This window comes from Schistocerca americana, chromosome 3 (assembly GCF_021461395.2).
Source record: "Schistocerca americana isolate TAMUIC-IGC-003095 chromosome 3, iqSchAmer2.1, whole genome shotgun sequence".
NCBI classification, from domain to species: Eukaryota; Metazoa; Arthropoda; class Insecta; order Orthoptera; family Acrididae; genus Schistocerca; species Schistocerca americana.
Window position 1 is genome coordinate 950,024,436 of NC_060121.1, and position 144,179 is coordinate 950,168,614.

Genomic DNA, 144,179 nt, shown 5'->3' on the forward strand with positions numbered 1-144,179 from the left:
CTATGTGGTTAACGTCTTAATAAAGCCTTTACTTTTCAGGTAAAACATTAGAAAACACGGCTTTTTGGATTTGCATGTGTTCTCCCTATGCAGTCTTTCTCATTCTGTTTTGAGGAAACTATTAAATTAAAAAAATTGAGTCTTTCGCATCTTATAGTCTCAAATCATAGCTTGATAATGAATTCACTTTCTCTTTGTCGTTGCCACAGTTGTTATGTTATGTTATGTTAACCGGGGACCGAGAAACAACGGAGAGGCTCCGTCCCCGCCGCAGCCGCAGTGGTCCGCAACCCCACGACGACTACCGCAGTCCACTTCACCGCTCCGCCGCCCCACACCGAACCCGGGGTTATTGTGCAGTTCAGACACCGGTGGATGCAACAGTCGTTGCATTATTTCGAAATTAAGTAATACACTATAAATAATAGAAGAGCTTACTGTAAAAAAGATGCTGTCACTGACCAATTTCTGTTTGGTGCATTTTGCATCAAAATAGCTGCATACGAAATGTAGCTAAAATATCGAAATTATTTTTCAACCTTTAAGGAAAGCCATACCTCTTTTCAGTCTCGAGAAAATAGATGATATATATTAGTAATTGGAGAGAGAGAGAGAGAGAGAGAGAGAGAGAGAGAGAGAGAGAGAGAGGAAACCATTTACCAAACAAGGGCCGACTTGAGTGAAGTTTTATAGCAGAATATTAAAACGAAATAATCTTTCTGTGATCCGCAGACATCCGCAATAACTAGTTTTTCTGTAACTGAAAGAGGAATAGGACTACAAGTCCTCCTGAACTTCTTCATGGATACATAACTCTATCATGTCTGAACTTTCAAAGGTCACATAACAACTCTTTCCAAGTCCTGGAATAGCAAGACTATTTATTTTTTATTGTATTGGCGAGCCATTGCAGCAACACGTCAGTAAGCACCTGAACGTGACGAACAGCTGTGTCGTCGAAGTATTGTGCAGCTTCCACAACATTATCCGTCGCGACACCCGTGAACCGATGAAGTATTACTACGCCTGGAAAGTCTTAAACAGCACAAGGCTATTATAGTTTCCTAGTAGAGGACAACTAATTGAACAAGACAGGTTTACTCACCATAAAGCGAATAGATTTTTTTCACTTGCCACACGCTGTATAATAGAAAAACACGGTAAATTCCTAACATCAGAGATAACTATTGGCGTTAGATAACTATTGGCGTTTACGTAACGCCTGTAGACAGTTCTTCAGCATCCAGACCGACCGCGGTGGTGCAGTGGTTAGCGCAGTAGACCCGCAGTCGAGAGGACAACAGTTCAGACCCGCGTCCAGCCATCGTAATTTAGATTTTTCTTGATGTCCCTAAATCGCTTCAGGTAACTCCCGGAATGGTTCCTTTGAAAGGACATAGCCGACTTCCTTCCCCATCCTTCCCTAATCCAATGGGACCGATGACCTCGTTATTTGTCCCCTCTCCCGAATCAACCAGCCAACCAACCACCATCCACAAGGCACATATAGATTATCGTAAGTGGGAAATAATTTTTAGAAATTTTGACGTGGTAACAAATAGGAAAATCAATATTCTTGTACAAAATCTTTATTAATTTTTGCATATGTATTACACACAGAAAATAATTGTTTATTTATTTTTGGTTGCTGTAGTTTTAATAGTATCGATCTTAATTTTTAACTTATACTTTAAATCTGCATCCAAATAATCTAATTCTTTTCAGACTAGTAATTCGATAAGTAAAAAGAGGGTACATTCTGTCTGCTTATAGTTTGAATTATTTACATGTAAATAATGTGGAAATTGTTAACATAAACTCCAACAAGAACAACACAAATATTATAAACTCCATCTGAACAGGCCTCGGAAGGCCCAAGGGTACTGACCGACTGCCGGATCATCCTCAGCACATAGGCATCACTGAATGCGGATATGGAGGGTCATATGGTCAACACACTGCTCTCCCAGACATTGTTAGTTTTCATAACTGGAGCCGCTACTCCTCGATGAAGTAGCTTCTCAATTGGCTCACAAAGGAGGAGTGCAACCCGCTTGCCAACAACGCCTGGCGCACCTGGACAGTCACCCGTCCAACTGCTAACCAAGCCCGACAGCGCTTAACTGACAGGCACCGGTGCTACCACCTTGGCGAGGCCATTGGCAATACAACTATGAAACAGAAGTATTATATTAAAACTAGAGAAACAGTTTCTTCAATCAAGTACATCGATCTGCACAGTACCACCAAATATAGATAGCGCCAAATTAAATCTGATTTTCAAATGTCTTAAAAGAAGAACAAATATATAAAACAAATTTAAATCATTTTCTCTTGAAGAAATTAATCCTTCAAGTGGATGTTAAAGTCTCATGAAAACTGTAAATGGAAGTAAGGAAAGAAACACATTGCAGATGTGCAAGCAAGACTTAAAAATTACTTTAAACAAAAATCTGGATATGACAAGGAAATACAAGATATTAGCCACATGTTGGAGTACTCACAGAAACTGATGGATTTGGGGACGTTTTCTAGACCAAAGCCGTTGCTGCTTCACAAAGCACTGAGCATGTCAAACTTACGAGTGCTTGACTGATGACCCAGGAACGAAGACAGACAGACCATTAGCACAAATAAAAATAACATATAGTCTCAAAAACAGATAGACTACCAGCAAGGAAACACAAAAGCATAACTATGGAATCTCAAGTTATGAAAGTGCAGCTAAACACTACACAGGCCAACAGCCATGATACCTTGAGGAGAAAAAAGATCAGTATATCCAAAGACTAGTACTGCAGTGATGATCTTTACACTTTTTTCTTAGGTTAATACTGTTATATAGCTTAGAAAAATAAAATTTTGTCAGTGGTAAAACAATAACCCATGGACATCGATTCCTTTATTTTGATAACTCATTGTTAACGGCCATTACACCATCAATAAAATTAGTTAATAAACTATACACATTTATGTCTGTATTAGAGTGAGTTTAACTTTTTTTGCGTTTCATTGCCATATATACAATGATCTACATTAACTTCAGCCAGGTTTACCCTTGTGACTGAAGTGACACCACAGCTTGCGGCATTCTTTAGTGGCACTGTGAGCTACTGTTCACACAGGACGACACAAATTCTTCACAGTTGCACAATTTTCAGTTTGACGTCAGTGGAGATGATTCGACGAGATGTTGTGTAATAGTGCGGATTGCGACATTCGAATAGAACCAAGAGTTTAATACAAAGAGAAGAATTTTAGAGACTGGCTTTGAAAATGGATTTCGTGTGGGAATAAAATGTGGACTACAAATACATCTGTAAAAGAATTAACATTTAAAGATGAAAGCCTGTTCGTAAACCATTTCCGATTGATAAGAATTTCGAGTACTTTTTCAATCACGTATCGAGCTCCATTAAAAGATCTGATACACATAATGAGAGGATGCAGTTCCAGTTCGTGTGAAACTGGAAGTAACTCTTACATATCTGGGATGTTATCTCTAAAGTATACCTTCCATGTCCCTAAGAACAGAATTTTAGTATGCTCATGTGAAATGCTGGATGCTATTTGCAGATGATCCATTTATGAACCATTTTCCAATAACAGAAGCAAATTTCGAGAACTTGTCGAGCTACAAGTTGAACTCTAAAAAAATCCAATACCCACGTTAAAGTTACATTACAGATTGGAACGACAAGTACACTTTGATATTTTATATCTGGAGATAAACTGTCATCGCCCCAATATTTATACCACATTTCCAAAGTACTATTTCAATGTTCGTTTGTGATGTGTTGGATGCTATTTAAAATAAGCAGAAGTCTGATTTGAAAGCTAATATTTTCATGCTTACACCTGGTATTAGTTAAATAAGACAGAACAAATTTATTCTATACTGAGTTTGGAAGTTATACTTTGTGCAAGTGCTTTAAAAGACATTGTAATATAGTTGGTCATTGGATATTCATCTCCCTTCTTAAAAGGTACAGTCAAGTTAAAACTGTATTGGCAAAATAAACCTTGTTACTGGCTTTCTCAAATTAACTCAACATGTGTTTAAATGCATTTATATGGCCGCACTTGAATTTGAATATACAGCCAATATTCAGTTAATTGTCATGATTTGTCGACTTAAGTGAGCTTCTGTGAAACTACAAATCATCTTTCACTAATTACTTCAAAACAACTGTTGCGCCACTGCTCCAATTGGTGTGGCCGAGTTAATGAGAGATGTCATCACTATTTGATGCAAGTAGTGTCAGGGAAACAGAACAGAGGGAGGCCATCAAGGCGTTGTTTTGTATGAATGGCCAGAGCTGATACAGCAAAACTCACCGCCCAGGCCATTCTATATGTATAATTACCACATATCTAGGTCTCACTGCTGCAGGCGAGGCTAGCACCGCTAACACAGCAGAAGTACGAAGCCAGACTGGAGTAACGTTGACTGCGGTTATCGCATGGCCTAGCCCAGCATCAGGTTCCTCCCTGTCCTACGGGACAAGAGTGACAGCCTGTCAAACCGTCAGTGGGCCAGGCCCCCATCATTTTGGTCAATCAGTATTATTCACCATACGTAGCCAGCTACAATAGGAAATCTATGCCAGTCATCATCTTGATGCCACTGCTAGACGCTAACTTCACTAAGCTGTTGGTCTGCCTGATGCACCTTAGCCTGGATACCATTGGGAGTCGAACTGGTGCCTTTAGGCTGCAGGACCACCTTCTGGCTGACTTCCACCCACTGCAGATCTCTTACTTTGACTGAGCCTGCCAAGCTGCCTTGCGCATGCGTCCTCTGCTGCTGCTGATTCGCCAGATGTGGTCACATTCCACCATAGCTACCTGTTATCACTGCAGTCTGCGCTGTGGCCCACAGTTTAACTCCACACGATCTCTGGCGCATCCTGGACTGATTCGTACACCCTAAACCAGCATGAGCGCCTTCCTTAGACCGTCACAGCTGTATGCCACCTAGGGTGAAACCCTGACTGTTTCCTCACTGCAGTACTGCTGACAGCTGGTCATAGCCCCACTATGACCTGCTTGTGCCGTAAGCTGATTACACCAGCTAAGGCTATGCGCTGAATTCAGTACTCTTCACTGACACCAGGGCCGGCATCTGAACTGTCCACTGTCTGAGACAACATAATGCTTTATACTGATGAATTAACTACAACATCATTATCGTTTTCATTTATCAGAAGATATCCACCTGGCTCCGGCCCACCGCCTCACTGCAACGCTGCCCAGGTAGAGCTGAACACCATCCTGCCCTCCAGAAGAATGATTCTTCCACCTACCTTGAAGATCAAGTCACTATAGACTTCTACATTTGGTGTCAGATGTTTCGGCCACGGAAGCAGCTGGAGTGTGGACCACACTGGCAGCCAGGATGTGCAACGTCAAGAACACGGTAGGGTGAGTGCAGAGACTTTTTTTTGTGTTTTCTTGATCTGCAAGCGTAATGGCGTGTCAGTCTTCTACCACATTTTGTTTTCACGTGCAGTTTGTCACAAGCAAGCTCTGACAATCTCCTGGGGATGTATAAAAACGTATGTTAGTTTAAACCTGATTACTATGGTCAATGTGAGCAAGGGGTATAGATTGTTTTTGGTGTATAAAGTAATAAACATGAGCAGCCACTCAGGTGGAGAATCGGTGTTATAGCAAGAAATGTTATGACAGTGTGACATTTAAGTGTTCTTCACATCAACCTATTTTGTTCCACTGTTGTTTGTTTCCTGTGTATTGGGCAGAGGTTCCACAGTGTGAGTTAGAGCCACAGGGGGTTACCCTTGAGGAAATACTGAAAGCTTTGGCTGTTGAGTTAGCTCCGTTGAGGGCAAATAATGTGGACACGCTTAAGCAGTTGAAGGCTATTAGAGGGGAAAAGGCTTCGTCCAGTTTACCTGCTCCCGCAATAGTTTCAATTACCTTTGGCCTAGTTAATTCTGTCGAGAGCTTTGTAGAAAAAAAGACAACTAAAAGATAGTGGAGCGGCGTGAGGGAATTGAGAAATTAAATAAGGGTAGTACTTGCGTGAAGCAAACAGCCAGGAGGTAAAGGTAATAAGACTGATGAAACTAAGGAAAATAATGTGGAATTAGTAGCACCAGTACCGTGTGTGAATTCAGAATCTGAATTAGCTGTAGTCACAGACGAATTAATGGGTGTGCTGTACTGAGGTGAAGGAGTGTGTGAATAGCAACGTGGATCATATTAATTTAGATGCAGTAGTACATACGGCAGAGTAGGTTGACTGGTGTTTCACATAGGCAGTGGAGCCTGCGTCAGGTGTATTCCCGAGCGGATATGTACAGGGAAGTAAGTGTGCCAGTTACTTTTGTGTCATGCAGAGAGTAGCTGGTATTTTTGTTTCGGATGCTGCAATGGAGGCACTGGAAACGTTTGATGATGCCAATAATATTATGTTGCAAATGTTAGGAATAAATGGTAAAGACGATTTATTTCTAAAGGGTTCGATTGGCACTAGTGAAGGCAGCACTCCCTCAAAAGCTGGGAGGGGGTAAGAGAAACTGTCGTGCAGAAATTGATCTTTGGTAAAGCACGGTGGAAACTGGGGCGAACGATATTCCAGGTATGGGGAACTGTTGCCAACGATGTATTGTCACAAAGTTCGTCTGCCATGAAAGGCAAACCAATTAAACTGTGGGTTATGTGTCAATATAGTTTTAGCGATAAATTTACTGAGAAAACGTAAGGAAAACTTTTGTTTCAAAGACGAAGTACCAAGGGATGTACCTAAACAACGAGTGAAGAAACCATTAGATAAACGAGAGGATGATAAATCAGTTGAGTATAACCATTTAAAAGATGATGTGTTATGGGAATTTGTTAAGAAGAATGGGTTTTTCAGTGTTATTTTATTAGTTGGTTTCGTAATACCTCAATACATAGGGTGTCCATAAAGTTACTGCTTCAAAACGCTAAAGAAAGAGAACCACTGCTCAGATAGACGTCAGATTTGAACAGTACATTATTGACCAAGGGAGAGGGGGGGGGGGGATTTGTCCAAGAGATGGTGCTGTGAGCGGCACACGGCTGTGTCTAACTTTGCATCCGACAAGCCCAATGTGACTGTCTCTATGGAAGGTTGTGCACTGCTGGTAAGGCTCTTTTACAAGAACGGTGACTGTGCGTCAGGAGCCCGGAAGAAGTTCTACACACTGAAGGGTATGAAAAAAAGGCATTGATCTGATGTCTGCTAAGGGTGTGGAGAAAATGATTACAAAATTCGAAAAGACAGGTTCTTCTGAAATGCATTGTGGCAGAGGGAGGAAAGCAGTTGATCCGTCGTCAGATAAAGATGTGGCCACAGCATTGCAGGAGGGGTCGAATGGTGGTGTCCAAACATGCAGTACACGACGAACTTCCCAAACGCTGGACATGCACGCGAGAACGACGCAAAAAATCTTAAGAAATATCCTCCATCGCCATTCATATAAAATCACCCACGTTCAAGAGTTGCTTCCTGCTGTCCTGCCATCAAGACAAACGTCGCTCTGGATTTTCTTGCTCGCATGGAAGTGGACAGTAAGTGTCCATCGAACAGGACAGTCGAAGCCCCCTTGCATCACCAAGGACATGTCACTAAGCAGAATAGCAGAAAATGGGCAACGGAATATTCGCACACACATCAAGCGGTACCATTTCATTCTGCAAAGGTGACTGGGTGATGTGTGTTGACAGCATCATTTATCGTAGGGCCGTATTGTTTTGAGGAGATGACTCCTGCGTGTCCCGTTACCTGTTCGATCACTGGTACACTCTATGAGAGTCTTTTTCGCACTGTCATTCCAACCCTTCAGCAGGGTGGATGTGTGAATAGGATCACTTTTATGGAGAGTGGTGCTCCTCCGCACATTGCATAGCCAGTGAAGAGCCTGTTGCAGAGGCATTACAGAAAAGCTAGAATAACCAGCCGTTATACATTACAACCTTGCCGTCCAAATCACCTGATCTTCAACCGTGTGACTTCTGGCTGGGAAGTTATCTGGAAGGCGTGGTGTTAGTGCTTCGATTACGAATGTAGCTGAAATGAAGGCATGCTCTGCGCAACGTATTTTGAATAAGGCCCTGAGACACTTGGATATGCTGTGAAACATGCTGTTTCTCGATTTCAGCTTGTAGCAGAAACCGGTGGACAATATACTGAACACGCCTAATGCCAGTGTCATGAAAATTAGAAATCGATGCTGTTTTTGGCCCCAGGACAGTTAAAAACCGATGTCATTCTGCTTTTTAAGCGGTATTTTGCCTCAGGACAATTAAAAAACGATTTTCCCCGTCCTATGTGGTACTATATTATCTTACCTAAGCCCTGGATGGGCCTACCTAACAGTGCATTCATGCACACTGAACGGTACGGATGATGTAACGTGCAACTCAAACCATAATCGTCGTATTTCGATTCATCTGTCATTTGTAACTGACACATATGTACATAAATAGACTTACAAAAATGGTTCAAATGGCTCTGACCACTATGGGACTCAACTGCTAAGGTCATTAGTCCCCTAGAACTTAGAACTAGTTAAACCTAACTAACCTAAGGACATCACAATCATCCATGCCCGAGGAAGGATTCGAACCTGCGACCGTAGCGGTCTTGCGGTTCCAGACTGCAGCGCCTTTAACCACACGGCCACTTCGGCCGGCCAAATAGACTTACAGCTCGGTAAAGTTTTAGTTTTTTTCCATGACTTTTGTCCCTGCTCAATATCATGCTGTTCAAATCAGACATCACTCTGAGCAGTGGTTCTCTTTCTGCAGCGTTTTGGTACTGCAACTTCAATTGTAGACACCTTGTAGTATTGCCTATGGGTGAAAAGTAATGTAAGTTCAATGAGCTGAACTGCCCACCCTCCTGAGGTCCCTGTGCACCAGTTATCAGTCGATGGGTTCAATCTTAGAAGTAGGAATTTGTTGAGTATCAGCCAGTGAACATTGTCATTTAAGCTGAACTAGTACGGGGGAAACCTGAATATAAGGTACATTAAATGTGAGGTATTGTCAAGACTTCTTTGAGGGATATTGTTGCAACCAGTGGACTGGTTCATCTGGAGTGGGTAGGCGTGTTGTGCCTCGACTCTGGTTGACTTGTCACAGCTGTGTTAATGAGGGAGGTCATCACGAATTGGTGCAAGAAGTGTCAGGGAAGCAGGACAGAAGGAGGACGTCGAGACATTATTTGCCAAGAATGGCCAGAACTGACATGGCAACAGTCACCCCCTAGGCCATACTGTACGCAGAGTTACCACATGTCTAGGTTTCATCACCAATGGCAGGGACAAGCACTGGTAACAGTAGAAGTATGAAGTCAGGCTAGAGTAATGCCAACTGTGGTTACGTGTGGTCTGGTCTGGTACATCTACATGATTTCTCTACAATTCACATTTAAGTGCTTGGCAGAGGGTTCACCGAACCACCGCCCTGTACTACATGGCAAGGTGTCCTAGCTGTCAAAACATCGGTCTAGCCACTTTACCCAAGCAATATCAGTCACTGCCCGCAGCCATCTACAAGAGGAATTCTACGCCAGTCATCGCCCTGAAATGGACTGTCTAGTTGCCATTGCTAGATTCTGCCTGCACTAAGCTGTGAGTCTGCCTGCTGCACCTGTCCGCATGCTGCTTGGAGTCTAACTGGTGTCTTGCACTGGAAGGCCACTTGTTGGTTGACTTCCTCTAAATGCGTGTCTTGTGCTAGGGGACCGTGGTTCACATCTGAGCCTGCCTACCTACCTCGTGTGGGTATACTACTGCTGCTGGATTGCACCACGTGGGCACACTACTGCTGCCAGCCACTGTTGCTGCGGTCTCTGCTGGGGTCCACTGTTCAAAGCGACACATTCTGGATTGTCCTGCACTGATCTGCACGCCAGCAAAAACTGGTGTGGATGCCTGCCTCGTAGGCTGTCACAGCTGTAAGCCACATGTGCTGGTGCCCTGACTCAGCATTTCCTCGCCGCCATACAGCTGATGGCGGGACGCAGCCCCGCTATGGCCTACTTACGTTGTGACATCGCCACACCAACGAGGACATCGTGCTGATTCAGCATGCTCAGTGCACACTTGGACCAAAGTTCACTGTCCCATGTCTCCAACAACGTAATGCTGTATATATTCGCCTGGTTCCTATCCACTGACTCACTGCGACCACACACAGAATGGGTAGCTGAACGCCATCTTCACTTCCAGAAGAAAGGCTCTGCCACTCAGCGTAGAGATCAAGTCACCCCAGAGCTCTACACTTACTTACCCACAAGCAAAGCTTTTCTGTATTATAGAAATATTATGGTTTCACCACATTAAATTAACCATTATTTGCTCATAACTGCAAGAACAAAAGTTTTGCCGACCGCTGGGGTCGAGCGGTTCTAGGCGCTTCAGTCCGGAACCGTGCTGCTGCTACAGTCGCAGGTTCGAATCCTGCCTTGGGCACAGGTGTGTGTGATGTCCTTAGGTTAGTTAGGTTTAAGTAGTTCTAAGTCTCAGGGACTGATGACCTCATACGTCAAGTCCCATTGTGCTTAGAGCCATTTGAGCCATTTGAACAAAACTTTTAAATACCACCTACCTTGAATGTAGAAAGTTAATATTATTTTCCTATTATGAGGGGTGGTCAAATGAAACCTGAACACTCACCACAATGGGACCATGGAATGGTTCGATTCAAAAGTAATCACCACATGTGCTAAGACATTTATCCCACTGGGAGATGAGACAGTCAATTCTTGTTCCATAGAACGCAGTCGCCTGCTGACGGATCCATAATCAAATCACTCTTGCACTTCCTCGTCCACCTGAAGCTGACGTCCAAGCATGTCTTTTTTCAGGTCACCGAAAATGTGCAAATCACGCGGTGAAAAATCCATCATGTACAGAGGAGGTTGCAATGTTTTCCAACCAAATCACGGAATCGTAACCTTTGTCTGACTGAAAGTGGGAGCAGATGTTATCGTACAACAAGATGATTCTATCCAAAAACATGCCAAGGGCCCGCAGGCAAACGGCAAGGTTAACACTGGCAAAATCCAACATTATCCCTACCAAAGAAATCCAAACCTGTTCACACAATTATTTTCAGCCATAATGGCTATGTTTGTGCACCGTGACTGTGTGGGATAATTATTTATTTCAAGTTTCTGCTACCAGTCACTTTTTATTTTATGCTTAATCTAACATAATGCAACGTGTTTCGAACATGTTCTGTTCATCTTCAGGCTTTTATAAATACATAAATGTATATAGAGAAATGTTACTTACAAATAAACAGTCTTAAACTAGATTAATCTAGTACTTTTTGTCCATTGTTTTTTATTGTAGCTGCTGGTGTGGCATTTGGGGGGAAGGAGGGGCAGTATATGGCTAGAAATCGAAATCAGTGATGTTTTCTGCTGGTTTTCTTCCTTGTGGTTGGCTATGTAAATCACAGCCTGTATAGGATGCAAGTAGATTTGCATCAGTTATGTGTTACGAAAATAGTGTGAAAGGATTTTATATGACAGTTAAACACTTACAATTTCATCATGTTGCTGCTTCACTTACATCACTGGTGTAATGGCGGAGTTGTTGATTGACACAACACTATTGCACATTATATTTTGTCACTGATTGGCAACGTAATTCACTGCACAAATTGCTTCGATGTTATACACACAACACAAGATGGTAGACTGTAGCATTTTAGTCTGTATCGATTATCGAGTTTTTGTATCGATATTCTTGGTACTGGCAGATTTTTAGTCAATTATTTACATTGGCCTATCTTGAATCTATTGAGTTAGAACTGGCTTAAGATTGAGAATTTTGAGTTTTTGAATTCGGTTATTTTATTAAGAATGTTATCTCCATGCTTTGTGTTATGTATGAAAATTTCCATTTCTTCCATGATATCCATTCTTTTACTTTTTCCTATTTTCTGTAAAATTTCGAGGTTGTCTTCGATTTTCAAAGGCTGGCCTGTGTCTTTAATGTGAGTTGCTACTGCTGATTTGTTACATTTATCAAGCCTGTAGCAGTCTAAATGTTCTTTGAATCGGGTTCTGAAATTTATTCCTGTTTGGCCGATATAATATTTATTACATTTTGTAAATTCCAGATGCATCAAGACTTGTTTCTGGTGGTTTTATATTGTGAATAAGCTTCCTACTTAGGTAGTTGTTGGTGCTAAAGCTGATTTTTATTTCTGTGTTTTTGAACAGTCTTGCTAATTTGACAGATACTATTCCAACATATGGCATTTTACATAACTGTTCACACAAGTTCTGATAAGGTCATGATAACCTCCTCTTTTGACTGCAGGGGCTCTCTACTCGTCGATTTCGTCGAGCGTGGAACCACAATCAACGCACTGGGCTATGAACACGCTTTGTAGAAACTGCTATGTTCCATAAAGTCAAAACACCCAGCAAATGCTGTCGGACGGAGTCATCCTGTTGCACGATAACGCCCACCTCCACTTTGCCAATAGAGTGAAGGCTACACTTCAAAGATTTGGTTTGGAAACACTGCAACATCCTCCCTACAAACTGGATCTTTCACCAGGCAATTCTGACATCTTGGTTGACCTGAAGAAAGGCATGTGTGGATGTCGGTCCCAGTCGGACGAGGAGGTGCAGGGATGGGTGCGGTTGTGCATCCGTCAGCGGCCGACGGCGTTCTACGACACAGGAATTGACAGTCTCTTTTCCCAGTTGGATAAATGTTTTAACACGTGTGGTGATTACTTTTGAATGGAACCATTCCAAGGCCCCATTGAGGCGGGTGTTCGCTTTTCATTTGACTGCTCCGTATGAAATAAACACTATCATATCACGGATCAGAGCAAATGATGATGATGAAGTCCCATACTCTTTGGACCCGCATCGCAGTACTAGGCAAGGTCCTTACTCCGCCCGTAGTGCGGGTGAGGTGAAAATTCCTGTCCTCGCCGGGAATTGAACCCGGGACCCCGTGCTCGGGAAGCGAGAACGCTACCCCGAGACCACGAGCTGCGGAGCTTGTAACGCCGGAAATGCATATCCTCCTATTTCCATCTATTGTACTATTATTTTTTTTCCTTGTTTTGTTACCTCAAGATATGACATTTCTGTCTCTTTATATATTGTAATTGTTTTACTGCTTGTATATATATATTTATGCACTCATGTCGATGTATAATTGGTTTGTTTCGTAAATATTATTTGTATTTTTACGCTGGGTCTTGCCTAGGGAAAACTGCTATCGAACGATTACGTCGATATGTCGTGTGACGAATCAAAGTGTGTAGGATCTTTGGTAGTGTTAACTCTGCCGCGTGAAGCGCGGGCGGAACAGTGGGAGTCTGGCGGGAGTAGCGAGTGGAGCAGGTGCGTGGTGTGACGCTCCCGCGAGTTGCCGCGCTTTCGGGGTTTGGCAGCATGTAATTGCGCTCGACTTGCGATGATAGTTTCTGACATGGTGTCGCGGACGGGAAACATTAACTAGCGCACATCAAGAGCCCGTTTCGTCTGGTGACCGTGTCGAGAAGAAGGCCCGCCAACATCCAGCTTCTGCAACAGCGACGGCCGACAATGAGTGACTGTCGCCACCTCCTCGACCGACGGCTTCGAACCTTCAATCAACCAACAAGGAAGACTGGAAGCACGTAAAGTTTTAGAACTGTATGGCAGACCTCAGCTTTTAATCTTGTTCCATTTGCCTCGCAAAATTACAGCAACTTAGCATGAACCTTTGTTGCTCATTGTCCCAATTGCATTGCCAAGCAGGGTCCCTTCCTTTTCCGAAATGAACCCGAGTGTCGTTGAAATTCAAACGCCAGCATAATTCCATTTCACTGCTTTAATTTCAAAGTTCAATTCAAGCATTAGCTGGCTACAATAGTTAGATTACACAAGCACAAATTAAGAGTGCGAGTTTTGTTACCGTATTTTAGCTACCTGTGACTGCAGCTCAGCTTGGTACGTACTAAATTTTACTATTGTTAATTGTTCAGAATCATTTAATTCAAGTTCAAAGTTAATTCTCTTATTTCTAAATTGCGTAGATTCAAGTAGCTTTTGAAATGATTGTTGAGGTAGTCCAAGACTAACTGTATGTTACTGAATGTCGGTGTGCTTCAGAAAGAAAGCTCACTATTAACTTCAGTCACTAAATTAACTTTCGATTTTCCAGTTTTATTAATCCTTTTGCTAAATTAAGTCAGAGTGTAGCGAAATTTATTACTTCTGACAAACTTTCAGTTTTCACACTACACGTGTCAACCTTCAGTTGCCACGCTTCTAGTGCTAATTATATGTGTAATTACCTTTCTTTTTCAGTTACTATAGTAATTGTCCTTAGGACTGGCGACCGTGATTTCCCCAAATCTCAAATACCTAATTACCGCTAGTTAATTGTTAATGTAACGGCTGCACATTTACTTTCTTTATTAACTTTACCCCTTTTCAAAATTAATTTCCACCAGTTTCATTAGCACATTTCCTTTCATTTAGATGTAACCCTTTCCTCCCTCTTTACCGATAGATTAACTTCGGTGACGATTGCTTTTCCCAAATTTCCATTAGGTACACGCGGTTTAATTTTTCACTGTCATTAAGGTCGATAAGTGAGGGGGGAGGTTACACATGGCGACCTGGTGACAGGACAATCTTCAAATTTGAGGTTGTTCTGGACACGAATTTTGCATTGTGCAAATCTCGTAACAAAGTACTGGTTACGAAATGGTCGATACGTCAGCGAGAATATTCGTGTGAGGAATCCTAATTAGAGTTGAGATTTTGTATTTATATTGAAAATTATTAAAATGAGTGAAGGCAACAATTACCAAAATTTGGTAGACTTGGATACGGAACAATCGGTCGAACAGTGGGAAACGCGCACCGCGGTACCCATTGTTCCGGGGCAGGCGACTAGCATGAAAGATGCGACCGCCGAAACGCAACAAAGAGCAGAAATGGAATTCCAGACTTTAGAAAATGTTTCGGAATCGGAAGTGAAAATCAAATCTGAATCCCTTGATGACGAATACGGGGGGACAATGAAAGAGGAAGCCGCTACGGAAGTAAAACCGGTGGTTTCCGGGAATTTAACTGATTTATTGAATGTTTTGATTAACGAAATCAAGAGTCAATCGGCAGAAATTAAAGATCAGGCTGCCAAGCAAGAAGCTCAGGCTGCCGAGCAAGCAGCTCAGGCTGCCAAGCAAGTAGCTCAGTCTGAAAAAATTGAACGAATGCTAGACAATCAGAACAAAGCTATTAATGTTGTTAACAACAATGTTGAAGTTGTTAGCACAAAAGTTGATAAAATCAAAGACGATATTATCGTGATTAATACCGAAATCGGTAATCTTAAACAGGAAATGATAGGCGTTCAGGCGGAAATTGCGAGCATAAATACTCGTTTTGATTCCGAAATTAGCAGAATCGAGAAAAGTGTAGGAGACGCAGTTGCTCCGATCATCGAGAATAAGATGACGGAACAAATTCAATTAGTGAGAAAAGAGGATCAACAGAAGGTGGAAACTTTAAAGGCTTTAGTATCCGAAGTAGATACCAAAGTGAAGAAGCAGGCTAACACCTGCGAAGAGAAAAAGAGGGAAGTGGAAACGCTTGCGACAACCACTTGCCAAGTGATTACGAGGGTGTCGGAATTAGAAAGGAAACTTGACGAAAAACAGAGCTATGTGCCAATCTGTGCACATAGTTCGGAGTTGTTGACGAAAGAGGAGCGGTTCGACCCCTTGAAAAAAGGCGGCATACACCCGACGGATTTCATTAAAAATTGTGAAAGAGTTTTACCCAGATCATGGACTAATGAGAGAAAAATTAATGCGGTTATTGATGTGTTGGCTGGTGATGCCAAGCGTTGGGGCCTACACCTCAACATTACGAACCTGACTTTTGACGAGTTTAAAAATTTGTTTCTGGCTGAATACTGGTCAGAGCAAAAACAGCAAAGTGTCTGGCGCGAATTTGTCGTATCGAGGCCTTTCGATGCGAATTCGCGCGGCTCGATGAAGGAGTTTTGTGAGGGCTGGATCCGCAAGTTGGAATATTTGCGTGATCGCCGCACGGAATCCGAAATAGTCTGGGAACTCTACAAGAAGCTTCCAGATGATACAAAACGCTACATAGGAAGCAGTTACAAGACAATCAATGATTTCCTGGAAAGAGTGGAGGACGAGGACAATTGGCGCAATAATCGCGACAGTGGTAGAGGCCGTGGTAACAACAACGGGTACCACAGCAACCACACCAACGATAACCATGGGAATAATGCATACCGCAACCATGGCAGCTATAACAATAATGGTTCGGACCGTAATAACAATCGGTACAATGCAAATAATAACCGGAATGACGGAAACCAGTATCATACTAGCGTGATACGGGCTGCGCAGAATAGTAATAACGCCAGAGGGTGTGACCAGCCGCCTCAGCAGTATCCGGGGAGCGTATCTGCTGGGACGAGACAGGGAAACCATTAGCCGCGCCGGTGAGGGGCCGACCGGGCGTGGAGAAATTTTGGCGGCCCAATAACAAGAGAAAACCCAGGTGTCGTCGTTATGAAAATTCCGTATGGAATAATCAACGGCGGGAGAGTGTGCCAGTGTTAGGAGAAAGGAGTGCGCCCACAAGTAGTAGATCAGCTGTAGACACGGCAGTAGGAAGTACATTCACTGTCAGTGAGAACAATTTGAGTAGTGTTCCGGAAATCGATTATAAAGTGGCAGCTGTAATACCCACAGCGGAACTGGAGATTGAGTTTAAGAATGATTCGCAATTGTTTAGAGAAGATCAGATGTCGGATAAAACGTCCGTCATTGAGCGAGGGGATGCAGAGAGGGATGAGGTCTGGTTAAGGCAGTTCGGTCGCTTATACGACGAACTAAGAGATTATAGGGGTCTGTATGGGAGAAGTGTTTATGGGGAGCGCGTGCAGTATTTGCCGCGTCTCGTCCCACAGGAAGATAGTATTTGTGAAGTGATTGAAAGTTCTGGCCCTAACCGGCAGACTTTACCAGAAATAGTTGATGTTAATGGGCAGCACGAGCAAGATTCGTCGTGTTTCGTCCCGCAGGAGTTAGATGTTGAAGGAGTAACGGAAAGTTCTTGCCCTAACCGGCAGACTTTACCGAAAGTTATAGTGGTAGAAGTAGCCGACCCATCCGACGCAAACCTCCAGTTTAAACATTGCGAGAGTATTAAGGGGAAAGATTACGAAAATTTTAGTGATAGCCGGACACAATTGGTAGAAAAGCACATAGATTTCAGCGTGTATGAGGTTAGAGCTGACGTTATGCGGTCAGACGGTAGCAGTGTGGGTTGCGCAGATCCAGAGGAAGTAATTTCAGATGCGACTGGGCACATTCCTCCAGGTAGATTGGCAGATGAGATCAATCTGACCAAAGAGGAATCAACGAAGGTGACAATTAGTGAATCGATAGCAAAGCAACACTCTCTAGTTGACGAGTTACAGGAAAAGGTTTCGGTATTGGAGGCGAAGCTAGAGACTAAGCCTCAGGACAAACGTGTTGAAATTAAAACTGTATGTGAACAGAGACTGAAAAAGCCGCCAGATAAACCGGATTTAGGATCAAAGCCGGATGGTTTTTTCTGGAATGACCTGGATATAGACGAGGATTTACTGTGGGAAAATAAAGAAACAGTCGAGGACAAGTGTAGACAGATAGTAGTGTCTGTTAATATGCACGACCTACAACTAAACGTGTTGATTGACACCGGTGCAGAATTGAGTGCTGTATCTGGGAAAATATTTGAGTTACTGAAGGACAGACCTGGCATCGTAGTTATGCCAGTATCAGGAGTGAAAATTATCGGTGCTACTGGGAAGGCCAGTAAACCGGTCACAAAACAGATTTTTGTCAACTTCGAGATATGTGGGGCACGATTTGAACAAGAGTTTGTCGTCGTGCCAGACTTAACTGCGGAAGTAATTATCGGGTTAGATTGGCTGTTAAAGTACCGTGCAGTGATTAACTGCGAAAGCAAAACGTTGACATGTACGTCCCAAGATAAAACAATAGTAGTTAGTTTTGACGAGGCAGGAGACGGTGTGCATAGGCAATACCAGCCTATACACATTGTTAACTGGCCGAATGGTATTGACGTAGGTATGAATTTGAACTACTGTAATGTGAGGAATCTCGGCATTGACAATAGTGTAGAAAGTGAATTGGAAAGTATTGTAGACGGTGTGTCAAACGTAACACACGAACAAAGACGAGGCCTGTATGAAGTAATAATGAGGAATAAGAGTGTGTTTTCAGACAAACCGGGTCTTGTGGAAGGATATAAATGCAAGTTGCATGTAATTCCGCACGAACCATTCTTCGTGAGACCGTATGCTATACCGCTGTCCAAAAAGGAAGCAGTGCAACGGGAGATAGATAAGATGATCGAATGGGGAGTGATTGAAAGAAGTACAAGTCCATACAATAACGGTTTGGTCATTGCAGCAAAACGGGATGGTAGTGTGCGTATTGTGATTGACGCACGCACGTTGAATAGGGTCGTTCAACGTGAAACAGACAGACCAGAGAGTATGGAGGAGATTTTGCAACGTTTTCATGACGTTAAGTTCATGACTAGCCTCGATCTGACAGCTAGTTACTGGCAAATAGAACTCGAAGAAGAATCTAGGCCATACACCGCCTTCTTGTTTGCGGGCAGGTGTTATCAGTATAGAGTACTGCCGTTTGGACTTAATATATCTGTGTCCGTATTCATCAGGGCCCTAGATAAAGTGCTAGGACCGGCTTTGAGTTCAAGATTAACTGTATATGTTGACGACCTATTGTTGGCCAATGCCACTTGGCATGACCATTGTGACCTGTTAGATGAAGTTTTTAGAGCATTGCGCCGTGGCGGAATGACTCTAAAGCTAAAGAAATGCGAATTTGTGAAGCAGGAACTGAAATTTTTAGGGCATGTAATTACTACTGCTGGTATTACGAAAGACCCAGAGAAACTAGAGGCAATAAGGAATTGTCCTCCACCCAAGTCTAGGAAACAGTTAAAAAGTTTTCTAGGGCTCACAGGATTTTACCGTAAATTTGTAAAAGGACGAGTGTTTAATGATGAAAATTTGAATAACCTCTTACGCAAAAATGTTCCGTTTGTGTGGACTGACGGGAGTCAGACCACTTTCGAGAGATTAAAAGACGAGTTGTTAAGATCTAACATACTATTTCATCCTGATTTATCGCTACCCTTCCATCTGGGAACGGATTCGTCGAATTACGGGGTGGGGGTAGAACTGTTCCAAGAAGTTGGTAAAGGAGAGGATAAGGAACACCGGACGATAGCGTTCGCGAGTCGAACTTTATCAAAAAGTGAGCGAAACTACACGATTTCTGAGAAAGAGTGTCTCGCTATCGTGTGGGGATTCAAGAAGTTCAAGGGTTACCTATGGGACCGTAAGGTGATTATTCATACGGACCATAAGGCGCTCACTTATCTGAAGGATTGTAAACTACTTCACGAAAGACTGACTAGGTGGTCGCTGTATTTACAGCAATTTAACTATGACATCTGTTACGTAAAAGGGACCGACAATTGCGTAGCGGATGCGCTGTCGCGGTTGCCCGAGTCTAATCAAGGTCTATTGAAAGATGAGGCAGATGGAGTGGTCAAATTGTACTATTTTAAAGAAGTTGAGGGACGTAAATTAATAATGAACATTTGTAAGAATCTACGTCGTCATCAGAACGAGGATGGTTGTTTAAATATGGTGAAAACCCGATATGATGAAAAGAGTCCAGAAGGAGAGAAATTAAGGAAGTATTACAAGATATACGATCATATCTTGTACATACGTAAGGGTGAAGATAGTAATATTTGGCGGGTATGCTGGCCCAGCAAATACGTCACGGAAATAATAGACTACTACCATTTGGCGTATGGTCACTGTGGACCAAAGAAATGTACGGAAAAGCTGAGTGAAGTAGTGCATTTCAACAACATGTTAAAACGAGTTACTGACAGAGTGAAAACTTGCGATTTATGTCAGAAGGTGAAGGTTACCAACTGTACGAGTCGTGGTCCTATGCAAAGTATAAGGCCTAACGACACCTTTGAGTTACTGTGCGTGGACTTGTACGGACCTTTGCCCAAGTCATCAGGAAACTTTGCTTACATTTTAGTAGTGCTAGAAGCTTTTTCCAAGTTCATCAAACTATACCCGATTAGGAAAGCTACAGCCAAAGCAGTCTATAGCAAGCTTGTGAACGATTATTTTGTTCATATTGGTAAGCCCAAGGCGATTCTATCAGACAATGGGGCACAATTTACTTCTAAGTTGTGGAATGAAGGCTTGGAAAGTAATGGGGTCGAGGTGATCCATATTTCAGCTTATTGTCCGGCTGGGAATCCCGCTGAGAGGTATATGCGCGAGCTAGGCCGACTGTGCCGTACCTATTGCCATCACAACCATAGGGCATGGGGCAAATATGTAGCAGTATTTGAGAGAATTATGAACACCTTGAGACATGAATCGACGGGATTTTCTCCAGAGGAAATCCTGTTGGATGACAGAAGTAAAAGTTTAGTGGAAGAGATAATCAAATTCCCTCCACGGATTGACATTAGTATTGGTGTGAAAAAAGATCGTTTGCGAGAAGTAATGAAGCTTAAAGCCGATGCTCGCATACGTCGTCATGACGCTAAAGCGCGTTTTGCTAAGTTTGCGATCGGAGACTTAGTACTTGTAAAAGCTCATGAGAAATCGAGCGAGATAGACAATGAAATCTCTAAATTTAAGTTTGTTTATAATGGACCATATAAAGTCATTGGTATACCTCACACAAATGCTTATTGCTTAGAGTATCCAAGCTCTGGAAAGCTATTAGGTATACGAAATATAATAGATTTGAAATTGTACCAACCTAGGATCGATTAATACCACACAATGGGTAATTTGTACAATATGTAAATATAGAGTGTAAGATTTAAGGTTTGCTAGATTGCCATGCTTTTGACTGACCAAGAGGACATTAAAGAAGTTGTAATTAATAAGTAATTAATTTTGACTAAATGATTTAAGAGAGAGTGATTATTTATCAATTGAAAAATCCAAGCTGCTAATTTAAGTTTTCAGCTGAGTCACAGTAGATTAAGCAACGTAAATATGATTTTGTAACTAGCTGTAAGATTTCATGAATATGTGTTTTACTAGTCATTGCCGATGTACTTAGACGCTGTTTTAAGTTTCAGGCTAGTACATGCGTGTGATGATGGACAGTGTTGAGTTATCCACTGTGATAGTATTAAGGGACTCCTTGAGATTACTCGGGAGTGAGTTTTTCCTAAAGAATTCAGTGAAACGGACGTTCTGGAAACGCCGTCACAAGGGCGAGTGAGATCAAGCGTGCCGCACACGCGGGCGCAACAATACTGGCGAGGCGAGCCGCTGTCGGCTCTTGTGCCGGTGTTGGCTCTTGTGCCGCTGTCGGCATTCTTTGTACTTGCGAGTACGAAAGGCGGAATAGTTTTTCTTCCCGGACAGCTGATGTGAAAGAATTCTGCTGTCAATATTTATGTTTTTTTCGATCTACTGAATATTATTTTCTTGTTTAGCGTTAAGTAGATTCTCGTGACGAGAATATTAATTATGAAAAGGTTATATAAAATGTGTAGTCTAATTAATTATTAATTTGCGTATTTTGATATACCTGTTTTCTATGACCATGTAATCTGATTAATTTTGTAAATATTATTCCATTTCTTGATACTGCTAGGAATTTAGATTTTTAGAATAGCTAAACCATTTTCTATATTTTCTATGAATTTTAATATGTTGTCAACCTGTTTTATTTTGTGCAAGGTGACAGAGTGGAATAAGATTAGGAGTGTCTCCACTCAATTATTATGGTCTAAAAATTGATTTATGATTAATTAGACGAATGCTAAATTTTGTTGATGTTTTGAGCATATGCATTTCCGCTGTTTCTTTTTTGGGACATTTTCTGAGTCTGTTTACGTTACACGAACATCCTCAGACAATGTGGGGCACGTGTAACGCCGGAAATGCATATCCTCCTATTTCCATCTATTGTACTATTATTTTTTTTCCTTGTTTTGTTACCTCAAGATATGACATTTCTGTCTCTTTATATATTGTAATTGTTTTACTGCTTGTATATATATATTTATGCACTCATGTCGATGTATAATTGGTTTGTTTCGTAAATATTATTTGTATTTTTACGCTGGGTCTTGCCTAGGGAAAACTGCTATCGAACGATTACGTCGATATGTCGTGTGACGAATCAAAGTGTGTAGGATCTTTGGTAGTGTTAACTCTGCCGCGTGAAGCGCGGGCGGAACAGTGGGAGTCTGGCGGGAGTAGCGAGTGGAGCAGGTGCGTGGTGTGACGCTCCCGCGAGTTGCCGCGCTTTCGGGGTTTGGCAGCATGTAATTGCGCTCGACTTGCGATGATAGTTTCTGACATGGTGTCGCGGACGGGAAACATTAACTAGCGCACATCAAGAGCCCGTTTCGTCTGGTGACCGTGTCGAGAAGAAGGCCCGCCAACATCCAGCTTCTGCAACAGCGACGGCCGACAATGAGTGACTGTCGCCACCTCCTCGACCGACGGCTTCGAACCTTCAATCAACCAACAAGGAAGACTGGAAGCACGTAAAGTTTTAGAACTGTATGGCAGACCTCAGCTTTTAATCTTGTTCCATTTGCCTCGCAAAATTACAGCAACTTAGCATGAACCTTTGTTGCTCATTGTCCCAATTGCATTGCCAAGCAGGGTCCCTTCCTTTTCCGAAATGAACCCGAGTGTCGTTGAAATTCAAACGCCAGCATAATTCCATTTCACTGCTTTAATTTCAAAGTTCAATTCAAGCATTAGCTGGCTACAATAGTTAGATTACACAAGCACAAATTAAGAGTGCGAGTTTTGTTACCGTATTTTAGCTACCTGTGACTGCAGCTCAGCTTGGTACGTACTAAATTTTACTATTGTTAATTGTTCAGAATCATTTAATTCAAGTTCAAAGTTAATTCTCTTATTTCTAAATTGCGTAGATTCAAGTAGCTTTTGAAATGATTGTTGAGGTAGTCCAAGACTAACTGTATGTTACTGAATGTCGGTGTGCTTCAGAAAGAAAGCTCACTATTAACTTCAGTCACTAAATTAACTTTCGATTTTCCAGTTTTATTAATCCTTTTGCTAAATTAAGTCAGAGTGTAGCGAAATTTATTACTTCTGACAAACTTTCAGTTTTCACACTACACGTGTCAACCTTCAGTTGCCACGCTTCTAGTGCTAATTATATGTGTAATTACCTTTCTTTTTCAGTTACTATAGTAATTGTCCTTAGGACTGGCGACCGTGATTTCCCCAAATCTCAAATACCTAATTACCGCTAGTTAATTGTTAATGTAACGGCTGCACATTTACTTTCTTTATTAACTTTACCCCTTTTCAAAATTAATTTCCACCAGTTTCATTAGCACATTTCCTTTCATTTAGATGTAACCCTTTCCTCCCTCTTTACCGATAGATTAACTTCGGTGACGATTGCTTTTCCCAAATTTCCATTAGGTACACGCGGTTTAATTTTTCACTGTCATTAAGGTCGATAAGTGAGGGGGGAGGTTACAAGCTCAGTGCAAACAGAATCTAGAATAAAAGCACACGTGTGCTCAGAGTTGCTTGGTACTCAGCCTACAGAGTGAAATCATACTCCACAACATTTTGTTGTCGTGATAGCTGCACACTTATTGTAACAGCCAAAATAATATCTTTTTTTTGTATTTGACTAAGTACGGTAATACATTTTTATCCAACTTTCACAAAGCGTTTCATTTACATTTTGAAGAACATGCAGGATATTTTTCTGAACACCCATAAAAGAAAGCGACAAGCTTTCTATATGTATAATTTATTTTATGTACACCCATACATTTACTGAAAGCAATCTTTTTGGGTACCAGATGGTCATGCAAACGCATCACTCTTATAAGATTTTAACACTGTGTTGTGTTCGTTGATATACACATTGTTTTGTTTTGGGGCGCAAAAACAACAGGGGTCATACGTGCCCCAGTCAAAACTACAGAACATGAAGACAGAGAGGAGTTAGAAAACGACTACACTGAAACGTCCCCTTTGAAAAATTATGAATGACAGTGCTGGTAAACTTCTACGTTATTTGATACTGAGACAGCTGAGTAAAACTGAACGTACTCCGACAGTTCTCTCTTTACTTATTCTGATCATCACTAAACTGACACATAATATTTTTGTAGCGCAACGCAATCTGAATTTCAATAATCCCTACAAAAGAATGGCCCTGACTAACAATAACCTAATCCTTTCATGAATCACTTACCTCACAAAAATCTTCGTTACTCGAACTACTGCAATACAGCGAGCGCCAATACTGGCAGCTAAATAAAATATTCTAACTACTGAAAGCACTGACTACAGATAGGCGTAGTTAGCAAATGAAAGATTTTGATACAGAACAAAAAATGTATTTATCTTAATAATGTTCAAAAGTCATCCTGTATATATCTATCAATTCATGACATCCATCTTTACAAATTTCCTTTTTCTGGCGGATACACGCCCAGAACGTCCGCTTATAGTAACCTCTCAAAACTCTGGCATCTCTCTCTCTCTCTCTCTCTCTCTCTCTCTCTCTCTCTCTCTCCACATCCACCACTGCTGGCGGCTCTCCTCCAACTGCACAACGCTACGCGCTGTTAACATCCAACCAGCGTTGCCAACCCCAGAAGATAAAATTATGGCATTTTGTACTTAAAATTATCGTTTTTATCTAAAATTATCGTATATTGATAATCTTAAAAAAACAAAAACAATAATGCTGATAATATGACGTACACAATATTTTTTTTCAATCGCGAATGGCAAAGTCTTCCCATCTTTTAAAATTTTTATCCATAAAACCTAATTACGAACCAAAACGTCTCTAATCGCGATGCTAAGTACTAAAAATACGTTCAGAACCAGATAAACTCGGAAGTGTCCAAAGCATCACAGATATTATGCAAGGATAATGCGCTAACCCCGATCGAAAAGCAGCACTGTGTACGTAATATAATTAAAAACAATAATATAATTAAACTCACCCTAATAAGCATCGTTGTCGAACTCCACAACGGCGTCACTATCCCGATGAGATTCTTCCTTCTTAGCATAAATGTTCGACGTGTTCATTGATGCAATCATTGCACTGGTTGGTTCGAACTGTACACAATTCTTCACACGCTGGGAAGTGAGCATTACTGCGCTGACTGTACCCGAATGTAACTTATTTCTCAATGGTGTCTTCAATAGATTCATTTTTGAAAAGACCCGCTCACAATCAGCACTAGAATGTGGTAAAATTAATATATCTAGCACAAAGTTTCCTATTTGGAGGAACTCTTGGTTACCACGAAGGTCCCTAGCGTTCTTTATGAACACCAAAAATTCGTCCACCTCTTTAGACCGTAGATTTTCGGAAAATTCTGCACGTGGCAATGCTCTCCACTGATCATCAATCATTTGCATAAGCCTTTTGTCTTTTGAAGAAATCCTCTGAACCGACTTTATAAGTGGAAGAAGCGTTTGACGGCTTTGCAGCATTTTTTGACAAGCTATTTCTGGTGTTAACCAACTCAACATTTTTAGAACAGAATTGTTGAAATCATACCGCTTTTTTGTCTCACAACAAGATACTATAAGAAACTGTTGCACTCTGTGGTAGAAATCAGTCACTTTAGATTTTTGTGAGATTTTTTCAGATTGGCTCATGAAATCCATCACAGCTACACCTAAATACATTTGCGTATAAGGCACAAGATGGGCTGGGTTTGCTGGAACTATGTCTGTCAAATCAGTTTTATTGATATAATCAGGAGACATATAGCAGAGAAGGATTTCTTTGTACGTTTTGCACATTGTATCCTGCAAAGCGCAAATTATTAATTTCTCGCTTTGAAAATATTGATTCAGAGACACAAATTTCGGTAGAATGCACTCGAGAAATATAAAAAATACACGTACAAAGTTGTCCCTGAATGCCTTTGCTAACTGTTCAGCTGTATACATTCTTTTTTCTTCCCACTTGCAAGTGAAAAATAATTGCAATGCATTCCATTGTTCTAGAATACGTGAAACAACAGTTAACAAAGACAACCATCTTGCTTGAGACGGATGTAGTATCTTGTGAGGTTCGACATTACAAAACTGTTGGAATTCGACAAACTGGGCTGTTCTTTTTGAACTATGCTTAAAGAATGAATATGTATCCCTTGCTGTGTCTTCACATAGTCTTGGTAATCGTTTGCAAGCCTCACTTGCACATAGGTGCAATGAATGACATACATGTCTGTATAAAAATACCAGGAAAATCTCTAATTATTCGACTAGCAACAGAATTATCTTTCCCCATCATTGTGTTGCACCCATCCGAAGCAGGAGGAATATTATGTACTGACAAGGCTTTACGTACGAGATCGTACAAACGATTAGCAGTGGCACCTTCATGAGCGGCCTCTACATTTTTCTCGTCAAACAGCTGTAACAACTGCCAAAATTTAGTATGTATTTTGGAGCTATCTTCATCAAAATACCGCACACAAATTTTTCGTAGCGGAAATGTAGGTAGATTCATCAATTATGAAACTGAACTTTTGTCTCCGTAAAACTTCATTCAGTTCATCCAAATGACATTTACCTATGACATTCTTTATCACCCCTGTGGCTTTTGTTCTACCCAACTGCAAGTTCTCAGCTATTTTAGAATCGGGAAAGGCACTTTTAATTACATCTGTTAAGTGATTGGCTGTATTAATAGAGATGTTATGTTCTGCCAAAAATCCACATAGCAATATTTCAGCCCTCTTGTCCTGCTTATGAAATGTATCAGGAGATTTTGATTGTGATGAAAAGTCAAGTTTCTTTTGTAGAGGCCTGACACATTTTACGGCACTTAAGTGTTTTTTCCCTTTAGCGTGATTTCTCACTACAGTCAACTCAGCACTGAATTCACATCTACAAACTTTACACCGAGCTTTATATGCATCATCACTAACAGGTTGTAGCCAATCCTTGAAAGATAAATCAGTCAACCATTCCTTTCTGAACTTTTGTTTCAAACGTTTTAATTTCAGCTCACCACGCAGCCTCAATTTCTTCTGTGGGGTCTGCGGAGAATCTACATCACTGTTGTCACTTCCCTTTATTTATATTTGAATACACTACTACAGTATTTATTTAAAGAACACCACACTTTAATTTCCCTTAAGAACAAAACATTAATATTCTTTTAAGAGCACAAAGACAACTACCCGTGCATTCAAGTCCCAATTTCATCAGCAACTGATGACGATGGCCTAGCCCTAATATCCCATATTGTTGTGAAACAATATTTGTTAGGCGGTAAGGGTATTCCCCGGAAGCGAATATACAGTGTTAAGAGTCGTTGGGCTGTTGCGGGGAGTGGACGAGAGAAAATGAGGAAATTGCTTATATTGAATGGAGTATGGACTTAAATATATGAAAACAGGTTATTAACGTACAAGTATCAATTTATTTACATTTTAAATCTTCACAAAAATTATCGTAGATTCCGCAATTATCAGCAATGTACTGTTATCGTGTTCACGTTGTAATTATCGTATATCACGATAATTTATCGTATGGTTGGCAACGCTGCACCCAACTGCACAACACTACAATAGCGAATATTCCAACAATGCCAACCAGCCACAGACTGCACGCAGCACAGTCAGTGATTTTCATACAGAGCGCTACGTGGCATTAATAACATAAAAACCTAAACAGCCTACTTACAACACGTCAATCTCAATCGTCGTAAGAGAAGACAGCTAAAAACAGGGACGCGGAGGAAGTTCTATGAAATACACCATAGAGAAACAGAGATCCAAAACTAAAAATTAAATGGCCTTCGCCATATTGCTACGACGGATAAAAAGTAAAACGCTGTCGACACCTCGCGCGTCGTTCGCTAAAACTGCCGATAACTCAGACGGCAAACCCAAGCGGGGGCGAAAATGGTTAAAAAATAGGCTTTCCGTCAGGAAATGGCGGACACTTAAAACTTGGGTGCAATGTGCACAAAGTAGTGGGGCAGCCGCCACGTAACAAATGGCGATGGTTGAAAAGGCAGTCCCCAATACGAAACCTAGTTAAAATGACCTCTTCCCGGCAGGAGGGCAGAGATGAAGTCGTCCAAGACGCTGAGAGAGGCTTAATAATCTGGAGCTTATTTCCATGAAGGGAGGACCAATGGGGATGCCATAGTAACACCGATTGCTTCTTATTTCAGCTTTTGTGATATATAAATCACAACCTCAGATGTTTTCTCGCATACCATTCACAATATCAAGCACTCCTTAGTCTGTTAGACGTCTCAATTTTTAGAACTCGTTTCTGTGTTTCCACAAACAAGGTATCTCCTTGAACAGTTCGAGAAATGTACGTTTCTTGTTAACGACCGCTTTTTAGAAGTTTTTTGGCCCTACGAAGCACACATGAGAAAATTACAAACACGAAAACCAAAATACAGCGATGAGCTTCGAAATTCAGCCAAAAGGTGGAAGTCGAATGACGCTATTCGGTGCCGGGGTAAGGAAAGTGGCATCACAAAGTACAACCGAGGTGAGCTTTGTATGACATGACAAAAGTTGCTTCAGTTGAGTGACGCCACTGAAAACAGTGTTCACACATGCAGCTACGGTGCCACCGCAGTAAGGCACTAGGTGTGGTGTCAGTTAAATTTCTTAGTCTTGTGGCTTCCCCTGCCATTTGTAATTTATATACGGCGATTTGCGTTACACAGCGGAGCTCGAACTGCAGCGCCTGTAGGGTACGACCCCGTTTTGTTGCTGCTTGTCAGGAAATTAAGTCTGTTGAAGACACGTTATGTAGATTGTCTTTAGGATGTCAAAGGAAATCTGTGGTAAATTCTTAAAATGCCCAAATGTTATTTTACTATTGTCAGACTGGTCAAGGTGGCACAATGATTAGCACTCTGGACTCGTATTCGGGAGGACGACAGTTCAAACCTGCGACCCGTCATCGTAACTGAGGTTTTCCGTGATTTCCGTAAATCGCTTCAGGCAAATGCCGGGATGGTTCCTCTGATAGGGCACTGCCGATTTTCTTCCCCATTCTTCCCCAATCCGATGGGACGGATGACCTCGCTGTTTCGTCCCCTCCCCAAATCAACCAACCAACCATTGTCGGTTAACTATTGGCTACGGATCTAATGACAGTCTTGATTCCGCTGGCATTTTAAGTCTGGGTTGGTGGTTAGTCCCCTTTGAGCAGCTTTCCTATCTATATTGTTTATGCAGTTTTTCTGTACTAGCCTCGCAAATTATTCTCACGGAGCATTAAAGCTGAGCTGTCACAGCAGCTATCGATTTTGAGAGATCTGTGCTAGCAGCAAGTAGGAGCCTCTCTGACCCAGAGAAAACTTGATCAACGACAGCTAGAGGTAGCTGCAGCTGGAGAGACAGAGGATGCAAGTGTCCGTAGTGTAGAAAGGAAGTACAGGTAGCTGCCGAAGTGAGAGGAAGTAAGCAACACGGTGCAGGGTGGAATCAGATTAGCAGAGTGTGTGCGTGGCTTTCAAGCACGGTGTCCAGATTCCCCCTCGCTGAAGCGACGTCTCTGGACCAAAGAGGGCAAGTGGCTGTGGTTGCAGCGTGCTGCCTTCCGTTATACCAGTTACCGAATGTGGGCAGAAGCGAGGAATGCAGATTGCACACAGGTCGGTGGGGTAGCTAGTAGACGGTGGTGAATTTCAGTAGCGAGAATCTGATTTCCGACATATCAGCGGGTGTCTGGAGTCTCAAATTGGTTAGGATGTTTTGTTAGAGCAATAAAGAACGTGTTAGATTGCGCTGTAGCGCGTAATGGGACTGCATACAGCATCAAGCTTAAGTTGTTGGAGTAAGACACTGAACGATGATGAGAATGTTAGAGGGCATTGCAATGAATTATTCAATCTGATTCAGCCACAGTGTTTGGTGTTGCTGTAAGTCTGAACTGCTTCCTAACAGACAGTTGTGCATATAGTTTGTTCTCTCTAGCAATTCCAGTTGAGCATAATTGATCCACTTGGCTGTCACGCATAACAGGTTCTGCCCTGTTGGATGTATAAGGGGCGTTCAAAAAGAAACGAGCCGGAGGCATAATTACAGAAACCAGTACCTTTTGAGTCACTTGTCCCACTATGACACAAGACAGTGAATGGCTGTCTCATGAAATTCTCGGGGCTGCGATGTTAACCAGTCCAGCACCTACAGCTGGATGTCGCCGTCCACACGAGTGCAGGAAAGGTTACGCTGCCGCTCTTCTCTGACCAAGATGGGCCCCTTCTGACTCACTTCCTTCAGCACGGGACACAGTGAAGGCCCAGTGCTACTCGTAAACCTTGACCACCCTTCGCCAAACGAAAGCAATCTCACCTGTGGGTCATTTTGCTCCACGACAATATAAAGCCTCATACGGCCAACACAGTCGCGGCACTCCTGCAGAAATTCAAATGGGAAGTTCTCAGCCATCCTCCATACAGTCCGGACCCTTCTCCCTGTGATTACGCCATCTTTGGTCCCCTTAAAAAGGCGCTGAGGGGCAAACGATTCACCTCAGACGACGACGTCCAGCTGTACGTGCAGAACTGGTTAACATCGCAGCCCCGGGAATTTTATGAGACAGCCACTCACCGCCTTGTGTCACAGTGGGAGAAGTGTCAACAGCCAGGGTCAATACTTCCAACATACAGCTACTGTTTCTGTAATTATACCTCCGGCTCGTTTCTTTTTGAACGCCCCTTATAGTACACTGCTGAGAACATGTCCTGTGCCAAATGAAGGTTAAAGGTTTTTTTTTACGAGTTTGTTTAGCGAAGTAAATTGTTAAACTTATGTGACACATTAATATTAAGACATTATTATGTACTTAAAGCTGTCACATGCAACACGTTCATTCCTGTTGGAAGTAGCAATTTATTGTAAGACTTGAGTGTCGCATTTAGAACTAAGCCTTAAAATAGATTTTAGTTATTTCTGAATTATGACGACTGTTACGTAAATAATAATTGCACAGAACTAGCCACATTTAGTAATTGTGTGAATGCTGTTATTTTGTGTCTGTTGGGTTACTGAAAAGCTGGTGCAGTTAGTTAAATGAACTGATTAAGACATCAGTTGAGATAGAAATTGATTGTTGTACTGCCTGATCTATTTTAGACTATATGCAGAGTTGTTTAATGTGTTTAACATTATCAAGTACGTCTTAAGGCTATTCAAATGCTAAGTAGAGTAGAGTGTAAATTTTAAAGTATCTGTTATGAATAAATTTTGTCATATGCAATTATTGCTCATGTCGGAACACCCAGCACGCACTGAACACTCACCCTGCCACTCATTTCAGTAATGTGGTTAGCACACCGCGTGTGCGCTCGTGTCAGTGTAGGTGCTACCCACATGCTGGTGTATGTAGAAATTAGTACTGTGCAGCACTTGGATTACGTGACGTGGCACCTCGAGTCACGCGATATGATCCACTAGATTATAAGATGCGAAACTACGGATGAAATCCGGGGACAAGTGGCTGCACAACAGAATGTGCCGAATGACGTGTGTGCTAACCAATTCTGTCCCCCTGCTCACACTCATTGCCCTCACGCCACTGCTCCAGAGTAATTGTTTGTAAATAAATAAATAATAATAAAAGGACACCGATTCCAGCACGCATTTCCGACACTTTTAACACGTTGACTTTCGCTAGGTAACTGTCAGCCACAGCAGAGCCTCACGCCTGACGCCATGTGCCCATCAGGGACCACACACTCCACTCTTTAGTACAGTAAGTCCTCGGATGGCGTGTAAAGTCGTGAAAAACAAGGTACAGTACCTGATGTCCCGTACACTGGGGTCAGCTTAATCAAGAAACGCAGTACTGCACTATATACTGTACTAAACAGTGTGTGACTGCTGGCAGAACATGGCGTCATGTGATAACCTCTGCTGTGGCCAGCACCGACCTCTTAGCAGACAGCATGTTAAAGCACAAGTGGTGCTTCCCTCTTCTTGGATCCAAGGGTGGATGAGATTTTTATAATAAGCAATAAAAGTTGGCAAGCATGTTTCAATGTAATTGTTTAAATAATTAATGAAATGCGTCCATATTTAAACACACGTGAGCTAGTTCACCATCTTGGATTGGGGATTGGAGGGGGACAGGAGGAGACAGGGAGGGCGAGGAGAGAAGGATGGGGAAATGTGGGTAGCACAAATGGTAGCAAATGCCAGGACAAATCGCCATCTCGAATTGCACAGACAACTTGGGTTGACAGAGGGGATAGGTGGAGGGGTGAGTACAAACGGCAGGGCAAGGCCTGACCATGGACCTCATGATACTGACGATGGTGTAAGCCCAATGTCTGCACTAGAACTCTCTTTTTCCCATAGCTTCTATGATTGTTTTTCCTGGCTTGACTTTCATTAATAGCTAGCTGTTAGTGACCATGCATTGCAGTGTTTCATGGGTGTTAAATGGAAAAGAAAGAAGAGAGAAAATGCACGTTTATAATATGTGTTGAAATTGGATACATGGCCTAACCTCCTTCCCCCTGTCTCTGTCCATCTCCTCCTCCCCTTCTCTTTTTTCCTCAGCTCCACGTTCCCTCTTTCTGTCCAACAACTCCTTCCTCTATCCATCTTATCCTCCCCTCTCTCACACATTTCATCCTATCCCCCCTTTTCCCCCTTCTCTGTCCATCACCTCATTTCCCCTTTCCTTGTCCAAGTTCTCCTCCCCCTCCCTCTCCTTTTCCTCCTATACCTCTGTCTCCTCTTCGTCTATCTTGTTGTCACCCCCTTTCTATGTCCATTTTCTCCTCTTCCTCTCTATGTCCCTTTCACACACACACACACACACACACACACACACACACACACACACACACACACACATTAAATAAACAATAAATAAATTAATTAAATAATTAATGAAATAATTAATCAATTAATTATTTATTTATTTTAAAAATTGGTATGTAAAAACCCGAATATTCGAATGCAGTATTGTGTCACAATTTTAAAGGAATTGGTAAAGAACTTTTGGAGATATACGATTTTGAACAAACGAACATTTACATTTTTATTTATATAGATAGATTTACTAGTTGCCATTTTAATACACAATCTTTGAAGCTTACTAATATTTTACAGTGTATAAAAGGTAATTAACAGCTGTTGTGGACATAAGACATAAATAAAGGGAGGACATAGAGCTTCTAATCGAATTTCATTTGATGCTGTCAAGAAACAATAACAAGTTATTCCAAACAATAGCAAATTTGACATATATTTATATAACATTAAATAATAATGATTAATGTTTAACTCTTATAGCGTTCCTAGCTCTGTATAAGACCTAAAACTAGAACAGACACGTTGTGTTTATTAACTTATGTAAAATAATTTTACGTCAACCAATCTTCCAACAAGGGAAGCCATTAGCACACTCATTTAAAATAAAATCAGACAATTATGTATTTAACGTTCCACAAATAAATAAATAACTATAAATAATACCTCTGCTCTTAAAATAGGCCAGGCATTGTCTTGAATGCTCTACGTTATTGATAAAGTAATCAATTCAAAGTTAGTCTTTAGCGGAATGTGGGCTGTAATGGATCAGCCTCACTAACACCACACACACACACACACACACACACACACACACACACACACACACACACAATCTATTGTTCACAGCCCATGCATCTAACAAAATCTCCAGTCAGCCAGGACCCTGATTGCAACTGAATCAAACCTTATAGGAGTACTTGTCCAACAACATATGTAAGTATATGAATATGAGGGAGAACTGACCGACTAAAGATTTGAATCCGAGCCCAAGACAAGCCAGCATGACTTTATTGGTTTGAGTTTCCTGAAAAAGGGTATAGGTTCCATATCTGGAGCGAATGTTGTCCACCAGGTCAGTGTAAAAAAAGTGGCAAAATTTGCATCTTTCAGCAAACTTTGGCCTCGCTGAACGGGAAACTAAATAAGGATGCAAGTTGCGGTGGCTTATCAACCCTCGTACAAGCAGTCAGTCATAGATTTAGTCATCCAATGGGATTATGTTGGACGCACTGGTAGGTTGTTTCGCGGTACACAAGAGACCCTGAGTCCACTGAGGGGCAGTCCAGTGACAGCCAACGCCACCTCTTCCAGCTCTTCTCTGCTGGACCCAGGTAATATGTGAAACCTTCTCAGCACCGAAGCCAACACAGTTTTTATCTCCAGCTGGGCGAAGCGCGCACCCACACACATGCGGGACCCGGCGCCAAACGGCACGTAGCTGTACGGCAGCCTGGAGTGGGCAGAACCACCCTCCAGGAAGCGGCCCGGGTCGAACTTGTCTGGGTCTGGGAAGAGGTGTGGCTGTCGCTGGAGCAGGCACAGCGCCAGCAGCACGCAGCTGCCGCGAGAGGCCGTGTAGCGACCGCCCGCCAGCTGGATGTCTTCACTTGCGTAGTGTGGAAGTGTTGGCACTACCGAGAACAGCCTCAGTGTCTCCTGCAACAAGATCAGTTCAGTGCTACCGTCTGCTTAGCGTAATTCAGTGTCTTGTTTTCCATTGTCCGTATGCACAACTACTCATCATAGAAAAAAGTTAGAATCTAATCAGGCAAAGCAACAATATGGCTTAAAAAGACAATACAATAGAATTGGCCTTTTTCAGGCCATGACAAATTTACAAAATGGAGAACGATAGTAAATTGTCAATGTGTCTGCAATTCATAAAATTGGAGAAAATATTTGAACCAGTTTCAACCAAATTCATACAAACAGCCTTTAAGCAACTGGGCACTGATCCAATCTACGTTAGTAAGCTGAAGAGGAGGTAAAATAGTCCCCCATTCGGATCTCCGGGCAGGGACTACTCAAGAGGACGTAATTATCAGGAAAAAGAAAACTGGCGTTCTACAGATCGGAGCGTGGAATGTCAGATCCCTTAATCTGGCAGGTAAGTTAGAAATTTTAAAAACGGAAACGGATAGGTTAAAGTTAGATATAGTGGGAATTAGTCAAGTTCGGTGGCAGGAGGAACAAGACTTTTGGTCAGGGTTATAAATACAAAATCAAATAGGGGTGATGCAGGAGTAGGTTTAATAATGAATACAAAAGTAGGAGTGCGGGTAAGCTACTACAAACAGCATAGTGAACGCATTATTGTGGCCAAGATAGACACAAAGCCCATGCCTACTACAGTAGTACAAGCTTATATACCAGCTAGCTCTGCGGATAATGAAGAAATTGAAGAAATGTATGATGAGATAAAAGAAATTATTCAGGTAGTGAAGGGAGACGAAAATTTAATAGTCATTGGTGACTGGAATTCGACAGTAGGAAAAGGAAGAGAAGGAAACATAGTAGGTGAATATGGATTGGAGCTAAGAAATAAAAGAGGAAGCCACCTGGTAGAGTTTTGCACAGAGCATAGCTTAATCATAACTAACACTTGGTTCAAGAATCATGAAAGGAGGTTGTATACATGGAAGAATCCTGGAGATACTAGAAGGAATCAGATAGATTATATAATGATAAGACAGAGATTTAGGAACCAGGTTTTAAATTGTAAGACATTCCAGGGGCTGATGTGGACTCTCACCACAATCTGTTGGTTATGAACTGTAGATTAAAACTGAAGAACTCCAATAAGGTGGGAATTTAAGGAGATGGCACGTGGATAAGCTGACTAAACCAGAAGTTGTACAGAGCTTCAGGGAGAGAGTGAGGGAACAACTGACATGAATACGGGAAAGAAATACAGTAGAAGAAGAATGGGTAGCTCTGAGGGATTAAGTAGTGAAGGCAGCAGAGGATCAAGTAGGTAAAAAGACGGAGGGCTAGTAGAAATCCTTGGGTAACAGAAGAAATATTGAATTTAATTGATGAAAGGAGAATATATAAAAATGCAGTAAATGAAGCAGGCAACAATGAATACAAACGTCTCAAAAATGAGATCGACAGTAAGTGCAAAATGGCTAAGCAGGGATGGCTAGAGGACAAATGTAAGGATGTAGAGGCTTATCTCACTAGGGGTAAGATAGATACTGCCTACAGGAAAACTAAAGAGACCTTTGGAGAATAGACAGCCACTTGTATGAATATCAAGAGCTCAGATGGAAACACAGTTCTAAGCAAAGAGGGGAAAACAGAAAGGTGGAAGGAGTATATAGATGGTCTATATAAGGGCGATGTACTTCAGGACAATATTATGGAAATGGAGGAGGATGTAGATGAAGATGAAATGGGAGATATGATACTGCGCGAAGAGTTTGACAGAGCACTGAAAGACCTGAGTCGAAACAAGGCCCCGGGAGTAGACAACATTCCATTAGAACTACTGACGGCCTTTGCAGAGCCAGTCCTGACAAAACTCTACCATCTGGTGAGCAAGATGTATGAGACAGGTTAAATACCCTCAGATTTCCAGAAGAATGTAATAATTCCAATCCCAAAGAAAGCAGGTGTTGACAGATGTGAAAATTACCAAACTATCAGTTTAACAAGCCACAGCTGCAAATACTAACGCGGATTCTTTACAGATGAATGAAAAAACTGGTAGAAGCCGACCTCGGCGAAGATCAGTTTGGATTCCGCAGAAATGTTGGAACACGTGAGGCAATACTGACCTTACGACTTATCTTAGAAAATAGATTAAGGAAAGGCAAACCTACATTTCTGGCATTTGTAGACTTGGAGAAGGCTTTTGACAATGTTGACTGAAATATTCTCTTTCAAATTCTACAGGTGGCAGGGGTAAAATACAGGGAGCGAAAGGTTATTTACAATTTGTACAGAAAGCAGATGGCAGTTATAAGAGTCGAGGGGCATGAAAGGGAAGCAGTGGTTGGGAAAGGAGTGAGACAGGATTGTAGGCTCTCCCTGATGTTATTCAATCTGTATATTGAGCAAGCAGTCAAGGAAACAAAAGAAAAATTCGGAGTAGGTATTAAAATTCATGGAGAAGAAATAAAAACTTTGAGGTTCGCCGATGACGTTGTAATTCTGTCAGAGACAGCAAAGGACTTGGGAAGAGCAGTGAACGGATTGGACAGTGTCTTGAAAGGGGGATATAAGATGAACACCAACAAAAGTAAAACAACGATAATGGAATGTAGTCGAATTAAGTCGGGTGGCGCTGAAGGAATTAGATTAAGAAATGAGACACTTAAAGTAGTAAAGGAGTTTTTCTATTTGGGGAGCAAAATAATTGACGATGGCCGAAGTAGAGAGGATATAAAATGTAGACTGGCAATGGCAAAGAAAGCGTTTCTGAAGAAGAGGAATTTGTTAACATCGAGTATTGATTTAAGTGTCAGGAAGTCGTTTCTGAAAGTATTTGTGTGGAGTGTAGCCATGTATGGAAGTGAAACATGGACGATAAATACGAGGGCTATCCACAAAGTACATTACATTTTGGAATTAAAAATAAAGTATTGGAATTTTTTTTAATTACATACAGATGAAAGCCACACTTAAATACTACTTTTCTACATAGTTGCCATTTAAATTAAGGCACTTATCGTAGCGATGGACGAGCTTGGAGATTCCTTCGTCGTAAAATTCGGCCGCCTAGCCTTCAACCACGTGGTTACCTCTTCCTGAAGCTGTGCGTCGTCATCAAAACGCTGCATAGCCAACCACTTCTTCATTGCTGGGAATAAGTGGAAGTCGCTGGTGCCAGGTCGGGACTGTACGGCGGATGAGGAAACAACTCCCACTTAAAAGATTCGAGAACTTCACGAGTGGCATTTGCGGTGTGGGGCCGAGCGTTGTCGTGAATCAGCAAGATCTTTGAGCCCAACTTTCCCCTGCGCTTGTTTTGTATTGTCCTCTGAGGTTGTACAGAGTTTGGCAATACCTTAGTTTATTGTAGTGCCTCTTTCCAGGAAATCCACAAAAATCACACCTTTTCTGTCCCAAAAGACACCTTCCTTGCCGACATTGTCTGCATGCATTTCTTGGGTTTTGGGGGGGAATTTTTGTGCCCCCACTGCATTGACTGCAATTTTGTCTCGCAGTTCACATGCTTAACCTATGTTTCGTCACCAGTAACGATGCGATCGAGTAATGAGTCTCCATCTTTCTCGTAAGCGTCCAAAAACCTTAACGCTGCAGCCATTCGCTGAATTTTGTGAATCTCTGTCAAGATTTTTGGTATCCATCTTGCACAAAACTTGTGGTAACCAAGCTTTTCGGTAATGATTTCGTGCAATAAACTTGGTGAAATTTGTGGAAAAGTCATAGAGAGTTCCGTTATTGTGAAATTACGGTTTTCACGGACCGCGGCATCGACTTTTTCGACAAGTTCGGCAGTCACTATGATGGGTCTTCCACTTCACTCTTCGTCGTGAACGTTAGTTCGGCCATTTTTAAATTTTATGACCCATTGGCGCACTCCACCTTCAGTGATTTTGTTGTCCCCATACACTTCACAAAGCTGCCGATAGATTTCTATCGGTGTACAGTTTTTTGCAGTCAGAAACCTTATTACAGCACGCACTTCACACTTCGCGGCATTTTCAATTAATGCTGACATTTCGAATTGTCACAGTAAGTCAACGGAGTACAGCACGAACCTCTCACTAGCACGGCAGGATGCCGACTGAGCGGCGGAATGCCATGACACCAAGATGGCCGCGCTAGCCTCGCCCCTAACGGACACAAACGAAAACGTAATGTACTTTGTGGATAGCTCTCGTAGTTTAGACAAGAAGAGAATAGAAGCTTTCGAAATGTGGTGTTACAGAAGAATGCTGAAGATTAGATGGCTGGATCACATAACTAATGAGGAGTTATTGAATAGAATTGGGGAGAAGAGGAGTTTGTAGCACAACTTGACAAAAAGAAAGAACCGGCTAGTAGGACATGTTCTGAGGCATCAAGGGATCACAAATTTAGCATTGGAGGGCAGCGTGGAGGGTAAAAATCGTAGAGGGAGACCAAGAGATCAATACACTAAGCAGATTCAGAAGGATGTAGGTTGCAGTAGGTACTGAGTGATGTTTCAATCACTTATTTTACTGACATTGTAGTGTTTGCCTCTAGTACAGATAAATTTAAAAAACGAATGGTAGACCTTCACAGATTAAGTTTAAAAGTTATTCTGCAAAATGAATTACAGCAACATTAAAATGCACGGTGACTGCAAGGAAAAGAAAATTACACAAGGTAACAATGGAGTCATAGAAACTGTTGGGATTTTTTATTTAAAGCAGTTGGAAACCATGACTGGATGTTCAGTAAAAGAAATAAATAAAAGAGTATATACTACGTGGAGTGCTTTTGGTAAACTGTGTATGATTTTTAAAACTAACCTTTGATATGTTTGGAAATAAAAGTTTGCGATCACTGTGCAATATCAGTTTTGACTTCCGACAATGGGATAGGGATCTTCAGTTCAAAAACCACCAAATAAACGAGGATTTTTCATCTAGAGATGAATGCTGGGAAGCAGCAATGAAAAATAATGGGTTAGGAAAAAGACTATAGTAAAAGCTGTAATTACGACCATAATGAAAATGAAAGATGTGGCTGACAAGGATAGTCAGGAGAATCAATGGTACCCTGGACCATGGAAGATCTTTACTGGGCCCCAAGAAATAAGGTACGACTGAGATGATGACCTAATGGCAGATGGTTACACATAATCTGTTCATCATAAGAATAAACCTGATTTAAATAAACAAACGCCATGATTGGTCAGAAGCCGTAGCACACGTACACTGATGGTGTTACGCTCTTGGAAGTAGGTCCTACTTATGTATTATACATCTTATTACTAAGTTACGTTAAATGAATCTTTAAGATATTTAAATGTATTAACAACCATCAATGTTTTTCTTAATCACGCTTTAGCTACGTAGTTTTTATTTAAAAAATCGTGTACAGTCAGAGCCTCTGCAGCGTCGTGCTCTGATTGTCGCGCTATTAATGCGCATTATGATAATGACTGAGGCTGCTTTCTGTTCCGCAGTGAAACACGCGCGCGGAACACATTTAAAAAGTGTCGAGAAATCCGTTGTTCTTAATATTTTTCATAAATTTACGGATATAATCTGCTTTCAAGTTTTCGGAGCGGTCAGTTGGTAAACAAACTCTTTGTGTACGTGTAGCGCAGTCGATAGCGTACTGGAATGCAAATTAAATGCCGTTAATCGTGCGGCGGTTGAAATCTACATAGCGTCATTTTTTTTCTCGTTCAATTTGAAATACCTACATCTCCTAGTTGTAAAACTCATTTTTTATGAATAATGCACGTCTTATTGTTCCTAATTACACATTGGACGCGAAATTCCTGTTTCCATTTCAAATACAAATTTTTAATTATCGATGTTTTAGGAAAGACTGTTTATAGAAGTTGTTTAATTTATGAAAACATAACAGTTTAAATTTAAGGCACACATGGAAAACCAAATCATCTTTATTTGGAGCATGTCCACCGTTTTATACCACAGAGGTAGATACTAAATGCGCAAACAAAGCTGACACTAGCCGCGGTGGCTGATGGGAAGGACTGCAAAGGCATTTCCGCGGCCCCTCACGCCGGAGGTTCGAGTCCTCCCTCGGGCTTAGGTGTGTGTGTGTGTGTGTGTGTGTGTGTGTGTGTGTGTGTGTGTGTGTGTGTGTGTGTGTGTGTGTGTGTGTGTGGTGTTCTTAGCATAAGTTATAATAAGTAGTATGTAAGCCTAGGGACCGATGACCTCTGCAGTTTGGTCCCTCAGGAATTCACACACATTTTTGAAGGCATTTCAAATTTACAGCCGCTCCCATCAGCCAGCGCGCCGAGTGTCAACTTTGTTTGCGCGTTTAATAAGTATCGTAGAAACATAAAAAACAATCATTTTCACAGCATCGAGCAATTCATACAAATGCTGCATTGCATGAACGCAATAGAACGGATCTGGAGCCAAGCTGCGGCTTTTGGCCGGAGAAGTAGCAAGACTGTTAAGCTGCCACACTTACTGGAAGTAACGCACGCAGCTTTTTCACACGTCAGTGCTAAACGCTTGCGGGATATAGAACGGCTCGTCATAAAAGAAGAGAAAATGCTGCGCCTGGTCGGCATCGTGGATTCTGTTGTTGATAGGATCGTTATCAACGCAGCAGGTGACACTTCCAGAACCGAAATGTATTTCTCGGATTCGGATAAGGAAGGAACTAAGTGATTACCAGACGACCGACTGTAAGTATAACCTTCAGTGGCTACAATATTTAACTATACGGTGAAATCCTTCAATAGTCTCTTACGTTACACACAGCTTATGCAGAAAAACTACCCAGTGGTTAAGTGAGGAATTTTCGTCATTCTTGTTTTTTAACTACAACAGTGCGTTAGCTAAAAACGACAACGTGTTGCGGTTTTCGTCTAGTCGTCTAAGGAGCGTATTGTGGGAGATTTGAAATGTATTATTTCATTCCGCTTAAAAATTAAATAACGTTCGAAGCCCGCGCGAGCGCTACGGTCGCAGGTTCGAATACTGCCTCGGGCATGGACGTGTGTGATGTCCTTAGGTTAGTTAGGTTTAAGTAGTTCTAAGTTCTAGATGACTGACGACCTCAGAAGTCCCATAGTGCTCAGAGCCATTTGAACCATTTGAACATTCGAAGCTGTATTGCTCCTCTGCTTGTTTCTTTTTACGTGTGAACTACAGCTGGCCACGTCACTGCAGGCTAGCTGTACCAGCTGACCGGCCCAGTGCTGCCCAAGTACTCGGGACAGCTTCGCTGCAGTCCCACGTGAAACGGAAATCCAACGAGGTTCCAGCAAACGCGGAAAAATACATAGTGCAATGTTTACATCAGGTTTATCCTTATGATGAACGGATTATACACTCCTGGAAATTGAAATAAGAACACCGTGAATTCATTGTCCCAGAAAGGGGAAACTTTATTGACACATTCCTGGGGTCAGATACATCACATGATCACACTGACAGAACCACAGGCACATAGACACAGGCAACAGAGCATGCACAATGTCGGCACTAGTACAGTGTATATCCACCTTTTGCAGCAATGCAGGCTGCTATTCTCCCATGGAGACGATCGTAGAGATGCTGGATGTAGTCCTGTGGAACGGCTTGCCATGCCATTTCCACCTGGCGCCTCAGTTGGACCAGCGTTCGTGCTGGACGTGCAGACCGCGTGAGATGACGCTTCATCCAGTCCCAAACATGCTCAATGGGGGACAGATCCGGAGATCTTGCTGGCCAGGGTAGTTGACTTACACCTTCTAGAGCACGTTGGGTGGCACGGGATACATGCGGACGTGCATTGTCCTGTTGGAACAGCAAGTTCCCTTGCCGGTCTAGTAATGGTAGAATGATGGGTTCGATGACGGTTTGGATGTACCGTGCACTATTCAGTGTCCCCTCGACGATCACCAGTGGTGTACGGCCAGTGTAGGAGATCGCTCCCCACACCATGATGCCGGGTGTTGGCCCTGTGTGCCTCTGTCGTATGCAGTCCTGATTGTGGCGCTCACCTGCATGGCGCCAAACACGCATACGACCATCATTGGCACCAAGGCAGAAGCGACTCTCATCGCTGAAGACGACACGTCTCCATTCGTCCCTCCATTCACGCCTGTCGCGACACCACTGGAGGCGGGCTGCACGATGTTGGGGCGTGAGCGGAAGACGGCCTAACGGTGTGCGGGACCGTAGCCCAGCTTCATGGAGACGGTTGCGAATGGTCCTCGCCGATACCCCAGGGGCAACAGTGTCCCTAATTTGCTGGGAAGTGGCGGTGCGGTCCCCTACGGCACTGCGTAGGATCCTACGGTCTTGGCGTGCATCCGTGCGTCGCTGCGGTCCGGTCCCAGGTCGACGGGCACGTGCACCTTCCGCCGACCACTGGCGACAACATCGATGTACTGTGGAGACCTCACGCCCCACGTGTTGAGCAATTCGGCGGTACGTCCACCCGGCCTCCCGCATGCCCACTATACGCCCTCGCTCAAAGTCCGTCAACTGCACATACGGTTCACGTCCACGCTGTCGCGGCATGCTACCAGTGTTAAAGACTGCGATGGAGCTCCGTATGCCACGGCAAACTGGCTGACACTGACGGCGCGGTGCACAAATGCTGCGCAGCTAGCGCCATTCGACGGCCAACACCGCGGTTCCTGGTGTGTCCGCTGTGCCGTGCGTGTGATCACTGCTTGTACAGCCCTCTCGCAGTGTCCGGAGCAAGTATGGTGGGTCTGACACACCGGTGTCAATGTGTTCTTTTCTCCATTTCCAGGAGTGTAGAATACTGTTAGGTGAAACTGCTGCAAATATTTGTTGAAACGAAAAAGGTATGGAATATCTTGAACAATTATGGTAATCTCTCGTATATTTTGCGATTAGGCATCAGCTCCTTTATTCTGATTTCTCACTGCACGGGCGAGGTGAATCTTTATGGGTTTGATAAAGAGAGAGAGAGAGAGTTGGTATCTATCAAATGTGAGTTGTATGACGTTGCTAAATGTTGGTGCTCGTTTTATGGGCAACATCAACGTGTTCATCCACACATAAACGTATTGTCGTCTCCCTGATATCTGAACACATAAGCTATGAAAGATGTCTTCTGCAATAGCTAATTTTCGTCTCGAAAGCCAGTGTGTCCATCAGTTAATTCCTTCCACCAACAAGAATGATTACTGAGTCTAGAGCTTTCCCAACGTTTACAGTTCACCATAAAATCAGTAAAAACGATCTAAGGACAACATGTAACTACCTGGAAATTTACGCCAGAATGCATGAACCTATGACCAACTACAGTCACGTTCCATTCTAACTCACTCAGTTTTCTCCGTTACTTCTTTCTGGAAAAAAGTATCTACGGTGATGGAGCATTGTACCCTATTCAAAGCTTTGTATACATAACTTGAAACAACACAGAGTGTATTCAAAGGGGTGTCAATAAATTTCTGGCTACATAGTATGTAAGAATTAATGAAGTGGCAATTGACTATCATTTTTATTGAAAATGGTGTGTAATGTTGTACGTTTTCCTGCTAAAGAGGTAGTGTGTTTAATGACACAGAAACCATTAAGGAGGTTCCGCAAGGTTCAGTCTTAGTTGCAGCTGGTACATTACGAGGATGTGCGTTTCTCCAGACCAGAAATATGGTAAAGATATTTTGAAAAGAATGCAAAATCATTTTTTCACGTTGAGTCTCTCCCTTAATTAACAAAAAATAGGTTGCTGTACATCCCGTTCAGCATGTCAATGGGCATAGCACCAAAAATAAATTTATTAAATGGTCAAGAGTTGTTCAGGAGCATAGAAGCTTCTAAATATTCCGGTTTATATACAGCGGGAATCACCTAACACTAGCACCGCAAATATTTCAGATCTGGAAGGCGTTATCAATACGCGATTTTCACGGAACTGAATTGTAGGCAAGGACACGTATTTGCAGCCAATACATATTTTGCGACGTTTACGAAAATGCAGTTACTTACAATAGTTACAAATTTTTAAATAGTATCACGCTTATTGACAGTGATATCCTAAAAGTAACGTAAATGAGAATGTCAACGGTGTTCGTTGTAGGAAGATATGTAAGTTGGTTACTAGTTATCGTATTGTGAACCTCTTATATGCTAGGCGACGATATGTTTGTATACATTGTGTTGTGTGTACACTGCGACGGTATTTCCCAATGCAGAAAAAGAGGATACACTCAAGTTTTATAGTGAACGTAGAAAGAATGCTGCTCGTTCGTGTACTGTGTACGCTGGAAGATATCCCAATGGACGTTGATGATCACGATAATTATTTGTGAAATTCTTCAAACAATTACGTGCAGGCAGTAGTGTAACGCCTAAAATATGTAACACAATGAAATGTGTGACTGGAGAGGAGGGTGAAATTAATGTTGCGACTGCTAGATAAGCAAAGTAGTTCCCGTGCAATCCCACGTAATGAGTCAGGCGTTTCCATCGTTGTAAGTTGCACCTCTGTCATATTTCTCTACAGCAAGTGCTGCATGGAAATGATTTTGCGAATCGTGTGAACTTTTGTACATGGGCATTAAGACATGCTATTCCGGGTGTGTCATGTATCTTGTTTACAGATGAAGGAAAAAAAATGGTTCAAATGGCTCTGAGCACTATGGGACTTAACTTCTGAGGTCATCAGTCCCCTAGAACTTAGAACTACTTAAACCGAACTAACCTAAGGACATCACACACATCCATGCCCGAGGCAGGATTCGAACCTGCGACCGTAGCAGTCGCGTGGTTCCAGACTTGTCATATACAAGTAAATCTCAGAAACGTACACTACTGGTTTGTTGACAATACCTGTCGGCTTCGTCAGGTGGTACGTCAGCGTCCATGAAGGTTCAACGTGTGGTGTGAAATAGTGCACCATTTCTTCATAGGCCCGTTGTTCGTAGATGGAACACTGAATTCGCGGAAGTATTTCAATCTCCTACCGGACTATCTTCCACACATGTTACAAGACGTTCTCTTTCAGTATCGGAGGAAACTGTGATATTCATTTGATAATTGTCCGACTCAGTGTACGAATTACGACTTTATGTTTTCAATGATCGTTTCCAAATCTATGGATTGGACGAAGCGGACCTATACCTTGACTGGCCTGCTCCCAATTCTGATGCCTTTGGATTTTTTTTTTTTGTATGGGGGAAGCTGAAAGACACTGCCTACAAGGACATACCAACCACATTAGATGAGCCGGCTGGTGTGGCCGCGCGGTTCTAGGCGCTTCAGTCTGGAACCGCGTGACCGCTACGGTCGCAGGTTCGAATCCTGCCTCGGGGATGGATGTGTGTGATTTCCTTAGGTTAGTTAGGTTTAAGTAGTTCTAAGTTCTAGGGGACTGATGACCACAGATGTTAAGTCCCATAGTGCTCAGAGCCATTTGAACCATTTTGAACCACATTAGATGACATGAAATGGCGTATTACTGCTGCCTGCGCTGCAGGTTTCCCTGCAATGCTAGAACGTGCGCAGCAATCATTCCATGGCAGACTGCAACCTCGTATTGACGCTGGTGGTGGTCATTCTAAGCACAGGCATCGGTTCCTTATTTGTCCGACCCTGCAGAGGCACTGTATTCACTTTTGCTTGTCTTTTGTTTGCCCAGGCTATGTCCCATTTAACAACAAGACACCTCTTGAGGCATATTAACATCCGTATAGTGCTGCATATACGCACCCACGTCTAATTCACATTCGTTTATGCTACCACATAGAACAAGCAACGATCGGTGTTTAGAATGGTCAGACTACGATGTCTCGTAAACTTCTTGCACTAGGCTCCTACAACAAATAACACTGAGATTTTAATTTACTCTTCTTTCGTTGTGGTACTGTCAATAGTCATTGTTCCACTGAAATATTTGCACCTATTGTAAATAAACACACATTCGAAACTGATAATAGTCCGTGTACTGGCTGCAAATACGCGCCCTCTCCTACAGTTCAGTTACGTGAAAACGGCATATCAATAGCGCCTTCCATGTACGAAATACGAGGCCTGTTCAGAAAGTAAACTCCGATTGATTGCCAAATTGAAACCACAGTGAACATCAGAAATGTTTTACTTCTAACAACTAGCTACACCTTTCAGCTACTTCTCTACGTAGTCGCCGTTCTGACTTAGACTTTTGTCATAGCGTTGTACCAACTTTTCAATAGCCTCATCATAGAAGGCAGCCGCCAGTGCTTTCCGCCAATTCTCCACGCTGGCCTACACCTCGTTGTCTGTGTCAAAATGTTGTCTTCAAAGACAGCGGTTCATGTGACCAGAGATGAAACTCAGGGGGAGACAATTGCGGACTGTTTTGTGGATAATCTAACGTTTCCATTTGAAAACGATGCAGGAGCATCTTCATTGCCCCTGCAGAATGCGGCTGAGAATTGTCTTGAAGAAGAAACAGCACGACAGTTATGTAATGTTAGCTGCATAGCTTCAGGCGAAATGTCTCACCAGGCCCTCGTACTTGGCGGCAGACACTATTTTCTAGACATCTTTACGCACTCACTGCGAGCTCAGAAATGAGAAGAGCGACGTGATGCTAACTGGGGTTATACTAGAGACACTACCCAACACATCTGTGCAAAGCTTTATAGGATTTTCATAGTCGTTTCCATTTCGCGACCGATCGGAGCTTACTTTCTGAACGCCCCTCGTATTTGCGGTGCGAGTGCTAAGTGATTCACTCTGCATTCGAGCACATGACAATTTAAACTGGGTGAAATATTTTCTAGAAAACTTATTAACTGCTAACATCTGTAGCTTTGACACTCCACGCCAATGAAAATCTCATTAAGATAACATTCTATCTATTTTTATTTGGCATCGTTTGGAATAAAACTCTGCTGAAATTTACTCCACGAAACTAAGCCATAAAATATCTACGGGGTCATGTATTACCTTTCCGGAAAACGATCTTAGACTAGTAGCGAGCTATCTTAGTAGTTCGGCGCCTTACCTCTCAGGGCGCATGTTTCATCCTTTCCATCAATGAGAACTGACAGTAACAAAAATTTGTAATTTGGGATTTTATGATTAATTGAGTGATACTGAAATCATTCTTAACAATTTCTCAGTGCAAGTAACGTCATCAGCACAGCTGAAGCTGTATATAAATGTTTAAACAGTAAATATAAATAAGAGATTCTGTTCTTAGCGTCCAGCGTGGTAGGTGGATCCCCAGTCTCTGCTCTCCTGCTCGCCCGGCCGTTCTCACACTGTGACCATCTGGTCGGTCGTTTGATAAGTTTGCTTTGTGATCCTATCTACTTGCAACAAAATGTTCCTATACTGTGTATTAAAACCTGCCAACAAAGAATGTAATAAACGTGTGCAGGGGATGTGGCAAAAACGCAACAATAGTTCTACGTCCTATTTTGTTTCTCTTCATGGAACGCCATCCTATGCTTACATCACAGCGAGAATTACCACTACTCGTCTTTGTGCTTGACAAATCCTATCTTGGCCACCAAGTTCACCGGATCTTTCCCCAATTGAGAACGTTTGGAGCATTGTGGGCAGGATACTGCAACTAGATCGAGGTTTTGACGATATGACGCGCCAGTTGGACAGAGATTGTCATGATATCCCTCAGGGGGACATACAGCAACTATCAATCAATGCCAAGCAAAATAACTGGTTGTACAAGGGTCAGAGGTGGACCAACTCGTTATTGACTAGCTGAGTTTGTGAAGCTTTTTCTCTTGAATAAATCATCAGATTTTCTGTCATTATACCTCACGCCAGCGGACTTTTTCCTTCAGAATCTTTTTCTTCAGAATCTTCAACCCGGACGGCGAACACTAGAAACAAAGAGGAATTAATGGATCGCATTCAACATGCCGCCAATCACATCAGGGCAATGCCAGGAATCTTTGAAAGAGTTCGGCAAAACACCGTTCGACGTTACCAAGCTTGTGTCGCGCCAGACGGTCGCCAGCTCGAGCACCTGCTTTAAGTAAACAATGCCCTAGCTACAAAAAAGATCCTTTTCAGGCCCCAACCAATTTGTTACAGTGTTTCTGTACGCGAACTAACAGCTGCTGACGGGTTTGTTCCCGGTACGTCTTATCATGAAATTACAATGGATTGTGTAGGGACCCAGGCGGAAACGCCCACAGGCCGCCAGGGTGGAAAGGCTGGCGTGCCACCACCGAGATTGCGGGCTGGCTTGGATACATCGCGATCTCCGGCAGGCAATGCATTCGCGGTCATACGTTGTCCACAGCATCCGGCAACAGGGCAATCTGGCGGCCAATCGGAGCGCGTGGCGCTAAGATTCCGTAGTTTAAAAACTGTGCGCTGTCGACCTACAAAACATTACTAATTTTTGATTCCTACTGGCATCAGCTACCCAGGTTAACCGAGCGGTTCTAAGCGCTTCAGTCTGGAACCGCGCGACCGCTACGGTCGCAGGTTCGGATCCTGCCTCGGGCATGGATGTGTGTGATTTCCTTAGGTTAGTTAGGTTTAAGTAGTTCGAAGTTCTAGGGGACTGATGACCTCAGCTGGTACGTCCCATAGTGCTCAGAGCTATTTGAACCATTTTATCCAGGTTAAAATTTTTCTCCACCCTGTATGTAGGCAGAGGTAGTAATAGTATGATTTGATGATATCTATGATAAACAATAACCAGTTTTCTATCTAGTTTTGGTTCTCAAAAACGTTTACCACAGACGTCGAAAACTAGTTTTTGGGTAAAGACCAAAATTTTCCACTGCCAGTAAAACATTGGATAGCTAAAGTCTTCGGAGAGACGACCTCATACAATCAGATGCATATAGCGAATTGGGAGGGGAACCAACAGAGGACACATACGTATCACTAGCTACTACTTTTGCATTTTACAATGCACAGTAGGGTTTGCAACAATTCCATTATCCATATTTACTAAGAAGTATGGAGTAGCCTTGCTCTGCATGAATAGGAACAGCAACTTCAAAGTGCTCCCAGAACGTGAGGACACAAGATGGGCTTTAAGTCACTGTTTTATGACGTTCTGAGTAATGAAATGTCTATCTAATTCATACTGTGTGCAGTGAAAGTCATCAGTCATCCTAAATCCATTTGTACAAGAACACTTGAATGTGGGACGAGCACTATTGGGAACTTTCCTGTTACTTTAAAATATTTGTCAGGCAATGTATGATCAAAAAGTCTGAGACTGTTCATAATTCTGAGTCGGGAAGGGGGAGGGTCAACAATAAAGACACAGCAATTACCAATGAAAACAGTGAACTGGACGGTCAACAATAAAGACACAGCTATTACCAATGAAAACAATAAATTGGACGTTTCAAATGCAAAGAATGATTTCTTCGACTCCACCTAGGATAATGTGTGATTGCGATACTTTACGTTTAACCAACTTTCGAAAAAACTGTAACAAAAATTATCTTAGAAAGCCTCTATAAATTACATCCTTAACTTGTGCAATGTAAAATTATCGTAATATAAAATTATGTCAATTTAGTTAGACACCACAGCCTATCACAAGAGTCAATATTACTTAACATTTAACTGAAGGCCATATAAAAAAATATATCAGTTACAATAGGACGTTCCTGCGGTCTGTCAATCGGACCATGTCTTAAAACTGCCCTTACAAGTGAAGCTAGCTTTATTAGTCTATTGTCTAGTGTGCCTACCTTGACTATGCTGTCGATGACAGTCAGCTGTGTGAGATCCTCCAAGGTGCAGGGCCGCAGATAGTCGTCTCCATTCCCAAAGACGGCGTCGAGCTCTTTTTGAGCGACGTCCTGCCACTCGGGGTGAAGTCCCAGTAGCGACAGGGCGAAGCCCAGCGTGGAGGCAGTCGTCTCTGTGCCCGCCATGGCGAACGTGCATACCTGTCCAGCAACGAAACAGTGTCAGATGCGGCGCCTCCCAATTGGCACTGGGGTCCTTAGCGACCCAGCACTGGATACATTGGCAAGGATGGAGTGGGCTATGGGGGGGGGGGGGGGGGGGGGGAGATCGTTCATGTCCTTCTCCTGAAGCTAAAGTACAAAACGCCAGGATGACCAGATTAAATTTTGGACGCAGCCTCTCCCTAAAACGAGTCCAAAAGTTTTGAGCACCACACCATCTTTGTCACTACTATGCAGCGCAAGGTCACTTCAGATGGGTTTCAAGCGTCTAGGGCTATAGGGCTATAACTGTACAGATTGTAGAGGACGTTTAACCGAGTACTGTAGGATAAAGGATTAATAGATGCAAATGCGTATTTGGTTTGTATTAACATTAGAACTTGGGCCTTACAGCACCAATAAGGCTCACAGCAACTCTTCAAAATGGCAAACATAGTCTCAACACACACACACACACTACAATGATATGAAAAATTTTGCCATACTGATATTTTCTTGTTATTTATTGCACAATTCGTCTTTCCCCTGAGGCTTTGCCAATGCATGAATTCAACACATGTAATGAACACATCTCCTAATCCATTTTCTGTATAAACCTCTTTCTCCCTCAATCCCTCGATTTCATTCCCACATCGCCATCTGCCTTTCTCCTCCTCCCCCTCTCTGTCCCTTTATTTCAACCTCTCCCTCTGATCATATGTTTCTTCCCCCTCCCTTTGAATATATCTTTCCCCTCTCTTTTTCCATCTTCACCTCCCCCACCCCTTTTCCACCTGCCCAATACCCCTCTATATTTTCCACCTACCTAGTGCATCTCTCCTCCTTCCCTTCTCTCGGTCCATTTCCTCCTCTCTCACTCTGTCCATCTCTTCTGTCTATCTCAACTTGTCCTTAGTAAAGCTCATTGGCAAGTGTAGCCTGTGCAATACAGTTCAATAAACCAGGCCACTACTATTTCCACAACATGCCTGTCATGGAGGTAGGCTACACATCAGGAGCTTGAAAAATTATTTGCTGGCCCCCTGAAATGCAGGCAACCATGCAAAGCATATCCATGAAGCAGGCCAATACTGCAACACACTGTACCTGTCAGAGGGTAGTCTATAGGCCAGGGGCTGAAAAAAAAAAAAAAAACAATTTTCTGTGTGTCTGCTCCTACTGGATCAAGGCAGTTATGAACCCCACAGTCCTGATACTTTTGAGATCCATTGTTTCTGAGCCAAATTTGGTTGAAGTCGAGCCAGGGTTTGGGAGGAGATCCCACACATACACACATTTGGATTTAGGCTTTATACATAGCAATAGAGTTTCTTCTAGGATTCCATGCACCAACGATTTTGTGCAGCACTACAATCAAAATATTTCTAAGACATCAGATGATATGCTGGTCACTGGAGAAAAACACTTCTTCCAATCCAACAGAAACAGCATCCATTGTTTAGGTTTTTAGAAATTAGTAATGAAGTGAGATGGTGCTTCATTATGTCTTAGCCAGAACCTCTCTCATTACAAAAGATGCAATCTCCAACAACTGTGGCAGAATATTTTCAATGAACTTCAGGTAACGTGCACCATTCAGACTGTGCGGCAGCAAATAAAATCCTATCAGTTGAAATTGTATAATTTCAGGCCATTAGTAGGTAGAGAATCCTTGGTGGTGATTAGAGAGGAGTGTAGCGTATTGGCTTTTCATCACACCATACATGGTTGTTGCGGCATTTGGAAACACCGTCACGCCACATCTATGGGCACTATAAACTGTAGGAAGATGGACATTTCAGTAATTCACTGTGCACTGGATTATCCATTGAAAGAATTGAAGAAATCAGTGTTCAAAGTCATTTGGCACCATTAGTTACACACAGTGTTCACTATAGGGACGTAATTGCTGGTCTGGCGATGTACTCTCCACATGCTTTTCTTTGAAGTGTGCATTTCGTGGGCAAGATGATATACAGTTATTGATGAAATTTTTCCCTTTCGAACAATTCTTTGTCAAAAACGTTGATATGATTACAAGATTGAAGACGCAGTTACTCATATTTCTGTCCATGTCGATAAATTTGTTCCAATTAAAAAGACACCTGACGAGAAACTTTTCTCTGAACAATCGTTTGAGTTTCTGGCCCCTACATTTTGCTACACCATATCTGTAAGTTCCTGTAACAAGTTACGTTCTGTCTTCGATACCCAGGGATTAACTGTAGACAGCGCCGTGCAAATCATCATACGCTATTGTGTGTGTTTTTCAAGATAGCGCCACCAATGCCGAAACGACAGGCAGTTATTTCTTATGAAACTTTAGTTTACAAACACATGCCTCACGCATTACTTATACAAGTCCTCATATCACACGTTTTCGGTCACTGATTCCTCTCCAAATTCTCAGTTTCGGATCCTCTACGATCTGTATAATTTTTGGTCCTAAAGATATGGGATCACCTCTCTATGGTCAAAATTTTGATTCTGCGCATCACTGATAGCAGTGTTTCTCACACTCAGGAAGTCCAGGAAAGGAAGGAAGTTACTATCGTTACTGGGAGAGAATGAAGGAAGGATACTGACCATATCTTTCCTGAAGAACTCGTCTCTTATTTCGTTTGAAATGATGTACCATAACCATTGACTGTACCATATAAACTGTAGACGCCAGAAGCGATTTGAACCTCACTACTTCTAAATATGAGTCCCATCTCATTTCACCCAAACGAGGATCTATGAGACCTCAAAGATATTCTAATATCGAGAGCGCACTACGAATGTACCTGTCACGTAATATCACTTACGGCGGAAAACAAGTATTTTGAGAATTGAAGTTTAACAAAAACATGCTTCGAACCTCCCGTGTTAGAAGACAAGCTCAACGTTTTTGCATCGTTTAGTACTGAAAGTAATGTTTTAAGACAACTGAGTCATGAAGATGGTGTAAGTAGTTTCGTTAGTATCAAATGTAGGTTCAAATCACTTAACGAATAAGATTAAACTTCCAATTTAAAGTTGACTATTTGGGGAAGTATTGCTTTTGCATTAATATAGGTAAAATTTGCATGGCTGATGCATTCTTTTTGTTTCCTCGTATTTGACTAAAAAGTATGTGTGCTTATACACTGCCTGATTAAAAAAAAAAGATGCACCCAGAAGACATGGTAGGAGGCCATGTAAATGATTTAGAGTTTCACTTCTCTATGACAGATAGAACGGCCACTAGTGTGCACTTGTGTTGTTCGTGTTTAGTGTTGTTACCAGTTTTGGTAGGGTATGCAAGGGACGTGTAGAGAGTCAGATGATGAGTGATGGGCCTGAAGAACACTATGGTGCCGCGCAGATTAGAGGATGTCAGAAAAGTGAAGAAAGAGCTTGAGTTTCAAGTGGTGGAGGACGAACACAGGAAGGGAGTAGACATAGGAACAATCAATATTGTAGTTGTAAACTGCCGTAGCTGTGTTGGAAGAGAACCAGAGCTGCAAGCGCGAATAGAAAGCACTGAATCCCAAATCGTTATAGGTATGGAAAGCTGGCTAAAGCGGGAAATAAGTGCAGCCGAAATTTTTACAAAGGACCTAACAGTGTTTAGAAGCGATAGATTACATACAGTTGGCGGTGGAGTGTTTATTGCTGTCACAACCAATAAAAATAATAAAAACTGCTCTCATGGTCGTTCTTTCCATAAAATATAAAACTGAAGTCACCAGATGAAACTACCACTGCTCACCTAACACTGGTCGGCATCATCACTGCAGTGCATTATTTTTTTATTGGTTGTGACAATGATTTTATCAGATGGTCTGCCTCATAGTCCATATGGTTTTATAAATGTTAATCCACGTTTCAGATCCGATGATGGAACCTTCAGATTGCTGAAACCGGTCATCTAATAAAAGATTGAAGCTATCGTGGCTTTTCAATTATTTTAAAAACTTAAATTGGAACGATCACATAGATAATGTTGTGGGGGAAACAAACCAAAGGCTGAGATTCATTGCAGAACACTTAGAAAAGGTAAAAGCTTACACTATGCTTGTCCGCCCTCTTCTGGAGTTCTGTTGTGCGGAATGGGATTGGCATCGGATAGTATTCACGGACGACATCGATAAAGTTCAAAGAAGGGCAGCTCTTTTTATATTATTAAGAAATAATAGAGTGTGTCACGGATATCATACACGAACTGGGATGGCAGTCGCTAAAACGAAGGCGTTTTTCGCTGCGGCAGGACCTTTCTCATGTAATTTCAATCACTAGCTTTCCCCTCAGAGTGTGAAAATATTTTGTTGCCACCCACCTAAATAAATGATCATCTTAATAAAATAAGAGAAATCAGAGCTTGCAAGGAAAGACTTAAGAGTTTGTTTTTCCCGCGCGCTGTTCGAGAGTGGAACGGTAGAGAAGTAGCTTAAAGGTCGTTAGATGAACTCTCTGCCAGGCACTTGATTCTGAATTGCTGAGCAATCATGCATACGTAGTTCGTGTGACACAGGGTTATCAGCAAGTTACAGAGTCTGAAAGCCGCCTCGCCGTTGGCGACCATTTGGCCGGCTCATCGATTGGGACAATATGCAGACGTGCGGGCATTCGGATGTGACAGTGGCCTCATGTTTTGGACTGCATGGGAACAAGACGGGAGGCACACTCGTCATCGTTGTTACGGTCGAACACGTCTGACAGCTACAAATTAAGATCGCCGTGTTGTGTATCAGGCAGATCATAAGCCCTTCATAATTGTACCCGCAATTTGAGGACAATTCCCCGCAACATTCCGTTATCATCCCGCACCATTGTTCGGAGAAAAGCAGCAGACGGACTTGTGAATTACAGTGAGACCTGAGTTTCTCCTGGCGCATACAATTTTCAAACAACTTACGGGAATTCAGCCAGGTAATACTAACAGTGACCGCCGATATTTCGGCGGGAGCACACCCCACCTTTTTCAAGGCAAATTGCAACGGATAGGCGATGTACAGGCAACTTTAAAACCTCGGTTCTTGGACTAATACAGGAAAGATAACACACACTGAACACTAGTGCCACCAAAGATTACCAAAGTCAGAGATATCGATAGTGAGACTACGAACGAGCAGGTGGGTTAACATTGACTCTGCCCCTCTGTTTTTTGACAAAGGAGAGAGCAGGTACACAAGGAAGGGGTTCCTTTCCGTCCTATAGTGAGTAATATCGGCGCGCCGACGTATCGTGTGGCAAAGCATCTTGCTTCTCTGTTGAGTCCACAAGTTGGTCGGTGTGAACATCATAACAGGAATTCAGCTGATTTCTTACGTCGTTTGGAGCGACTGCGGTTGAATAACTCTGATATTTTAGTGAGTTTTGACGTGGTCTCTCTCTTCACTCGTGTTCGTCTGTCTGATTCGTTGCGGTTAATTGAGGTTAGTTTTGGTGCCGAATTAACTAATCTCTTTCGGCATGTGTTGACATCCACGTACTTTTTATTCAATGACCAGTATTACGAACAGACGGAGTTGCGATGGGTAGTCCGTTGTCTCCTGTGATCGCAAATTCGATTATGGAAGACTCCGAGAAACGTGTATTGGAGTCGGCGCCTTTGAAACCCACCTGTTCCTTCAGATATGTTGATGATACCTTTGTTGTTTGGCATCATGGTAGGGAGAATTTGAATGCCTTTCTAGAACATCTGAACACGATCCACCCGAACATTCGTTTTACGATGGAGGTGGAAGTGGATGGTTGCCTTCCCTTTCTTGACGTTTTGATTAGGAGGAAGGATGATGGATCACTGGGACATGCAGTTTACAGGAAACGTACTCACACCGACTTGTATTTACAGGCTAATAGTTGTCACCATCTGGATCAGCGTGTAGGGGTACTTCGTACCTTGGTACACAGGGCACATGTCATTTCCGACACAGACTCTGCCAGCTGAGCTGTCCCAACAGGCTAATAGTTGTCACCATCTGGATCAGCGTGTAGGGGTACTTCGTACCTTGGTACACAGGGCACATGTCATTTCCGACACAGACTCTGCCAGCTGAGCTGTCCCATCTTGAAGCTACTTTTCGTCAAAAAGGTTATAGTGAAAGACAGATTGAACGTGCGTTGCGCTATCGACCAACTGTGCATCGGGTGATTGATGATAATACTGAGTCGACACCTAAGTCTACTGCCTTTTTGCCTTACGTAGGAAGCACTTGCAACAAGATCGGTCTATTTCATAGAAATACGATGTTAAATGTGTTTTCCGACCTCCATCTAAAATTAGAATGCTTTTGAGTTCCGTTAAGGATGATCTTGGTTTGCGTAAGGCTGGTGTATATCACATTCCTTGTAGCTGTGGCATGGCATATACTGGTCAAACTATGAGGACCGCGGAGGACCGATATACTGAGCATAAACGGCACACATGATTACAGCAGCCAAGTATATCCGCTATTGTCTAACATTGCTTGGATACTGGTCACCCTATATTATACAACAACACCGAGGTATTGGCATGCACGTCCAGCTACTGGGACAGTGTTATTAAGGAGGCATTTGAGATTAAATTAGCGAGCAACCTTCTAAACAGGGATGGAGGTTTTCATTTAAACTCTGTTTGGAATCCTGCCCACTCCTTTGAAAGAAAAAAAACACAAAAAAAAGCAAAAAACAAAAACAGAGGGACAGAGTCAATGTTACATTGCCTGTCCGTTGCAGTTTGCCTTCAAAATAGTGGGGTGTGCTCCCGCCGAAATATCGGCGGTTGCTGTTAATATTGCCGGGCTGAATTCCCGTAAGTTGTTTGAAAATTGTGAATTAGTGTCCCACCAGTGGGCTGCCGTTAAAACCACAGCACACACGGCTGCATTTGAAGTGATGCTGTACCGGGAAGCACAGACTGCTGAGAAATGGCGTGTTCAGCTATGAATCGCGGTTCTCTACTATCTCGGGTGAGTATCGTCGGCTTGTTTGGTAGCGACCTGAGGAGAAACCCGCCACATTCCTTCAATCTCTTCATGTTACTTCTTCATAATCGTGTGTGTGGAGGGGGAGGGGGAGGCGGAAGGGCATCGGGTATGAGTTTATGTCATGGATGGTAGCGATTGTGGGAACACAGACGGACATCCTGCGTCCTCGTGTCTACCTCTCATGCGACAGGGTAATGCTCGTCCATACATGGCAAATATATCTGTGAACTCATAAATTTGAACAACATGGGTCAGAGGAGTAACAGTGATCTGGTAACACAACTGGGTTAAAAACAACAGTGTAGATCGCTATAATATTTTACTAATGACAGATTTCGACTTCATGTAGAAGTCACCTGCCGAAAACGAGCACCACCTGGCAGTTGCTGGCGGCTACTCGGATGCTCCCGCGACAATGCATCAGTTTGCGATTGTGTTGCCACGTGATCATCCCAGCAGCAGTCAGACGGGGTTCATTTTCTGAAGATGACTTCTGCATGAAGTCGAAACTGATTATTAGTAAAATATCATTGCGATCTAGACTGTTGTTTTAGCCTGTTCTCTATGAACTGCTTGCATGATGTTTCGTGCTGGATCAGCTCAGACATCAGCTCTATCCCAGTTCCAGTAACGAAGATATGAATAACTGGTTAGAACAGTTGCGTACCGGATTACATCACAAGGCAATAAAAAATGGTTCAAATGGCTCTGAGCACTACGCGAACTTCTGAGGTCATCAGTCACCTAAACCTAACTAACCTAAGGACATCAAACACATCCATGCCCGAGGCAGGATTCGAACCTGCGACCGTAGCGGTTGCTCGGCTTCAGACTGTAGAGCCTAGAACCGCACGGCCACTCTGGCCGGCAGAAGATAATACAACGGCTTTATAACACCCTTCGGATGAGTGCGTGGATGTCGTTTTGATGAGTGGGTTCATAATGTCAAGGTCTTTGTAAAGTCCGCCATTTTGTAATTGGCGAAACAGCATCTCATACCCTTCCTTTTCGTTCCCTAGTAGCCTGGGTGGCTAATACATTACTTCTGTTACCTTCTTTTTGCCTAACATTTCCGTGTACTTGTAGTTACGCTAATCGACTTTTAAAATAGAAATGCAGATCTATGAGAGGCATGACAAATTTTAGATAGTTAATTAAATTCTTTGTCAAAGCGATGTTTATAAATCATGTTGAATATTTTAATGATTTCAGTTCTTTAATCTGAGATGAATTGATTAAGTTTTAAATTGTATAGTAAAATTGTGTATAATTATATAATAAAATTTATTACTGTGTCACGCGCTTTTAATTCGAAAATTTCTCTAAAATGTCCCCTTGTAGAGCCCACAACACAGGTCCAGCCTAGGGGGCCAATAGGTCCTGAATACGGTCCTACTGGTGCATTTATTTCTGACGACACCGTTTGTCCAACCACCACTTCGTAGAGATCGCCGTCCCTTGCCTACCTGTTTGCTGCAGGTGCCCTTATCTGCTCACTCTTGCTGACAGGGACGGCTCAGCCGAGTGGCAAGCCCTACATTACCTAGCTAGTACCGGCTGGTTATAATTAATGTGCAGCTAGTCACAGAGGTCCAGTGCGCGCTGCAATTATCGTATGGCAGGGAAACTTGGTAGATATTCTAATGCGTTACTGCGGTACCGATTTAAGCTGAAAAAAATTAAAAAAAATTGCCCCAACTTCGGCCACAAGATGCAAATCTGGTACTGTGAATGCAAGAAACACGTACAGAAATGTTTCCGTATGTAATGGATTAGAAAGTGGATGTGGGCAGAAAAGATCAAACAAGTGAGAAAGGCACAATATTGATTTTATTATTATCTGCCACTTACACCATTAGTTCGCTATGAGCACTGGAGATGTCTACGAGATGCTGTACAGCGTCAGATTTGTGCCTGGTGGCTAAAACTGCAACTAATTTTTTCCAGCGTAAATTGATTCCAAATTAACGCATTAGCGTATCTAAAACGTTTCGCTGCCATACTACGACGGGCGTTTGGAATGTCCGCGCAAAGTCCGAGAGATGGCACCACCGGCACGTATTGAGATCACCTGTAGTTAGTAGCATCTTTGGAAAGAACGCACACCAAGTTTGAGCCACATTGGTCTATTTCTTTGTGTCTGGCATTCGTGTGAATCAAGGAAGTCGAATGATTGTCAAAATATGGACGAAAAAGAATTTCTTGTGGTGATGAAATATTACTTTATAAAAGGCAAAACGCCTCAGGAGACTAAAGAGAAGCTTGATAAACATTACGGTAACTCTGCACTTTCGATTATAACAGTTTAAAAGTGGTTTCAAAATTTTCGTAGTGGCCACATGGGCACAAGTGATGCTGAACGTTCTGGAGGTTACGGCTCCAGAAATCATTGATAAAATCCATGATATGGTGATGGATGACAGAAGAGTTAAGGTCGTGAGATTGCTAGTGCTGTGGGTACCTCAAATGAACGGGTACATAATATTTTGCATAAACATTTGTACATGAGAAAGCTATCCACAAGATGGGTTCCGCGATTGCTCACGCTTGACCAAAAACGGAATCGTGTGAAGTGTTGCAAGGATTGTTTGCAGCTGTTCAGGAAGAATCCGCAGGACTTTAAGCGTCGTTTCGTCACTGTGGATGAAACATGGGTACATTAATATACTCCCGAGACCAAACAACAATCTAAACAATGGGTTATCAAGGGAGAGTCTGCACCAAAAAAGGCGAACACCATTCCTTCGGCCGGAAAGGTTATGGCGACTGTCTTTTGGGATTCACAAGGGATAATCCTCATCGACTATCTGGAAAAAGGGTAAAACTATTACAGGGGAATATTATTCATCGTTACTGGACCGTTTGAAAACCGAGCTGCAAGAAAGACGCCCGCGATTGGATCGCAAAAAAGTCCTTTTCCATCACGACAATGCAGCAGCACACACCTCAACAGTTGTGGTCGCAAAATTAATGGTAATAGGATTCGAATTCGTTTCACATCCCCCCTAGTCTCCAGACTTGTCTCCCTCAGACTACTATTTGTTCACCAATTTGAAGAAACGACTGGCGGGACAAAGATTTTATTCAAACGATGAGATGATTGCAGCAACTAATAGCTATTTTTCAGACTTGGACAATTCCTATTATTCGGAAGGGATCAACAAATTAGAACAACGTTGTAGGAAGTGTACAAGTCTAGAAGGAGAGTATGTCGAAAAATAAAAAAGGTTTACCCCAAACACGTAAGTAGTTTTTATTTTTGCACGGACTTTTCAAACGCCCCTCGTATAATTTCAGCCCACACTAGACCTTCCTGACTAGCTGCAGTTTAATTACCGTATAAGCACCCAGTACTAACCGCGACTGTACAGTGATTGAGCGCCGAAATGCTAACACTGCACTGGCACTGTCGCCCTGTAACTGGTGCGCCGAAGCTACCGGACCCAGTTGGCTATTAAGGCAGACCTGTGACGTACACACCTCGTCGTGAACCTCCTGCGGTGACAGCAGCAGCTGGCCGTGCGGCGCGATGAGCACCTCGGCCAGCGGCCGCCTCTTGGCCGGCTCCCGGTCGCCGCCGGGGTGCTGCCTCTTGTAGGCGATGCCGCGCGCCACCAGCCGGTGGATCTGGCCCTTGCGCTCCCGCAGCCAGCGCGCGCCCAGCGCAGTCGACACCATGCAGACCACCTGCAGCCACGGCCGGAACACTATGCGCTGCAACACCGAAGGCACAGATCAGCGCCTTCCAATGAATTAATTATTGCACAGGATTCATTAACAACAGCATTTTATTGTCTTCCTGTTATCTTCTGCCAAACGTCTCCATTCACGGCGTCGACCTTGAACACATCACGATACTCCGTGATTTCAATGAAATCAACACCCTTAGCTGCTTACAGGCGTTGACAAACGTCAACGGGGACAGATGAAAATGTGTGCCCCACCGAGACTTTAACCCGGGATCTCCTGCTAACATGGAGACGCTCTATCCATCTGAGCCACCGAGGGCACAGAGGATAGCACCACTGCAGTGATTTGTCTCTGGCACGCCTCCCGCGAAACCCACATTCTCAACGTATTGTCCCGCACTACATTCGTAGTGCCCCCGCCCATTATACTCATTACTCGCGGAGCGTTGCCGATTCCCGTAAGAGTTCGGGCACTGTTTGTGCATTCGCACAGTAGAAGAAGATGGACATGTCCGAAAGAACAGATACCATCTTAGTATATATAAGGCTCACCGGCCCTTGACCATCTTCTTCTGTGCGAATACACAAACAGTGCCCGAACTCTTACGGGAATCGGCAACGCGCCGCGAGTAATGAGTATAATGGGCGGGGGCACTACGAATGTAGTGCGGGACAATACGTTGAGAATGTGGGTTTCGCGGGAGGCGTGCCAGAGATAAATCCCTGCAGTCGTGCTATCCTCTGTGCCCTGAGTGGCTCAGATTGATAGAGCGTCTGCCATGTAAGCAGGAGATCCCGGGTTCGAGTTCCGGTGGGGGCACACATTTTCATCTGTCCCCGTTGACGTATGTCAACGCCCGTAAGCAGCTAACGGTGTTCACTTCATTGTAATTTCATTCTAACGAGATGCACGGTCACCGGTGGTGTCTGTTCTTTCGGACATGTCCGAAAGAACAGATGCCATCTTAGTATATACACTCCATGATTTCGTTGATACGATCGTTATAACTGAGCCGTGGTGCGCCTTTTCTCGACACCAGCTCTTTGGCACGACACTATCGATTACCCGGCGTGAAGCAAACCAAGCGCTGCGTCATGTGTGAGATACAGAGGCGAGCGAGTGCGCCGTGACTTACCCCAGTTGACTGCTAGTAGCGCCACGTCACCTTAACGAGTCTGCATGTAGCGCACCAGTATTGCACCACAATTTAGTATGAAATTAAAAATCACAATTTATATTTAAAACTTTGTAAACTATAGTTTAGTGTAATAATGTTCCAAAAACCAAGTCTTGATGTTCTAGACTTAATAGTTTACGGAAAATGCCGTTTTAAGAGAAAAATCAGAGGCGCTAAATAATGGACTTGGAAACTTTAAAATTTGTTTTATGCTTCAGTACACCCCAAAAATAATAACACAGAGTCCACGTTAATCTACCTCTTATAGTTTTTGAATAATTAAATAAAAACTAATTTTGTAACTAAAAATGTACCTAAGCGTTGTAGATTAAGTACTTGAAATTTTAATGATAGAGGATTTTGGTTAAACCAGATGATCAAATATATCAAATAATAGAGCTAAACCAAGTTTAAGACTTGTAACATAAATAGCAACTGATGTAAGTCTTAGCAAAGGTATGGTTCAGAGGTAACAATCTACCGTTAGTTCCACTAAATAAATTCTACTAAGCAAAGTTTTCATTCTAGCGAGCTGAAACTTTCTACGTGCTTTCAAACTGTTTATTTGCATACCAGCAAAAATTAAGAACTTTCTGAAGTAATTGATAACTATATTATTAAAGATTATGTGCCCGAGATAGCGGTCGTTTGTAGACTGCCGGCGTATGCAAATAGACAAAGACAACAGATGTTTTCTCGGCAGTCCGCACCGGCACCTTATAAATACAGCCCCTGAAGCAGTAGGAAGGTTAACTTCGCTCTCAGACACTGTGAGGTCCACGCCAGTTAAACGTTTGGTCGCGCTCTGCCTCGGATGACGTCAGAGCCGAGCTGTGACAAGCGCGTATTTGGCAGTGAAAACGGATAGTGAATTCGCGAGGACTGTACATAGTCCTGGATCGTTTAGAATTCGGTAAAATAACTGTTAGTGTGCCGTCCGTGTGAAATTCAATTCCGCGTGGCAAGTGGTGAATTTATTTCCACTTTTATGTCGAGCATTAAATTTTGAACATTTATTGCGAGCTTTCAATTGAATGATGTTCGTCAGGGGGAAAAACAATCTGGTAGGAAGTTACCGTAGGGGTCGCCTCTGAACTGCTAAAGGTGCTGTAAGATGAGAAAGACTTGTTTTCAATTGAACATAACGGAATTTTAAGTGTTGTTTGTGAGAAACTTAAAATTAAATCTTGATTGGAACTTTAAACTTTTACTGAAGTCTTAGTCCTGATCCCGCAAAGAAATGGGAAATAGACACTTTTCTTTCAGTGGGCTGGACCGGAATGTGGCCGTGCTGACTGGAATCTAAGGTCAGTATGTTTCCATTCGCTTTCTGGCTGACCACCAAATTAGTTGCCAGGCTCACGTGATTAAGGACGGCATCAAGACTTTAAACCAGTGATGTAACTTGCTCGCCGCCCCACAGGCCGTACTAGGATCATTGCCCCTGTTGTGATCTCGCGGGTGTTTCGCGCTCGCGGCAGTTGGTGTTGGACTCGCTAAGGGGCGCTAGGACGTGCTTGGGTGGACGAAAGAGGAAAAAACGCGAGCTCTGCCAGCAGCGTCACGCCGAGCCTACCTCGTAAGACGGTCGCGAGTTTGTGGTGGACCTGCCTGATGTCAACTCCGGACGCTGTTCGTCGCATTGCCTTGTTTTCTCGGAGAGACCCATCCCTGGATACCTTCTCGAACAATTCTCTCCATCGAAGGTGTAAGTGATTTTGGTGCCTTCGTTTCGTTGAACCATTTGCGTTCCAGCGAGTGTAATTGTTGCTTGGTTGCCCTAATGTACGCGTTGCTGAAGTAAGGCCGGTATTACACTATCAGATTTCTTTGTCAAAGCTTTGATCAAAGATGTGATCCAATATTCCGTCCAATATATTTGACAAAGATCTTTGACGTAGCGCTAGAAGGGGTATTACACTGTCATCAAATTTTTCGTCAAAGTTCAAGATGGCTGACAACAACTTGTTATTTAACCGCAGCAGTTCTACGTACTCCAATTGCATTGTGTGCACATGCGGAAAAGAAGTGGGGGGGAAAAAAATGGAACCATACATACGAGGTTGACAGCCTTAAAAGTCCTGGGATTACAACTTGATAATAAATTCAGTTGGGAGGAGCACACCACAGACAGACCTTAACAAATCTGTATTTGCAATTCGAGTGTTAGCAGACGTAGGCAACATAAAAATGAAAAATCTTGCATACTTTCATTCCATAATGTCATATGGGATAAAATTTTGGGGGTAAATCTTGAAGTCACACAAAAGTTTTCAAGGTGCAAAAGCGTGTAATACGTATTATTTGTGGAGTAAATTCACGGACCCCCTGCAGAAACCTCTTCAAAGAACTGGGTATACTAAGTACTGCCTCTCAGTATATTTACTTCTTAATGAAATTTGTCGTAAATAATATATATCTTTTTCCAACAAACAACTCAGTTCATACATACAATACCAGTAACAAAAATGATCTGCACAAGGACTTAAAAGCACTTTAGTTCAAAAAGGGGTCCACTACTCAGGAACACTCATCTTCAATAATTTGCCAGCAAACATAAAAAATTTAGTTAGAAATAAAGATCAGTTTAAAAGGAGCCTGAAAGACTTACTACTGGCCAACTCCTTTTACTCCATTCGCGAAATTTTATAGAAACAAATGATGCATTGTATTTATTCATACTATTAGTATTGTTATTTCAGCTATAAAAAAATCGACATGTTCCACATCCATAAGGATCTCCTCAGCACGGATCTATGGAACGAAAAACTAATCTAATCTGGGTGAAGCCGTCGGTTTTACGACGACACGATAAAACTATTCAACAAAACTTGTTACGTGAGCTTACAGTGGAAGACGTCAAGGCGTACATCAATTACTTAAGAATGGATGAGCATACATTTCTGTATGTGCTCAATGAAGTGTATCCTCATATCACAAAGCACAATATTCACTTAAGAACTGCTACATCTTCAGAAGACAGGCTCACTATAACACTCCAATTCCTTGCTACAGGAGAGGGTTTTGTTAGGTTGGGTTGGGTTAGGTTAGGTTAGGTCTCCAATCTTCTTAATCTATTTTTGTATTCAGGGTGCCTCACGTTGTAAAGCGCCTCATCAGCTTCAGACATCTATTAATTTTGTAGTTGTCGGCACACACCAATTATATCTACCGGCAATGGTTATAAAAACACTACAGGCGACAGAACGCTGCAGCGATGCTAGCGCTCCATGTGGTAACATGTCACATTGCAGTGAACAGAAGACAAGCGGTTTCTTTGATCAAATATACAGTGAGGCCCTAGATTTGATCAAATATTGGACGACATTTGACAAAGTCCCTATTACACTATCAAATATATCGGACAAAGAAATCGGACAAAGAAATCGGACAAAGAAATCGGACAAAGAAATCGGACAAAGAAATCGGACAAAGAAATCGGACAAAGAAATCGGACAAAGAAATCGGACAAAGAAATCGGACAAAGAAATCGGACAAAGAAATCGGACAAAGAAATCGGACAAAGAAATCGGACAAAGAAATCGGACAAAGAAATCGGACAAAGAAATCGGACAAAGAAATCGGACAAAGAAATCGGACAAAGAAATCGGACAAAGAAATCGGACAAAGAAATCGGACAAAGAAATCGGACAAAGAAATCGGACAAAGAAATCGGACAAAGAAATCGGACAAAGAAATCGGACAAAGAAATCGGACAAAGAAATCGGACAAAGAAATCGGACAAAGAAATCGGACAAAGAAATCGGACAAAGAAATCGGACAAAGAAATCGGACAAAGAAATCGGACAAAGAAATCGGACAAAGAAATCGGACAAAGAAATCGGACAAAGAAATCGGACAAAGAAATCGGACAAAGAAATCGGACAAAGAAATCGGACAAAGAAATCGGACAAAGAAATCGGACAAAGAAATCGGACAAAGAAATCGGACAAAGATATCGGACAAAGATATCGGACAAAGATATCGGACAAAGATATCGGACAAAGATATCGGACAAAGAAATTTGATAGTGTACTACCGGCCTAAGAGCAGCCGGCAAAGTGTGTGACCGCATGGAGACCAGCAGTTACTACTTCCTTTTTAAAAATCCGCTGGCTGGATTACTATTAGGTAGCTGATTAGCACGAAGGTGCCTGTGTTATATTTTTTGGCTTTTTGGAACAGTATACAGAAGTTTATGTATTGTCTGTATGAGATTTTCAGTGTATTTTGATTGCCATCAAGTTGACGTCACTTTTATATTACTGTAAAATTTGGGTCACTTATATACGTGCATTTATTTGAAAGCACTCACTCAGTTAGTAGTAAAGACTCGTATTTTGTAAAGCTAGTTCCTTTATATATGTGCATTTATTTGAATTCACTCAGTACTAGAGCAATTGCTTCTTCATTTATATTGTTATTTATTGATCTCTTAACTTATATTAAGTTATGTTTGATTGGTGTCTGCCGTGTCTTCTGCGGTCTGTTTGTGTTCCAGTTTTCTGCGAGTTGGGGTGTGTGGGAGCAGCGCCACGATTCGCTTCGGTGCACAGAAGCTGTGACGTGCCGTCTAATGGGAAGCGACTCCCGGTTGGGCCCCGGCGTTTAGGTGTTTTGGATGGCTGGTCTGCTGATTCCGGCATTTTAAGTTAAGTCACCTTTTGCCCAGGGCAGCCTGAGTCACGGCCCGTTTGGTAAACTTTTAACGTGTTTCTTGTATATTTAAGAAAAAAAATGTTTTTAATTTCCTTGGGAATGAATTTTATTAATTGGTAACTTGTTCTGCTGCTTGTGTTATTTGGGTTCATAGTGAACTGCAGTGCGTTCATAAACCACTTTCATATTGCAATTTTTGCTCTTTAAAAAACAATTATCTCTGTTACATTTCTTTAAATCACCTCCAGATTGTAATTTATTGTTACTTTAACTACTGAAATCTTTGCGGCTCGTCTCTTTAAGTCAGTCTTGGCAATTACAATTTGCTGCCTTGCTTAAGAAGCAAGCTATATGTGATTTTGGTATTGTCTTAAAGATGGCCACGTGTTGACTGTCTTTTAGCACAGCACTAACACTCAGTCATCAGGCCACAAGTGGCCCATCGGGACCATCCGACCGCCGTGTCACAATCAGGCGGATAGGAGGGGTGTGGGGTCAGCACACCGCTCTCCCAGTCGTTACGATGGTTTTCTTCGACTGGAGCCGCTACTTTTCGGTCGAATAGCTCCTCAAGTGGATGAAATATTTTTAACACTGAACAATACATTAGTGTTGTGCGCGTATGGTATTGTGTGTCAAAACTGTTCATTTTGCTTAAAGAAAAGTGTTGCCTCCTCGAATAAGAGCAGCGGTAAATTGTATAGATGATCAACAAGTAGTGATGAGACTTAGGCAACAGCACTGAAGATTGCTAAAAATCCTTACTCTTGTATAGTTGAGATTACTTAACATGCATTTAACTTGTTTGCTGGTTGTGTAAGATCACTTTTGTGCATGAATTTAGTGCCGTTTACACTGCTTGACAGACAACATTGCTACACGTTCCCAGGTGGAGATTTCTTTAACAAATTAACGATCACTAGCCGGCAGAAGTAATTATTAAATAGAACCTCATGTTACACTAATAATAAGTAACTGGTTTTGTGGCAATCCTACCCAAAATTGTACAACACCACAATCTATCACAGCAATCTACAACTGCCTACGCATTTAGGCGAAGAATTGGTGTACGTACTTTTCTGGGACTCTTCTGTACCTCAGAAAGTATTCTGCAGTCCTTGGCCACATTCGTGAACACAGTTTTATATCGCTCCTATCATGTATCCAGCCACTTGTACAAAGGTGTTTTCAATTTCCAGTTCCTCGATAATTGATTATATTCCTGACTGAATGAATACAACATTTTTTATGTCTTTTAGCAAAAAACCCGATTATTATAGTGACCCGTTTTGATGGATCTCGTTATCCGTTTGTGTGTGGGAGGTGCGGTGTACCTCCCCTGGTAATTTAATTAGACAAGCCGTTATCAGTTGCGCAACTTTGTTTTCTTTTAATTCGCATGATCTTATGGGGAATTATCTATCACTGTAGGTCACTGTAGATATATTCTGTAGAATTTCAGGACTATGCTAAATTGCTCAACTGGCACCTCACGCGCTCAGAAATTATCTTTGGTCATGGATGATATGGCATTCTCAACCATTGTTCATATCAGTTTAGTGATTTTATTTCTGTTTCATTTATCCTCGCTCATTACTTTCTATGTCGATTCTCGATATTCTGGCGTTCCTTCGTAAATAATCCATTTCTACATCTAGACTTCTTTTGAGGTTAGTACTGAAACTCCATAGTTCTAATTCATAGCATAGGACAAATTCAGCCATTATCCTACCCAACAGCTTTTTACTGTTGTTGGAAACGACCTTGTGCCACCAAAAAGAGTTCATACACCTTGTATTCCGTATTTTACTTCTGTATTACGCAATTCATTTTTGTCAATAAATGCCCCTACATTGTTAAATTTTTCTACATGTCTTAACTGCGCCGTCATTTGTCTGTGCTTCAAATCTACCTTCACTATTCACTACCAGAATTTGTTTTACTCATCTGCCATATTCCTGGTGAAGTTTGTCACATCATAAACCCAAGATCACATTCATGTTGATTTAGATAAGTTATCTGTATAGTGCGAAAAGTGGCAATGGACCCTGAATAAAGAAAAGTGTGAAGTTATTCACATGAGTACTACCAGAAATCCGCTAAATTTCGATTTCACAATAACTCACACAAATCTGAAGGCTGTAAATTCAACTAAATACTTAGGGATTACAATTACAAATACCCTAAATTGGAACGATCACATAGATAATGTTGGTAGAGCCAACCAAAGACTGCGATTAATTGGCAGAACGCTTAGATGGTGCAACAGGTCTACTAAAAGACTGCTTACACCACGCTTGTCCACCCTATTCTGGAGTATTGCTGTGCAGTGTGGGATCCGCATCAGATGGGACTGACGGATGACGTCCAAAAAGTACAAAGACGGGCAGCTCGTTTTGTACTATCGGGAAGTAGGGGAGTTAGTGCCACAGACATGATATGTGAATTGGAGTGGTAATAATCAAAACAAAGACTTTTTCGTTGCGACGGGATCTTCATGAAATTTCAATCACCAGTTTTCTCCTCCGATTGCGAAAACATTCTGTTGGCACCCACCTACATTGTTCTAATGATCATAACGATAAAATAAGAGAAATCAGGGCTCGCACAGAAAAATTTAAGTGCTCGTTTTTCCCGCGCGCCGTTCGAGAGTGGAACGGTAGAGAGACAGCTAGAAGGTGGTTCATTGAACCCTCTGCCAGGCACTTTATTGTAAATAGCAGAGTAATGACGTAGATATAGATGTAGATCTAATGTTAGAATAGCATAATTCGTGAAAACTCTGTAGACTCCAAGGCCTGATGTAATCCCATCAAATTCTATACGAAAAGGGCAAGGGCATTTTTTGACGACAATCACTATAAAAATATCAACATTAATTTCGCAAACACGTATATTGCGAAACTTTGCCGTCTTTTTGTCCATGAGGCACAGAGCGTAATAGACTAAGGCACCCACGATGACACCGTGTTTGTTGAGGTCCAGAAGGGTATTTGATACAGTTCCACACCGTGATCGATTAACAAACAACGATCTTAGCGAGAGTCGGACAATTTTTGTGGCTAGATTCAGAACTTCCGAGCAGAATTCAATACCTCATTGTAAAGGAGCCACAGCAGACCGATGTAGCCGTTACGGCTAACAGCTGTAGGCAGAGCCATCTAGTAGCTAACATCGGAAGCTCTGTGACATATCGGACAATGCTGCTGTTTTCAGAAAGCTTGAACGCAAGAAGACTAACAAAATACGTGGAGACCTACGGTTGCCGCAAGGGCTGACAGTTGATTCTGAATGTAAGTACAGCTAACGTATCGCGCATAAATTAGCGAAGAGATCTGTTGTTTTATAATTACATTATTGAAGGTAAATCACTAGAAAAAGTATCAACCATTAAATACCTAGGAACCTTAACTACTCAAAACTAGTTTTGGAAAATGCACATATCTGGCTGATATTGAAAGAAAAAAATCATACACGAAAGATGTAACTTACTGAATACTCGCTCGACTTATTCTTGATTAAGTGTTGGCTCTTTGGGACCCTTATGTTGATTAGATAGTAAAGACAGAGAAGATCCAACGAAGAGTGGCTCCTTACGTCACTAGATCATTCAGTAACTCGAGAGCGCTTCAGGGATGCTCAACAAATTCCATTGTCAACACTTACAAGAGACGCATTGTGCATGACAGACGCTTTCTGTTCAAATTACGAAAGGGTACGTTCCCAGAAGAGGAGTCGAGCAACACATTACTTCCTCTCACATATGCCTCGTCAAATGACGACGACAAGAAAGTCAGAGCAATTAGAGCTCACAGAGGTTTACAGTCAGTTGTTCTTTCCACACACCATCCACGAATAGAAAAGCAACTGAAATCACTCAACAGAGGAAAGTCCACTGGACCTGACGGGATACCAATTAGATTCTACACAGAGTAAGCGAAAGAACTTGCCCCCCTTCTAACAGCCGTGTACCGCAAGTTTCTAGAGGAACGGAAGGTTCCAAATGATTGGAAAAGAGCACAGGTAGTTCCAGTTTTCAAGAAGGGTCGTCGAGTAGATGCGCAAAACTATAGGCCTATATCTCTGACATGGATCTGTTGTAGAATTTTAGAACATGTTTTTCGCTCGCGTATCATGTTATTTCTGGAAACCCAGAATCTACTCTGTAGGAATAAACATGGATTCCGGAAACAGCGATCGTGTGAGACCCAACTCGCTTTATTTGTTCATGAGACCCAGAAAATATTACATACAGGCTCCCAGGTGGATGCCATTATCCTTGAATTCCGGAAGGCGTTCGATACAGTTCCGCACTGCCGCCTGATAAAGTAAGAGCCTACGGAATATCAGACCAGCTGTGTGCCTGGATTGAAGAGTTCTTAGCAAACAGAACACAGCATGTTGTCCTCAATGGAGAGACGTCTACAGACGTTAAAGTAACCTCTGGCTTGCCACAGGGGGAGTGTTATGGGACCATTGCTTTTCACAATATATATAAATGACCTAGTAGATAGTGTCGGAAGTTCCATGCGGCTTTTCGCGGATGATGCTGTAGTATACAGAGAAGTTGCAGCATTAGAAAATTGTAGCGAAATGCAGGAAGATCTGCAGCGGATAGGCACTTGGTGCAGGGAGTGGCAACTGACCCTTAACATAGACAAATGTAACGTATTGCGAATACGTAGAAAGAAGGATCCTTTATTGTATGGTTATATGATAGCAGAAAAAACACTGGTAGGAGTTACTACTGTAAAATATCTGGGAGTATGCGTACGTAACGATTTGAAGTGGAATGATCATATAAAATTGTTGGTAAGGCGTGTGCCAGGTTGAGATTCATTCATTGGGAGAGTCCTTAGCAAATGTAGTCCATCAACAAAGGAGGTGGCTTACAAAACACTCGTTCGACCTATACTTGAGTATTGCTTATCAGTGTGGGATCCGTACCACGTCGGGTTGACAGAGGAGATAGAGAAGATCCAAAGACGAGCGGCTCGTTTCGTCACAGGGTTATTCGGTAACCGTGATAGCGTCACGGAGATGTTTAATAAACTCAAGTGGCAGACTCTGCAAGAGAGGCGCTCTGCATCGCGGTGTAGCTTGCTGTCCAGGTTTCGAGAGGGTGCGTTTCTGGATGAGGTATCGAATATATTGCTTCCCCCTTCTTATACCTCCAGAGGAGATCACGAATGTAAAATTAGAGAGATTCGAGCGCGCTCGGAGGCTTTCCGGCAGTCGTTCTTCTCGCGAACCATACGTGACTGGAACAGGAAAGGAAGGTAATGACAGTGGCACGTAAAGTGCCCTCCGCCACACACAGTTGGGTGGCTTGCGGAGTATAAATGTAGATGTAGATGTAGAGAGTAAGGAAATTATACTGGTACTAGAAGTATCCTCTGCCACAAGCCTTAAAGCGTCATGTAGACTGTATGTTTAGAGTTAGCTCCAATTTCCTGTAATTTAATGCGCAGGCTAAAGGAGAAATGTTCCATGTCATTGGAAAGAGGTAAATGTCACACCTCTGTGTAAAAATAGGAGGTAGAAGTGATCCACATAACTACAAAGATGTCGAAACTTAGCGATGAAAGTAACTTTCGCCTGATGTGTCAATGCCGATTAACATAGCTCGATGAAGCTTCGATCATACATAGAAAGAAATGCTACAGTGTAGCACAGAAAGTACGGAAAGAAATACGCAATGAGACGAGCGGAAGTAACACTTTTGTTCAAAGACAATAATTACACTGAAATTGCAGCGATTGACGACGGTCAACTGGACATTACAAATTGCAGGACTATTTTTAATGGGGTGTGTGTGATCACCGAGGTCGGCAGTGCATGCCCCGTAACGCGCTCAAGCCACAAGGTTGGTTTGGAGTTCTTATACTGCGTTCCGCTCCTCCAGAGGCGCGGTTCATGACTGGTGGATGGTCGTTGGCGCATGTGGATGAGCTGCAGTACGACTCCCAATAAGTCTCCCCAAAGCATCCCACATGTGCTCGATGGGATTAACTTCGGGGAAACAGGCAGCCCAGTTCATTCGCCGAATATCCTCTCGTTTCAAGAGCGGGCGCGTATTTTCGTCCATAAAAACGAAATCGGAACCGAATGCACTTCTGGAAAGACGCACCTGGAGAAGGATTACAATGTCACAGTAACTTCAATCGGTTAATGTACAGTGTTCAAAATTTCGGAGATCAATATTCTCGTGCAACATAATGCCTCTCCGCACCATACATCTGGCTCTCCAAAACGATCATGTTCTACGCTATTCTCTTAGCTTTCCGCGTTCCCACCTCTCGCCATTTGAGTGTGCGTCCAGCATCGTCGAACATGATCTTTCTCGTGGTCCAGGTGCCGTGGCGTGGGAAGACATTATGTATGAGCGTTCTGACCTCCAAACCTTTGGACACGGTAAGTTGTCCGCTCAACATTATTGTGGTACTGTACTCCCTCCACACATGCGTCTCTTCAGAAGTGCATTCGGCCCTGACTTCATTTTTTAGAATGACAAAGCGCAATCGCATCAAACTGTGCATGTGGAGGATATTCGGCGAATGGACTGGCCTACGCGTACCCCCGACTTAAATAGCATCGTACACATGTGGGATCCGTTGGGGAGACGTACGGCAGCGCGTAGATGTGCACCATCCAGCGGTTGTCAACCGCGCTGGTTGAGGAACGGAAAGCAAAGCCACGGTAACTCCTTACCAACCCTGTGGCCATCATGGGAACACGATGCAGAGCATGCTTAGGCGTCCGTGGTGACCACACTCTCTGTTAAGAATCATGTCCTGCTTTTTGTCAGGGAACCATCATGAAACACGGTGACTTCAGTGTAATTACTGGCTTTGAATAAGTGTCGTATACAGGGTGGTCCATTGATAGTGACTGGGCCAAATATCTCACGAAATAAGCGTCAAACTAAAAAACTACATAGAACGAAAGTCGTCTAGCTTGAAAGGGGAAACAGATGGCGCTATGGATGGCCCGCTAGATGGCGCTGCGATAGGTCAAACGGATATCAACTGCGTTTTTTTTAAAAACAGGAATCCCCATTTTTTATTACATATTCGTGTAGTACGTGAAGAAATATGAATGTTTTAGTTGGACCACTTTTTTCGCTTTGTGATAAATGGCGCTGTAATAGTCACAAACGTATAAGTAAGTGGTATCACGTAACATTCCGTCAGTGCGGACGGTATTTGCTTCGTGATACATTACGCATGTTAAAAATGGACCGTTTACCAATTGCGGAAAAGGTCGATATCGTGCTGATGTATGGCTATTGTGATCAAAATACCCAACGGGCGTGTGCTATGTATCCTGGACGACGTCATCCAAATGTCCGGACCGTTCACCGGATAGTTACGTTATTTAAGGAAACAGGAAGTGTTCAGCCACATGTGCAACGTCAACCACGACCTGCAACAAATGATGATGCCCAAGTATGTGTTTTAGCGGCTGTTGCGGCTAATGCACACATCAGTAGCAGACAAACTGCGCGAGAATCGAGAATCTCAAAAACGTCGGTGTTGACAATGCTACATCAACATCGATTGCACCCGTACCGTGTTTCTATGCACCAGGAATAGCATGGCGACGACTTTGAACGTCGTGTACAGTTCTGCCACTGGGCACAAGAGAAATTAAGGGACGATGAAAGATTTTTGCACGCCTACTATTTAGCGACGAAGCCTCATTCACCAACAGCGGTAACGTAACCCGGCATAATATGCACTATTCGGCAACGGAAAATCCACGATGGCTGCGACAAGTGGAACATCAGCGACCTTGGCGGGTTAATGTATAGTGCGGCATTATGGGAGGAAGGATAATTGGCTCCCATTTCATTGATGGCAATCTAAATGGTGCAGTGTATGCTTATTTCCTACGTAATGTTCTACCGATGTTACTACAAGATGTTTCACTGCATGACAGAATGGCGATGTACTTTCAACATAATGGATGTCCGGCACATATCTCGCGTTCGGTTGAAGCGGTATTGAATAGCACATTTCATGACAGGTGGATTGGTCGTCGAAGCACCATACCATGGCCCGCACGTTCACCGGATCTGACGTCCCCGGATTTCTTTCTGTGGGGAAAGTTGAAGGATATTTACCATCGTGATCCACCAACAACGCCTGACAACATGCGTCAGCGCATTGTCAATGCATGTGCGAACATTACGGAAAGCGAACTACACGCTGTTGAGAGGAATGTCGTTACACGTATTGCCAAATGCATTGAGGTTGACGGACATCATTTGGAGCATTTATTGCATTAATGTGGTATTTACAGGTAATCACGCTGTAACAGCATGCATTCTCAGAAATGATAAGTTCACGAAGGTACATGTATCACATTGGGACAATCGAAATAAAACGTTCAAACGTACCTACGTTCTGTATTTTAATTTAAAAAACCTACCTGTTACCAACTGTTCGTCTAAAATTGAGACCCATATGTTTGTGACTATTACAGCGCCACCTATCACAAAGCGAAAGGAGTGGTCCAACTAAAAACATTCACATTTCTTTACTTACTACACGAATATGTAATAAAAAATTGGGGTTCCTATTAAAAAAACGCAGTTGATATCCGTTTGACCTATGGCATCGCCATCCAGCGGGCCATACATAGCGCCATCTGGTTCTCCCATTCAAGCTTGACAAGTTCCGTTCTTCGCAGTTTTTTCGTTCGACGCTTATTTCGTGAGATATTTGGTCCGGTCACGATCAATGGACCACCCTGTATGTTCGTCTCATTGCGTGTTTCTTCCCGTTACGTCATGTACTATATTGCAGCAATTATTTCTATGTATGGTCCATCGATCTGTGTTACTTTCGTCCTGAAGTTTGCACGCTAGTGTAACATCCCCGCTGTGCCAAAGAGCAAAAACTCCTAGATACGTAGGTTGCAACTTAAATAGTGACAACACTGCTGTGGGGACACTATGCAGTGGAATCTACTATTGTCGCTGATAGCACACGTTGTTGACGTACCTACCTTATCTCCGAGCAAATGGACTCGCCCGTTCCAAGTCACCGGCGTGCGCACAATCGAGGAAAACACAGTCACTAGTGAGCAAGCGGTCTAACGTAACGGTGTCACTATGTTTTCGAAACAGAAACAACGGTGTTGGATCAATATTGAATGTGCCAGAGGTCGTACAGCACGACAGTATCATCAAGGTCTTCAAGAGGCGTGCGGGGAATCGGCATTGCCGTACAGAACAGTGGCACGTTGGGTAAAAGCCTTCAACGAAGGTCGGCAAACTGTGGCACAAATGCATTGGGCAGGTCATCCTAGCGTATCTGAAGAAGTTCATGCTGTTGCCGCGTTAGTAGACAGTGAGCTCGCCCACAAAACCGGATTAGCGCATACGACTGTGCTTCGCATTCTGAAGGAACGCCTGGGCATGCGAGAAATTGCATCACGATGGGTTCTGCATGACTTGACGGAAATGCAAAAATGGATGCGTTACGACGCAGCTCAGACGCATTTAGAGCGCTGTGAGCGCGAAGGAGAGACTTTCTTACGTCGTATCGTAGCACTGAATGAGACATGGGCCACATCTTACGAGCCAAAACTGAAACGCCAATGCAACGAATGGCGTCATTATGGGTCGCCGCGAAAGTCGAAAGTGCGTCAGAGCCCCACTGTGGTGAAAGTTATGGCGATTCTCGTGTACGACTGTGATGGTGTTATCCTAAAGCATTACGTTCGTCCACGGCAGACCGTCAATGCACAGATTACTGTTCGTCCGGCCGAGGTGGCCGAGCGGTTCTAGGCGCTACAGTCTGGAACTGCGCGACCGCTACAGTCGCAGGTTCGAATCCTGCCTCGGGCATGGATGTGTGTGATGTCCTTAGGTTAGTTAGGTTTAATTAGTTCTAAGTTCTAGGCGACTGATGACCTCAGAAGTTAAGTCGCATAGTGCTCAGAGCCATTTGAACCATTTCCAAAGATGGACACACAAGCTGTTAAGCAGGTGGTCATTGTGTTTTGGCTCAACAGTGTATGAATTTGACACAGAATTATTAGACTTGTGCCGTTGCTCAAATGTAGCGCTGAAATACAAATTAGCGCAGCTGTGTGCAATTAGAGGCTCCATTTTTTATGCTTTTTGTCCAAAGACCTGGACCTCTTGCTGTATTATTTGTATGCCCGTAATATGTCAAATTTATTACAGTATATTCAAATCCCGTGTCACTTATTTTGAAATCTGTCATTTTGACGTTAATGTGACGAGGTAAAGGAGGAACTGCAGTGTGGGCTTCCTCAGTGGAACAGTTTTGGGCATTTAGTATTCTGGCCTTCTTTATGCCATCCTTCGTTTCGAAACCATTATGATAAGGCAGTGTGTGTACAGACGAATCTGATCCATTTACTTATTTAACGTAGGGCCAAAACATAGCATTTTCTGTCAAGTCGGTTGACAGAATTTTAATTTCTAATTTGTTGGACGCTACAAGTACGTCTCTCCTTACGCTAATATTGCTTCGTTTGGCTTTTGTTTGCCTGTGTGATTTTGGCTACGTTTAAATTTACAGTGAAGCTTTCTTTGCTCTTGTAGCAGCTTTCTGACGCAGCTCTCCAACTACGGCCGGTCTTTCTCATCCGTAACAACTTCACTCAGCCCATATTCGTGCAAAGCTTATTGGACATTACTGTAGAACGTTGTACATTTATGCTTAACATATCCAGTGATGGAAATGAAATTTTCACGTTAACCACTTGGGTAACCTGAAATCTGTTTCTGGTAGCGGCCCTTTAACACTCCTTTCGGGTGCGTGAGTTCTATGTGAAAGGAAGTCCTTTCCCTTGCCGCCCCCCACCCCTCCCCTCCTCAACCTAGTGCTTCGGAAGCGATTGCCTTACTCCCGAACTGTTAGGCTTGCAATGACAAGATCTTAATCATTTAACCGATTGGGTTCTGAGGGTGATCCACATTACACTCAAAATAAAAATATAGGCCTCATCTTTTCTATATATAAAAGGCAATGTCCTGACTGACTAACTAACTGACTGACACATCATCACCCAGCCCAAACCTCTGAGGTTAAAAACTTGAAATCTGGAGAAGATGTGGATATTATAATATAGGCATCATTTTAGAAGGGATTTTTCGGAATTCCAAACCTAAGGGGGTGAAATAGCACATAAAAGATTTTTTTGAAAGTATATCGGTATTAAGGGAACTTTGAAGCTAGAAGTAGGCAAAACTGGTATTTGATGTCTCAGTCAGGAAATAAAAAAATACATGTTTCAGCATTTTTGGAAATTCAACCACTAAAGGGGTAAAATAGTGGGTGAAAGTGTTTTTTGAAAATAAATAATTACTAAAGAAGTACTTACGGGTTTTTAAGGCTACATCCATGGCATGTGGTATTTGGCTTGTCGGTAGGAAATAAAAAAAATGCGTGTTTCAGTGTTTCTGCAAATTCAGCCCCTAAGGGAGTATAATAGGTGATGAATATTTGTATGAAAATATTTCGTTACATTAAAAAAAATTTAAAGCCAAATTTATGAAAATCGGTATTTCACTTCGCGGTTAAGATATAAAGAAATATTTGTTAAGGCGTGAAAGTTACTATGGAAATATGTCTACAAGAGCGCAGATGGCACGAGTAACAAAACTTTGGATTCCAGCTACCAAAACCGCTTTTTGGTCAGACGTTCGGAAAAGACCATTCTTACATGGACATAATTACTTGAAAAGCTTAGAAGGTGTTTCAGTTTGTAAACAACTTACAAATTTGATTAAATAAAAACAAAAAAATCTCTGCAGGCCATACAATTTACGCGAGCGAAGCAGCGGGCACTAACAAGGAGACGGCACGACCGTGGGGTCGGGGATTCGTCCGAAATTGTGTGTGGTGAAAGAGGACCCCTAACATCTCACGTGGTTAAAATATTAGGACGCACTACTCGGAAAATCCCGAGAAAAATCGATCCAAAGTTTCTTAGGTGCCTTGTAAGTATAAAATTTAGTTCATTGCCGAGCTGCCGTCTGGCCTACATGGTTAGCGCTCGGACTCTTACGGCAGAGGTCTCGGGCTCGATTCCTCCATCGGCACTTTTTTTTCTTCTGTTGCTTGCAAAATTGCAGCGCATTGTTACAGGAGAATCGTGAAATTAATTCCCGGGAACATTGTATAAATATTCATTCTATAATTCACCATCAATTATCGTCACCAATATCCCGAGACATGATTCAATATGTCTGGTTTGCCTCAAAATTATCAGAAACTCAAAACATTTTCGTAAATGTTAATGGGGCATGTTTTTGTACAGATTTTTTGCAAACGCCCTGTGATTGTAAGAAATCCTCTTTTATATTCTGAGCAAGATGTCGCAAAAATTATTGCTTTGTTTTTACGATAATTACCACTGCGGTTCTTGTTTATAATTATTATACGAGGGCCGTTCAGAAAGTAACCTCCGGTTGATTTAAAAAAATACACGAAGTTAAATAAAAATATTTTAATATATACATCTTACAACTACATCTTTGCACTATTTTTCTACATAGCCTCCATAGCGATTGAGGCACTTATCGTATCTCTTCACAAGCTTTGAAATTCCTTCTGCATAAAAATCACCCGCTTGTGCCTGGAGCCAGCCTGTGGCCGCATCTTTGAGCTCTTCGTCGTCATCAAACCGCTGTGACCCGAGCCATTTCTTCAAATGCATGACGAGGTGATAATCACTTGGCGCCAGGTCTGGGCTGTAAGGTGGATGGTTGATAACGTCCCACTTGAAGGACTCAAGAAGGGCCGTTGTTCTGCGAGCAGAGTGAGGACGGGCGTTATCGTGCAAAAAACGATACCAGAAGTCAGCATACCACGGCGTTTGTTCTGTATAGCCCGTCGTAACTTTTTTATTGTTTCACAGTACACGTCTTGATTAATGGTCGTACCACGTTCCATGAATTCAACCAACAACACCCCTTTGGCATCCCAAAACACCGTTGCCATCAGTTTTCTGGCAGAAAAATCTTGCGAGGCTTTTCTTGGTTTGGTAGGCGAATTTGAATGTGCCCACATCTTTGATTGTTCTTTTGTCTCAGGGTTCACGTACTTAATCCAGGTTTCGTCACCGGTCACGATTCTGTTTAACAATGGTTCTCCTTCGTCCTCATATCGTGACAGAAAGTCTAATGCAGAGGCCATTCTTTGAGTTTTGTGGTGGTCGGTAAGAATTTTGGGCACCCATCGTGCACAGAACTTACGGTAACCCAATCTTGCTGTCACTATCTCGTACAAGAGAGTCTTAGAAATCTGTGGAAAACCAGTAGACAACTCCGACATTGAGAAACGTCGATTTTCACGAACTTTTGCATCAACTGTCTGAACGAGTTCGTCAGTCACCAATGATGGTCTACCACTCCTCTCTTCATCATGAACGTTTTCTCGTCCACTTTTAAATAAACGTACCCATTCACGGACAACTCCTTCACTCATAACTCTTGGTCCGTACACGGCACAAAGCTCACGATGAATAGCTGCTGCAGAATATCCTTTGGCTGTAAAAAACCTTATGACAGCACGCATTTCACATTTGGCGGGGTTTTCTATTGCAGCACACGTTTCAAACTGCCACAAAAACTAAACTAGCGCAGGTACGACGTTCACTCGACCACGGCTTGATGCCGACTGACCTGTTGAGTTCGTGAACGCACAGATGGCGTCGCTACTCCCCCCACAACCCGCACTGTGACCAATCGGAGGTTACTTTCTGAACCGCCCTCGTATGTATAAAAATAATTGAATTTTTCCCAGTCGACTTTGTTATTCTGATTAAAAACCCAATGTTTCTTCTCATATACTTTACAAAGAAAAATGGAAAACCCACCGCCACGAATTGTGTTGTTGGACAAAAAGAAAATACTTTTTATTCAATAATGTAACTAATTTGTTAAAGATTATGTAGGTTTGGGACTCTTTCTGAATAATTGGTGGAATAACCAAAGAAAATGAAACAGAAGAGAGAAAAGTGCTGGAGGAGAAATCGAACCCGAGACCTCTGGCGTAAAAGTCCGCTCCCTAAACATCCAGGCCAGACGGCGGCTCGGCAATGGGCTAACATTTTATAGTCATAAGGCACCTAAGAAACATTCTTTGGATCTATTTTTCCCGGGATTTTCAGGGTAGTGCGTCCTAATAATTTAACCACGTGAGGTGTTAGGGGTCCTCTTTCACCACACAAAATTTCGGACAAATCCTCGACCCCACGGTCGTGCCGTCTCCTTGTAAGTTAGTTGTTAATAGTGGTCAGACGGCGTAAGCTTACCTGGATTGCTTTCATGGATTTGTAAAACTCCGTAGCGAAGTGCACCTGCTTGCTGTGGTCTGGTTCCAGCTGGTCCAGGCCGACGCCGAACAGGGTGGAGGTGAGGGTCCGGAGAGCGGACTGGAAGAACGTGGGGTACACGTTGAGCTCGGTGCCCCCCGCCGCAGACAGCCGCTCGCACACGAAGCGGCCCGCCTCGTTGAACGCCCCCATGAATCGGCCCAGCACCTGCAGTTCCGCACCCACCAGCGCATCAGTAACTCTACTAAACTTGTACTAAACTATCTAACGTCTTAACTTACCCGTCAGGCTGGTAACAGGAAATAAAACTAGCCTAGCTTCAGAGGATTATTCCCTCGTCTTCACAAATTTGATGAAGATAACAGGTTTAGGGCGCTCAACAGCTTGATCATCAGCGCCCTGACTGGACATCAATATACACATCTTTTGTGTCTAAATCCTGCCTGTTCTCATAAATAAAATTACTGTGACGATTCCCTAGGGACACATATTAGCAGTTCTCTTCATATGGACGGCTATGTTGACACAAATACACAGTTTACAATAAATGTATCTGTTATCTTGTTATGTATTAATATCTAATAATTGTTAGGAAAAAGGTTTTTATGTCAAGTACAGCTCAATGGTTCAACGGCGGCTGATTAATTAATGTCTCCATTGACAATGCCATCTCCGTAGTTAAAGAAGAGTCATCTTGGATATTAATAAACCTGTGTAGCTGTATTTAATCATTTATTTTTAGATCAAGACCGGCTTTCAAGGCACTAGGAGACACATGCAGGTGAGCATCAGCATAACAATAAATCAAGAAGGAATAATAACCCTGAGACATCCACTGATACGGTAATTTTTTAAATTTTAAGATTTTCATTTTTTTGAATAAAAGCTTTTAAAAACTCTTGCATAAGAATATTAAAGAACACGCGTCAAAAAAAGTTTTGCATCACCCCGGTTCCCAGAACTCCTGAAGACAGACATTGACCGTGGATATTGTATCACAGACAGTCCATTTGACTGTTCAGAGACGTCACTAAACTCGCCAAAAGACGTAAACAACCATGCACGAGCAGCGCCTATTAGGCGGAAGGATCCGACAGCCGATCAGTTCCAGGCATTCCACCAGGATGGAGGTACACACCTAGACGGTCAATACCGCAGTTCGATCGCGTCCGCATTATCACTTTCTGCCAGGAAGGGCTCTCGACAAGGGAAGTGTCCAGGCGACTGAGTGAACTAAAGCGATGTTGTTCGGACACGGAGAAGATACAGAGAGAGAGAGACAGGAACTGTCGATGATATGCCTCACTCAGGCCGCCCAAGGGCTACTACTGCAGTGGATGACCGCTGCCTATGGATTATGGCTCGGAGGAACCCTGACAGCAACGCCACCATGTTGAATAATGCTTTTCGTTCAGACACAGGACGTCGTGTTACGACACAAACCGTGACCAATAGGCTGCATGATGCGCAGTTTCACTCCCGACGTACATGGTGAGGTCCATCTTTGGAACCACGACACCATGCAGAGCGTTACAGATGGACTCAACAACACGCCGAATGGACCGCTCAGGATTGGCATCACGTTCTCTTCGCCGATGAGTGTCGCATATACTTTCAACCAGACAATCGTCGGAGACGTGTTTGGAGGCAACCAGGTCAGGCTGAACGCCTTAGACACACTGTTCAGCGAGTGCAGGAAGGTGGAGGTTCCCTGCTGTTTTGGGGTGGCATTATGTGGGGCCGACGTACGCCGCTGGTGGTCATGGAAGGCGCCGTACCGGCTGTAAGATACGTGAATGCCATCCTCTGACCGATAGTGCAACCATATCGGCAGCACACTGGCGAGGCATTCGTCTTCATGGAAGACAATTCGCGCCCCCATCGTGCACATCTTGTGAATGGCTTCTTTCAGGATAACGACATCGCTCGACAAGAGCGGCCAGCATCTTCTCCAGACATGAACCCTATCGAACATGCCTGGGTTACAGTGAAAAGGGCTGTTTATGGACAACGTGACCCACCAACCACACTGAGGGATCCACGCCGAATCGCCTTGATGAACTTGCGGATACTATGCTACTACGAATACAGGCGTGCATCAATGCAAGAGGATGCGCTACAGGGTATTAGAGGTACCAGAGTGTACAGCAATCTGGACCTCCATCTCTGAAGGTCTCGCTGTATGGTGGTACAACATGCAATGTGTGGTTTTCATGAGCAATAAAAAGGACGAAAATGATGTTTATGTTGATCTCTGCTCCAATTTTCTACACAGGTTCCGCAAGTCTCGGAACGGAGGTGATGCAAAATTTTTTGATGTGTTTATGTGTGTAGTTATACATACACAACGAAAACATTACAGCTTAAAAGCTCGGATCTTAGAACCCAACTTTCATTGTCCGCCAGAATATAATACGGCTAACAGGTGGTATGTCATTGAATAAAAAAGCCGGAGACATGGATTCCAATCCATTATGGTGTATGGGGCCTAAGCAAATTATACCATAGCGACCCACTGTTTTATGTGAAAAAGTATGAAAAAGACAAAAACAAACCTAAAATATATTCAGTGTTTCTATTAAATTTCGGCTGCAGCCTACAAACTCTTTCATCTTAATTTTGATTGTAATTTACAAAAAGTGGTTCAACACAAAAAGGCATTCTGGGGGGAGCATCTTTTAAAACTGTAATCTTATTGATCTACGGAGGAACCTGGTTGTCCGCTAACAATTACGTTTGTGAAATGCGTTTTTACACATAAATGACGAAGTGGAAATGTTGTTTTTAAGTAAAACCGCTTCAGACGTAAGGGAGGACTTGGTATTGAACTCTCTTACGAACCCAATTTGTGTCTGTTGTAGCCGTCTACAAGATGCCGTTTTGTTTTTAGTAATGTTACTTTGGCAACAAGTTACTTACGTTGGTTTACGTGCGATGGTTGATTGTTCATAAAATACAACTTTATTTCCACCAGTAACTCACTCGTAAGTTTGCAACATCACCGAAACACTTTTTATCTTGCGATGCTAACACTCCCTGGAAGAAAGGATGTTACGAAAGAAACGGCTTATCCGCAACGTAGGAGATTTTTTAGATTTTATCTTTCACTGTGAGCCGGCCGCTGTGACCGAGCGGTTGTAGGCGCTTCAGTCTGGAACCACGCTGCTGCCACGGTCGCTGGTTAGAAACCTGCCTCGGGTATGGATGTGTGTGACCTCCATAGGTCAGTTAGGTTTAAGTAGTTCTAGGGGACTGATGACCTCAGATGTTAAGACTCATAGTGCTCAGAGCCATTTGAACCATTTTACTGCGGAGAGTGCCCTGTTTTCAAATTTCCTGGAAAATTAAAGCCCTGGACCAGGAGTTAGAGAGACGCTGATGGCATTGAAGCTCAGAGCGGGTCGTGAGCCATGCATGATTGTTTCAATCGATGATGACACGGTAGCCGAACGTAATCTGTCTGTGGGAAAAACACCACGAAGTTTTAATCTCACAGGAAGTTCCATAATAGTTCACAATTCACGGCAGCGTGAAGGATTTATTCTGTAAACGAATTCCTAGGCTGTGGCTACACCGTTCCTCCGCAATATCTTTTTTTTGCAGGAGTGCTAGTCTTGGAAATTACGAAGAACAGTTTCTAGGAAGTTTGGAAGATAGGAAGGAGGCACTGTCGTAAATAAAGCTGTGAGGAGCAGTCATAAGTCGCGCCTGTATAGCTCAGTCGGTAGTATTAATGCCTTTGAAAGACAATGTTTTCGGTGTGAATCCCAGGGCTGCTAACAATATTAAAGTACCAGCAAGTTTCAGAACAACTATACTTGCGCACTCTGAGGTCTCTCCCAGCTGAGTTAATTGTGTGGCGACTGACCTCAGTGTGGAACGTCGGCAAGACTATCTTGCGGTGTGCCTTCCAGGCTTCATCCTTGTTTGTGATGAGCCCATCTCCGATGAAGAAGCGCATGGGCCGCATGAAGTAGGGGTCCCTCTGGCGCTGTCTGCAGTCGACCAGCACCGCCTTCACGTCCTCGGGCTGTGTCACCACCACGAACAGCTTGGGCCCCACGTAGAACCTAGAGCCAGCAGACATCTCATGACCGTCCGCAGCTTCTACAATACATCACTCAAATCTCACAATTTACTTGACTCTCAACCACTAATGCAAGTACTGCAAAGCCATTATGTCGCAACGGAAAGGTTCGGCGTGACTACCTCTTTTTCTTTTAGAAACCAGTTACTGCACTGAATTACTTGCTCAGATTGTCATAACCACCTTCAGATCAAATTATTGCCATAGCAGTAATACGATCTGAAAGTGACAACTGAAATGAGCAGTTCAGTATAATAATGTGATTTAGTCGGTGAAACAAAAATTCCTAAAAAACAAAAAAAGAGCACTTGCGTTATACAGTGCTTCAGACCTGCCATATAGATAACTGTTGTCGGTAACAGGGAACCTGATCTTTATCGTCTTAAAAGAGTGCTAGCCAAACCGATAAGAGCCAATAGAATGGTAAACCATACAACGGCATCACTGGAAAATAGATACTTTACGTGATAGACGTGGTTAGTGAGAGTCTGATGGTTCAAATGGCTCTGAGCGCTATGGGACATAACATCTGAGGTCATCAGTCCCCTAGAACTTAGAACTACTTAAACCTAACTAACCTGAGGACATCACACACATCCATGCCCGAGGCAGGAGTCGCACCTGCGACCGTAGCAGTCGCGCGGTTCCGGACTGAAGCTCCTAGAACCGTTCGGCCACCATGGCCGGCCTGTGTGAGTCTGAATCAACGGAGAGAAATTAGTACTCTCCAACGGGGCGAAACTGCAGAAGTCTACAAATTTTAACATTCTATCACAGATTTTTCATCTACATAAGTCCACGTGCACTTTTGACTATATTATGCATAGTAAAAAGTATGAAGAGCAAAAGGAGACGTATGTACGGTCGACACTACATTTTATTTATTAACATGGAAAACGGTGCAGTAACTAAAAACAGCGAGAAAACTAAATGAGCATTCCATCTCGTCTTTTTGTAGTTAAAGGAATGGATCAAAAATGGATGGTGAATAACGAAAACAGTAACATTCGGGAAGTAATACGCCACGCGTTGCGTATAACGTCGTTGTTAGTATAAAAATGGAGCAGGTGCTTGAAAATGTTCCAGTAACAATGATTGACAGCAGAGGAAAATTAACACAAAAGTAATTTTTATAAATATTTACAGCATCTGTGTCGAGGAACAAGTCTCCAAAAGAAGTATAATGCAGTACCTTTCTGTTTCAGAAGGGAGGAGACAGACAAGATATTCCCGGCTTCGATTCCCGGCGGGGTCAGGGATTTTCTCTGCCTCGTGATGACTGGGTGTTGTGTGCTGTCCTTAGGTTAGTTAGGTTTAAGTAGTTCAAAGTTCTATGGGACTGATGACCATAGCTGTTAAGTCCCATAGTGCTCAGAGCCGTTTGAACCATTTTAGACAGGAAAGATATAAGACTGTAAATCTATCAATCAAGCACTCTGTGATGTACAAAATATTCATTAATCAGGCGAAGGAACAAACAATGACAGCCAGTTCGCAAACGCTTGTAGCAGTGACCGATAGGCACAAAACTAGGCCGAATGCACAGCCAAGAACCGATAACTATTACAAGCACTGTATCGCCAACAATAGTTCTCATTCTGGTCTGGAATGCTGTTGACGCGAGGCGACCCGCAACGGGAAATGCACACACAGTCTCTCTCTCGGTTATGTTATTAGAATACATCTGCATAATAAAGTTCCTAGAATTCGATCGAAAGAATAACTTCTGGTTTCTTTGTTTGCCCACAACTGAGTTGCAGAATAGTTTTGTTCTGCTACATCTGCATCTACATACATACTCCGCAATCCACCATACGGTGCGTGGCGGAGTGTACCTCGTACCACAACTAGAATCTTCTCTCCCTGTTCCACTCCCAAACAGAACAAGGTAAAAATGACTGCCTATATGCCTCTGTACGAGCCCTAATCTTTCTTATCTTATCTTTGTGGTCTTTCCGCGAAATATAAGTTGGTGGCAGTAAAATTGTACTGCAGTCAGCCTCAAATGCTGGTTCTCTAAGTTTCCTCAGTAGCGATTCACGAAAAGAACGCCTCCTTTCCTCCAGAGACTCCCACCCGAGTTCCTGAAGCATTTCCGTAACACTCGCGTGATGATCAAACCTACCAGTAACAAATCTAGCAGCCCCCTCTGAATTGCTTCTACGTCCTCCCTCAATCCGACCTGAAAGGGATCCCTAACGCTCGAGCAGTACTCAAGAATAGGTCGTATTAGTGTTTTATAAGCGGTCTCCTTTACAGATAAACCACGTCTTCCCAAAATTCTACCAATGAACCGAAGACTACTATCCGCCTTCCCCACAACTGCCGTTACATGCTTGTCCCACTTCATATCACTCTGCAATGTTACGCCCAAATATTTAATCGACGTGACTGTGTCAAGCGCTACACTACTAATGGAGTATTCAAACATTACGGGATTCTTTTTCCCTAGTCATCTGCAATAATTTAAATTTATCTATATTTTGAGTTAGCTGCCATTCTTTACACAAATCACAAATCTTGTCCAAGTCATCTTGTATCCTCCTACAGTCACTCAATGACGACACCTTCCCGTACACCACAGCATCATCAGCAAACAGCCACACATTGCTATCCATCCTATCCAAAAGATCATTTATGTAGATAGAAAACAACAGCGGACCTACCGCACTTCCCTGGGGCACTCCAGATGATACCCTCACCTCCGATGAACACTCACCATCGGGGACAACGTACTGGGTTCTATTACTTAAGAAGTCTTCGAGCCACTCACCTATTTGGGAACCAATCCCATATGCTCGTACCTTAGTTAGGAGTCTGCGGTGGGGCACCGAGTCGAACGCTTTCCGGAAGTCAAGGAATATGGCATCCGTCTGATACCCTTCATCCATGGTTCCCAAGATACCTGGCGCACTAGAGCGACGATTGCATATTTTACTGATCTGACCTTTCCAGTTCGACAACAGCTTCTAATGATGAACTCTCATTTCCATTCTATAGCGTATAATTATGAACTTTATTTTCACTCATTCTGTTGGCACTAAATTTTGGTTATGGTCAACAACTATAAAGCAAAAGTTCCCGACTACCTTGTAACTGTGTGCATGCCGGAATGATTCTTTCAATAACGCCATGACCTATTTCCTGTGTCAACATTGCCCAGTCCCAATTCGTGTTTGCCATTGATAATGCAGCCAGGATGTTAAAACCTAATCTCTTCTTTTTTCGCGGAGAAGTTATTTGCTAGATTCGATCCGGAAAATGAGATTCTGGTTAACACTTTATGAGCCACACATAGAGCGTAGGAAGGTCAGAGGAAAGCAACGGCCATCCTAAAGGCCATAAGCTGAAGTAGAGCATTATCGTTAATTGGTGAATCAATACATCAAGCCCTTGAAATTTCATATTCTACCGCTTGTTTACAAACTTAATCCATGGCGTGCTCCGTTGGACCTAAGTAGAAATCCTTGGAGCCCCAGAACTGGGCATTAGCCGTCTTTGAAGGACCTGCGCCTAGATTATAACCTAGAGCAGGGCCGGCCCGCGCTAAATTTCACGTGTGCAGCGTGTGCGGGCCACGTGCTGGCCACAGCTGTGCTCCTTCCCGGAAGTATCCGGCACAGCGCGACATTTCATTTTGAATTGCGTTTTTTTTTGCATTTTTCATTCAGCACAACTCTTCACTTCGGCAGAATCGTGGTGTCCGTGCTTTTCCTTTGTGATATGAAGGACGTTCGTAGGCATCGCAGCTATTTGCAGAAAAAGAGGCAGTCTAACGATCTATGAAGCCTTTAAAATGAATGGGACTGACAGAAGAGAGGGATGAGAGTTCTCAGTACCTATTAGCTGTCTCATAAGTAATGGGAACTGCAAATTTGCTATGAAACGATATTACAATACCACACAAAAAGAATTTAAAGATTTAGTTAACAATGGAAAAGAAAAAAATTACAGCGATCGACCGACAGCCGGCCGCTGTGGCCCAGCGGACCTAGGCGCTACAGTCTGGAACCGCGCGACCGCTACGCTCGCAGGTTCGAATCCTGCCTCGGGCATGGATGTGTGTGATGTTCTTAGGTTAGTTAGGTTTAAGTAGTTCTAGGGGACTGATGACCTCAGATATTGAGTCCCATAGAGCTCAGAGCCATTTGGTCGACCGACGGGATTCATTGTTCGGTGCATCAGGAAGATGTTTCTGCTAAATCTGTAGGCATGCAACGCGTGGGGAAGCTGATGCTGTAAATAGCAAAATTTTTGAAGTGGCACACGTTACTGCACTGTCAGTTGCAACAGTTTTAGGTGCAAATGAGTGAAGAGTGTGGAGACTTTATTACTGCAAAGTAGGTTGGTTAAGTAAAGGGGTATGCTTGGAAGGGCTTTTCGAATTAAAACTCGCTATTGTTGAATTTATGAAGAAAAGAAAGGAATGCAGGAACGAAAATTAGAACATCCACAACTTATTGCACTCGTCGCATATTAAGTGGACTCGACTGCACAGTGCCCACAGCAAGACATGTACGATAAGAGAGAACTACTTTTTGGTTTGATGGGGATGCGTTTGAAAAGAAAATACCGTTATAGAAGGGACACATTCTGACAAACACAGTCGAATTCCCTAAGCTCGCTGCAGTTAAAGAAACGCCAGGTTTGAAAAATTGTGTGTTTCCTTGAATGAGCTTCAAGGATAGTTTCCTAAAGGGTTTGAGGTCACTTTCAATCTCATATTTGTTTTTCGAGCTGTTTGCGAGAGCGTTTACCTTTCTAGTCGAAAGTGTCCCTGTGGATGTGCTGATGTAACTGATTGACATGTAAGGTAATTCCCATTTTAATGGCAAATTATTTTACGTCGAAACTGTCCAGAACCTCTAAATAGCTTTCCTCAGCAGTTTTTCCACATATCCATAATGAGGCTGCAAAAGTGTTGCAATATTTCGCTCGATTTCTTTGTATGAAGGATTTTTGTTCGGTTATGCGACTACATAATCACGATTAAATGGTAACTTGAGTGCGAATATCTGTGAAATTGTCAGCGTTTGTCCGTAATCCGAAAATTTGTACCAGATAAATACGATATCACGTTTTCAGTGTGTCAAAATAATCAAATACTCAAAATTTGTTTTGTTTGTGAATTATGTTGTCGAGAAATGACAAATACAAAACCAGGTCACAAACAGTGCGATAGCGTTGCCATTTAAATGCAGCGTGTTCCCAGCTTCCCCCTCTAACCCATCCAAGCGTTCAGACGGCATAGCGTGGTGGTGGTGGAAACGTGCAGCGAGGCTGAGCGCTATGGAATTGTGCCAGGGCAGGGCCGTGAGCCGAAATCTTGGCCAGCACTGTTTTAAACTATAGAGCTGTAGCTTCTACATTTAGCTGGTAATGTACCATTAATGATGGCGACACTTTCGTAGCAAGTTTACAAGTTTCCATCTATGCTTTGATAATTTTATGTTCACAGGCTTCCCTGACCAGAGACAGATTCAATATTGTATCTAAATCATTTAGGAATTCATTGTCTGCACTGGACGGTAAATGTAGATATCAGTTGTAAAAAATTTAAGAGGGTTGCTCAGATAGTCTCCTAAAGCTTTTATATAGACTGAGTAGAGCAAACGGACTCTTACACATCCTTGAGGAACACCAGATATAACTTCTGTTTCACTAGATAAGTTCCCATCATGCACTCGGTACTGTGAAGTGTACACGAGTGGTCCCTATGCTCCGAAAGACGATATCGATGATATTTTGTTGAATGGTTCGCATGCTGACACTTGTTGATGCCCTAGCATTGAAATCTGCAGCAATTTACGGAAGGGTTGCACTTATGTCACGTTGAACGATTCTCTTCAGTCGTCGTTGGTCCCGTTCTCGCAGGATCTTTTTTTCGGTCTCAGCGATGTCGGAGATTTGATGTTTTACCGGATTCTTAATATTCACGGTACACTCGTGAAATGGCCTTACGGGAAAATCCCACTTCATCACAATCTCGGAGATGCTGTGTCCCATCACTCGTGCGTTGACTATAACTATAACACAACATTGAAACTCACTTAAATCTTGATAAACAGCCATTGTAACAGCAGTAACCGATCTAGGAGCTGCGCCAGAAAGTTGTTCTCTCATATAGGCGTTGCCGATCACAGTGCTTTGTAACACCATAGCTTAGACACTACATAGCTTTTGTTGATTCATTTGGCTTTCTATTTTGTTCAACGTCTCATCGTTGAACGTCTGTAATTAGTGTACGATTAATTCGATACTGTAATGAAGTATAATCTCTGTAATGATATGTTTTGTCTTTGTCATATAATCTCTTTGGTTATCTTTAAAATTAAATAATTTTATTTAAATAATTTTTTGTAGAAATGTCAATATATGCAAATGTTCTGTTTTTATTTAAAATGTTTGTTTGCTGTTATGTAATTGCCTTCACTTAGGGTTCTTAGTTATTATGCATGTAAAAGGTGTTGTGGTTTCCCTCGGGAACGGAACTGTGTAGCGCGCGCAAAGTGTGGTTGGCCTAGGTAGAAAAGGTGGAATTGAGAGTCAGTCGGGGACGAGCTACCAAACTTTCAACTGCTCATGTAAAAGTTGTACATTGTGCTGGTGCCAAGAGAGGTTTTCCTGACGCTTTCCAATGCCTCTGATGGATGGATAAAGAGCTGGAATTATTCTGAAATTAGTATCTATCATCGCCATCAAGAAATGACAGAGTCCAGCAATTCTACCTGCAAATCCACCTACCAACATGCAATCGCCACCACATTGCACAGTCACTGTCATGGAACACTATAGTAATGTACAGTGAAGGATCAGCTTATTGGATGTGTTAGTGTACTCAAATATAAGGTAATTTATAATTGAATTTATGTACCTACCTCGATTTTTTTCCTTATCATAACACCTCTTAGGTTCCTCTCCGTTTGAACTAAAGTGATTACCGAGTGTCCTCCTTGAAAGAACATTAAAGCCTAGTGTTTTAACTAATTAATGTCTCTTCAACATAGTAAAAAGAAAGTTAAAGTTAATGTGGCAAGAGAGTGAGTTAAAGTAAATGATGCTTACTGAAAATAATTTTCCTATTAAAACTACTTATTAATATGTTGTTGCCAACTTTAAAATTAAAAGTTCTTAAGACTGAGGCTTATAAAGTTTTGCTTAGTAAATGATCACATTGCTGCCTGTTGTAAATCGCAAAAGGTGAGTCAGTATCTTACAAATATGTTAATTTTGTGTCTCACTGTAGTAAAAGTAGAAATCTGCAATTGTGGAAAGGTATATTCTCATGCTTGCTAAACACTTGTTTCTTTTGTGTATTGAAAGTGCCTATTAATAGTGTAATAGGATCCACAGGTTATCCTTTATGCTCATGATAAATAATAATTAACAGAAAGACAACTATTTATGAAAACAATAATTTCTTTATTCAAAAGACATTGAGAAGTAACCTGTTAGTGAATTCCATTTAACATTCATTCTAAATAGAAAAGTATTTAGTTGAGAGAGACTTGACTTGTGATCAGTTCATAATGTTGCAGTGTTATAGCTTATTCTACCTGTTTATATATCTCTGTATTTAAATACGCATGCCTATACCAGTTTCTATGGCGCTTCAGTGTATTAGGTTGGTGCATAGGTTCTTAGCGTTTTTCTATTAGATTAATAAACACAGTAGTGCCACATAACATAGACTTTAGTCATCAAGAATACTCTAGAATTCTCCTTCAGTATTCACAAGTCTGCCAACAATGGGATAATTTTTCGATTCCGCGACTATAGAAATCACATGGTTTTGAGGCAAAGAATTCATAGGGCCATGTTTGGAGCGCATTTTCATCCGGAAAGGAAGCTCCTTCAAGGTTGTTCGATAGAGAGCGGGAAATGTGGAAATCTGAGGGCGCAACATCATTGAATAATGTGGGTGCGGAAAGACTTCCCATCCAAAGACCTGTCCAGCTTTTCTTGTCAGTCTAGCAGAATGCGGGCGGACGATATTGTGGAGTAGCACCACTTCACGCAGTCTTCATGGTCATTGTTCTTGGAGTGCGTCTGCAAGACATCTCAGTTATCGATTGTAAATATTAGCAGTGACGGTCATACCTCGGAAAAGCAATTCGTAGTACACCACACCGTCGTTGCTCCACCAGATGCAAAACATTGTCTTTTGTGGAAGCACGCAGGTCTGTAAGGGAAGTTGCTGCTTCGCTTGGGCTCAAACAGTCCTTTCTTTTCCCTTTTCCTTATGTTAGCTTAAAGACACTATTTCTCGTCACTAGTAACGGTGCAGGATAGGAATAGTCGGTGTCGTCCACGAGCCAATTGATGTCGTGCAAGCAGAGACGAACATGTGGCCACCAGTTAATGTTTTATTATTTTAGCTTAGAGTATGCGACACCCGTAAACCAGATTTTTGAACCTTCCTCTTTGCTTGCGAATATCGCATGATGGCGTAATGATGACAATTCATCGCATTTGCCAGTTCTCAAGTACACTGACATGCATCATTGTAGATTAATGCATTTAAAAGATCCTCATCAAATTCCGAAGGTCTTCCTTAACATGAAGAGTCACTAATGTCAAAACGACCCTTCCTAAAACTAGAAAACAATTATCTTGCCGTGCTCTGTACAGTGACATTATCCCCACACACGGCGCAAATGTTTCTGGCTGCCTCTGATGAAATCGAATAAGTTCAAAGAAGTGCTGTTCGTTTTGTATTATCGCGAAATAGGGGAGAGATAGTGCCACAGAGGCGATACGAGAATTGGAGTGGCAATCATTAAAACAAAGGCGTTTTTCGTTGCCACGGGATCTTCTCATGAAATTTCAATCACCAGTTTTCTCCTCCGATTGGGAAAACATTCTGTTGGCACCCACCTACGAGGGTAGTCCCAAAAGTAAGGTCTCCTCTTTTTTATAAGTACATAGACCTGTTTATTTCTACAATGCTTTACATCAGTTTAGAGCTTGAACATTTAGCTATTTTTCGACATAATCACCATTCCTGTTGATGTATTCTTGTAGACGCTGTGGCAGTTATTGTATGCCCATGTCATACCAGCTCGCCGCAATGCTGTTCAGAAAGTTATGAACCTCTTCTTTCACCTCGTCCTAGGAGCTGAATCGCTGGAACCACAATTAATGCCGACAGGTACTGTGTGATGCTGGAAAAACTCAAACGGGCAATTCAGAACCGGAGAAGAGGAATTTTGAGCAGGGGCGTACACATTCTCTATGATAACGCTCGGCAAACCGTTGCTCTCCTGCAACAGTTTCAGTGGAACATGATGACCCACCCACCCTATACTCCTGACTTGGGGCCCAGTGACTATCACGTGTTCCCTAGGTTAAAAGAACATTTGGCCGGAAAGCGATTCAGCTCCGACGACGAGGTGAAAGAAGAGGTTCATAACTTTCTGAACAGCATGGCGCCGAGCTGGTATGACATGGGCATACAATAACTGCCACAGCGTCTACAAGAATACATCAACAGGAATGGTGATTTTGTCGAAAAATAGCTAAATGTTCAAGCTGTAAACTGATGTAAAGCATTGTAGAAATAAACAGGTCTATGTACTTATAAAAAATGGGAGACCTTACTTTTGGGATTACCCTCGTACATAGTTCTAATGATTGTCACCATAAAATAAGACAAATCAGGGCTCGAACAGAAAAATTTAAGTGCTCGCTTTTCCCGCGCGCTTTTCGAGAGTGGAATGATAGAGACAGCTTGAAGGTGGTTCATTGAACCCGCTGCCAGGCACTTTATTGTAAATAGCAGAGTAATCACGTAGACGTAAGCGATGCTGTTACTCCTCTATTGAACTCAAACAGAAGAACAAGTCGGAAATGTTCCGACTTCTCCACTTGTCACTATTTTCTAGCGTCCACAGCTCGACTCACTATGTTCTAATGACAAAATGACAATATGTAAACTCAAATACCAATAGTGAACACAAAAAATGACAATCATAAATATACCCAAAGCAACTGGAATACCAACATGAAAAACAAAAACGCTCCGAACTTGTGCACCAACCTACTATAATTTTACTTATATGGCATGTATCTATATTTCTTGAATGATTTTTTGGATAACAAAGATGGCTCTTTGTACTTAATGTAAATGTAGCGTCATATAACATGTGTAACATCCCTGTGTAATGTTACAGTGTAACACTTCATGTACAGTGAAGAGAGAATTCAACGAACAGCAGTACGGATCATCGTTTTGTTCTTGCCTAATTCATGTTGATTGCTTTAGCAGTTCTGCTTCTGAAATAAAAATTATCACCAGCAAAGAACGAAATACAATCTGTTTTGTACTTTGCCCGCTACTGTGAGAAAGGCTTCTAGTCTCTGCACTAATCCAAGAATGTAACTACACAATTCTTCCCCCGAAGATGGTATGGACCTTCGAAATGCATAGTGGTGCAATAAATAAGTGACTACCGCAGAAATTGTGTGTTATCAATACAAAATTGTGAATTATCAGTTGAAGAGTTCATGATATTATCCTTCATGAAGAAATAATTATGACAGTCCTTGACAAACAGTGCTTAATGGGCGAAATATTTTTTTTACTATGTATATATATTCCAAGATCATATTACAAATCATTGTTAATGATAAGAATCTATTGGGAGTACGGGTTTAAAACAAAAACTTTGAGGTTACCTGATTGCATAGTAAATTAAGTCAGATAAAGGACTTAAAGATCAGTCGAAAAATGTTCAAATATGTGTGAAATCTTAAGGGACTTAACTGCTAAGGTCATCAGTCCCTAAGCTTACACACTACTTAACCCAAATTATCCTAAGGACAAACGCACACACCCATGCCCGAGGGAGGACTCGAACCTCCGCCGGGAACAGCCGCACAGTCCGTGACTGCAGCGCCTAATACCGCGCGGCTGAAAGATCAGTCGAATAGGATGCTTAGCTTCTTGAGAAGAGGTTAAGTCGAACATCAAGAAAAGTAAAAGAAGGGTAACAGAAAGTAATCAAGTCAAATTAGGAGATGCTGAGGGAATCAGATTCAGAAATGATACACTGAAAGTAGTAGATGAGTTTTTTGAGCAATAAAATAACTGACGATAGCCAAAGTAGAGGATATAAAATGCAGACTGGCAATAGCAATAAACTCGTTTCTGAAAATTTTGTTAACATCGATTATACATTTATGTTCTTGGAAGTATTTTCTGAAGATGTGTTTACAGAAATTTGTAGTTCTTTACTAAGTAAAATAATAGAACGTGGAATAGGTTCCCATGGTACACAACACAGTTCAGGACATTGTTGCCGAAACAACGAAAAAGAGGCCATTTTTAAAAGAACACATGATCTCCAAATTAGGCAAAATTCAAAGATGCTCTAAACATACCACGGAATTTAGTGCGAGTTGCTTTTAATAGTTTTCACAACAAAACAGTCTCGAAATACGGCAGAAAATTCGAAGAGGTTCCGATCGTATGCAAAGTTTACCGACGCCAAGGCAACATGTTCACTGCGTGATAGCAATGGTAATGTTACCAACAACAACGGCGCCACTAACATGGAGTAACTAAACATGGTTTTGGGAAACTCCTTCACCAGAGAAGATTCGGTGAATATTTCAGAATTGGAATCAAGAACAGCTGCCAACATGAGTAATCTAGAAGTAGATATTCCTCTGCGTACCGCAACAACTTAAGCCACTTGATAAACGAAAGTCTGCAGGCCCATATTCTATACCAGTTAGGTTCCTTTCGGAGTATGCTGATGAAATAACTCAGTTTTTATCAATCATATACGCGTTCCAGTCACTTTAATGTGATCATCGCCTATGTTCGACGTCAACAGGCAATAACCACCCACAGACTGCCGGTGGCAGCACTAGCAGTGGAGGCTATATAAAGCATGTTGGAGGAGGGGGGGGGGGGGGGGTGGGTGGAAAACAGAGCTTTGGCTTTCGTTCCAAGGGTGGAAGAATTTCCGAAACGGCTAAGTTTGTAATCTGCTCGCAAGCCGCTGTGTCTGAAGTATACCACGCGTGGCAAAATGGTGCTATCTAATACGAGCGCGAAGGTAACTGTGATGCACCATGGACCATAGATGACAGGGGTGAACCGCCACTATGGACATACGTGCGGCGAATAGATGTGTCATGTTGAGCAACTGATGATCCAGATGAACCAAGGGGCTACCAACAGTGTCTTCTCAATGACCGTTCAGCGAACATTGCCTTGTATGGGCCCCTTCAGCAGACCCCCACCTAGTGCACCCATGCTAACTCGTCGACGGAGGCTGGAGTTCCCACGCCTATAATGCATCCAGACGTCCACTGAGTGGAGACAGGTCGCCTTTTTAGACGAATCACGCTTTATGCGCGTACGGCGTGCAACCCCGAAAGCAAACACCCTGTAACAATAGTCGGAAGGATCCAGGCAGCGTAATGGTGCGGGGAACGTTTTCGCGTCATCCCCTGGGTGACCTCGTCATTCTGGAAGGCTCAATGATCAACGCAAGTATGCATATATCCTTTGGAACTATTTTCACCCCTACGTGCTGTTTGTTTTCCCTCGGGGCGACGGCATCTACCAGTACGACAATGTAACGCGTCGCACAGCTCACAGTGTATTTGCGTTGTTCGAAGAGCACCAGAATAAATTTACTGTACTCCTCCGGCCACCAAACACCCCGACCAAATCGATCAGGCTGTTCGCACCACGGATCGTCAATCGAGAAACGTAGCACAGCTGGCTACGTGCTTGGAATCAGCATCCATGGCAGTACGTTCCAGATCCTCATCCACTCTTCCTGCACGTCTCGCAACAGTCCGTACTGCAAAAGGTGGTTACGCAGGCTTTTGACAGGTGACCACGTTAAGGGGACATTGTACGTGAAATTCGTTGAAATTTGCCATTTTCAGTTTTTTACTCCATAATGTACTTTGAGCTTTCCTGAGCATTTTGGTATATAATACAAATAAAATCAGACAATTGTGAGACCTTCAAATAATATTTTGAATGTTGACGTGTGACTGTAAAATTTCGCGGTTATGCATATATTGCCACAGTTGAGCAGTAATATCGTGGGATCTACACAGTCTACAAGGCTGTGAATTGTTTTGTTTTGTGCCTACTGCTACGTCTCATAAGTTGGCATTACGAATAAACAAATGAGTCTTGTTTCTGATACTAGTTTTCGATGAAAGTAGTGTGATTATCGGCTATTTCTGTAGTAAGCTAACGTCTATTGCTTTTTATACGTAAATAAAATGACCTAGCGTAAAAGTAACTTCAAGAAACGCAGATTTGCGGGTAACAGATATGTGAGACCTGTATTTTCTTCTGAAGTACTTGAAAACACGTGTGATAGTGGTGAAGGAAGCCATGTCATGCTCTGTGTCCACCTCCAACAAACACTTGGTGTAAATATAAGCAAGCTGAATTTTCTGGCACCCTGCATGAATGCACACAAACATTCTCTTCCTTTGGCAGTAATGGAGGCAATCAAACCTATTTACAGAGATTTGGCAAATCCTGAGCTACTAAAGAAGTGTTTACATGGGAAGACCCAGAATGTGAATGAGTCCTTCAATAACGTTGTGTGGTGCCGCAAGCCTAAAAATGTATTTGTTGGTGTTATGACTCTAAAGTTAGCAGTGTCTGATGCTGTAGTAACTTTTAATGGTGGGAACTATGAAAGACTTAAGGTTCGACAATTTTAATAATAATTCTAGTTCACTGTATCTAGAAAGGTGCATTCAATAATTAAGTAAAATTGTAAGTTGGTGTCTTAAAAGTTTCCAAGATAGTGAGTAACAAAGTTCAATAATTTAACATTGGCGTCATAGGACATACAATGTCGCCTTAATGTGACTAGATACTGCTTAGCCGCTCGCTAGACGAAAGATCTGTTCCTAGAGACTGGAAAGTTGCACCGGTCCCAGAATTACACAAGAAAAGAAATAGACTAATCCGCTGAATCAAAGACCCATTCACTGATATCTATTTGCAGTAATTTTGGAACATTATGTCTTTACGTTATGAAATCCGTCGGCCATCAGGGTCTCAGGAAATATTTTTGAGAAACACAATTGACTCTTCACACGAAGTAATCAGTCATATTGATAGGGGACCTCAAACCGATTCGATAGTTCTATTTTTGATAGCGTTCCTCCCAAGCGGCGCCTAAACAAATTGCGCGACTATCGAATATCATCGCAGTTGCGCGACTCTATTCGTGATTTCCTATCAAACTTCACAGTTCGTAATAACTGACCGGGAATAATGGAGAGAAACAGAAGTGATATCTGAGGTTCCATGAGGAAGCGTTGTAGGCCCTCAGCTGTTCCCGATCTGTACATCATAAACGACTTTGAAGATATAAACAGCCCTCATCAGAAGGTCAAGACTAATTGCAAAATGATGTAGACAAGCTGTTTATACTGTGCGAAAAGAGGCAGTTGAGCTTAAAAAGTGTAAGGTCCTCCCCCTGAGTACTAAAAACAACCGTTAAATTTCGTTTACAATAGATCACACAAATTGAGAAGCTGTTGATTCAACTAAATACCTAGGAATTACAATTACGAATAATTTAAACTGAACCAACACCAGAAAGCGTTGCGTGGAAAGCGAAGCAGAGACTGCGTTTCATTGGCAGAACACTTACGACATGCAACAAATTCTTAAGAGATTGCCTATACTTCGCTAGTCCGTACTCTTCTGATCTACTGGCGGCGGGCATCAAACAATTTCAAATTGAAACAAAGGTTTCTCTAGTTGTGGTGAAATCTTACGAGTGCGAAAATATTTCCACCTACACCGGGAGAAAAGATCGCCACCATAAAAGCGAAATCAGAGTTTGTAGGGAAAGATTTAAGTCTTCACTTTCTCCACGCTCTGACTGAGGATGAGGCGATAGGTTCAAATGGCTCTGGGCACTATGCGACTTAACTTCTGAAGTCATCAGCCGCCTAGTACTTAGAACTAATTAAACCTAACTAACCTAAGGACATCACACACTTCCATGCCCAAGGCAGGTTTCGAACCTGCGACCGCAGCGGTCGCTCGGCTCCAGACTGTGGCGCCTAGAACCGCACGGCCACTCCGGCCGGCGAGGCGATAGGGAAACAGCCTGAGAGTAGTTCCACGATCCCTCTGCCAAACACTTAGGAGTGAATTGCAGACTGATCATGTAGATATAGATTTGCCTGTAGTGCAGTCCCGTATAGAAGTGAAACGTGAAGGATATACAGTTCAGACAAGAAAGGAAAAGAAGGTTTTGAAATCTATATCTACATCTGCATCCATACTCCGCAAATCATTGTGTAGAGTACCTCCCATTGTACCTGTTAGGGCTGCTTCTCATTCCATTCACGTATGGAGCGCGGGAAAATGACTGTTTAAAAGCCCCTGTGCGCTCTGTAATTAATCAAATCTCCCTCAAGATCCTGCGAGACCGGTACGTAAGGAGTCTTAGTATACACTCCTGGAAATTGAAATAAGAACACCGTGAATTCATTGTCCCAGGAAGGGGAAACTTTATTGACACATTCCTGGGGTCAGATACATGACATGATCACACTGACAGAACCACAGGCACATAGACACAGGCAACAGAGCATGCACAATGTCGGCACTAGTACAGTGTATATCCACCTTTCGCAGCAATGCAGGCTGCTATTCTCCCATGGAGACGATCGTAGAGATTCTGGATGTAGTCCTGTGGAACGGCTTGCCATGCCATTTCCACCTGGCGCCTCAGTTGGACCAGCGTTCGTGCTGGACGTGCAGATCGCGTGAGACGACGCTTCATCCAGTCCCAAACATGCTCAATGGGGGACAGATCCGGAGATCTTGCTGGCCAGGGTAGTTGACTTACACCTTCTAGAGCACGTTGGGTGGCACGGGATACATGCGGACGTGCATTGTCCTGTTGGAACAGCAAGTTCCCTTGCCGGTCTAGGAATGGTAGAACGATGGGTTCGATGACGGTTTGGATGTACCGTGCACTATTCAGTGTCCCCTCGACGATCACCAGTGGTGTACGGCCAGTGTAGGAGATCGCTCCCCACACCATGATGCCGGGTGTTGGCCCTGTGTGCCTCGGTCGTATGCAGTCCTGATTGTGGCGCTCACCTGCACGGCGCCAAACACGCATACGACCATCATTGGCACCAAGGCAGAAGCGACTCTCATCGCTGAAGACGACACGTCTCCATTCGTCCCTCCATTCACGCCTGTCGCGAGACCACTGGAGGCGGGCTGCACGATGTTGGGGCGTGAGCGGGTGACGGCCTAACGGTGTGCGGGACCGTAGCCCAGCTTCATGGAGACGGTTGCGAATGGTCCTCGCCGATACCCCAGGAGCAACAGTGTCCCTAATTTGCTGGGAAGTGGCGGTGCGGTCCCCTACGGCACTGTGTAGGATCCTACGGTCTTGGCGTGCATCCGTGCGTCGCTGCGGTCCGGTCCCAGGTCGACGGGCACGTGCACCTTCCGCCGACCACTGGCGACAACATCGATGTACTGTGGAGACCTCACGCCCCACGTGTTGAGCAATTCGGCGGTACGTCCACCCGGCCTCCCGCATGCCCACTATACGCCCTCGCTCAAAGTCCGTCAACTGCACATACGATTCACGTCCACGCTGTCGCGGCATGCTACCAGTGTTAAAGACTGCGATGGAGCTCCGTATGCCACGGCAAACTGGCTGACACTGACGGCGGCGGTGCACAAATGCTGCGCAGCTAGCGCCATTCGACGGCCAACACCGCGGTTCCTGGTGTGTCCGCTGTGCCGTGCGTGTGATCATTGCTTGTACAGCCCTCTCGCAGTGTCCGGAGCAAGTATGGTGGGTCTGACACACCGGTGTCAATGTGTTCTTTTTTCCATTTCCAGGAGTGTATTTTGACAGTTATCATTTAAAGTCGGTTCTAGATGGATCGCACGAGCGATTTGTAAGCTTTTTGGAAGAAATACGTTTCTTGCAGAGACTTCTTTATTTATATTTAATATTTATTTGCTTACCACTGTGCGCAGCCACACCTCATGGCGCCGAGGTGCCGTTGCACACAGTTGAGTGCTACCTGATAATAGCAAATTGCGCAAATTACGATGAAATGAAAACCCTTAGGACACAGTCGTTGATATAAGTCAACATGGACAGTTGAAAATGTGTGCACCGACCGGGACTCGAACCTGGGATCTCCTGCTTACACGGCAGACGCTCTATCCATCTGAGTCACCGAGGACACAGACGATAGTGCGACTGCAGGGACTTATTTCTGGCACGCCTCCCGTGAGACCCACATTCGCAACTTATTGTCCCGCATTATGGTCATAGTGCCCCTGCCCATCATACTCATTACTCGCGGCTTTAGCGCCGATTCCCGTAAGAGTTCGAGCACCGTTTGTTTTATATACATATAAAGCGTAGTTGTGTGCTGCTGTTTATACTGTATCGAATATTATCGCTACAGTTCTAAGGTCTGGACAAGCACGGACTGTCTCTGAAAATAACTAACCCAAAACATATGAAGTTAACAGACTAAAGATTTTACTTGAGAATGGCTACAAAGCCGAAATGTCGTAGCACGGAAAATAAAAATAAAATGGACAAAACATTCGTTGCAGGAAACCTTTCATTACTTTCAGGATATTATCACGTTTCTGACCCTTGTCGCAACAAACATAAGTAAGCTCTCAAATGGCTCTGAGCACTATGGGACTTAACTTCTGAGGTCATCGGTCCCCTAGAACTTAGAACTACTTAAACCTAACTAACCTAAGGACGTCACACACATCCATGCCCGAGGCAGGATTCGAAACTGCGACCGCAGCGGTCGCGCGGTTCCTGATTGTAGCGCCTAGAACCGCTAAGCCACTCCGGCCGGCCATAAGTAAGCAATTATCTTTGTAGACTGATAGTATTTTCCAAGTATTCCACCAATAAATCGAAATTTGCTACCTGCCTTAACTACGACTCAGCCTATGTGATCATTCCATTTCATATCCTTACAAAGTATTACACCCATGTATTTGTATCTATTGATTGATTCCAACTGTTGCCCGTCGATTCGGCTGCTACAGTAGAATGTGTACGATTAGATGGCGTGATCGAATGACTAGTGAAGAGGTACTGAATCGAAAAAAAATTTCCAAGCACTATAGGAATTAACATCTGAGGTCATCAGTCCCCTAGACTTAGAACTACTCAAACCTAATTAACCTAAGGACATCACACATGTCCATGCCCGAGCAGGATTCGAACCTGCGACAGCAGCAGCAGCAGCGCACTTCCGGACTGAAGCACCTAGAACCGCTCAGCCACAGCGGCCGGCTACTGAATCGAACTGAAGAAGATAGAAATTTATGGAACAGCTTGACTAAAAGAAGAGATCGGTTGATAGGATATATTCTGAGGCACCAATAAATTAGGAAATGTGTACTATACACCGAGGTGACAAAGGTAATGGTATAGCGATATGCACATATACATAGGGTGGTAGCGTCGCGTACACAAGGTATGAAAATGCAGTTCATTGGAGGACCTGCCGTTTGTAATCAGGTGACACATGTGAAAAGATTCGTGACTTGATTATTGCCGTACGACGGGAATCAACCGAATGCGGAGTGGTAGTTGGGCGAATGCCACATTCCGTTTCGGAAATTAGGAAGTTCAATATTCCGAGGTACACAGTGTTAAGAGTGTGCAGAGAATACCAAATTTCAGGCATTACCTCTCATCACGGACAACGCAGAGGCCGATAGCCTTCATTTAACGACCGAGAGCAGCAGCGTTTGCACAGATTCGTCAGTGGTAACAGGCAAGCAACTCTGCGTGAAATAAACGCAGAAATCAATGTGGGACGTACGACGAACGTATCCGTTAGGACATTGCTGCGAATTTAGCGTTAATGGGCTACGGCAACAGACGACCGATGCGAGTGCCTTTGCTAACAGCACGACATGGCCTGCAGCGGCTCTCCTGGGCTCGTGAGCATATCGGTTGGTCCCTAGATGACTAATACCGTGGCCTAGTAAGACGAGCCCCGATTTTAATTGGTGAGAACTAATGGTAGGGTTCGAGTTGGCGCAGACCCCCGAAGACATGGTCCTAATTTGTCAACAAGGCAGTATGCGAGCTGATGGCGACTTCATAATGGTTTGGGCTGTGTTTGCAGGGAATGGACTGTGTCCTCTGCTCCAACTGAACCGATCATTGACTGGAAATGCGTTATACTCTGCTACTTGGAGACCATATGCTGCCATTAATGGACTTCATGAGCCGAACGACGATGTAATTTTTGTGTACGATAATGCCCTATGTCACCAGGCCACAATTCATTATTTGATTGAATCGCCCGACATGAATACCATAGAACACTTATTTGACGTAATCGTGAGGTCAGTTCGTGTACAAAATCCTGCATCGACAACACTTTCGCAATTGTGGACGGTTGTAGAGGCAGCATGGCTCCATATTTCTGCAGGTGACTTGGATAAATTCTAGTGTGCGATACCACCCGTCGGATTTGACCAATGACGTCATACGTAAGGCAAAGATGCTGTAATGGACACTCTATGAATGGAACGGATCATACTCTTAAACGAATGTAGCATGCCGTAAAATACATTTAATGCGACTATTATTTACGCTCGAATTTCATTTAAACGAGTTGAAGATGAGTGAAATAAATAAGAAATGTGAGTAATTACGAGTGCATATATTATATTTTCCACACGTACTGCTAAAACGATCTAAATAATGAACCGTCTGGTTCGAACCAACCTGTGTAGGAGGTCATTTATAGTTACCGATTCCAATATTTGTTTGTTGCGCAAAAATCTTATATCAGAAACGTGCTTTAAAAATGATCTTGTTAGCGAACAACAGATTACAACTAGACTTTCAAAAAATAAACATCTTTACACACGTTACTGCACACGCAAAGAAATAAAACTTAAAAATGACCAAATCTTGCAACCGATAACTACACGAAAGTCACACCAGCTACAGTAGCTCCATATAACACTCAGTAAAATAGATACACCAGGAGTGACAGTAAAAATAAGAGAAGAGTAGCAGAAACATCGAAAAGAAAAACATAAAAGTGGCTACATAAAACGAAACTTACTGCATATGAACTTCCAAAGGAGTCAAAGATCGAGGCTGACAAGAACTAAATAAGGACATAACAAGAAATAATAATGTTAGAAGTTCGAACAGTAACGAAAGAGACAAAATTCAGAATAACTAATGAAAAAAATAAGAAACTCAAACTGACCGGCACGAATGAGGTACCACCCAAATCAATTCTTCCCTACCACCCGTCCTCAATCAGACGCAAAATTTTAAAATAGTAAAAGAAAAAAATGAAACCATGAGTCAATAACATAAGCTCTCCGGCAAAGACACAGCAATACCCCTCGGCACACCATTTTAACCAGAAAATATTAAAACGACAACAAACCCTCCCTCCAGAGAAACCAAAAAGGTAACACTGGCACGATGCAGTAACATAGAAAAACGCAACCTAAAACAAGAAAAAAGTATCAGACCCACCAACACCTAACTAACAAAACGAGGCTTCTCCATTTTGCTGACTGCTTTCATAAATGCAAGAAATAATCAATAACCTTTAGGAATACTCTTCCTACAACAGTATTCATCTAAATGGCCTTGCAACACAGAAATCCGTCTCTTTCCTCGCGCGATAAAAGATTTTACAGCCCCCCCCCAGCACCTCTCAATAGTATTAGTGCATCCCCCGTCTTATAATCCTTAAACTGAATGTTGTGATCTCCGACCAAATGATGATAACCCATTTCACCCAACCCCTTGTACGAAGCAAACCCATCCGACATGACTACAGAACCTTCTTCCACATATTCTTCTATTAAAGAAGTGAAGACTTCCTTTGTCAGATTCGGTACAACCCTAAGTACAACATCAGCACAATCTCCTCCAGAAACTACTACTCCAAAAACCCAAAGCCCAACAACCTCGTGCCCCCTTTCGTACTTCCTCTTTCCAAAATGTGACTCATCTACTTCAACTATAAAGCCTCCCCCCCCCCCCCCCGTGCCCCAATGACCCCCTATACTTTATAAATTCCCCGCAGACTTCTCTACAAAACGAGAACCAATCGACTACAGTGCCACACGAAACCCCTGCTTCGTCCATGACAGATTTGCAAGAATATTCACAGCAAAAATAGTAGGTTAGTATGAAAATTACTTCTAAATTCAGCCTCGATCTTTCGAATCACGTCCCCCTGCGTGTGGATCTGCATATGTTACTTTTTCTGCACCTCGACTTGAATTCGTGGGAAGTTCGTGATGACGCAACCTTCGTCAAAACCATATAATTTCCACAGACACTGTACTTGCAAAATTCAGCAATTATGCCCAATGATTGCAAAAATTTTATAGTTGATTTACGGTCACTAATTTTCTGAAGCAGAATTTTCACAGTAAAAACAACTGACTCATCCATAACGAACAGCGTCAGAAATCAATACCTTACAAATCACGACTACTTTCATTAACAAAAGATGTCGAAAACAAATTACGAGATGAAAACGAAAGAAGCTACATCGAATTTAAAATATATGCGCGTAACGAGGAAATCGAGACAAATCATTTAATGTTCATCGACAGCAATCTGCGGTACAAACAAAATAACATCACGCATTACGTTATTGGTCAAAGCCGACGGGTGGTACCGGACACTAGAATTGACCCGCGGACTTGACGATATGTTGGTTTATGCCGCGTAGAGTTGGTGCACTACGCCGGACGAAGGTCGTCTGACACGATATTTGGAGGTATCCCATGAATTTTGTCACCTCGTTGTACAATGAGACAAGTAACTCACCTGAAGACGTCTCCGTACTGTGCGTGCATGTCCTTCAGCTGTTGCACGAGCACAGGAAGTTTGCGGAAGAGCATGAGGTTGCCTAGCAACGGCAGCGTGGCTGGACCCGGCGCCGAGGTGCGAGCGCGAGTCGCCCACAACCACCACAGCACGCCCGCCAGCCAAACCGCCGCCCACGCCGCGCCCGTCATCAGCTGCGTCCACATCTCCGTGCGCGAAGTCAGTCACCGCGTGTGAGCGGGGTCCGCGCCGGTGCCCCAATATATGCGTTACCCGGCATCCACAGCCAGACACGGCGGCGCCGGTCCGGAAGCTCCCTCTGGCCTTCGTTTCCGTGTACACGAAAACACGGCCAGAGGTCAGCGGGCTGTGTGTCAATGTTGATCTAGTGAAGCGAAGGAAGGCAGGCAGCGGTGTTTACCGTCCCGATGTGTTTACAGCGATAAGCTGCTTCGCAACACAGGGAATCACCATCTACTTCCACATCTACATGGACACTCTGCGAATCACATTTAAGTGCCTGGCAGAGGGTTCATCGAACCACCTTCACAATTCTCTATTATTCCAATCTCGTATAGCGCGCGGAAAGAATGAACACCTATATCTTTCCGTACGAGCTCTGATTTCCATTATTTTATCGTGGTGATCGTTCCTCCGTATGTAGGTCGGTGTTAACAAAATATTTTCGCATTCGGAGGAGAAAGTGGGTGATTGGAATTTTGTGAGAAGATTCCGTCGCAACGAGAAACTCTTTTCTTTTAATGATTTCCAGCCCAAATCCAGTATCATTTCTATGACACACTCTCCCGTATTTCGCGATAATACAACACATGCTGCCTTTCTTTGAACTTTTTCGATGTACTCCGTCAGTCCTATCTGGTAAGGATCCCACACCGTGCAGCAGTATTCTAAAAGAGGACGGACAAGCGTAGTGTAGGCAGTCTCCTTACTAGGTCTGTTACATTTTCTAAGTGTCCTGCCAATAAAACGCAGTCTTCGGTTAGCCTTCCCCACAACATTTTCTATGTGTTCCTTCCAATTTCAGTTGTTCGTAAATGTAATACTTAGGTATTTAGTTGAATTTACGGCTTTTAGATTAGATTGATTTATCGTGTAGCCGAAATTTAACGAGTTCTTTTAGCACTCATGTGGATGACCTCACACATTTCGTTGCTTAGGATCAACTGCCACTTTTCGCACCATTCAGCTATTTTTTCTAAATCGTGTTGCAGTTTGTTTTGATCTTCTGATGACTTTATTAGTCGATAAACGACAGCGTCATCTGCAAACAACCGAAGACGGCTGCTCAGATTGTCTCCCAAATCGTTTATATACGGTAAATAAGGAACAGTAACGTGCCTATAACACTACGTAGGGGAACTCCAGAAATCACTTCTGTTTCAGTAGATGACTTTCCGTCAATTACTACGAACTGTGACCTCTCTGACAGGAAATCGCAAATCCAGTCACATAATTGAGACGATATTCCATAAGAACGAAATTTCACTACGAGCCGCTTGTGTGGTGCAGTGTCAAAAGCCTTCCGGAAATCCAGAAATACGGAATCGATCTAAAATGGTTAAAATGGCTCTGAGCACTATGGGACTTAACTTCTGAGGTTATCAGTCCCCTAGAATTTAGAACTACTTAATCCTAACTAACCTAAGGACATCACACACATCCATGCCCGAGGCAGGATTCGAACCCGCGACCGTAGCGGTCACGCGGTTCCAGACTGTAGCGCCTAGAACCGCACGGCCACCCCGGCCGGCAATCGATCTAAAATCCCTTGTCTATAGCACTCAGCACTTCATGTGAATAAAGAGCTAGTTGTGTTTCACAGGAACGGTGTTTTCTAAACCCATGTTAACTGTGTGTCAATAGACCGTTTCCTTCGAGGTAATTCATAATGCTCGAACACAATATATGTTCTAAAATCCTGCTGCATATCGACGTTAACGATGTGGGCCTGTAATTTAGTGGATTGCTCCTACTACCTTTCCTGAATATTGGTGTGACTTGTGGAACTTTCCCGTCTTTGGGTACGAATCTTTCGTCGAGCGAACGGTTGTATATGATTGTTAAGTGTAGAATTAATGCATCAGCATACTCCGAAAGGAACCTAATTGGTATACAGTCCTGTGGAACACCCTCCTATCTGGTGGGGGTTCACAGAACACGGTTATTTCCAAAACTCCGTAGTCCGCAGCTCGTGCTCGTACGGTAGCGTTCTCACTTCCCGCGCCCGGGTTCCCGGGTTCGATTCCCGGCGGGGTCAGGGATTTTCTCTGCCTCGTGATGACTGGGTGTTGTGTGATGTCCTTAGGTTAATTAGGTTTAAGTAGTTCTAAGTTATAGGGGACTGATGACCATAGATGTTAAGTCCCATAGTGCTCAGAGCCATTTGAACCATTTGAACCAAAACTCCGTAATTACCGGGAAGCGTTGCCTATCGAACACCCGGGCTCCGGAAGATATAAAATGCGAATCACTTAAAACCTATCAGCAAATACTGCGGAAATTGGAAGTGCTATTTGATGTCCGGTTTTCATAAAATGGACTGGTAATCAGGGACCCTTATTGTTGCCAATCAGTACATTGGTTCAAATGGTTCAAATGGCTCTGAGCACTATGGGACTTAACATGTGAGGTCATGAGTCCCCTAGAACATAGAACTACTTAAACCTAACTAACCTAAGGACATCACACACATCCATGCCCGAGGCAGGATTCGAACCTGCGACCGTAGCGGTCGCGCGGTTCCAGACTGAAGCGCCTAGAACCGCTCGGCCACAACGGCCGGCCAATCAATACATTGTAATAATACTTAAAAAGTGGTTTTTTGTGCAAACATACATTTTCTTAAATGAAATAATTTCTATTGACATTAACAAACTAGAAATAGGGTAAATTAGAATGTCGGTGGAGTTTGTTACAGGAGTCTAGTGCGAGTCGTTCACAAGATATCGTACTGTGTAAGGTTTGCACACCAACACTTCTTTGCGCCTTTCAAGATGCGCAGTTGCTACATAAGATGTTTTTGTATTTGCTTGCAATGTGCTTGTGTATATCTTGAGTGCATTACAAAAGAAATGGTTCAAATGGCTCTAAGCACTATGGGACTTAACATGTGAGGCCATCAGTCCCCTAGACTCAGAACTACTTAAACCTAACTAACCTAAGCACATCACACACATCCATGCCCGAGGCAGGATTCGAACTTGCGACCGTAGCAGCAGCGCGGTTCCCGACTGAAGCGCCTAGAACCGCTCGGCCACAGCGGCCGGCAGTGCATTACAACTTGCTATTTAGTTAGTGTGTGCCAATCCAAGCAGGGGATCCTGAGTGGACTGCGGGATTTACCAATGCAGAAGAAGCCGACATGCTCATGGTGTATGGAGAGTGTAGGAAGACTGCAGTTCGTTCCAGTACGGTGTATGCAGCAAGGTATCCCATAGACATCAACATTTTCGTCAATTATTTATCAGCCTCTTTTACCACTTACGTGAAAGTGGCACTGTAACTCTCAGACAACGTTTACAGAAGGAAGTGACGACAGAAGAGGGTGAAATTAATATTCTTGCTGCTGTTGCAGTAAATCCGCACGTTAGCTCCCGCGCAATCGCACTAGGAAGTGGCATGAGTCAGGAAAGTGTCCCACGCATTCTCCATCGACATATATTTCAACCGTCCATCAACAGCTGCGTGGAAACGATTACGAGAATGGTGTTAACTTCCGTACCTGGAAATTAAGTAAGGATACGCCAGGTGTATCTTGTTTAGTGATGAAGCGACATTTACCAATTATGGCCAGGTAAACCGCCGTAACCTACGTTATTGGGTGTTGACAATCCCGCTTGGCTTCATCAGGTAGAACGTCAGCGTCCATGGAGTGCAAACGTGTGATGTGAGATAGTGAACCATAAGTTCACAGGCCCGTTTTTCATAGACAGAGCACGCACCCTCCTGACAGACCGTCTTTCACGGATGCTAGAAGACGTTCCTCTGCAGATTAGGAGGAACCTGTGGTACCATGATGGCTCTCCAGCCCATAGTGCACCAAGTACTACAGCACGTTGCAAGAATCCCCCCACTCGAGCTAAATCTCCAGAAAAGTCTCACTGTAGCCTGTGAGTCCGTAGCCGGTGGTACAAGTTGCGTACAGTACAAATGGCCATGCTTTCCCATCCGAGTTTTGAGATAATTAAGCCGGTCTGTCCTTGAACTGACTTAGCGCGACGCCGCGTAGCAATTCTTCCTAACTGTTGTCTGGATATCCTTTCGTAATTTTATGTCTCCTTGCAAAACCGTAGCAGCGCCGTCGGATTCTGGAAGTGTAATACTACTGTTTATGTTTTACGTAATGACGTGGGAAGAAGCTTTTTTTTGGCAAATACTTTTTACACAGGATGCCGTTATGGTGCGTTTGTTTAAGAAACACCGTAAAATGAACTTGTTTACACTAATATAAGCTAACAGTTAACGGTACGAGAGTATTGTTTACCGTATGACTAGACCGAAAGGCATCCTATCGACGACTGCCGACTACGGAGCATAGTCTAACTTGAGCATACAATCGGTATAGTTCGTATAAGATCGTAGCTCTTCGGTTACGCCAAAGTTATTCATTTGTTTATTAATGTCAACTTTTCCCGGCATTGTAAAATTACTAGATCTATTGTAACCTCCCCCTCACTTATCGACCTTAATGACAGTGAAAAATTAAACCGCGTGCACCTAATGGAAATTTGAGAAAAGCAATCGTCACCGAAGTTAATTTATCGGTAGAGAGGGAGGAAAGGGTTACATCTAAATGAAAGGAAAAATGCAAATGAAATTGGTGAAAATAAATTTTAAGGAAAGGGTAAAATTAATAAAGAAAGTAAATGTGCGGTCGTTACGTTAACAATTAACTGGCGTTAATTAGATATTTGGGATTTGGGGAAAATTACGGTCGCCAGTCCTATGCACAACTACTATAATAACTGAAAAAGAAACTCGCATTCGGGAGGACGACGGTTCAATCCCGTCTCCAGCCATCCTGATTTAGGTTTTCCGTGATTTCCCTAAATCGTTTCAGGCAAATGCCGGGATGGTTCCTTTGAAAGGGCACGGCCGATTCCATTCCCCATCCTTCCCTCACCCGAGCTTGCGCTCCGTCTATAATGACCTCGTTGTCGACGGGACGTTAAACACTAACCACCACCGCCACCACTGAAAAAGAAAGGTTATTGCACATATAATTAGCACTAAAAGCGTGGCAACTGAAGGTTGACACGTGTTGTGTGAAAACGGAAAGTTTGTCAGAAGTAATAAATTTCGCTACACTCTGACTTAATTTAGCAAAAGAATTAATAAAACCGGAAAATTGAAAGTTAATTTAGTGACTGAAATTTGTTTCTGAAGTACTACGAAATTCAATAAAATAAGGTTAGTCTTGGGCTACCTCAACAATCATTTCAAAAGCTACTTGGATCTACGCAATTAAGAAATAAGGGATTTAACTTTTAACTTGAATTAAATGATTCAGAACAATTAACAATAGTAAAATTTTGTACGTACCAAGCTGAGCTGCAGTCACAGGTAAGCTAAACTATGGTAACAAAACGCGCACTCTTAATTTGTGTTTGTGTAATCTAAATATTGTAGCCAGCTATGAATACCTTAACTGAACTTTGAAATTAAAGCAGTGAAATAGAATAATATTGCTTTAATGCTGGCGTTAGAATTTCAACGATACTCGAGTTCATTCCGGAAAAGGAAGGGACCCTGCTTGGTAATGCAATTGGGACAATGGGCAACAAACGTTCATGCTACGTTGCTGTAATTTTGTGATTTGAACAGTTCGAAAAGCTGAGGTCTGCCATACAGTTCTAAAACTTTACGTGCTTCCAGTCTTCCTTGCTGGTTGATTGAAGGTTTGAAGTCGTCGATCGAGGAGGTGGCGACAGTCACTCATTGTCGGCCGTCGCTGTTGCAGAAGCTGGATGTTGGCGTGCCTTCTTCTCGACACGGTCACCAGGCGAAACGGGCTCTTGATGTGCGCCACTTAATGCTTCCCGTCCGCGACACCGTGTCAGAAACTATCATAGCAAGTCAAGCGCAATTACATGCTGCCAAACACCGAAAGCGCGGCAACTCGCGGGAGCGTCACTCAACACACCTGCTCCTCCGCCCTACTCCAGCCAGACTCTCCTCTGCCCGCACTCCAGGCGGCAGAGTTAACACTACCAAAGATCCTAAAAACTTTGGTTCTCCACAAGACCTATATATATATATATATATATATATATATATACTCCTGGAAATGGAAAAAAGAACACATTGACACCGGTGTGTCAGACCCACCATACTTGCTCCGGACACTGCGAGAGGGCTGTACAAGCAATGATCACACGCACGGCACAGCGGACACACCAGGAACCGTGGTGTTGGCCGTCGAATGGCGCTAGCTGCGCAGCATTTGTGCACCGCCGCCGTCAGTGTCAGCCAGTTTGCCGTGGCATACGGAGCTCCATCGCAGTCTTTAACACTGGTAGCATGCCGCGACAGCGTGGACGCGAACCGTATGTGCAGTTGACGGACTTTGAGCGAGGGCGTATAGTGGGCATGCGGGAGGCCGGGTGGACGTACCGCCGAATTGCTCAACACGTGGGGCGTGAGGTCTCCACAGTACATCGATGTTGTCGCCAGTGGTCGGCGGAAGGTGCACGTGCCCGTCGACCTGGGACCGGACCGCAGCGACGCACGGATGCACGCCAAGACCGTAGGATCCTACGCTGCCGTAGGGGACCGCACCGCCACTTCCCAGCAAATTAGGGACACTGTTGCTCCTGGGGTATCGGCGAGGACCATTCGCAACCGTCTCCATGAAGCTGGGCTACGGTCCCGCACACCGTTAGGCCGTCTTCCGCTCACGCCCCAACATCGTGCAGCCCGCCTCCAGAGGTGTCGCGACAGGCGTGAATGGAGGGACGAATGGAGACGTGTCGTCTTCAGCGATGAGAGTCGCTTCTGCCTTGGTGCCAATGATGGTCGTATGCGTGTTTGGCGCCGTGCAGGTGAGCGCCACAATCAGGACTGCATACGACCGAGGCACACAGGGCCAACACCCGGCATCATGGTGTGGGGAGCGATCTCCTACACTGGCCGTACACCACTGGTGATCGTCGAGGGGACACTGAATAGTGCACGGTACATCCAAACCGTCATCGAACCCATCGTTCTACCATTCCTAGACCGGCAAGGGAACTTGCTGTTCCAACAGGACAATGCACGTCCGCATGTATCCCGTGCCACCCAACGTGCTCTAGAAGGTGTAAGTCAACTACCCTGGCCAGCAAGATCTCCGGATCTGTCCCCCATTGAGCATGTTTGGGACTGGATGAAGCGTCGTCTCACGCGGTCTGCACGTCCAGCACGAACGCTGGTCCAACTGAGGCGCCAGGTGGAAATGGCATGGCAAGCCGTTCCACAGGACTACATCCAGCATCTCTACGATCGTCTCCATGGGAGAATAGCAGCCTGCATTGCTGCGAAAGGTGGATATACACTGTACTAGTGCCGACATTGTGCATGCTCTGTTGCCTGTGTCTATGTGCCTGTGGTTCTGTCAGTGTGATCATGTGATGTATCTGACCCCAGGAATGTGTCAATAAAGTTTCCCCTTCCTGGGACAATGAATTCACGGTGTTCTTATTTCAATTTACAGGAGTATATATATATATATATATATATATATATATATATATATATATATATAGTAAAACAATTACAATATCTAAAGACACAGAAATGTCATACCTTCGTGTAACAAAATAAGGAAAAAATTTATAGTACAATAGATGGAAATAGGAGGATATGCATTTCCGGCGTTACACTATTTATGATCCGTAGACATCTCCTATTGGCTGAGTGGAAAAAGCACACTTTTTTAGGAAATATTTAATAATAACTATTACTTGATTCGCGCCAGAATAAACGTCCTTTCCCTAGATACCTCTTTGCCGACGTCACGAGCAATTTCTGCATCGGCACCTCATCTCACTGACACAGAAAGCGCCAGATGGCCAACCGCCTCCGCTTGCCAGCGAGGGAACATACCGCTCGCTCCTCACTGCATACCTACTGCAGCGTCGATACATCCACTTCACGTATGTGAAATAGCAAAACTGGAAATAAAGTAAAATCTGCAAATAAGGGGTAGCTTACAATGTCTTCACGAATTGTTTCCAAATCGTTGGACTGGACTCAGAGCACCTGTGCCTTGGCCGGCCCGTTCCTTGGATTTGAAGCCTGTAGACTTTTTCTGCGGGGACATAGCAATTACAACCGATGATATGCAATGACATATTACCTCAGCCTGCTCGGAAATCTCCGCTCAAATGCTAGCACTTGTGCAGCAATCGATCCATGCCAGACTGGAAGGATGTATTGCCACCGCCGGTGGTCATTTTGAACACTACTTGTGATGGTCAATTGTCTTGGCCATAATCCACATAGTGTATGCACTTGTGTTGTTCTTTAATCTGTAGTATCACAGGTATTGTACAAGAGTCGGTGTGTAAACTTTTCAAAATACGATATCTCCTAAACGACTCGCACTAGGATCCTGCAGTAATCACCAATGGCTTTCTAATTTACCCTACTTTTAGTTTGTTAGTGCCAATAGGCATTCTTCTATTTGAAAAGTGTATGTTTACAAAAAAAATACACTTTCTAAGTATGATTACAATCTGTTTATTGGCTAACAGTACGAGCCCCTGACTACTAATCCATTATGTGAAAACTGCACATCAACATTTGAGCTGTAAGTTTTAGGTAATTCACCCTCCAGGCGGCAAATATACAGATACTGCTGATTTTGTTGGCTACAGATACGACAAAGTACGAACGTTTAATAAATTAACATTCATTACAGATAATTTCACTTGTTTTTGCTCGTCAGCCACGTCTTCTTCATGGACCATTCCGCGGGTTGTATACGTCGCCGGAAGTAAGCCGTGTTTCTCGTGATCCTGGTACGCACACTAGATATATGTCTGAAGAATATTGGGAGAGTCTCAGAAGGTTGAATTTTCTCATGAAATCTCAAATTGTGGAACAGGTACAATTCGTCCCTGTCTTTCAATCGGCCCTGTCTTTTAATCGACGTTTTGACAGATTTCCAGAAACGCTCTTTATTTTGTGTGTGAACAGATGGGGCGTCTGAAGAGACAGATTCCACAGAATGATTTAAAATTCATGTTTGAATCTTTCTTTCCTGAAGGTTTTGTAGGGCTTAAAGCCGTCAGCTATAAATTTGGTCGTTGGGAAGACGAAGAGGCACTAAAGTTTTCTTGCACCTCGTATATACTCTATGAAGTACTTCCGGGATTCCCTTTCAGAGCCTCCGAAGATCCATACGTGTCTATTTCGTTTTCTAGTGGTCGTCCTTTTTTGCATTTCCGATAGGTATATACCATTCGTCTGTTTCAACTGTCTTGTTTTCTCCACCGACAGGAACACTGGCATTTCTGACTATCGCATACCAGTCTTCACAAAACTCACAGCAGTCACAAACGGTGTTTGTCGATAACTGAGCCTCGGAAGCGGTCACTTGTACGGTATAGTCTCTTACCTAACACGAAGCTAAAATAATGCTCTTTTCGATAGTGAACTTACAATTGTCGATCCATGTGTTTTCTCTTATCGATATCCTTTTCTGACGCTGCGCACAGTACAATTGAAATAGGATAACGGCATCGGCGACTTTCTTACGAAGTTTGTCACATCTGTCTCCAGGACAACTCTGACAAGTCTTGAAATTGTCATTTGGTAGCAATATATATTCCCAACAGAAATCGAAACAAGATTACATACTACCCAATCGGGGAATTACGTTTCACCAGGTAGCAGTATCCGCATTTGAGACTACAACGGCTTCACTCATTCCTGTTCCCATCGCTAAACGTAACACGACTTTCCCTCGGCAATGCACTAAACGCTTTCCATATCTCCTGCCACGACAGCCGCCTGTTCGATGTATGAAAGTTCGGAGCCTGCGCGTTCGATAGACAACGCTTCTTGGAAATTACCCAGAACTTGACTGGATGTGGTGCCGTGTAATGCCATTTAAATGGGTAAGTACATAACTGCAAGCAAATATTTTTATAGCAAAACTACCGAAACAAGATCCAATGAGGAGCGGATTGTTTTATCTCAGGATGCTTCAGCCTGCGCGAGAGTGTTACGAAGTTCATCAAACTCCAGCGCAGCTACAAGTCAGTCGTTGTTCACGGAGTTTATTGTAGAAATCCCGAGAATGTACGTTCCTACAAGAGCCCTTCAGTATTTTGCTTTCTGACACACATTCCTTGATCTAAGACCACGATGGTAAATCTAGAGAGATTCGAGCTCACAAAGAGGCTTACCAGTGTCTATAAAGACATCATATTTACGGGCCAACGAACATGAGTATCGGCAGACTATGTTGTTGTATGACATATGAATATGTGTGCTCGCACTATGTAACAGCGTAACCAATGTATTTAATAGTAATGACAACGACATATCAATGTGTCAGCTCATTTTAGGTTGACATGGCCTAATAGCCACAACATCTTCACTTGATAATGGCCTAAGGCCGAAATTGCAATCGCGAAATAAAGTGTTACGGTCACTGGCGTAAATATGATGTCTTTTATAAAGTTCTATATGACTGTGGATCCTAGGTATAAAAAGTTATTTAATTACCAGTCTCTCTTCCCAACGCACCATTCGCAAATGGGACGGGGCGAGGAGGGGGGCTAGGGGTATCATATGTATTCTCCCCCACACACCTTAAGGAGGCTTGCGTAGTAGCGATGTAGATCAAGATGTTATGTGACATCTACAGTGCGATCGAAAAGTCGCGCATATGTAAAATAAGTGTGTCTCTAAGGCTGCATTTGTGTAGTGTGGACTGAAGAGATCATCCATGATGACTTATTCTTCTAGATTGGGATGTAAGGATAAAAGGAAAACACTTTATTTATTACACATTCAGTTAGACTTGGGCACGCAATGGGTCCTTTAGCCTGCTGTCCTTGGTGATATCTATCTCCTGTGGAGGGTGAAATGTGTCGAGGCTGTTATGTGTGACTGCCTCCTCGTGTTATGACAAATTGCCTATGGGGGGTGAAACGTTATTGACTTCGGTACTCGATACTTGTGCCATCTTGCAGGGTTTACCGTTCCTACCGATTCTAACTGTCGAACTTCGTCCCTAAGGGCATCGATTTTGTCAAAAACTCGTAGAGCCTTGTCATGGACCTTCTCTTGCATAGTGGTCTCGTGGAGTGCGGTGCGGATGTCGACGTTTCTTGTCCACCATGGAGCTCCTGTGATCCACCGATAGCAAATGTTTTGCAGCGCTTGGAGTTTTTTGTAGTTGGAGACGCACGTAGTTCTCCACGAGGTGGAGCCATATAACATTTTGGGTTCCAGCGTTGCCTTATACAATTGGAGTTTAGTCTTAGGGTTGAGATCCTTACTCTTCAGGAACGGAATCAATGACTTGGCCATCTTCTGGGCTGCCGTCTTCTTGCTACATCTACATCTACATCTATACTCCGCGAGCCACCTTACGGTGTGTGGCGGAGGGTACTTATTGTACCACTATCTGATCCCCCCTTCCCTGTTCCATTCACGAATTGTGCGTGGGAAGAACGACTGCTTGTAAGTCTCCGTGTTTGCTCTAATTTCTCGGATCTTTTCGTTGTGATCATTACGCGAGATATATGTGGGCGGTAGTAATATGTTGCCCATCTCTTCCCGGAATGTGCTCTCTCGTAATTTCGATAATAAACCTCTCCGTATTGCGTAACGCCTTTCTTGAAGTGTCCGCCACTGGAGCTTGTTCAGCATCTCCGTAACGCTCTCGCGCTGACTAAATGTCCCCATGACGAATCGCGCTGCTTTTCGCTGGATCATGTCTATCTCTTCTATTAATCCAACCTGGTAAGGGTCCCATACTGATGAGCAATACTCAAGAATCAGACGAACAAGCGTTTTGTAAGCTACTTCTTTCGTCGATGAGTCACATTTTCTTAGAATTCTTCCTATGAATCTCAACCTGGCGCCTGCTTTTCCCACTATTTGTTTTATGTGATCATTCCACTTCAGATCGCTCCGGATAGTAACTCCTAAGTATTTTACGGTCGTTACCGCTTCCAATGATTTACCACCTATGGCATAATCGTACTGGAATATGCTGCGTGAAGAGTAATTTTTTGTCAAGGTAGACACCGAGATACTTCACTCCCGGCGACCATGGGATAAATTGATCAGCTATTTGGAGTCTGTCGTTCAGAACTGGTTTCCTCTGTATGAACAGAACGGCTGGCGTCTTCGTCGGGTTGATCGTTCTCTTATTTTGCAGCGCCCAGCGTTCCATTACATCAAGTTGCTGTTGCATCCTAGCGATTAGCTGGTCCAAGTGTCGTCCAGTTGTCAGAAAGGCCGTATCGTCCGAATAAAAACTCGCCGTGACAAGGGGGACTGTTGGGATGTCATTTATATATAAGTTGAAAAGCAGAAGCGAAATGACAGAGCCCTGCGGAATTCCTGCGGAGATCAGTTTCATTTCGGAGTTCTTATCGTCGACTCGGACATAAAGTTTCCTGTCTTGCAGAAAGCTGTCTATGAGTCCAATGTAACAATCCGCGATAGGGGTAGTGCGATGCAGTTTGACGATAGGGTTGGGCCGCCACACCTTATCGTAAGCTTTTTCGATATCAAGGAAGACACCAGTCGTGAAGTGCTACTTGTTGTATCCTTCTTGTATCCGTTCGGTGATCCGTAGAAGTTGAAGTTCAGCAGATAACTTGTCCCTGAAACCGAATTGTTCGGGTCGTATAACATCATGCGCTGTAAGCGTGTCATGGAGCCTCTTCAACAGCGCTCTCTCGAGCACCTTGCCAAGGGTCGGCAAGAGGCTAATTGGCCGGTAACTAGGCTGCATTCACAGTGGCGCCGACAACCGTCGTCAGACCTCGTCACCAGAGGTCGCCCAATAACACCGACCAACAGCTTGGCCGCGGTGCGTCCAATCTCCGTCAGCATTTGGCGCGGTGAAGGTGGTTAAGTTAGAATCTGTTCTACGTATCAGGTGGGTTAGATTTTAACCTGTTAGGGTGGGATGGATACCACGACGCCTCTCTGCTTTGAGACTAGTGGTGCAACGTGGCGTTTGCTATTTACCCTCAAATAGCACCAGGTGGTGTCCGCACGACCGCATGCGCCACAACCTCTTCCCTAGCGTTTCGTGAAATACAGGGAAGCCATTTCTCTGCAGATAACCTTTCTTCCTGTACCGTTACAGCCATCCGTCAGGCTACGTCGTTGAGATAAGTGAAGATTGCCTCTTATCTTACATTTAAACAACGCGTGACAGTTTAGGGGTCACGTGATCCCACGTGGTCTTCTACGTTACATTTTTCACCTAGACGCATCGTCTTGATAACGAGTAATTTTACTATCAGAATTCAGTAATAAGTCATCTTATTTTTGTTTTTGTGTTACTATCTCCTACCAGGATAGGGTATCTCGAAACATACTTTTTCGCACCTCGCTTTTCTGATTTGTGTTTTTAGTGTACAATTATTATCTTTTATTTTTGTTTACAGTACCTTGAAAAATGTACAAAATATTTTTGTAGAGAAGAAGAAATTCTACAGGAGTTGAACCAGGAAATGTGTAAGTTGGATGCAGAAAGTATGGAACAGCTCGATCTAGATTTTTAAGACACCGAAGACTGTACGTTGTCTAGTGACGATAACATCGAGGATGCATTTGATGCAGACGACATCGATTGTGCGGCTGGTCCCGGCGGAGATTCGAGTCCTCCCTCGGGCATGGGTGTGTGTGTTTGTCCTTAGGATAATGTAAGATAAGTGGTGTGTAAGCTTAGGGACTGATGACCTTAGCAGTTAAGTCCCATAAGATTTCACACATACTTGAACATTTTTGAACGACATCGACATTACTCTCCAGGAAAACGATTCGGATAGAAATTTCTGATTTGCCAAGGACAATGAAACCTTCTGGACTAATAAGCCTCTGATTTCTCGATTTACGAAGGTACCAGCAAAAAAATTGATTTCCCCTCTTCCAGGTCCTAAAGGAGAAGAAGTTGGTGTAAAAAAAGTATCACATTATTTTCTCTTTTCATTATAGAAGAAATGATTGTCTCTTGTGAGATTTACTAGCAGTGAAACAGATGTACATCAAAGTTGTATAAATCTGCAGAGGGATACGCGTCTCATACTGATGCATTAGAAACAGAAGCACTGTTAGATACACTTTACGTAAGTGGTGTATCGAAAATTCAGGCTAGCGTACGACGGACACGTTTTCTTCTATTTTCGGCCCATATTTGTTTCGCTGCGGAATGTGAAAAACAGATTCAAATTCCTCCTTAGAAGTCTTTATTTTTATGACGAGGTAACAAGAAGTCAGCGTCATTTTATCCCTTTTCGTCACATGTGGAATCAATTTGTAGACAATTTTGGCAAATACTACACTCCTTCAGGATATGTCACTTTAAACAAGATCTTCTGGCGCTGCAGTCCGGAACCGCGGGACTGCTACGGTCGCAGGTTCGAATCCTGCTTCGGGCATGGGTGTGTGTGATGTCCTTAGGTTAGTAAGGTTTAAGTAGTTCTAAGTTCTAGGGGACTTCTGACCTAAGATGTTGAGTCCCATAGTGCTCAGAGACATTTGAACCATTTTTAAACAAGATCCTTCTTAGCTTTCGCGGAAACTGTCCAGTTAGGATGTATATCCTCTCAAAGCCTGACATCTACGGCCTCAAGATTATTTCACTGAGTGAGGTGAGGACCGTCTACTTCCTGAACGGAATATCAAAATGGTTCAAATGGCGCTGAGCACTATGGGACTCAACTGCTGAGGTCATTAGTCCCCTAGAACTTAGAACTAGTTAAACCTAACTAACCTAAGGACATCACAAACATCCATGCCCGAGGCAGGATTCGAACCTGCGACCGTAGCGGTCTTGCGGTTCCAGACTGCAGCGCCTTTAACCGCACGGCCACTTCGGCCGGCAACGGAATATCGTATGTGGGTGTCTGCACAATACGTGTTCATCATTACTGATTCACTTGCTGGCATCAACAGGAATGTAACCTGTGGTAAATGATTTTCGTCTACCGAGTTGGCAGAAGAGTTAGCGACGGCAGTTATCATTCTCAGTAAAAGCAACCTCAAATGCCACCATCTATGTTCGCTTCTAGAACACCTGTTTCATCTTGCAGATATCAATACTAACCTGATTATCTCCTGCACCCCAAAGAACAATAAAAAATGGTACTGATTTCCTCATTTCATTGTGCTGGTCAAATGGGCGAATTGAAACCTGAAATAACAGAATTGTATAACCTAGCAAAGGGCGAAGCTGACGTCTTGGACAAGTTAAGCCACGAAAGACCACCAAGCAAGACAACCAGGCGCTGGCCAGTAAGATATTTATTTGTACTTCGTGACATGGCTACCGTGAACTGCTTCGCGTTGCATACCTTTAACCTCAACTTGGAGAACTACTTCCATGTAGAGAGAACGGGTTTCGTAAAAACTTTTGCTCTTGAACTCACTCAAACCTGGATGACGAGAAGTATGCGTCTTCCAGGAAAACTTCGATAAACAGTACAAGCATTAGTTATTCAGTTGTGTGTGAGTTCCTAAGGGACCAAACTGCTGAGGTCATCGGTCCCTAGACTTAACACTGCTTAAGCTAACTTTAAATAACTTACGCTAAGAACAACACACATACCCCCATACCTGAGGGAGGACTCGAACCTCCGGCGGGAGGGGCCGCGCAATCATGACATGGCGCCTCAAACCACGCGGCTACTCCTCGCGGCCGTAAAAGTATTACTGGGGATATAAGAAGACGAAGCGGAAGCTCTTGTATCAGGACCATCACAATTCAGAAAAAGGTGTGATTTCTGTGACAGAAAGACAGGAAAGTTTCTTCGACGTGTAAATTGTCAACGTTCCTTGTGTGGGGAGCACAAGAAAATAGACTTTGAGGAGCCGAGTCACTGGGTGTCGGACACGGAAATTACAGACTTTGAGAAGCTGAGTGGTGCAATGACAGTCGAACGTCAACGTATACATACCTACTTTTACCCTTTTCATCTCATACACTCATGTAAAATTTTGTAATTTCGGAATATAATAACCACTACATCATTTCAAAGAGTGTCTCTCTCTTCCTGCCTTCTTCATATCAGTTGAATGGGTATCACTATATTATATCGACGGTTAAGAACGGAGACCACGTACCTGACAAAAGACAAATTTTACAGGAAATCTAAAAAACATAACTTTTTAATAAAAATTTTGATTGCTTTGATTTTTTTTATTTAGAGCATTAACGCTCCCCTATATTCGATATTGTGAGTCTTTCACGAGATATAATCACAAAACCGAAAAAATACCCCTTTTGTGGTACATTTTTGCCCCCCACCACTTTTCCACAACTCCGCCGAGGGAGAAAACCTAGGACGTCATACTGGGACACAAACGAAGCCATTAAAGCAATAAAACTCTCAGGTTGTGCATTGTCTTTTTTGCATCATTTTGTTATAACATATATTTTTTTTCTCTTACAAGTTTTTTTGAGCCAGGACTTTTTCTGACATCTGTCAGATACGAGGTCTCAGTTCTTAACCCTCGATATATGAAAAACGATTTTAATATTAAATTTCAAATTTTACAAAATTTTAATATTTTATTCTATTACTATATTAAATAGGTACAAGACAATGGGTTGCTATAGTTCTGTATTTAAAAGAGTGTGTACGTAAGAATTACTGAAGAACTACTTTTGAAATTGTCTTCATTGATGATGCGAAAAAGTCCAACTTTAATGAGGAGCTGTACACAAATGGGTGGTGCAATAAATTCACTTTTGATTTCATCGAATGCAGAATTTATCTCTCCATAACTTTTTTATGAACGACATTATTGATAGGTGGGTTAGATTCAACGATATTACCAAAAAATAGAGGTTAAAACGAAAATTTTTGATGAACATGTAAAATTGGTCCTATTTTGAAGAGCACTAGTATGGAAACAGGTTATCCAAAAAATATGCGGATGGTCTCATTCGATGCAGAATTTCATGCCCTACAATTTTTAATTCTACTATGTTTTCGATGTTGTGAGTCTTTCACGAGATATAGTCACAAAACCGAAAAATACCCCTTTTTGTGGTACATTTTTGCCCCCCACCACTTTTCCACAACTCCGCCGAGGGGGAAAACCTAGGATAGTCATACTGAGACACAAACGAAGACATTAAAGCAATAAAACTCTCAGGTTGTGCATTGTATTTTTTGCATCATTTTGTTATAACATATATTTTTTTTCTCTTACAAGTTTTTTTGAGCCAGGACTTTTTCTGACATCTGTCAGATACAAGGTCTCACTTCTTAACCCTCGATATATGAAAAACGTTTTTAATATTAAATTTCAAATTTTACAAAATTTTAATATTTTATTCTATTACTATATTAAATAGGTACAAGACAATGGGTTGCTATAGTTCTGTATTTAAAAGAGTGTGTACGTAAGAATTACTGAAGAACTACATTTGAAATTGTCTTCATTGATGATGCGAAAAAGTCCAACTTTAATGAGGAGCTGTACACAAATGGGTGGTGCAATAAATTCACTTTTGATTTCATCGATTGCAGAATTTATCTCTCCATAACTTTTTTATGAACGACATTATTGATAGGTGGGTTAGATTCAACGATATTACCAAAAAATAGAGGTTAAAACGAAAATTTTTGATGAACATGTAAAATTGGTCCTATTTTGAAGAGCACTAGTATGGAAACAGGTTATCCAAAAAATATGCGGATGGTCTCATTCGATGCAGAATTTCATGCCCTACAATTTTTAATTCTACTATGTTTTCGATGTTGTGAGTCTTTCACGAGATATAGTCACAAAACCGAAAAATACCCCTTTTTGTGGTACATTTTTGCCCCCCACCACTTTTCCACAACTCCGCCGAGGGGGAAAACCTAGGATAGTCATACTGAGACACAAACGAAGACATTAAAGCAATAAAACTCTCAGGTTGTGCATTGTATTTTTTGCATCATTTTGTTATGACATATTTTTTTTTTCTCTTACAAGTTTTTTTGAGCCAGGACTTTTTCTGACATCTGTCAGATACAAGGTCTCACTTCTTAACCCTCGATATATGAAAAACGTTTTTAATATTAAATTTCAAATTTTACAAAATTTTAATATTTTATTCTATTACTATATTAAATAGGTACAAGACAATGGGTTGCTATAGTTCTGTATTTAAAAGAGTGTGTACGTAAGAATTACTGAAGAACTACATTTGAAATTGTCTTCATTGATGATGTGAAAAAGTCCAACTTTAATGAGGAGCTGTACACAAATGGGTGGTGCAATAAATTCACTTTTGATTTCAGCGATTGCAGAATTTATCTCTCCATAACTTTTTTATGAACGACATTATTGATAGGTGGGTTAGATTCAACGATATTACCAAAAAATAGAGGTTAAAACGAAAATTTTTGATGAACATGTAAAATTGGTCCTATTTTGAAGAGCACTAGTATGGAAACAGGTGATCCAAAAAATATGCGGATGGTCTCATTCGATGCAGAATTTCATGCCCTACAATTTTTAATTCTACTATGTTTTCGATGTTGTGAGTCTTTCACGAGATATAGTCACAAAACCGAAAAATACCCCTTTTTGTGGTACATTTTTGCCCCCCACCACTTTTCCACAACTCCGCCGAGGGGGAAAACCTAGGATAGTCATACTGAGACACAAACGAAGACATTAAAGCAATAAAACTCTCAGGTTGTGCATTGTATTTTTTGCATCATTTTGTTATAACATATATTTTTTTTCTCTTACAAGTTTTTTTGAGCCAGGACTTTTTCTGACATCTGTCAGATACAAGGTCTCACTTCTTAACCCTCGATATATGAAAAACGTTTTTAATATTAAATTTCAAATTTTACAAAATTTTAATATTTTATTCTATTACTATATTAAATAGGTACAAGACAATGGGTTGCTATAGTTCTGTATTTAAAAGAGTGTGTACGTAAGAATTACTGAAGAACTACATTTGGAATTGACTTCATTGATGATGCGAAAAAGTCCAACTTTAATGAGGAGCTGTACACAAATTGGTGGTGCAATAAATTCACTTTTGATTTCATCGATTGCAGAATTTATCTCTCCATAACTTTTTTATGAACGACATTATTGATAGGTGGGTTAGATTCAACGATATTACCAAAAAATAGAGGTTAAAACGAAAATTTTTGATGAACATGTAAAATTGGTCCTATTTTGAAGAGCACTAGTATGGAAACAGGTTATCCAAAAAATATGCGGATGGTCTCATTCGATGCAGAATTTCATGCCCTACAATTTTTAATTCTACTATGTTTTCGATATTGTGAGTCTTTCACGAGATATAATCACAAAACCGAAAAATACCCCTTTTCTGGTACATTTTTGCCCCCCACCACTTTTCCACAACTCCGCCGAGGATAGTCATACAGGGACACAAAGCGAAGCCATTAAAGCAATAAAACCTTCTGTAGCAATTATTTCCGATTTTAATGCTAATTCTACTGGACAAAGAGCGAAGGCCACCACAGGTGGTCGAAGGCACCACTGAAGTCCACAATGATGCCAACTGCATACTTGAACAGCCTTCTGATAGACCGACCCATATCCTCTAGTTCGGCTGACCATGGTGACGGTGAGGCCTCCATGGCCTTCCTCCTGCACTCATGCTCATAAATTAAGGATAATTGCGGAATGTGATGCCAGACAACGTGGCACTACACAAAACTGGCGCTACTAGCATAGGCACATAGGGAACACACACAGATCTGTAAGTCCACGGTATTGGCGATAAGTTGACAAAACAGTCCCGAAACATATGCGCTACAAAACGCTACTGTTTCCTGCACATATACCCCGACATCAATATGGGATATGATCAACATGCACACGTACACAGGCCGCACCACGGGTTAGCATACTCTGGATCAGTTGGTCGAGCAGCTGCTGGGGTATAACCTTCCATTCTTACACCAGTGTCTGTTGGAGGTCCTGAAGTGTCCTAGGGGTTTGAAGACGTGCAGCGATACGCTGAACGAGAGCATCCCAGACGTGCTCGATGGGGTTTAGGTCTGGAGAACAGGCAGGCCACTTCATTCGCCTGATATCTTCTGTTTCAAGGTACTCCTCCACGATGGCAGCTCGGTGGGGCCGCGCGTTTTCATCCATCAGGAGGAAGGTGGGACCCACTGCACCCCTGAAAAGGCAGTCCCGATACACCTGACCTGTTATGATTCCTCTGTCAAAGTCATGCAGGGGGGTACATGCACCAATCATTGTCCCACCTCACACCATCAAACCACGACCTCCATACAGGTTCCTTTCAAGAACATTAAAGGGTTGGTATCCGGTTCCTGGTTCACGCCAGATGAAAATCGGCGAGAATCACTGTTCAGACTATACCTAGACTCGTCTGTGAGCATAGCCTGGGACCACTGTTCCGATGATCATGTCCTGTGTTCTTGACACCAGGCTTTACGGGCTCTCCTGTGACCAAGGGTCAGTGGAATGCACCTTGCAGGTCTCCAGGCGAATAAACAATGTCTGTTTAGTCGTCTGTAGACTGTTTATCTGGAGACAACTGTTCCAGTGGCTGCGGTAAGGTCCCGAGCAAGACTACCTGCAGTACTCTGTGGCCGTCTGCGGGCAATGATGTTGAGATATCGGTCTTCATGTGGTGTTGTACACTGTGGACGTCCCGTACTGTAGCGCCTGGTCACGTTTCCTGTCTGCTGGAATCGTTGCCATAATCTTGAGATGACACTATGTGGCGCACGGAGGGCCCGTGCTACGACTTGCAGTGTTTGACCAGCCTCAGGTCGCCCTAGAATTCCACCCCTCATAACGTAATCAATATGTGTTCTTTCAGTCATTTTTAACACACAATCACCATTAGCACGTCTGAAAACGTCTGGACACTTACTCACAGCACCGTACTATGACATGCACTAACACACCTCTGCCTATGTGGACTGCTGCCAGCGCCACCCTGCGACGACCGCAGGTCAAACGCACCGCATGTTCATACCCCGAGGTGATTTAAACCCGCAAACCACCCACCAGAGCGTTGTTTCACCACATATGAGCATTATCCTTAATTTATGAGAATGTGTGTAGGACACTTTTACTGTAAATACACATTATATGTTTTTAATGCCATGGTCTCCATTGCTTTTTGCATCGACATATGGGTGATTTCTACTAATTATTTTCCCTCTTAGAGATAGTTTTCCACCCCAAGAACGAGAGGGCTTTCCGAAACTCTTTCACTTTCTCAGCCCTGTTTGACAAGGTTGTTCGCAGAATGATGACGACTTCTTGTACCACAAATCTAGCTTCATTTCATATAGTCGAAATTAAGATAGATAAAGCTTAGAATTTAAGGTCTCCCTGCCAGCAAAGTCACAAAAAACCAATGCCAAGCCAGGAAAGGCATGAGGGATGCCGAGCGGAGTGGCCGCGCAGTTACAGGAGTCATGTCACGGGTTGCGCGCCTCTCCCGCCGGAGGTTCGAGTCCTCCTTCGGACATGGGTGTATGTGTGTTATTTATAGCATAAGGAAGTTAAGTAGTGCTTAAGTCTAGGGACCGATGACCTCAGCAGTTTGGTCACTTAGGAATTCACACACACACACACACACACACACACACACACACACACACACACACACACACATGTGGGTTATTCGACTGTGAAAAGAGACCACGAAACGAAAAGACACAGAAGACTATGAACCTAGTATCATCCGAATACCACTCTGGTGCCTTAACAATTGTTCGACCTGTCTCACTTACATTAAAAGTGCAAAATATTGTGCATGGCGCTTGTACGAATCCTTGTTAAAAGCGAGAAACACACTGGTACCGTTATAGATAGCATAAGGCGATTAAAAACGGAGTGTAGATGAGTTATGTACACTACTGGCCATTAAAATTGCTACACCAAGAAGAAATGCAGATGATAAACGGGTATTCATTGGACAAATATAATATACTAGAACCGACATGTTATTACATTTTCATGCAATTTGGGTGCATACATCCTGAGAAATCAGTACCCAGAACAACCACCTCTGGCCGTAATAACGGCCTTGATACGCCTGGGCATTGAGTCAAACAGAGATTGGATGGCGTGTACAGGTACAGCTGCCCATGCAGCTTCAACACGATACCACACCTCATAAAGAGTAGTGACAGGCGTATTGTGACGAGCCAGTTGCTGGGCCACCATTGACCAGACGTTTTCAATTGGTGCGAGATCTGGAGAATGTGCTGGCCATGGCAGCAGTGGAACGTTTTCTGTATCCAGAAAGTCCCGTACAGGACCTGCAACATGCGGTCGTGCATTATCCTGCTGAAATGTAGGGTTTCGCAGGGATCGAATGAAGGGTAGAGCCACGAGTAGTAACACGTCTGAAATGTAACGTCCACTGTTCAAAGTGCCGTCAATGCGAACAAGAGGTGACCGAGACGTGTAACAAATCGCACCCCATACCATCACGCCCGGTGATACCGCAGTATGGCGATGACGAATACACGCTTCCAATGTGCTTCCAATGTGCGTTCACCGCGATGTCGCCAGACACGAATGCGACCATCATGATGCTGTACACAGAACCTGGATTCATCCGAAAAAATGACGTTTTGCCCTTCATGCATCCAGGTTCGTCGTTGAGTACATTATCGCAGGCGCTCCTGTCTGTGATGCAGCGTCAAGGGTAACCGCAGCCATGGTATCCGAGCCGATAGTCCATGCTGCTGCGAACGTCGTCGAACTGTTCGTGCAGATGGTTGTTGTCTTGCAAAAGTTCCCATTTCTTGACTCAGGGATCGAGACGTGGGTGTACGATCCGTTACAGCCATGCGAATAAGATGCCTGTCATCTCGACTGCGAACGATACGAGGCCGTTGGGATCCAGCACGGCGTTCCTGAACCCACAGATTCCCTATTCTGCTAACAGTCATTGGGTCTCGACCAACGCGAGCAGCAATGTCGCGATACGTAAACCGCAATCGCGATGGGCTACAATCCGACCTTAATCAAAGTCGGAAATGTGATGCTACGCATTTCTCCTCCTTACACGAGGCGTCACAACAACGTTTCACCAGGCAACGCCGGTCAACTGCTGTTTGTGTATGAGAAATCGGTTGGAAACTTTCCTCATGTCAGCACGTTGTAGGTGTCGCCACCGGCGCCAACCTTGTGTGAATGCTCTGAAAAGTTAATCATTTGCATATCGCAGCATCTTCTTCCCGTCGGTTAAATTTCGCGTCTGTAGCACGTCATCTTCGTGGTGTAGCAATTGTAATGGCCAGTAGTGTAATAACTATGGGGGACTTAAAATCTCCAAGTTTTCAGTCTAGATAACCAGCGTAGACACAGTGGGTCGACATGTATATTTTCTCGCTTCATCTTTCAAGACTTGTTTGTAGTATCGATGCGTGCATGTGGTATTGTAATGGACAATGGCTTAAGAAATGACGTCAGAACACATTTCCACGGAAACCACGCTTTGCATTGTCATGTTTCTATATAAGAGCAGACGCAGGGAAGTTTAGGCAGTGCTTTGGAGACGGGGCACTACAAGGAGACAGAATGAAGCAGAAGCGTACATACGTGGACTACGCCGTCACCGCGTACAAGTCACTGGAAGTGCAAAAGCTTAGGGGGTGGCGGCGTCGATGAAGTCAGCGAACTATACGAAGGTACGCCCTGGTATCTGATTGCGTACGAGCTCCTACGACTTCTGGTAAATTTTTCTTCACGTAATCTTTCTTTTTTTTCAGAGTTTATATTTTCTGGAGTGCAACGACGATGCCGCCGCCGTAGACAAGTCGCTGGACGCGCAAAAGCTGGAGAGGTGGCGGTGTCGAAGCCGTCTGCGAACGATACGAAGGTATGTCGCCGTGTCTGAGCTCATACGAGCTCCCGCGACTCGCAGTTAACTCTTGCTCATATACACACACTTTTGTTTCAGAGTTTTGGATTTATTTGAGCACAACGACGATGCCGCCGCCGAGTACGATCCTCTGGAAGCGCAAAAGCTGGGGAGGCGTCGTCGTAGAAGCTGCTTGCTAACGATATATTGTCGTGGTGTCTGAGCACATTCGAACTCCCGCGACTCTCACTAAAGCCTTGCTCACATAGACCTGCTCTCGATTTCATTCAGAGCCTCGCCTTGTATTAGTTTGTGTACGACGACGACGACGACGTACAATTTGATGGAAGCGCAATAGTTGAGAGGAGGTGGCGGCGTCAAAAGTGTCTGCGAAAAGACGAAGGTATGCCGTGGTGTCTGAGCACATACGAATTCTAACGACTTGTGCTAAAGTTTTGCTCATGTTCTCTCTTTTTTTCAGAGTTTTGGGTTTGAGTACAACGATGATACCGCCGCTGTGTACAAATCGCAAGTGCTGGGAAGGCGGCGGCGCCGAAGCTGTTTACGAACGATATGAAGATTTGTCGTGGTGCCTGAGCACACGAGTCTCCGCGACTCGCAGTAAACTATTGCTCATGTACTCTCGTTTTTGTTTCAGATTCTTGCATTTGTGTATGACGAAGACGCCGCTGCCATCACCACCGCCGCCGCCGTGTGCAAGTCGCTGAAAACGCAAAACTGAGGAGGGGGCGGCATCGAGGCTATTTGCAAACGACGCGAAAGTAAGCCGTGGTGGCTGACATCTTAGACCACTGCAACACTGAAGTCGCGCTGGGATGGTGGGAGACCGATCTAACAGCTGTACCCGACGAGCGTAGAAGATGATGATGGGTGTGCGCTGAATTTCTGGACTCAATACTAATGCACTTGTAAATGAAACAAAATAAAATTAAACTGAAATAAGTAACCGATTTTGTTGTAACTTCTGTACTGGTAGACATATAGAAACATACACATATAGAAATATACACCAGAGCCGCAAAAAATGTTTCTTCTCAGACTCCAGGCTCTACAAATTATGTGTTAAGTTGAAATATGGAAATTGAGTTTGATGGAAAATGCACTAGTTCGAGGCTCATAATTTCTACTAGAATAACAAAAGTAATATTCCCATCCCCCCCCCCCGTAAACTAAAAAATACCTAATGCTCATAATTTCTACTAGAGTAACAAAAGTAGTCTCCCCTACATCGAGCCCATACAGGTAGGAGCGGAGCAGACATGTCGCTTCTATCCTTAAGGGTCACGTAATTCAGATGGCTCACATTAACAAGTCACGTAATGGCGTTGACAGCGCATGCTACGGCGAAAAAAACACTACGCTGGGCAACTCTGAATTCCACAGCAAGGGTCTTTTTTACATAGTGTGGAGCACAGTCTCATTCGTGGCCATTATTGCTGCTGACACAGAATTCTGCAGTCGGTAGCACCAGCCAGCAGAACGGGCTGCAGAATTACACCGCCATGAGACGAGAGTTATCATGTTATGGGTGATGAGACACTACGGTATCAGAGCAAATGAAAAGGTCGACTTTCGCTAAGAGGTCGATTCAGCATGTTCCGTAAACTGCTATAACGACTAGAAGAAGCGACTATGCGGACATAATGCAGAACATTCGTCCACCGCAGTGGTACACCTTCATCATGCATCACAGGAAAATCTTAGTCATAGTCATGTTCGTCTCCTCCTTAATCACGGGATAAAATGCAGCACCTCTTGCAGTACCTCTGTTGTGTGTGCGTGCATGAGCGTGTAGCTTGAGAGTAACCCAGATTTAAACTCAGCTTAAAAGAATATGTTGCCTATTCTCGCGTCCGTCGGTCGTCGTAATTTAATGTATATATTATTATTGTTATTATTATTTTTTGATTGTTGCCGACTTACGTGGTGGGCCTTAACAAAAATGATATTTAAGTTGAACAATGTAATAAACTTTTCATATAAATTTCCTCGGCTAGTCAGTTGACGTTAAAGCAAAAGATCTTTAGTTATTAATTACAATTGCGGCCCACACACGCGCGAGAGTATTTTCTTACCTCCGTTAACCATTGTATTGTAGTCAGAGTCCTGGCTCTGGGTCTCGGCTATGCTACTGAAAATAAGAATCTTAAAGCTAAGTATTTCTGCAACTTCGTGCGGCTGTGGAGAAAAATTGATATTATGCTAATAGCGGGCGAGTTTTCCGCTTCCGCTAATTTTTCATAAGTTAATATCGCAACGTAATGGCGTCGTTGGCTGCATCGGCCGCTGCGATTGTTGAGCTGTAAATTACTTGAATGCAGGTTAATTCAAGGAAGGCGGACATGAAATCGGGATCACCTCTTACAAATTAAAAGTGCACAATAATATAAAATCAGTATATTATATGCTTAACTCATACAAATATGCTTACATTCGTCAGCACACGCAAGATGTCCCTCTAGACACATTCAAGACAAAAGAGGAAGAAGTAAGGTCGACTAAAAAATTAACAAAAGAGTGTAACTGGGCGTCTCTTTAGATCATTCTGTCATAAATTGTTTCTTTGCAATCTAAACCTACACAGAGAAATTATTATTTTAAGGCTACATGAGAAAAAAAATCTCTTACAAATTATGAATGTCTTCTTTATAAATATGGTCTTTTCGTAATATGGCACTGGGGACGCTATATTGCCCCCCGAAATGTTTATGTCATAAAAAATGTTCGTGTTTTTTGACATAAATATTTCCTCTTTCATGTCCACAGTGTCCACACGCAGATTTTTCTTTCACAGTTTACATATGTCACATCGTATATTTACACAGTAGTAATTACTGAGGTGTGTTGTTCACAAAGTGTAATACAGATGAGGTTCAAGGTATACAACCACGAGTTAGTCCGGAATATTTGAAGTCCCAGGGGTGTCAACTGTTCGCTCCCCATTTGGCGCGGCCGTAGGGAAACCTGGGGAAAACCTCGGCGGAGCGACAGACTAACTGCTTTGGTCACTTTCACTTAATTGTTTCTGGAATGTCATTGGAGTACAGGATGTGCATACAAATATTTTTGTTGCACTATGCAAAAAATGAGGTCATTATAACACTTGATTGCGGTGTCGTTGATGATCTACGCCGCGACGTTTGGCTCGCGACGGCGTCGGTTGGTGTGTTCGGTGCTCGGCGTTCGCGGCGGCTGCGGAGAGGTCAACGCCCGCTCGACGCCAGCGTGTGTCTCGCCGTCGCGGAACGTCAGAATCAGCTGATCGGCTGCACCGTTGGCGATGCGCTTCTGTCTCGCCCGGGCGTGGCGGAGTGGGATGATATCCGCCCCCCGCTCTTGTTGGCAGGAGTTAGCTCTGCTACGCATCTCCGACGTAGTACATGAAACACACACACAACCAACGTAATATTTGTTTCCCGCTGCAGATGGTTACGCTAGTGGGAAAGGAGCATTTATTAGTGCGGCAGTTGTTGTTAAGTTTTCGCCAGTTTCCGAGTGTCAAGCTAGCACTGTCTTGCAGAAAACATGACATGGACCTTCTCCCGTGAATGAAGTTTTGTTGCGCCACTGTTTCCATTACACGTCAGTTTTTGTCTTGATACAATTATTTATGTTTGCGCCGCACTCGCAGGCACTGGTGAGTGTCCCAGTATGAGTTTAGCACAAACATTCGCCGTTTCTGCGGTCGCTGTTTTGCAACAGTCCACGCATCGCATTCCAATCTCGCATTATTGTGCTCACTGAAACTACAGTCTGTCCCAAAAATATTGACTGTGGGTTCACTTCACGTTAATAGTTCACATTTATAGTAAATTCACAGTTTTTCGTGCGTAATATTGGCGTTTGGCGTCCTCACCGCTGTTGAACGTTCAATACTAGCACTTCACTGTCCATATCACAGTTTCACCTTCACAGTTTTTCACACTGCTTAAAGTAACTGTTTCGATTAGTTCACAAACACTAATGTATTTCATTCAGTCTGAACTGGATTTTGGCTAGTGCTGGATTTTACCAGTCTCTCGCACTAATTATCTCTTTTTATTTTCCACTTAGAGTCGTACTTGCCTTCAGATTTTTTGACTATACAATTGTATTTCCGTCTCATCTGAGGTAAGTCCCCATGTCATGTCTGCCCACTCATTGCGTACTTGCTCTCCAGAGCCAGGCTCGACTTTACAAAACCTTGCCTCTCGCATTATTGTACACATTTTATAATCTAGGCCTAGCGTGCAAGTTCCTAGATTAATGTTAGATTTGTGACTTTTGTTTGCACTACAAATTCGTGCAAATCTCTGCCTTAGCAGATGGCAATATATTTTAACAGTGCTTAGCGGTAGTCGCGTTTATTGATTTGCTTTGTACCTTGTCCACAACACATGAGGTACCTTGGGTGATGTACACCCTGCACTCACATTGTTAAGTAAATTATGCTTGAGCATATTTCAAGATCGGTATAGACATAAATACATAGAACAACATATACACTATAATATTAAATTTCATAAGTTGCGTTACTACTACAGTTCAAAAATATTCATGACACACTAATGAAAAATTCTTTCATCGTTACATGCTATTGAATTTTCTCTTTTTTAAATATTATTTTTTTTTTTTTAGCATTTTTCAACATGAAATTTTTAACATAATCTTAAACCTACGTTCATTTTTTTTTCCAAAATGCAATTGTTTAAAAATACTATTATTCCTTAACATCTACAAAATTGAATCGCACTAATCTTGTGTGCCTCATTGTCTTTAAATATTACACTAAAATCGGAACATTCACACACAGAAAAAATACACTATAAACTTAACCTACTACACACAAATGTAAACGTTGCTCTACTGAGCGAACTTCTTTAAGTCTTTGTAAGTATTTTTGTTGTTTCCTTAGTAATTGCCTCCTTATTCGACCACAGGATGGTGTAGTTTGCGTGACAGAAAGTAACGTGAGGTACCACTTCGATGTTATAGGTGTAGCCCTCGATAACACCGGGTTTTTCCGAAAACACATTCTCATAATCTGTAAGTAGCTGAGTCAATTCGTTTTGTTGTGCTTCAGTCAAATGTTCTGACTCCCTAACTTTCATGGCTATCAGTTTCCTTTTTTCCTCTCTGTCTTCAGTAATAAACTCCTTATAACATGCTTGTCTTGTACTTAAGTCAGAATATAAATTCATTACCTGTATTCCTTCGAATCTCGTTTGAAAGCTCCGGCAATATTTACCGTGCACTTCCCGTGTCCTCAACAACGGCAAAATTACACGTCTATCCTCATTCATAAGGCTTACTTCCCCGCACAAGAGGTCGATTTTTGCGTCCCTCTGGCGTAAAAATTCCATCCCCAGGATGCAAGCAACACCTAATCCCTTAACTACTAGGAACGAGCTTTTCATTGCTTCATTTCCTACCGTAAACTCGACTTGCACCTGGTGCTTTATGATATGAGATTGTGCACCTATTGCACCTGTAACACGACAATTCTTCACTGGCAATACTGGTATTCTATTATTTTGACTCAAGTACTTGTAAAAATTTGCGCTCATGACATTGGTTGACGCACCGGTATCGACTATTATGTGTATTGGTGCTCCATACATATCTGCTTGCAATATAGCCTGCACAACACTTTTGTCGGTTCGGTTACATGTCTGCGGTATGTCTACAAGTTCCTTTTCTATTTTTGTTCCTTCATTGTATCTCAGCATACAAAGTTTATGGCTGTCATCCGTGAATGTGCCCTCACTACACCATCCTGCAGCCAACAACGGAGAGCGTATTGTGGCTGTCTTTAGTTTAACGGATGAGCATTAGTGGGTTGACAGTTGTCTGTCACTTCCACTAACCTCACATTGTGGTTCTGGTTGTTGTTGTTGCTACTGTTGGGTTGGCCGCCCTGCCTCCCCGATGGTGTATTTTGATATTGTGTATGGCTCTGGTTTTGTGGTGGTCGGTTGTAACTCCCTGACATGTTCTGTGACGGACCTGGGTTGGCGTTCCATTGTGGCGCTGTGTTTTGTTGCCACTGTGGTGTCGGTTCGTTACGACCACGCCACTGGTTTCGGTTGTTCCGCCATTGCGGATTGCCGTTACCATTATGTCCATTACTCATGCGTCCATCATGATGTCTCTTTCGATTTTCACGATTATAACCGTTGCCGTTATAACCATTGCCATTGTTTGTGCCTCGATTCTGTTGCCGGTGCTCTTGCCTATTCCCGTTACCACTTGGTACTAAGTTACTACCGTTACTGTGGCTGCTATTGTAATCGGCTTTGTGTTGATTATAGCCTGCATGGTTCCACTTGTTTTCGGTTTTCATATCTTCGATCAATAGGTCAACAGAATCCACTATTTCCATGAATTGTTCTATATCGTATTCCGGCACATTGATGAAATATCTTTTAATTTCACTGGGCAACTTCATTTTTATTAATCTGATTATATCACGATCGGACATTGGCTCGTCCCAGTACCTGGTTTTGTTTATATACTTTTCGAAATATTTGCGTAACGTTCCCATCTTAGGATTGTACATTTCTGGACTGTACAACTCCTTTCGTAGTCTTTCTTGGACGCTATCGGACCAGAATTTTTGCAAGAATGCACCTTCAAACTGTTGCATCGTTAGACATTTTTCGGACACGTCGGTGGCCCACAGTGCCGCGTCACCTTGAATAAAGGAGACCACGAACTGTATTCTTTGTCTTTCCGTCCATGTCCTGGGAAACACATTCCTGAAGCTCTTAATAAATACAACAGGGTGGACATTTCGTTTTTCGCTATTGAAGGGTTGGAATGTCCTGTGTTTTATTACATTGTCCTCTTTTTTTCACATCTGATTGCTACATTCTGGGACATTCATCACTTCGTGATGTGCGCTGCACGGTATCGCGTGTTGCTCGTGCTCATAATTCGCATTAGGTTGCGGTTGCGCACTCGCACCCTGCCTACCGTCAGCATTATTACAGTAATCAGTACGCGGAGTCGGATTCATGATCTGTCCGCCACTGTTTACATTACTTTCCAACGCAGACAGTCTCCGCGCGACCTCCTGTTGCCAATTTGGCAACTCCGCAGTCACACGGGATTTGATCTGTGTTAATTCGGCACGTAGTGCGGCAGCGCTAGCGTCAATATTTACACTCGCGGCCGCAGTCGCTTGTTCTACAGCTGTTTTTACGTCGCTTTCAATCTTTGCAGATATCTCGCGATCCTTTACTTCTAGCCATTCATTTAATTCTTTTTCTACTTTTTGAGCTTGCACTTCCAAATATGCGTCAATACTTTTCCGTGCATCTATCTCCACATTATCCACGCGGTTGGTTAAAGTCTGGACATTGTCTTCAAGCCTACCCTGCGATATCTGTAATTTTTGCATCTCTCCGGCTAAGCTTTGCACAAGATCGGGTATTTCTTTGCACGCGTCCCGCATCTCGGCAAGTTCGCTTTGGATACTGTCGAGTTTTGCTTCACTGCGCTGCTCTTGCTCAATGAGCTTTTGCGTTAATTTTTTCTCCTGCTCATGGAACATCTGAGCCAGTTTTTCGTCTCTTTGTTTTTCCCTCTGTTCTGACATTCTTTCCTTTTCCCTTTCTTTCAGTTCTCTTTGTTGCTCTTGCTCATGGAGCATCTGAGCCAGTTTCTGATCTCTTTCCCTATCTCTTTCTTCTAACCTGCGCAGAAATTCTGCAAATGGGTCTGCAATCGGTGAGTATACTGGTGCCCCGCTTAATCTAGCACTCGATTGGCCCCCCTGCCCAGGCAGTGGAGTTGTTACTCTATTCCCATTCTGCTGTGGAGCGTCATTCACCGTCCACAGATCCTCGCCCCCCGCTCCGGAAATTATGTTATCCGAGGCGGTGGCTTGGGATTCGTTTACGTATTGCAAATGATCCTCACTTTCCATATTAACAGAATTTTGTTCTTTTGGTACGGATGCTTTAGGTTGTCCTATCTTACCCATACTAAATTCACTTTAAGCCACTGACGAATCTTTAACACTGATACACACACGATTAATTATCCCCTCCAAAAATAAACACATAAATACACAAAACGAATAATTATCCCTCCAAAAATAAACACATAAATACACAAAACACCGAAGGTACCTCATGTGCACATGGGTTCGATATTCCGCACAGAGCTACACAGGATGCTTGCACAATAGGCCTTACCTTACTTATTTTTCTTTCTCGCAATCCTTTTTCTTTTCTACACTTTTTCCTCTCCAGTTTTCCTCAGGGTGTGGTTTTGTTGTTGTACATGTAAAAGAATTCATACAAGCATTAATATTTTACAACAATTAGACACATACATAATTACATTCATTACAATAGAATCATATTAATCGGGCCCCAAAGTTGCGGCGCCAATCTCGCGTCCGTCGGTCGTCGTAATTTAATGTATATATTATTATTGTTATTATTATTTTTTGATTGTTGCCGACTTACGTGGTGGGCCTTAACAAAAATGATATTTAAGTTGAACAATGTAATAAACTTTTCATATAAATTTCCTCGGCTAGTCAGTTGACGTTAAAGCAAAAGATCTTTAGTTATTAATTACAATTGCGGCCCACACACGCGCGAGAGTATTTTCTTACCTCCGTTAACCATTGTATTGTAGTCAGAGTCCTGGCTCTGGGTCTCGGCTATGCTACTGAAAATAAGAATCTTAAAGCTAAGTATTTCTGCAACTTCGTGCGGCTGTGGAGAAAAATTGATATTATGCTAATAGCGGGCGAGTTTTCCGCTTCCGCTAATTTTTCATAAGTTAATATCGCAACGTAATGGCGTCGTTGGCTGCATCGGCCGCTGCGATTGTTGAGCTGTAAATTACTTGAATGCAGGTTAATTCAAGGAAGGCGGACATGAAATCGGGATCACCTCTTACAAATTAAAAGTGCACAATAATATAAAATCAGTATATTATATGCTTAACTCATACAAATATGCTTACATTCGTCAGCACACGCAAGATGTCCCTCTAGACACATTCAAGACAAAAGAGGAAGAAGTAAGGTCGACTAAAAAATTAACAAAAGAGTGTAACTGGGCGTCTCTTTAGATCATTCTGTCATAAATTATTTCTTTGCAATCTAAACCTACACAGAGAAATTATTATTTTAAGGCTACATGAGAAAAAAAATCTCTTACAAATTATGAATGTCTTCTTTATAAATATGGTCTTTTCGTAATATGGCACTGGGGACGCTATACTATTTACAGGCACTTACGGCTTTTAACTATGTCTAGCTGACGTATAACAGTGTACTCTTCCCTCAAATTGACCAAAGTTATTTCCTGAACACAGCGTGTCTGTCAATTATACGAGCTTGTGTCATATAATGACATCTGCAGCTCATATTATACCGGCAGTAACCACACAACTGGATCGCAGCATTATCAGCAGTTAGTATCCTTACATAACAATGTATTTTACAAATACAGCTAAGTTTGATCTACTTCACCCTCGACCACCATTTGAATCCGATAGTTACTGGAAACTTTCCCCTTGAGACCACACAAATCTGTAAACTACACTTAGTTGCCTAAACGCGGACCCTTATGTTCTTTCCTTTCCGACCCTTCGTGCGAAGAACTTCGGCCTCCCTCTTTCCCACCACTCACCCGGGCACACTCTCTTTCTCTTGGTTGTAACATTACGAAGCGGAATGAGAAAGGATGAAAGCTTCTGTTAAAGAGCCCTAAGTTAAATCTGCGATTTGTGGCAAAACTTTTAAAAGCGCCGTAATGTTATTAGATTTCTTTATAACATCATCTTTACAATTAACCACGACAGGCAGTAGTCCTACAGCATATAGACTGAAATGTTATTGCAATACTTGTGTTTGGATGACTTAATCTTTTTAAAGTAAGAGCCATTTTTTTGTGAAAAATCCTGACGTGATACAGCAAAAAGAAAGTATTTTTCGAAATCTATGTTGATTGTAGAATACGTGTATTTGAGAAAAAAATTGGCAAAAATTTCCAAATGTAAGCGTGCCTTATCTTCGTCTCTAATAAGTCTGTAACCCCAATCCGTAAAATAATATCAATATTTATATATGTGTTTGGAGATAGAGAGAGAGAGAGAGAGAGAGAGAGAGAGAGAGAGAGAGAGAGAGAGATTGATTTTTGATTGAGATTTTTACTTTTAGTCGTATCTGGTAACTGAATTTTGGTTGCTGCCTTCTTGAATGGTCTGCTTCTGCATCAGCTGTTCACGTATTGCAATTTGGAGGAAGTTATTGTTCATTAAGCTTTAAAATAGGACTCTGTTAGTTACTTGGTCGTATTGCGGATAGCTTTGAGCCCAAGTTTTCGTAGCTTTTCATACCTAAGGGACCACTGTTGTAGGTAAGTAATATCAAACAGCAATCTGTTTTTCGTGAGAAAAGGAGATTGCTTGGCACACAAACTTCCTTCAAACTACACGTCCTGCTGCATCAAAATTGGTCAGTGGAGTTCAGCATCATACTATTGTACAAGAACATAATCCAATAACTGTAATTAAGAAATTATGAGAGGTTGTTACTGATTGAATGAAAACTATAGAGAATGCATTTCTTTTCCTGTATTTTACTGAACTTTGTACACTTACAATTCTGTCGATTGATAGACGGCAACAACAATGAAGTTCACCTCCTTTTCCAAAAACAAGATTTTTCTATTCTTCATTTCCAGAAAATTTGTACATATAAATATTTGGGAACTATTACACATACTTCACTCGGTTTTATCACTAGAATATCGGTTTTCATTAAATGTAACAATACGTTCTGAGCGACGGCCTAGCAACACGTCCTCTTCCCACAAGATACAGATTAACAGTCTTTTTTGTAATAAAATCAATTGTCTTTTTATTTTTAGAGTCCGTACTCAAAGATTCTCTAATACTATCGTTGTGGGGATTTCGCGCTGAAGAGTTTCTTGCTGTCCAGCTGCGCTTCACTTCACTTCAAGTACTTTCTGAATCACATTCACATTTACGGTATTTACATACATTACTGAGCTTCTCAGAATAAAATCAGGCACAAATTAGTTAAAGAAAGAAAAGCAGTGAGGCACACATAACATTGCAACACCTCCCCATCACCTCTCTTGACGCCTCTCCGATGGAGATGAAAACGGTGACACTTGGCGTAGAAATCACGCGGTTTATTTACGAGTGACCAGGGAAAAGATTTCAGATACACTGCTACTCAGAACAGACTGAAAAAGGCCTCAGAGGATGACGTGAAGGGGCTCAATGATACCAGGTCTTTTCTTTGGGGGCGCTCAGTCCCGCACATTTTGCTGTCGAAACGACAGTTCTCAGTGCGATGAGCACCAGGGCGGAGTCCTTAACAACCTCTTGACTGTGCTACACCCCAGGACATTTCAATTTCTCTCTTAGGACACTGTGGGGTTCCATCCCCATAGAACGCGATAGATCACATTTGGAGCGCAGCCTGATCGCAATTGTTGTTCTCTTGCACAGTTTGGAATCCATAGCGACCAATGGAAATTATTCGACGGCATTTGAGTTTCATCCGAAACAGTAAAGGGTCCTTATACATTTTCATCTCCGGTTTCGCATGCTCCTGTGGTGTGATCACGGAGAATTGCGACATTGACACATGCATGAATACAGTGGCAGAGTGTCCCTCTAAGACCTGCTTCTAAGACCTTCCAGTTTGGCGATACCCTTGGTCGCATCCGACCACATTTATTGAGAAAACCTAGAAAACCTGCATCTTTATGGAGAAAATCTGTGAAGCAACCCTAAATGCCTGAAGGCTGGCAGTTGGCATCAGGAGGTTTGCCAAATGATTCCTTGCGTGCGGGCACCTAGGGCTGCTTCACGGGTTTTGTTTACAGAGGCACATTTTTAAAATTCTCAATACATGTAAGTGGGTGCACTGTCGAGTCACAGGATGGCGCATGTCAGAGTACGGTGCAGCGAGTAAGTGTGCAACGTTTCAGACGTGCTAATGGTGACTGTGTGTTGAAAATTGCTCAAAGAACACATATTGAAGACTGCGACTGCAGGCTGGTCAAACACATCAGGTCGTAGTACGGGCCCTCTGTGTGCCATAAAGTGTGATCTCAAGATTAGGCAACGATTCCAGTAGACAGGAAACGTGTCCAGGCGCTACAGTACGGGACGTCCACAGTGTACAAGACCACAAGAAGACCAATACCTCACCATCAGTGCCCGCAGGTAGCCTTGCTCGGGACCTTACCGCAGCCACTGGAACAGTTGTCTCCAGACACAGTCTACAGACGACTGAACAGACATGATTTATTCGCCCGGAGACCTGCAAGTTGCATTCCACTGACCCCTGACCACAGGAGAGCCCATATAGCCTGGTGTTAAGAACACAGTACATGGTCATTGGAACAGTGTTCCCAGGTTATGTTCACAGACGAGTCCATGTACAGTCTGAACAGTGATTCTCGCCGGGTTTTCATCTGCCGTGAACCAGGAACCGGATACCAACCCCTTAAAGGCCTTGAAAGGGACCTGTATGGAGCTCCGTGTTTGATGGTGTGGGGTGGGATTATGATTGTTGCACGTACACCCTTGCGCGTCTGTGACAGAGGAACTGTAACAGGTCAGGTGTATCGGGCCGTCCTTTTGCACCAGTATGTCCTCCTTTTCAGGGGTGCAGTGGGTCCCACCTTCCTCCTATTGGATGATAGCACGCGGCCTCACCGAGCGGTCATCGTGGAGGAGTACCTTGAAACAGAAGATATCAGGCGAATGGATTGGTCTGCCTTTTCTCCAGACTTAAACCCCATCGAGCACATCTGGGATGCTCTCGGTCGACGTATCGCTGCAAGTCTTCACTCCCCTACAACACTTGAGGAGCTCCGACAGGCACTGGTGCAAGAATGGGAGGCTAT

General features: G+C 42.9%; 1 protein-coding gene across 1 annotated transcript; it reads right to left on the minus strand.

Moving 5' to 3' along the window:
• Positions 1-34,186: 34,186 nt before the first annotated feature.
• LOC124606572 (cytochrome P450 4g15-like) lies at positions 34,187-107,278 on the minus strand. The gene is made up of 6 exons (XM_047138557.1): positions 107,205-107,278; positions 85,120-85,321; positions 81,231-81,458; positions 60,884-61,117; positions 50,268-50,468; positions 34,187-34,627 (listed from the first exon to the last, which is right to left on the minus strand). Exons 1-6 carry the CDS (start codon positions 107,276-107,278, stop codon positions 34,187-34,189), a joined length of 1,380 nt encoding a protein of 459 aa, XP_046994513.1.
• Between the last annotated feature and the right edge of the window lie 36,901 nt (positions 107,279-144,179).

What these genes read in the sequence shown, in the direction of transcription:
- LOC124606572 (XM_047138557.1), bottom strand. Translation starts at nt 107,278, where the DNA reads ATGCTCTTCCGCAAACTTCCTGTGCTCGTGCAACAGCTGAAGGACATG. An exon ending in CGCAGGAGGTTCACGACGAG is followed by an intron (nt 50,469 to 60,883) that starts GTGTGTACGTCA and finishes GTTGCTGGACAG; the next exon opens with GTATGCACGTTCGCCATGGC. An exon ending in TCATCGACAGCATAGTCAAG is followed by an intron (nt 34,628 to 50,267) that starts GTAGGCACACTA and finishes ATCTTGTTGCAG; the next exon opens with GAGACACTGAGGCTGTTCTC.